This window comes from Vulpes lagopus, chromosome 24, assembly GCF_018345385.1.
Source record: "Vulpes lagopus strain Blue_001 chromosome 24, ASM1834538v1, whole genome shotgun sequence".
Taxonomy (NCBI): domain Eukaryota; kingdom Metazoa; phylum Chordata; class Mammalia; order Carnivora; family Canidae; genus Vulpes; species Vulpes lagopus.
Window position 1 is genome coordinate 55,563,697 of NC_054847.1, and position 144,179 is coordinate 55,707,875.

Sequence of the window (144,179 nt, forward strand, 5' to 3'; positions counted from 1 at the left end):
TAACAGTGGACTTAACCAAGTGCACCACTTTTCCTTTACACCTTTCACGTCTGGACATCTGAGAGAAGCCAAAGGCTGAGATTGTACAGGAGCGATTGTGGAAACAATCGATGGCCTGAAACGAGAGGCCTCTTCCACAGAAGTGCTCCTTGTGCTACAGAGGAGGGAATTGGACTTTCACAGGCCAAACACATTGGATTCAAAAACACTGGCTCTGATACTTCTGAAATAAGTGACTTTGGACAAGAGCTTCAGGTGACGCCAACAGTGACCTCACAGCATCTTTGGCAGCTTCTTTACGACCCCCGTCTTTCACTGGGGGAGTGAAAACAATCACCAAGATCAACTTTAGTTTAATTATTAAAACAACAAAAGAACTCAAGGTTCTATTACACTTACCTTCAACTGCTTTGCAGGGCTGTCAGATTTAGCAATGACTTATGAAAGAAGACATGCTATACAGGTCTTTGTGCCAATCATATTTTTCCCCACATATAATAAAATCTTGCTGTTGTGGGTCAACTTTCTGTCAAGGAGAGACTCAATCTGTTTGTTGGCCAGCCGTCTTAATCCTTCTGGCTCTATTCTGGGGCCTCCTACTTCTAAATGCTGGGTTCCCAACAAAGACTAAATAATTACAATATTACTCGAAGAAAATCAATTTTTTTTCAAAAATGTGTAAGTACAAAATATGTGTTCCCCTTCAAATGAAGTCTCCTTTCACTGGATACAAGTGTATGCATAGAAATAATTAATATTAGTGGGAGATGGTTTCTCTACACAGTTTTTGAGGAGAGCTTTCTTCAAGATAGTGATAACAGATGAGGGTATTACAACTCAAAAGACTGACAAATAACAAGCCCCCATTTCCAACTGAAAACCTGCATAAACAATTTTTCTATCTACATCTGAGTAGTCGGTCCTGCCATAAGCTACTAAATACGTGGATGTGTCACCGTGTTTCACTAAAACACGAAGGACCAAGCCAACTGAATCCTGTATATTGTTATGTGTGGGCACACACTTCCCAAATTTATATAAAAAATAAGAAACATAATCTACTCACTTCCTGAATCAAATAAGGGAAATGTGTAATCTCTCTATCACAGACACTTGTGCTAACATTTGGACTATGGCAATATACATTTTAGTCCTAAAATCGTGCAACCAAGAATTTAACTTAATGACTTCAATCTAAGAATATTCAAATCCACAATCCCCCCCTAGTTGAACAGATGTTTACTTCCCAGACTTTTAACAATTCTTTAAGCACACAAAATTTGGCATGATCAAGTTCCTTAAAAGAAAAGTCCTCATCCACCAGCTCTACTTCTATAGGAGCATCTTGAACTCTGACTTTGAACTCGCACTTTTGGCACCTTGTCTCTCAGTATATTCCCTGGATTTTGTAACCACTCCAATCTAAGCACTTTTTCTCAGTGTTCATTCTCCTCAACTTCTTTGGTGAATGAAAGACACACTCTTCTCATTTGAAAGTATTTACTCTCCCATCTGAATCCATTCCAGCCCAATCAGAGTACACTGGGACAAGCAGAGAAAGATGGAAGCCACACTGTGCTGATTCTGGACCAGCCTTTTTGAGCACCACGGCTCCTGTCTGGAGTCCTTAGCTGCGGTGGAAGAAATGAGATGAGCCCACTGGGAAGACCAGTGGAGAGACCACCAGAGAGAGTGGGGGCAAGCCCAGCCGCCCCCCCCCCCCCCGGCAGTCTTTGACAAGGTACCAGGAGCCACAGCGAGGCCACCTTGGACCTGCTAGACCCTCCCAGCCACCAGCTAAATGACACTGAGTGCCGTCATGATGAAATAAATAAAATAATTGTTTTTCTAAGCCACTATATTTGGGGTAATTTCTTAGGCAGCAAAAGATATCTGGAATAGCTCTGTGCAGCGTATGACCCTATTGGGCAAACACCAATTCAAATGTTCCTTGCCTTTCATCTGATGACTGTAGTCACGGGAACTGTTCCTTCCACGTTCCTTCCCACTCTGCTCTGGATGATTCAATGCCCAGGGCTGCGATGTAAGTTTTTTTTTTTTTTTTTTATGATAGTCACACAGAGAGAGAGAGAGAGAGAGAGAGGCAGAGACACAGGCAGAGGGAGAAGCAGGCTCCATGCACCGGGAGCCCGACGTGGGATTCAATCCCGGGTCTCCAGGATCGCGCCCTGGGCCAAAGGCAGGCGCCAAACCGCTGCGCCACCCAGGGATCCCGCGATGTAAGTTTAAACCTGTATTGCAAACTGTCCTAATCTCTGATGGACCTGTCAACCCCAACCCTCAGCACCAAGGAGTGTCCCACTGATTCCTCGCTTGGAGAAGGTGGGGGGGACCTTTTCCTCTGAGGCATCCCATTCCGTGCTTGCAGGACTTCAAGTCTATAAGAAAGTCCTTTCCTTTGTTTAGGGCATTCATATCGTCTCTAGATTACAAAGCTCTGCACAAATTCCACATCTGTCAATAGTTCTAGATAAAATTCTTCTAATAATGAAGACTATGGGGATGCCTGGGTAGCTCAGTGGTTGAGCGTCTGCCTTTGGTCCAGGTTGTAATCCCGGGATCCTGGGATTGAGTCCCACATCGGGCTCCCCGCAGAGAGCCTGCTTCTCCCTCTGGCCTGTGTCTCTGCCTCTCTCTGTGTGTCTCTCATGAATAAATAAATAAATAAAATCTTTAAAAAATAAAAATAATAATGAAGATTATGTGGTCTTTTCCTTATCCTGAGAGCTGCATTCCCTGGGGTCTGTACCCAGGATTTGTACTGTTGAAATGTCTGATGCCAGAGAGCATTTCTTCCTTCTTTGCTTGTGAGACACTATTAGTATCAACAAGCAGGACTTTAGTTTCTGCTAAAGTGAATAGATCTATAGATTTAATGAAGCTTATTGCTCCAAATTGGTTCAACTCTTTATGTGTCTCTTCTAATTCTATTATCCATCGTGGGTTTCTTTGATGATGGAACTTCTACATCATTTAAAAAAAAGTGTGAACAAGGCAAGACCTTGTGGTCTTATACCAGATAACTTTCAGAAAATTAATATCAAGATATTTTACATACAGATTCATTTAATATAGTTGTGGTTGTGCACATCGTTATGATTAACCTGTTTTCTGACAGTTCCCAAGGCTCATTATTTAGCCAGTGTATAAGCTAAGGTGTTTTAACAATGTGACCCCATGACTCAAACAAATAGAAGAGCTTTTCTTTCTTTAGATGAAGAGGTCAGAGGTGAGGCAAGCAGTGCCAGTGGCAGGGCCAGCTCTGCTCCATGAGGTCATCCAGAGACCTGCTTCCTCTGTCAGGTCATCTGCCCGACCACGAATGTGTTCTTACCGGTGTGAAAAGAGAAAGAAGTGGTGAAGGTAAACACTTTCCAAGGATGTGACACTGACTTTGCTCACATTACTTTCGTTTGCATCCCGCTGACCATAATTTTGTCACATGGCCTCAGCACACTGGAAGGAGGCTTGAACATGCTCCTCCCCCGGCAGGGCAAAAGGGTGATGGATTAACAGAAGAGGACAAGGGACTGTGGACACTCACCTGTCTCCACCACAGGCTCTGTTGCTCAGGGAGCACCTGATGGAGCTAATTTTTCTGGGAAACAGCTCCAGTCCCTCCCTCCCCTTGCCCCGGTGGACTCCAGAGATCATCGAGTCTTCATAAATAGTTTCCTGACATGAAGAGGCCGCGCTGTCCTGAATTCCCTTGGTCTTTCAGCTTCATGATCCCTTTAACAAAGGGATTGAATTTAACCTGACATCATTTGTTCTTCGTGAACTTCCTGTGGCTGCTTGCAATGAAATCTTCTCCTTTGTATTTACAGACCCTTTAAAAATGTATTATGGAATTTGCTCAGGATTGAAATCAAGTTCACCAATCCTTGTTGAATAAATTCTGTCTTCCTCATTGCTCTTTTTGAAAACCAGAACATTTGCCTATCCTCTTGCTTCCAACCCCCTTCCTTTTCTAGGTCTCCTCAAGGGCAGGACCAGACACAGTGCATTTTTTTTTTTTTTAAGTCCCCTGGATATCCAGCAATGTATAAACCAGAAGTCAAAACTCTTCAGAGTTGCCAGGTGCTTCGTATCAATCCTTTCACCAGGCATGGTCTCTGCTACCTTGAAGCAACATTTATTTTTACCCTTTTCAGTTTGAGAATTATTCTCCTTGACAGAGAAGACAGGGGCAAAATAGATACAGAGACATTCTGCTTTTTCTATGTCACTGGCTTCAAGCTACAGACCTATTTGTACCCAAATCTCTTTCCTCTGAATACATCTAAAATGTCTTGGATATTTCCTGGCATTATTCAGACAGTTCCATATCACAGTCTTATGTAGGTTTTTTTTTTTCCTAAGTACCATTATCTTACTTTACTGTACTTCTATTTGTTCTTATTACGGGTTCGTTTTCAACTGAAGAACAATCTTTTAAAAATGTAGGTATTATCCCACCAACGTCAAGTTTCAATCTGGCTAACTAACGCCTTTTCATTGCTTCTAGCATTAAGGCGATATTCCCCTAAAATCTCTGGAAGCTCCCTTTCCTTCATGTCAGAGCTGCCCCTCTACTTGCACACCCCCTGCAGCAGCCTTTTCCTTTTCCCACTCACCATGCTCTCACACAGCGCTATTCTTCCCAGACGGTGTGCTTTCCCGCTCTGTCCTCACCCACTCATCTCACTCCAGAGAAGCTCCCAGAGCTTCTGCACGGCTCCTCCTAGACCCCGTCACAACACCGATTCCAGTTTTGTTCATGTCATTGTGGGACCGATTTGTCTCTCCAGCCACGCATAAACCTCACGAGGTCAGTCACTACAGCAAATAGCACGGTACAGACATTGAATAAAATGTTTTCAAGTAAGAGAATCATCAAAAACATATTTCTGGGAGTTTTCTAATTATCTGGGTGTATAAAACTCCAAAGAACTTTTAATAAAGTAATGTGCATTGAGAAACTCTAAGAGGCCACAGAATAAAGGGACCACTGGGTTGCTTATTTTATGTGTGATTTTTTTCAGAGAAATAATATTTCAAGGGAAATATATTGCTAAATGCAACTTTCCATTTTATAAAGAAGAAATTTAGCACAGTTAATGCAATTATAAGAGGTGAACTGGGTTCTCCAGGATAACATAGATGAACAAACATAGTATTTCAAAAGAAGGACATCTTTCCTGCCCTTTCTGACCAGTACTCAGCATTTTTTTCTTATCTTATTATAATGGTTAGAAGTTTCTAGAAAGTATTAAATATTAAATAAAAATACATTTATTAATTTTCAAGAGCATTCTTCCAATGCTTGGCTTTTGAGTCAGGTTCAGTGTACATGGAGCTGTTTGGAACAGGTAGCCTTTGTCCCAGTACCTTAGGGTTACATAGAGAATTTTCATTTTAATTTGCAAAGTTAGTACAATTTACGAAATGTCTTTTGGACATTTTTTGAAGCAATTATGTGGCTTTCCTCCTTTAACATAATAACTGTAGCCAGTATTTATCACTAGCAGACTAAGCACTAAATGCTTTATGTATATCTCATTTAATTTCTAAACAATAATATGGGTTGGATACACTTTTTCATATTCCTTTTGCATAGGAGGAAATGTGTTTAATAGATTCAATCTCTGATGAATAGAAAAGCCAGAATATGAAGAAATTATGTCAGAGCCCAGAACAAAGGAGGCTTTCATAGGAATGTGATGTTATATTATTTATTTTTTTATATTTTTTTTAATTTTAAGATTTTACTTATTTATTCATAGAGATGCAGAGAGAGAGAGGCAGAGACACAGGCAGAGGAAGAGGCAGGCTCCATGCAGGGTGCCCGTCGTGGGACTCGATCCCGGGACTCCAGGATCACGCCCTGAGCTGCAGGCGGCGCTAAACCGCTGCGCCACTGGGGCTGCCCCTATTATTTATTTTCTAATGTTAAACCCTATCTCTGGTCTTTGTGTGTTTAACTCGCTATTGTTTCATTTTCGATTTCTATATTTGTATTATTAGAATTTTTACATTTTTTTCTTTCTTTTTTAGTCTTGTTATAATTAAAAGGTTTGGTATCAGGTTATAAATTTTTTTTTATAAAATACACCAGAGACATTCCTATCACTTGGATACTTTTTGACAATTTATAATTCATAAAATTTTTTCCTTCTTTGAGGTAAAAACAAAAACAATTTAGGTGAAGAGTCCTTCAGAGATTATGTCAAGGTCTTCCACAACCATTTACCTAATTTTAATGCTTTTCCCCTTTTTCTGAGCTAACGTTGGGAATTTCTATTTTCCTAGTAAACTATTCATTTTCCATGAGAATGTTTGTTCATCAGCAAACTTTTATGTTGCATTCCATTCTTCATCAACTTTTATAATAAAGTTTTTAAAAACAGAAAAGTTGGAAAAAATAGTAAAATATACACATATACCCTCACCCATGATTCACAAATGAACATTTTGCATTGTTCCTAACTAATATATGTTTTTCTAAATAATTTACAGGAATCATGTTGCTTCATCAATCAATACATTAGTATGTATTTCCTAAAACATCAGAATATATTCCATTGTAGGAAGAGTTCATACCTAATTTATTAACAATAATCCCTAATATCATGTAAATGCATGGTTTATGTTCAAATTCTCTCTTATTTCATGTCTTAAAACTTTCTTAAAAATTGAATTACCTTCCAACCAATGTTTGTATCACATATAAGTAGCTATGCCTCCTTATCTCTTTTAATTTAGACATCCCCTAACTCCTTCTTTATTTTCTTGCATAACATATTTTTTGAGGAAAAAGTCTTATGGAATATTCCACATTTATCTAAAGGTATTGTTTAACTTGTTTTTCCATCCCTTATATTTTCTGTACGCTGCAAATTAGATCTAAAAACTTGCTTAGATTTAGGTTCCCATTTTTGGCAAGAACACTTTGTAAGTGATAAGTGCATCTCATATTGTAACACACAAGAAGATACATGATGGCAGATTGTCCCCCATTAGTGACACAAAGTTTAATCATTGTCAAGATGCATTTTTCATTTTGTGGTTAACATATAATCTATGGGGTGAGATAGTCTGTGATGTGAACATCCAATTATGACCCTTGTCTGAATCAGTTATTGCAATATAGTGGTCTTTATATATTGATATAAAGATATAAATGTATGTATATATATAATCTTTTTATAACTTCTTCATTAGTTTCTGACTGATTCCTTGCTTTCTGACACAGAAGGTACTCAGGATCATTTTCTACTTTCCCTGCCCAAGACTGGAGTTAACAATTTCATTAAGGAAATCTGGTTCCTTTCTGTAGATAATGGTGATAATAACTATAATCTGAGTACAAGAGATTCCCACTGAAACTGGGGTGTCAGTACTCACGGATCTAAGAGATGGAAGTCATAGAGATGTACAGATGGATAGGTAGATAACATATATGTATCTCATAATATATAATATAGATAACATTTATATAATTCATAATATTAATGCATTGGCTTCATTATGCAATATATGTAAATAAGTTTAAAATTCACTGTCCCAACATTGCTACTTAACAATAAAATTATTGAGTCAAGGTTGAGAATACTTGCCAGTTACTTCATTTTTAAGAATATTTATGAGTAGGGCACCTGGGTGGCTCAGTGGTTGAACATTTGCCTTTGGCTCAGGTCATGGTCCCAGGGTCCTAGGATAGAGTCCTGTAACAGGCTCCCCACACAGAGTCTGCTTCTTGCTCTACCTATGTCTCTCTCTGCCTTTCATGAATAAATAAATAAAATCATTTCTTAAAAAAGAATATTGGTATGTAAATGATGAATCACTGAATTCTACTCCAGAAACCAATATTATACTGTATGTTAACTAACAAAATTTAAATTTAAAAAAAAGAGTATTTTTCAATAAGGTTGTTGTGCAGTGGAGTTATTTGTTTAAAAGCCACTTGAAATACTAATTGAATATGCAGCTAGGTTCGTTTGTTACAATTTCTTTTCTATTTAACTTTGTTTTATTTCCCTTTTTAATTTATATTCTAAGTATTTATAGAATTCATAACACAAAATTAGATTAAAAAGGCTCATCTCCATCCTCGTCTTGTTTTCACTACTGTCTTACACAAAATAGAGCAGAACATCCTCAGTACTCCCTGCCTTGCCTTTCCCACCGCACGCCTGTGTCTGGACAGAAGTAACAGACCTTCTCCATTCCTCCTCAAGCTGCCTAACCATAGGGCAAATATCATCATTTACTGAGTCAGCCTCTATTTCTGGACATTAGGTATTTTGTATTTACAAATATCTTGATATTTCTGATATTTTGCAAACTCTTGCATTTAAATCCATTCATATTTGTGGCAGTATTTTCAGGTTAGACTCTTAAGAGTGGTTTTGCTGGACCAAAGGGTAAAGCCATCTGTAATTTTGTGAGATGGTGATACATTATTTCTGTGAATTCCATACACATGAAACTGTTTTCCACAGAATCATCAGCAGTACATTCTCAAACTTGGGGTTATTTTGCCCAGCCCCCATGGTAGTTTTAATTTGCATTTCTCTTTCAATGGGTAAAGTCATACTCATTTTTCACATGAAGAAAAGAATAGAGGATTCTTGTGCTTTTTGGAATTTCTATTAATTATTATTAATATTTAATATTAATACAGCAAATGTAAAGGTAAACACATTTACCAGTATGTCTTTCATTTCCAATCCTTGGAAATTTATTGAATTTTTACTTGTGATTCCAAAACTTGACAATTTTGGTAAATATTCCATGGCCAGTGGGAAGAAAAGTGCATTCTATCTGAAGGTCACAGAAGTCAATATGTCACTTAACCCGATGCTGTGTTTTGATGGCTAGAATGTAGCAGAAGGGATGAGCCATTGTCAAGCCTAGCTCAAGAGCTCTACTGGCACAGAACAAGCTGGGTTAGCCTGCTGGGCGACAAAAGATCTGGCCAGTCATACCATCATCCCAGTTAAAATTCAGCCAAACACCAGACATGGGAGGGAAACACTCCAACACTTTCAGCCTCCACCTGGTTCACCTCAAGTGCACACTCCAGCCTGAATCAACTGAGCACAGCACAGACTCAGATTCACAGAACACTGTTTTTTTCATCAGCAACACTAGGTTCGGGGCGGTTTGTTATGCAGCGGGAGACATATGGCACACCGCTGTCAGCCCTCTGCTCATTACAGCTCTGTGAGAGCTCAGCCCTTCAAATTCCCAGGAATGTCATCAATTAGCAAAGAAAACAAAACTTTAAATGAAGTACTGTCTCTGTACAGCCTAACCTCTTCCATAGCTTTTCCTTCCTAGGTGGATTGCGGAGTTCCTAACTTCTATTACCTCCCTCTGAGGCTACTCCATTCCTTCAGGAAGTGTTTTCAAGGCCATACTGGATACTCTTTTTTCACTGTTTCTATCATCCTTGGATGTAGCAAAAGTCATCAAACATCGATATTTTCTTTGTTCTCACAGCCTCCCCAGCTAAGGACTACCTCTCCCAACAACTCCATACTTGTTCAATGACCAGGTCATTTCTTCAGAGATGATGAATGGAAACAACTTGATGTTCTTGAAGTTGCAGGAATTTAAAAACAAAAACTTCCCTCACCCAACCAGCATTGACTCTCCTCTGCCATCATAAGCCAGTCTGAACTCTAAATTTTCAGGTTAGGTCACTTCTCAGAGGCACATACCACATTGATTTATTTTCTACTGGAATCCATCTATTTAAAGAAAGGTTGCAGAATGTCTCATTGCTCTGGTGTTCAGGATTTTCAGAACAGATTTTGTTTTGTTCAAGACTACACAGCTCTGTGTTTAAAAGTTCAGATTTGGGTCTTTGAAGTTAGACTCCTGGATTCAAACTAGATCTGTGGCTTCCCAGAAGCCCAGACTTTGGCAAGTGGTTTGTGTGGTCTGTGCTTCAGTTTCCTTGTCTGTGAAGGGAGGACAATATTAGTACCCAGTCCATGCGGTCATATCCATGTATATCTCAAATAGGCCAAATCTTTTATGTCCTAGCTGCCTTGTGAATGCTATACCTTCCCTCAACAATAAAATTCAAGATGATCCTAACAGACATTGCAAGCTTGATGGAAACCAGTGGAAAAAGAGAGAGAGAGAGAGAGAGAGAGAGAGAGATGAGAAACTGAAGTTTACCTCCTGAAAATACCTGCATTTTCACCTTTCTGAAATCTTTTGCTCTAACAGAAAGCACACTTCCGTTGCTCATCTTCTAGTTCCTCCCAGCCATCCAATATCCTGTTTTACTAAGCTGTTGAAATGAATTCTATCCTACTCTAATACCCAGAGTCCTTGAGGTGCTAAAGAAAATACTGCATATAAAATGCATGGACAGGCAGAGTAGGTTTACATAATGTTAATGTAGACAAATGGCATGTACAAAATTATATCTAGCTGCAATTTAATTAGATTAATTAGACCAATATAATTAGTAGTGTTATATTACCCTAGTTAGACTTAAGTGCTCCTCCCCCATCCCCTCCATACACACGCACACATACCAGCTCAAAAATGTTTTACAACCCTAAAACATTATAATAGCACATGGAGTACCATTGCAGTAACACATCAATTTCACCATGAACACACCATTAAGAGTGGGAGTTTGTAGGACGCTCAAGAGACACATAAAATGCTACCCTACTAGGGAAAAATTTTGATAATATAGACTGAAAAATATCCTTACTGTCAAAAAAAATGTTTATTTCACATTAATCCCAAGTTAAAGTCTGGCCATGATCACACAAAAATGAATTTAACAAACAGGTTCTGGAGTTAACCTAATGAATAAAACAGACTTAGTGTGGCTTTAGTTAAACCCTGCAGAAGTTAAGTTTCAAACACCCATTAAATCATGATGTGACGGAACTGTGGGGCTGTCCTCTGAACACGTCTCAGATGGCACGGTCCATAAGCACCCCATAACCTCTAGGAACTAAGGAGGAATTAGATTCTTAATCAACAGGAGGAGGCATAACCAGGCTAATTGGTGTTCTGGGTCAGGAAAGAGACTGCTGCCCCAGCATCTATAATTTGTTAAATGATACTATGCAGCCTCCTTAATTATGACAAATAAAGACTTGTCTTCATGGTGACATCCAGTGACACTGACAGCAATGAGAAGGCACGTTGACTAGAGCAACAAAACCTACCCAATACCCATGACAGCTAATGTGTTCATCCCTGGTGCTTGCATCGGATTATTATGTCTACAGGAGCACCAGCTGCCTTTCAGCTTGGCCTTCTGGTGGAACCCGGATAGTTGCAAAAGTATAAAACTGCAACGCTGGAATTGACAGAGACTATGGGAAAATCACCAAATGTTATCAGTTCAAGGATTTTCCTGATTTTAGAATTACCACCGAACATTATAGAACTTAAAAAGAAAAAGAAAACAAGAAAGAGGCAGAGGCAGGGAGAGAATGACAGATAGAAAGTCTTACAACTGATTTGTATGAAGTAAACTTAAACTTACACCATGTCTACATGCGGCCCTCGGATGGAGACCCCCAGGGACAGGCTGGTCTCACCCCCGAGCTCACCCTGCCTCAGCTTCCTTAATTCCCACTGCCGTGGAGCAGCACGTCCTGATTTCTGTGGCCCAATTTGTGCGTTGACAAATATTGACATCTATTGCAAAGAGAATGTGAAGAAATCTGGTGTTCATCTGATTTTTGTTTTCATCTTTCCGTTCTCAAGCATAAATTAAAATATTCTGCTAAATGTTAGCTTCTGTAGCCTAATTACACTGAATACACTGTGGTTGATAGTGTTTACATACTGCAAACTACTTAACATCTTATATATAGTAGGAAAGATGTGTTTAAATATGTTTGCATGGCTTGTACTTGTATATCTCTAAAATAGACTTGAATAATTATCAAGCATTGCCATCACCAGGCTTTTTTGAGTTATAATTAAAATGTATCTTTTTATTATACTTTCAATTTTTGCTCTAGAAAGTGGTGAATTGTAACTGCACACTCAAGATTAAATTAATGTACTCCTTCAAAAAGCAATTCAAGCCATCTTTTACCTATAAATATCGTAATTTGGTGATGGTGTGTGTAGAAGAGAATTTGTATAAATATTTAAATCAGTGCGTGGGAAATGTTAAACACTTCTAGTAAATTGAAGATTTGAATGGTCCATATTCCTTCAGAAATGGTGGCAAAGATATCAATGTATTTTTATCCATAGTTGGCAATCTTAAACTTGAGCTGCCAGATTCTCTTCCCAATCTTTTTCTACACCCAGAAGAGAAATTGCATCCCCATGAAATTGCATCCCTATGATCATCTTGCCTCTTAGCCTGATCCACAAGATTTTGTCACTGTAGAACTCCATCTCAAAGGCATTCAGGCACAGATATGCATGAGCTAGACTATGGTTTCCAGCTACTGGTCGTAAAGAGCATAGTAAATATGGGACTTACTGATCATTTCATTCTTGGGAGCCAAATAATCTGAAGTAAGAACAAAGGATTTCCTGTTATATTAAGGTTAATGTTGGCAGAAGTAGGGCTTTTTGTGTTAAGGCACAGGAGCCACGTGCGCTACAGTACGCTGGGATGGGAATTCCCTGTAAGGGTTTGCAGCTGGGAGAGGGAGATGGGACCCAAGAGTTAAGTCTGGTTGAATATCAGGTACACTTTCAACCAGTGGCTCAAATGCCACCAAAATGCCTTGCAGCTCTGTTCATCTCTGTCATCTGTGTTACTCTCTTCTTCTACAAATGCTTTGAACTGTCTGCTTCCCATGACAGAAAACATAAATGTCGGTAGGAGCTAACTCTGTCAAGTTCTGCAAACTCTTTCATCTGCTGCCAGACAAGATTGGAAATGACTAATTTCCTAAGACCTGGTTTAAAAATCCTGGAGAAAGCAGGTGCCCATCCCTGAACCCACCAAATGTGGTTGGAGATGACAGGGAAGGTAATAAGGGTTCCCAGCAGACCCCAAGGGAACATATGAATGAAGAAGGGTAGGTGACCCCCAAGTGGAGGCTCTATTTCCTGGATAAAAACTAGTGCGACATGTTATATAAGTGGAGTCTCCATCTCTTGCTTTAAGAATAATCCCTACCAATGACTATCACAGACCATTTCCACTACTGCAGATTTATTCATTAGACTTGATGGTCTTCAGGGCTGCTACTGAGTCATCTTGGCCCTATCAGGCTGAAGCCTATAACAGCACTGAAGGTGATGTTGGAAGGAAGGGAGGGAGGGAAGGAGAAAGTAAGAAAGGAAGGGGGTGGGTACTAGGTACTCCAGAGAGGCTTAATAGGTTATATATATATATATATATATATATATATATATATATATATGATAATTAGATAGATGATAGATAGATAGATAGATAGATAGATAGATAGATAGATAGATAGATAGACAGAGATTTATTATAAGGAGTTGACTTGCACAATTATGGAGACTGTGAAGTCCCGTGATCTGTACTCTGCAAGCTGGAAACTCAGCAGAGTCAGTGCTATAAATTCAAGTCCGAGTCTGAAGCTCTGAGAATTGAAGAGTCGACATAAGACCCAATCAGAAGGCAGAACACCAAGGCTCCAACTCACAGCCAGGCCCTGGAAGACACCTACCCTCTGCCTATTGTTCTATTCAGGCCCTCAGCAGTTTGGAAGCGGCCCACCCACTGGAGGGCAATCCACTTCTTGAGTCCACCAGTTCACATGCTAATCTCTCCCGGAAACACGCAAACACAGGCACACCCAAAGTTAGCTTTAACAGAACCCCTGGGCAGCCTGTAACCCAGTCAGCCTAATGCATAAAATTAACCATCGCAAGAGGAAATGGACTTCTGACTGGGTGTGCAAAGAGGCCTGGAAACTCCTCAAGTCACAGATGCCCTCCATGAGCTTGTAAGCTGTCTACCAACTTGGCTTCTACTGTTACAGCTTCTATGTAAAGTGGCTAGAAGGCAAAACAATCTTGCAAACCTAAATGTCAGGACTTCTCAGAGCCAAGCATAATGGGTTCAAACCCCTCCTCTGCCACTGACTGAGACCTTGTGCTAATCGCTGAAGCTCCCTCAACCTGAAGTTTCCTATCCACAGGCCCACAAAAGAGGGTAAGAATAGGTCCTTTGTCTTAAGATGGTCATGCTCTAGTCACTTTTACTGAAACAGTGCTAAGCAACAGGAAAGCACTATATTTCTAGTCATCATTATTATTGTTCTAGTTCAGTATTTTCTATTAAATTTTAGTTTTAATTACACTGGGAGCACTTACTGAGAGATGTGGTTTCTATGTCTGATTTTTGGAGAGTAGAGCGGGTTTTGAGGTAACACCCAATAGAAGTCATGACCCACTGTTCCCTAAACCATGGAATAGAGGTCAGACAAAATGATGTCAGTAGAACACACCAAAATAGGTATTAAGACCCAACATAAACTACTTGGACAGGTAATGTACTGCATTGAGGGACCAAGAACAAAAGCTTCATGTGAATACAAGCTCTGGAGACTCCCTTATCTTGGCACCTACTGTTCCCTAACCTACACAGAGTTTCATGGTGGTCTCAGAAGAGCAGCAAGGAGATCAAATGGGTTGTTGAAGAAATTAAAACACCTTATGTGCATAACAGATTCACAGTGTGGGTCTGGTTCATAATAAATAGTCAATAAATATTAAGTATAATTATTACACTCAATTTGCTGGAGTCTTCAACAAGACCCTGGTCTAGTGGAATTAGAGGAGACCTCAGAGAAGAAAATCACAAGTCAATCATTAATGCTCTCAGACCAAGGTTGGCAAGAGGCTGAGTGCCATTGTTTGGGGAAAATAGCAGATAGTCTTCTGGCTCTCACTAGAATAAGGGCATCCAGATAAGAGCAGGAGTCTCCCTGCTCCAGGATTTCCAACCAGATAAACTGAGATTGACATCCATCCTCTAGTGTGGCTTGGTGTGAGTGCACTCATTCACCACTGAACAACTCTCTGGTTCTTGGGTGTCCCCCATGTGCCTGACCCTAGGGATCAGTAGTCAATAAACAGACCCAAACACCTGCTTTCATTAAACTTACATTCCGATTCGTTAACTTCTTTTTTTAAAAAAGGTTTTATTTATGTATTTATTTGAGAAATAAAGCATGCACATAAGCAGGGAGAGAGCGAAGGGAGAGAGAGAGAGGATCTTAAGACTTCACACTGAACATGGAACCCAACACAGGACTTGATCACACGACCCTGAGATCATGACCTGAGCTGAAATCAAGAGTCGGATGCTTAACTGGCTGAGCCACCCAGGTGCCCTCTAATTCATTATCTTCTGTCTCAAAAGGAACAATATTTCCCACCTCATCTGGTTATTGCAATAGTTAAACAAGGTACTGCTTGGAAAACACTTTCCTTCCTGCCTCTCATTTCTAAATCACTTAAAAAGTTATCAGTGGTTGCTGTTACCAGGATTGTTGTTATTATTTAGCAATAGGTCAGGAACCCACCGGAACTATTCACCCGTTGTCCCCTGTCCTTGCCTTGTGGCATTGAGCTTTGCATCATGTTCTTTCAGTAATGCAGTGGAGTAAGATTAAATAGGGCTCTATTAGGAACAATGAGGCACACAAACAGGCCAGTATTGACTGACGTGTCTGTCCTATTTATCAGCATACTGAGTTGTCTAATCTCACACTCTATAGATAAAGATAAATATGTATCTGGAAACTCTTCTAGACACAAATGTGTGCCATATACCAGAAATGACATCAACCACCAAATTAAAGTGTGTGAACTTGACATGAAATCATAATTAACAATGTTTATAGCCTTAATTTCAACATGGTGATGTGAAATTAGAACATTATGATCTGAAGTCAGAAACCAAGAAAATGTTAGTGTATGTTTTTTGACGATGCTATTTAGGGTTTCATATATTCTTTAAAGCACATACCACCAAACACCATTTCACAGAACTGTATTACATTTCGTGTTTGTCTCCATCATTTTAAAATTGACTTTTAAGATTTTGTTAAAAAGTGATGTTCAAGATGGTCTTTTTTTTTTTTTTTAAGGAAAGTTAAATGAATTTCAGATTTTCAAGGCACATATTGAGGTTTTGAATTGAGAATGAGCCTGGCATTGAAACAGCATTCTCCGTTTTAATTTATTCAAATAGTATTGCTAAACCTTTAATAAACCACAGAGAAATTAGTCTGACCATTTCAATGACTGCAACAAATATCATTAACAAATGCGAAACAGCCAGCCTTCCAAAACGTAAGTGCATGGAAATTCAATCACAGGACAAAGTAGGGCAGGGGGATAGTCGCATTTCCAACTTTATTTGTGTTCTCATGACCAGGTGACCAGAGGCAGTGAAGAAATGTTCTTTTTTGCTCAAGATATTAACGAGAAATAAAAGATTATCTGAAGGCCTAAGGTGTTGATCATATACAAGATTCCCGGGCTTCTGAAAAATCTCGCTAGGAATTGGTGGAGCAGAGAGTAGCGTTCACGGTGGGACACAATGGGATGAAGGATGATTTGGACAAAGAGCTTCCGTCCCACGGAGACGTGCCCTTGTTGCTGCTGGCCGAGCGGGGGAGTTTGACTTATGGGAACTAATGTTTCCAGCCATGAAAACCCGGGCAGTCGGATATTCTTCATCATAAGCCAGTTTACAATTACAGAATTTAAACTAAGCTTCTCAAAACTGTTTCCTTGGGGGAAATTCCCACTTAAAAATATCTCCAGCTACAAAAAAAGGTGAAGGCCCCCCTAAGACGCTGTATGGTAGACAGCTTCCTGCACCAGTGATGTGAACATCGGGTGGGGACAGAAGGCCCGCACATTCCCCTGCGCCTGCCCTGAGAAGCACCCCGTGAGGGGTCCCACACAGCTTTTGGGAAGCCTGCAAAATGCTGGGGAGTTTCAGAGGAAGTGGGGCTGAAGGCAGGGAGACAGGGAGGAGGCAGGGAGGAAACAGAAAGTCATTGCCCTTTGTGAACTGTGCCTGCAAAGCTCTTTCTCAGAGAAGAAAACAGAAAGGAGCCCAATGTGGGGAGGATCACATTTGACTTGGCAAGTCGTTACTGGACTTTTCAAGAAACCATCATGAGCTGGTGATTGGAGCCTGGGTGTAATCAGTGAATGTTTCTCAACTGGCAGGAAGATTCGGGAAGAAGGAGGAATAGTTAACTTCCAAGTTAACTTCCTGTAGAGTCACAGCTTCTGCTTGGCCCATTCCTGTGTGGGCCCCTTTGGGGCTGGGACAGGCCCCAGGAAGAGACTAGGATGAGGCAGGAGGGAGGCCAGGGAGTGAGAATGGTGCCTGGAGCATGGGGGCCCTGAGCACCGTGGCTCTGCCGCCCCCCTGCCCCGCCCCAGTCTGCTTCTGCTGAATTTTACAGCAGCACACCTCTCATTGCGCCACAGTCCGGCCCTCCTACAGCAAGTATCCCAGCCGAAAGTACGCCCCTTAGCCCATCCAGTGTTCTATCTAACCGTGTGGCTCTGCATCCAGGCCAGCTGGGAATCTTCATGTTGGTTCTGGGAACCTGATAGGTGCTCTAGGTGCTCAGGAGCCTCACCAAAAGGTCAGAGGGTGTTCATTGCTGGGGCCTATATTCCATATCCTGGGAAGTGCTCTTGGTTTGAAATGGGTGGGAAGGTCCTGGCTGACGGAGACACTGCAAACAGCATCTTGAGAAGAGAGACTCTAACATCTCAAATTTAACATAATCCTCATTGTGTTAAGATTTTTGCGGCTCTGTGGAGTTGAAAAACACTTGGTGACTAACCCTCACTTCATGGCGCTTCCTCAGCACCATTTTTTTTCAAATTATTAAATTATTAAATGCTCCCTTCTCTTATCTCAACACAAATTCTCCACATACATCCAATTTGCTTGATCCAAGGACATCTGCCTTGTTTATATTCCCCTTTATCTGTCTTTATGAAAATCCCCCACTGGCTCTGGGTCATCTTTCCCTCCAGACTTTCATGTTCTGATTCTTCTGCTAAAACTCTGCTGTGGAGAGCCCAGTCCTCAGACATTGGACATTATCCAGAGATCTCATAAAGATGCAAATCTCTGGGCTCTGGGTTCGAGTCTAGAAACTCCTCTTGTGTCCAGGTGACAACAAAGGTGATTCTGACGTGACCCAGAAGCTGTGGGAAGATGATTCCCCGCAACAGCCACAATTCCTCACCATGATTGCACTGCTATAAGCTAAATGTATAGTAGTTGACTCATTAAACCAATGGTCAATTCCACCTGAACCCCCAAGCGGGTGATTTCCAGTGACCCCTTTGAAATCTTCAGACATTCTTTTACCTGCATCCTTGGGTGATCAGGAAGGAGACTTACCTCAGTGAGGCATGTGATAAGACATGGCCTAGAAGTGCTCCTTAACAGCACCAAGTGGGTCAGTCCTCAGGATGGCTTACTGTCTCCACCCATAGATAACCAGTCACCTGAGCTCCAATTCTGTAGTCCATGTACGTTTAGTGGAGTCAGAGGCATGCAGTCAGACGATATTTTGTGCACAGATGTAAGGCCTCATTCTATGCATACTGGCAACTAGAAAATGTGCGCCTTTACATCTGGTCCTCAAAAATAAATAGATAGATAGGTAGGTAGGTAGATAAATAAATAAATAAATAAATAAATAAATAAATAAATAAACAAACCTGTTCCTCAATTTATTCATCAAGTTTTAGTATCACTTTTTTTTATAGATGTGTGAAGGATACTTGCATCTTGAGAAAAATAAGAATTTTTATTATTTTATCTTACTTGGCATTATATCCTACCCAAAGGAAATTTAACAGATGTGGCAAAAATGTCAGCAGAAAGATGGGATTCTTTTCTTTTTCTTTTTTTTACATATATAAATATACAAAGATTTCTTACAGAATATTCTCTCCTGGTTTTACAGGTGTTGAAGACTCGCTGTAATAATTAATAGTAAAAATAACTCACATTAACAATGCTCAATTGAAACCTAGGCGGTAGCACAGCATCCAAAATTGACAGGTTGAGCTCCACTCCACAGTAACATCCACCGCCTTGAGTTTGATGAAAAGCACCCTATGCCACACATTCTTGAGTTGTATTTTCAACAAAATGGAACTGTTGTGAAGTGGACCAGGGAGACCCCCAGGGTCCCGAGGCTTCCATCCCACTTGTGCCCAGGATGCCCGCTGGAGGCTCTCAGTCTCTTCAAAAGAAAGAATCAACGGTGGACCAGATGCCCGGTCAGTTGAGGGGTGCAAGAAGGAAAGTTTGTTAAAGCTCCAGTACACCCTCCAGACCTGACAGCAGGCAGCTCAAGGGACAGCTGTGTGCACCCCCCACCCTGGGGTGGATTTGGGTCTCTATCATTCATTGGCAGTTGTTAACAAGGGAGTGGAATATTTATTACTTGGAGAGGGGATTTCTGGGAGCTGGTTTTTTTTAGCCTTTTCTGCCTCACTTGTCAGGGTTTCCAGCCTTCTTTGTCTTAAGCCTGTCTGGGTTGATCTGGCTTCTTGTGGCTTTGTTTTGGAGTGTTGCCAGGACAGGTCTCTAACTTTCCCCCAGAGCTGGCCATGACTCCCCCTTTGCTGTCCTCCAGGCATCCTGTTAAAGCCTAACTAAACTGCCCACTCTAACAAAATCAAGAACCTGCAGGACCCCGGGTGCAAATCAGAGAGATATCCTCTTCTAGGGGAAATAGTTGTGACCCACTTCCTAACCTGGAGTTGTCCATTTGAGCTAAGGTAAAATAAATAAATAGAGCACAGTTCTGCCCCAGTGTTCACACAAACAGGAGAGGGAAATTGGAACAGAGATTTAAAATAGAGTTGGTTGAGAAGATTCCTTTTCACCTACAGAGAGTTTCAGAATACTCTCAAAAACTATTGAAAGAAGGGCCGGGAAGGTTGCTTTTCGTATTGCTGCAATTTCCAGAAAACATTAACTTCATAAAGCACAGATTCCAGCTTTTGGTATCTTTTGACAATCTCAATAGGGGTAAAGATCAAGGATTTCCCTACTGGCAATTTGCAAGTGCAGCTCTAAGCTTTTTCCTTCTGAAGAGTTGAGGGAAACAGCACAATAAAATCCCTTCCTAAAGAAAACAATAGATAACCACACTGAAGACTGAGTTAATTTGAGTTTGTGAGAATTACTGAACTATTTTTCTGGGTATTATTTCTGAAATAATCTTCCTTTCCTCTCCCCCATTTCATACATATATTTATACGTGTCTTTTTCTTTCTTTCTTTCTATCTTTTTGGTTCTGTTTGTACTGTGGCTTCAAATACAGAGCCAAGTCTTGTTTACTTCCTGCTTTGCAGCTATCCCAAGATCGTGAGACTGTTTTGGAAATTTTTTTTTTTTTAATTTGGAAAGCATCCTGTTCTGTAGTATTTCAAATTTAGAATTCCACTTAGCTGCAAAATGAAAACAAAGAGATAAAGCGCAGTCTTGTGTGTTTCAAGTTCGGATGCATCTCAGCCACATTCCATAGATTATTTTGATTTAGTTTTAACAAAATACCACATTAAATCACTCTAATGAGCTGTTTCTGTTCCCCTCTCAGCACAAGGTCATTAGGTACAAGACAGCATCTTTCGGCACTGTTTTCACTATTTCATGTCATGGATGTCAAAAAAGACTTTGATGGTTTTCCATGGTGGAGAAGAGGACGCGACTGCTCCTGGAGGAACGGGTTTGTACCACGGCAGGGAAGCGATTTGTCACCCTTCCCCAGGACTGGTTCCAGGCTCTTCAGGCACATGTCTGGTCCTGGGAGAAAGGTTCACCAACCCTTCTCTCTCGCTTGCCCAGAAATAAGCTCATCCCCCACATTGCATTGCAGCGGCAACCCAGCCGCCTGTATGCTTCCTGGGGATGAAACGAAAAAAACCTGAAATTAGCATATACACATTTAAAATATCTGTCATTAAGTGAATTGTGCTTTTTTTAGGGTAACAGCTGTCTTTTTAATTAAGGAGAGTTGCAGATACATCATGCTCACAAAACATTGCACCACACATTCCGTTCACCCGTGGCAGGCCAGGAGCTCCCTTCCACTTTGCGACGCGATACAGACAGCAAGGTGAAAGCAGCCAGGTATCTGAACGTGACTGGTTTAACGTTACAGTGTGATATGCTAATTATAGAGGAACAGCTCTTGTTCCAGCTTCCAATTAGGGGTCTGAACAACCTCGTCAGTACTTTTCGTGGTTGTTAGCATGTCTAATTATTTACGTCCTGGTGTAATTTCTGTGAAAGCCGGTGTTCAGGTGAGGGGTGCGGTGGGTGGACTCCCATTGAAGCACTTCCTGGACCCAAAAGGGCCTGTCGGCAGCGCTGGTGGGATACAGAGCCAGGGTTAACGTTCCGCAAAGCTTCCCGAAGTACGAGGGCGACCTTGGTGGAAGGAGGGCCAGTTCCTTGATGCCTCGGCACACTGCCAAACCTGTGCCTTACAGGGCACGGGATCACCCAAAAGCCCCTCCAAGGACCAGAAAGGACCATGTGTCTTCACTGCAAGGACAGTTATAAAAGAAATCTGGAGATCAGGCAAAGGCACCCTAACCAAATCTAAGCCAGGTGAAGAGGTGCTTTTCCAGTTATTTTTCAAAGTCAAACTACTTTCTTATCAATGTCTAAAGAACTAAGGCATGAGTTACTGAGAATGGAGCTGGCAGTGATTTACATCGTTAATAATTTTTTCCTACTGGCTGATAGGTCTTCACAGAGACATATATAAAATATATTTGGTGGTAACTCTCTCCTCATCAAACCACATTTATATGCACTGGGGTGTTAGTAAACAAGACATACACTTGCCACCCATCATCACATCTTAAAGGCATTTCCACCCAAAATCAAGATAAGACTCTGCCAAATACCATTGCACAGGGGAATTTCAGTGACACAAAGGTTGAAGTCCTCACACAAAAATGGATTTGGGGTGATGTTTTAGAGTGAGTAGCCATACCCACCTGAAGTTCAACAGAGACATGAAATGAAGTAGGTCAAGTCCAACAGCGATATCAGAAGATGTCGGAATCCCTCCTCTCAGATTTGACAACCCTTTGCTTGGCTTGCCATGTGATCCTTCTGACAAGCTTGGGGGATGTAGGAAAGCCAAACTCTCTGATGTCATAGGTGAGAAACTGATGGCACAGGAAATGTTTAAGATTGCACAAAGCCTGTGGTCATGACAGTAGTGAGCAGGTTAATCGCAGGTTAATCCTTTACGTGGGTAAAGGAAAAAGGAATGAACAGGAGCCAAGGTGGATCCACATGGGTGACAAGGTACCATGGAGCCTGCACAGGGTGCTTTTCAAGAACCTGGGAACCAAGTCTCCCTCAGAGAATTCAACTGTGCAACCAACATGGCACGATCAGAATCTAACACACACAACCCCATTGATGAGTAGATTGCCCTATGGCTTGTAAGAATTAATAGCTGCCCTTACTAAATAAATACACTGCCAGGGGAGAGGCAGAGGACCTTTGGCATGATAAGGAGTGGGTCCAACATGTAAGAACAGGAAACAACAGCTACAGAGACAAAGTTTTGCAGAATGCATCCAAGTAGTGATCTTGGGAGCAGGTCACCTGTCACCTGGACTAAGTGCCCACTCTGCTTAACAGGTGTATGGTATTATGTAGCTGGGCACTGGAATAATCAAACCTTGTTCTGACTGCCCATTCCCCAGGCTCTCTTCTGATTGTTTGACTTCCCAAGTACCTTGCCTGTAGGGACAGAATGTGTCGGTCAGGACCAAGTGAACATCTGGTCTACCTGACAGTTATATTACTCACTGTAAATTAATGAACTGGCACTCCGGTTTCCTATGTCAGTCTCCTGTGAGATGTGTTAACATGAGTCAGCGTTCCTGAACTCTGGGACCCTGAAAAATTGGCGCATGCATGTTGCACAGCCTGACCCAAGCCATGCTGGAAGACCACTCTGTAAAGTTTCTGTAGGTCTCAGTTGAATTAAAATGTCATCCCCGAAGATTAACAACTAAATAATCATTTCTTCAGTCAAAAATTGACCCTAAAATTTTGAGGCAGTGTGATGCAATCCAGAGACACCAAGTCAGCCGTTGGGCTAAGTTAGAGACCTGGCAGCAGTGAATGGATGAGGAGATGGGACAGGTGACCACTCAGACCTCGGGGGCCCACCATGTCAAGGCAGGATGTGGCCAGAGCATTTTTAATAATGAGAGATAAGCTAGTGAGTCCTCAGGGATTAAGAATCAATGTAGGGGAGACTTCATTTCAGACTTCTGAAATAGTACAAAGCTCGTCCCCAGTTGACATTTTCTCATACAGTAACAGTGACAATGTGACAATAATGTCCATAGAAGAACAACACAGATCTCCCTGGTGAAGCCTCTGTTTATATACGAAGACTAGAGAGGAAAGAAACGAGATAGCAGAGCAGTGTTCCGTGTAGACCTAGATACACCCTAGACAGAGTTCCCTGTAGGTCACTACAAACCACAGCCCAAAGCGCCGGTGCAGGTGGATATGCATGTACACATGACACCAAATCATGTGAAAAGTGCAGACTGGAAATCAAACTGAAGCAGGCTTTTCCGGGCCTCTAATGATTTTTTGATTCCAAGTGGATTTGTGGAGGGGCTGTTGGGACGCTGCAGTGCCGGGTGACCTCCCCAGGGGGTGCGATTCAAGTGCACCATGATGCAAAAGGCAGCCCTTGCAAAGCGGTGGCCCTGGACCTGGGCCAAAGAGTGGTCAGAGCTGCACCTTCCCCACCAACGTCTGCTTGAATTACAGCGTGAGACCCACAGGCCTGGAAGGAAAGGAAATCATGCAGCCTTGCGTTCCCACGGCTGCACTTCCCATTTGCACATCCATTACCTTCCCTGGATTGAGTCATTCCCATTTCTGACAAACCTCAGAAAAATTGCAGACGTGGTTCTCTCTGACTGCTGGGTGGAGAGTTCTGGGTGCTGGTTAGTTTACCGCAGTCGGGTTGCAGGACCCGAATTGCATACATTTTCCTCATCAGGAGGAACTCCGGTGAGTGATGAGTGCCCTGTGTTTCAGGGAAGCGGGGGCCGTTAGTGTGCTGGCCGTGTCCCCGCATCCTTCAGACACTTGTCTGTTTGGGAGAGCCGAAGTAAATCACATCGCAGACAGTGCCTGGGGGAGGAGGAGAGAGTAATACCTGAGCCACTTCATGTGCTATTTTCAGGAATAGAATATTTGGAAATTTCAAAGACATTTGATAATTCTAAACAGCTCGTTAAATTACCCTGCTCACTCCGAAAGAGAAAGAGCTTCCAAATCTGCATTCATATTGCTAAGGGGGAAAAAGCATTAGGAATAACTCCTGCACAGATTTTTGGCGAGCATCAGGGCACTTTTTTTCTAAAGACATTCCCTCTATCGCCTGCTGCTTGCTGCTTCATAACACTTGACAAATTCACAGTTCTTAAAAGCCCCCATAAATGTTTTGTAAATTGCTCCATTTTATCAGGTAGTTCTCAGAGGCTTGTCCCTGATATTCACCATGTTTTCATTCCCCATTCCCTGTTTATCTTTATTTTTATGCATTTTCCAACATAAAAAGGCTGTCATTATTAGTACCAGCGTTCTCATTATTATTATCATGACGTTAGCCACAGAAAAGATTTACCATCTGCAAGCTGGAAATTCTCACCTTCTTCAGATATTCTCGCTACTCCTGACAAACCAATAAAAATAAATAAATAAGGCCATCTCAAGAGAAAAAAAGAAGATATCTTTGATTGTGATGCGGCGTCAGGCAAGACACGCGTGCCTATCCCCGCTTCTTATGGAAATGGTTAAGCTAAACGCGAGCCAGAGGAGACTCCCCCGTAGGTACTGGGGGGCCTTCATAGGACTCGGCTCCGACAGCAGGAGGAATTGCAGGTGTGTGGCGGCCGAGCTGCGTGCGGGAAGGAGGCAGGAGGCACGGTGATGGAATGTGGCAGAGAAGGGAACCACGAGAAAGGGCAGAGCGAGGAAGTTAGTAAAATTGCACCAGAGACCTAAAATTATAGACCTGTTTGGAATATGAATCCCCACAGCTGCTTCTCGGGGGCAGGCGACTGAAGCTTGTTTGGAATCCTTGCCCGGACAAGTTCTATTAAAAATGAGATAGTGTACTGTAAATATCGGATCATGTGTTCAAGCATTTTGTCAGCACTCAGGCACCTGATTCATCCCCGATAGCACAATCTACCGGATATTATACCGGGACCGTAAGGAACAGCCGGCACATGTTTCCATCACTCAGAATTGCTACCTTTTTAAACACAAGCATGTAAATGAAATATCGTCCCGGCCCAGCCGAGGCCGGGCCCCAGCGCGCACTCCCGCGCCGGGGGAGGGGATGTTAACGGTGCGCATCAATCCCTGAAGCCAGGCGTTCAGATGAGAGCCTGCACCCACGAGAAACCGGGTCAGCCCAAGAGCCTCCACGTTAAAAAAAAAAAAGAAATCCAACTAGAAACCCATTTGCCTTGAGCAGCTGTTGGCAGCTGTTTAATTTCTGCCCTAAGGCCGGCTTGGTCGAGGCTCCATAATAAGGGGGTGGGGGAGCACCTGCCCGGGGACGGAGGGGAGGCAGGGACAGTGCCCCCCATTCTCCAACCATGTAGTGCGCAGGCACGCCGAGCAGTAAAATATTTCACAATACTTTTGAGAGCACCTAGACTTTTAGGGGGCTCGTGGAAAGTGTCGGAGGATATTCTTCCCCAAATGACACAGAGCAGGGTCCTCGGCTTCCAGCCCATCCACTCATCTCAGAGTCGTCCAGGGAAATCTTGGAGCTGTTCTCCGAATTCCTCATCCATTTCCAGGATGGCCCCATCTGACGTTAGTGGCATTAACATTAAATCACAGCCTGAGAGGGAGAGAAACCCACACGACTGGGGTGGAGCAGGCGCCTGGACTCCCGTGTTCCGTGCGCTCCCAGTGCCTTTGGCGGTGGGCCCCGGGGGGCCTAAGGAGGGAAGCGGGTGATACCAGCCTTGCTCAGGGGTGTCCCGGGCCAGCTTGGGGCTTGCCTGAGAGAAGTGGTACACTGGCATCCAAAGGCTCCTGAACTATGCTCATGACCAACATTGCTTTGTCCTGCACCCAACTCCATCTTTAAGTCACAGGAGGCCGTCTTGGGACCTGGAAGGACACACGAAGGCAGTTGTCTGACCCACCCACCATCTCCCCGCTTCTGGGAAAAGTGAAGGAGGTCTGGGAGAAGGGACTGGGGAAGAGGAGATTTTAAACAAGACAGATGAAGGGAGACACCAGCATTGGAAGGAGGAGGTGGCACTTGGTGGCCCTGACCTGGGGTGACAAGCACTCAGGATGGTTCCAGAGAATCAGATGCAGCAAGAGAAAATACAAGGATAATCTAGAAGGTGGGACGAATGGAAACTGGATCAGACTTAGGTGCCTCACAGATGGCCTTAGCGCTGACCCCGGTCTCAGGGCACACAGGAGAGGCCCCGTGTGGCTGTGATTTCCCTGCGGGGAGGACTTCATCTCACAGGCCTTCTCTCCTGGCACTGGCTGCACCTGCTCCACACACCGAGCCCCCTGCCCTCTGGCTGCCAGAGGGCTCTCACAGCACAGGTGTCCTCAGAGCAGACCCCCAGCAACAGTCACCAGGCATCTACTGCTGCTGGACCCGGTTCGTTTCCCGTGTAAGTCCCTTGGACTCCACAGACTTATTACCAGGTTGTAAATCCAGGAGTTTACATTTATCAAGCACAGGTAGCTGCTAAAACCCAAATGTGGTTTCAGAAAAAGACACTGATGAACCTGTTTGGAAATGGACTTCTTTCCTGATTGGTCCTCGGAGGGGGGGGGGCGCGTTTCTCACAGACAAGGGGGCAGCTTCCTCTCCCAGGGGGGCTGTTGGCGGCTACAGCCCAAGGAGGCCTCCGGTGGAAGGACAAACAGCTTTGAGATTTAACAGCCACTGGCAGTGGGCTGAATGGTGGCCCCCAATGAGACACGCCACATCGTAACATCCAGGACCTGTGAGTGTGGACAAGGCCACATATTTGGAAAAAGGAGCTACGCCCTGATCCCTGCTCCCCTGAGCCCCTGGAAACCACCCATCTACTAATCTACCCCTAATCTGTATGGATTCACCTGCTCTGGGTATTTCCTATAAAGGGGACCATACAATATGGAGCCTTTTGTGTCCAGCTTCCTTCACTTGGAACAATGTCTCCAGGTTGGTTGATGGTGCAGCAGGTGCCAGCTGTTCATTCCTTTCCAAGGCCCAGAGAGAGCACATTCTGTTCACTGTCACCTGTTGTGGAAGGATACTTGGGTCGCCGTTCCCACTTTCTGGCCATCTGGAACACCGCCCCATGAACAGGCATGCAGGTTGACCTGAGTCCCCAGTTTTCAGCTCTCTGGGGGTATGTGCCTGTGGGCAGAATTGCTGGGTCGCATGGTAACCCCGTGGTTACCTTGCTGAGGCAGGAGCCATCAGGTGGACCCCACCACGGCTGCTCCATTTTTCATTCCTGCCAGCAATGGATAAGCAAGGAATATTCTCCTTGGGAAAGCTGCCCTCCACCCCAGATAAAAAGCTCCCAGCCCCCATAGTGGGTCCAAGTGCACACTCTTACTGCCACTGTCCCAGCTAGGACTCTCCACCCCCTGTGGCCCAGGTAAATGAACCACCAGCTGTCTGGCAGCCCGTGGGGTTTTGGGACCTGCTTCAGGGAGCAGACGGATGAGCATTGGCCTTGGCAGATATGACAGGCACGTAGAGGAAAGGAAAAGTTGTCCAGGTCAGACAATCTAACATGTGTTAGGCATGTTTAAAAATAGGCGCATAGATTATCTGGCTGCAGTGAAGGGAGCGTGGGAGCAGAAATCAGCAAGGCCATACACCCCGTGCATCCCAGACTCCTGCTCCCTCCAGCATTTCTGTTTCCCTTTCTCATAAATAACAATAATTAAGGCACCGTACCCAGCACTGACGTCAGCCCAGCCTTTCCACGCTGGCTCTGCAGCCACAGGAGAACACACCAGCCAAGAGCCTTGTTTCTACATTCTGTGGATTGTGCTCCCTGGCCATGCCGTCCACCCCCCGGGACCTTCGGGACTCTTCTACGGGTCACCCCAGACTTCAGAAGAACTGGGGCAGCCTGTACAGAAACGACTCTGTCTACAACGGAAGCAAAAACACATGACTGTATCGAGCAGTGCAATTCCTCAATTTTTCAAACTCCTTTATTTAAAAAGAAGTGGCTTTCGGTAACCAGACTCACAAAGTTATTTTTACCCAAACAAAGATGTAGAAATAGGAACACTATTAACAGTACTAAATTGGCTGGCTCTTCTTACTATTAGACATCAGAGCTTAAAAACTGTCAGCACTCAGGGTTAACGCTGGTATATCAGGCTGATGTTATTACAAGTCATTATGTGACCCCTAAATTCTAAGCAAAAAGCTTTGAATATCATTTCACAAGTGAGAGAGAGCCTTTGAAAACTTTTACGAAAGGAATGAGATGATGAATGCATTAAGGGAAAATGAATTTGGACCCAGTCCCTAGAAGGCCCTGGAGGGAAATCTGTACCCATGGGCCTGGCTGTGGGTGGTGACTGTGGATTTAATGTTAGTGACATTGGTGAGAAAGAATTTGTATGGCAGGGAGAAGACAGTACTGAACTAAATCCATGGCTCTGAACTTGGGCAATGGGTAGGAAGGAGCACGCAGCACAGACGAGGAAGTGCCAGGACCCTCAGGGAGGAAGAGGGAAGTTAGGACTCGGCTTTTCTCAGGTTGAATTTTTCAGGGACTTCTGAAGATCCTTGTGAAAAACATCCAAGGAGTAGTTACAGGGAGGTTGTCAACACATCCACTTCAATATAATCAGGGATGCAGAGACATACTCCAAACCTTACTCATGATGGACACACAATACATGTGTAGGGGTGAAAGATTGACAGAATCAATGAATCACCTCCGGTGGGAAGACAGGAAGCTAAAGAAGCCCATGGAACATCACATGTGACAAGTCTCCATGTTCACTGCTCCTCAAACATCCTCATCTGGGCTCAGGCTGAGATGCAACCCAGCTAACTCCGGAGTGTGATAGTTAACATCAGTGGTCTACAAGCTGAGAATAAGAGATAACAAGCCTCCTTCTTTTAGGACTAGTTGGAAAGGTATAGTTAAAAGGCACAAATGAACTAAGAATATAAGGGGAAAAAACGTCCAAGTAAAAGTGCTTAAAATAGGAAAGCTCAATTTACACAAGTCCCCAAAAGACTGATGCTTACATGAAGCCTCCATGATCGTCTGAAGGCTTAAATATCCGTCTTCTCTGCTTCTCTTGTGATTCCACCTGCTGAGCAAGGGACATGTGGAAATACCACATGAGTGGAAACGTCCTTGAATGAGAATGAATTCAGACTTGAATGAACATGTAGGTGAAGATTCAAAATAGTGTTGGTTTGTAGGTAGAATTTCAAGATGTTAAAGCAAGTTAAATAGCCACTTAGGTGTTTGACATTGGCCTTTGGGCCACATGGTGAGCTCTACTTCCCATGCAGGCTTCTAGAGTCCCAGTCTGCCCCGAGTTTTGGATGCTGTAGGGGTCTTCATCCCATCCAATGAAGCCAGGCAGCGTTCATGTGGAGAGCCAGGCCTCAAACCTCACCCCTGTGCTCACCTCCATTAGGTATTTGTTTGGGGCCAGGAAAGGAGGCATAGAGCGGTCAAGTCTGATGTTGACTTCACAGGACAGAGATAATTCACCAGGGAATGCCCAAATGCAGTGCAAAGAGGAGAGAAAATGATAAAGTGTCGTTGGTAGCTACAAGAAAACAATGGAGAGGAGCTGGAACGAGAGAGGTTTGTCTGGTTAGAAACATAGGTCCCAGGCCATACTTTCTGTTCCCATGACTTGGGATCAGTCACTCAACCTCTCTGGTCCAAAGATGCTTGCATCTCCTACAACAAAATTATTAAACCTGCTTACAACGCTTCCTGTGGCCATTGTGAGAACATTAATTAACGTAGGTATTGTCAGGAGGGGGATTTGGGCCATGAGGAATTTAAAAAAAAAAAAAAAAAAAAAGCTCGAAGAAAATGGCATCACACAATAAAAAAAAAAAAAATTTGTTTTGTGAGAAAACAACTAGTCACCAGTTTCCGGACTAGGACATTCGGTGGCTCAACTTCCTAAGGCCAACCTCCTGCCATCCCACTGATGCCATTGGACCTATCACCTGGTCCCAGTCATGGGAGCAGTGTGGAGACTGGCCTCCAGGTCACATCAGTGCTCATGGACAAAACAAGGTACCATGTCTTCCTCTGTGTTTCTGTGATTTTTCTTTTTTTACTGAGGGATAAAGTACACACGATACAGACCCATTGTATCCAGTTTGATGACTTTCAACAAACATAATACACCTGTAATTCCCTCCACAGCAATCTATGAAATATTTACATGGCCCTAAAAATTCCCCACATCCCCCTTGTTGGGCAATCTCTTCCCCAGCAAGGGCCATGAGAGCCATTGGTATACATTTGTCAACATCCACCCATCCCTAGAAATGGAGCAACAGGTGCACTCTCCTGGCCTGGGGCTCTCACTCGGCATGGACACTGAGGTTTGGCCCCAGTGCTGGCTCACCTTCAGTCCCTTCCTTCTGAGCTCAGTAGTCTTCTGTTGCTTGGTTCCTCTGCAACATGTGCATCCATTCATCTGATGATGGACACTGGGGGATACTATGGGAAAATCTGCATTGAGTATTTGTGTGCAAGCACACAGGTCCTCGTGTGTGCCCATGTTTCAATTCCTCCTGCTTAAATTCCTACAAATGGGATGGCTGGATCATGGGTACACGTGTGTGGAACTTCTGAAATGGTCATACATGTCATCAGAGTGGCCACACCATGTCACAGCCCCAGCAGTGCCCAACAGCGGTTATCCCACCTCCTCACGAGCACTTGGCACTCTCCATCTTTTTTTCACGTGGCACGTGGTTTTCTTTGCAAATGCTAACATCTCTGTCCCAGAAGCCCTGCCTGAAGATGTCCCCCTTGGCTCACAGGGGAGGACCATGTCCTTCCCTCCACATGATGAAGGAGGGAGGAGTTAGCATGATTGCTTCAGATTAATTAAAACATATACCCCTGGGCTAGGAGGGGATTTTAGATTCTATGTGGATGAGTAAACCTAACTGCCTCTATTAGGAAGGATCAGGGCAATGGCTCTCGGAGGGAGAGCTGACTGTGTCCTCCAGGGTAAAAGAAAAGGCCCTTTCAAATGGAAAGTATTATGCATGTGAAATAACATCTATACTTACATGCTTGGATGTATAAAAAAATGCATATATTTAGAAAGGCTAAACCAAAGGCCATGAGAACTTATTTTTCCCATGTAAGCATTTATTCACCAGCCCTCCGTTCATTCGATCTGTCAGCAATGATCAAACAACCATGCTATGAAAGAAAGGTCTGGCCTGTGGCCCCTAGGGGACAAGAGCCAGAATCATCTGCATGGCTAAGCTTCACTCGCTGTCTTCATGGAAATAGAAGCAGATGACAAGTCTCCTAAAATTATTCCATCAAAACGCAGTTTCTGACATAGTTGGATTAAGTTATCAGGAAATACTCTATTGGAGTTTAGCTCCAATCTTCCCATGTCAGAAATTGATGCAAAGAACATTTATTTATCTATTATTATCCTCAGATCCCAAAAGTTGGAGAGTAAAACAAGAGAATCTCAGAAAAACATATACAGATAAGTCAACGATAGTCTTAGACGTAATATGCTCAGAGAGCCATATGCCTGTGTTTTTGAACGAGGAGGAAAGAAAAATAAATCCATTCCAGCAACGGTCCTAAGAGTTGAAGCATCTGCTAAGGCTGCCCCCAGGCCAGCAGGGCCCCAGCCTGCTCCCCACTCTGTGTGTGCTGTGCCATGTGGGGGGACGGGGTCGAAGACAAGGAGCCGTGACTTCCGGCACGAGGGCTGCTTGCTCTTGGGAGAGCAGATTCTGTCCCTGTCATCTGGTCACTCTGGGTGTCAGTGAGTCGCGATGATATATACATAACCAGGTGCTAGTCTTAACTACGTATCATTCTGCACCTATTGCTCAAATAAATCTCCGCGTCTTAAAGGCAGGGAGACACTGCTGCAGTAACATTGACCGAGGACCTGGCTATTAAGCTGTCGGAGGCTCTAGAATCAGTGAAATGTTTGACAGCACAGGGACGAATATGTATTAGCAGCACTGCTTAGTCCATGTTTCAAGGGCAGAATTTGAAACCATGCTTTTGCACCAGGCGGGCTCAGATCACTAAAAGGATACTATCATAAAGAAAGGCTTGAGCCCACGCCACAGCTCACACTCCCCTCCCTGCACTGGTTCACCAGGCTCTCTCCAGCAAAGCACATACAGAAGGCCCACAGCTCTGAAATGAAGAAATTTTTTTAAAAAATAAGACTTTTTTTTTTTTTTCAAAAAAGTGATCAGATTGACTGCCATGGGCCTGGGGAAGGCTTTACCAAGACTTATTTGAGGTTGGGCAAGATGACGGCTGCATTGGAGTCCTTATTTCTTGATACTTTTGGTCCAGGCATGTTGTAGCCCTTGTATGCGGATCGCAGACCTGCCAAGGGTGAGGACCCTCTTTTTTGACTGCTTGGACTTTCAGCAATAAGCATCAAATTCTATAGTTTGAGATCATTCCATTTTCTCAAATAATGGTGCTCTACCAGGAATGAAGGACAAGAGGTCCCTAGGCAGAGACACAGAGACACCGCAGTAATGCGTTTCCATGACTGACAGCATATAATATCGCAGGATATCTTCCTTTAAATTACTTTTTTCCCCCCTCCCGAGTCACCATTCAACAGAATCAGCTTTCTTCACCTTTCTGTTTGGCACAGAGTCACTATTGCGTGTATCGGCTGGGGTTGGCGGGGGTGTGCCGGTTAGTGACACAGACCACATTTTCCCATCTCCCAGATATATCCTTCTCCCAGATTTGGACAACCATGCTGAAGACAATGGTGCAATTGCATTTTAAATATCCTCATGCAGGGTGGGCGCCAGCAGGGACCTGGTGCGTGAAGACCCCGCTGCTGATGCGTCACTGCCTGCAAGCCCCAGGATGGCCACACAGTACAATGTCGCTGGGCATCACCGGCAGTGTTCCCTTTCTTATCCCCTAGCCTATGGGCAACCAGGCAACCTGACACGTTCATAATGAACTGTTTTTCAAAGTCAGAGTTCGAAAGCGTATTGAAAAGATTCTGTCTAAAACTAAATGGAAATGTGGACAAGCGCGTTACTACACTGATGCCAGGCTGGGTGACACAGGGCTTCATAAAGAGGTAGGGTTGGGGCAGCGGGAGGGGGGTGACACCTGGCCTCTGGCATGTCTGGATGTTTGTGCAGACTTTAAACATTCCACCCTAGCTGCAATTTCACGTTGCTTTGGTTCAAAATGTTCATGGAGCACCAGGCATGGAAGCACTGAGGGAAGGGGATGGAAAGAGGAGAAAGACACAGCCCCTGTCTGAGGCCAAAGGGTAGTAAGCAAAACAACCCCCCTGTTGAACCCCGTGTCTGGAAGTAGAGCCAACCTAAATGCAGTGGCTTTAGAAGAGTCATGCATTCTGAAGGCCCTCCAAGCACGTGCTCATGGATGAAGAAGCCTGCACCTATCACCTCTTGCCATCCCCTCTGCTGTGACAGTGATGCCTACTGGAATTATTTCTTGGAATTTGTCCCCAAAGCGTGCAATTCTGGGTCTTCAGACATACAAAATTTGCTTGGTCAAAATGACTTAGCAACAGAAGAAAAGTGAAAATCCTCCTCCCTCCTCCCTCTTCCCTTCCTTCCTCCCTCCCTCTCTTCTCCCTTCCCATCTCCCTTCTTCCCTCTGTCGCTCCTTCCTTCCCTCCTCCATCCCTTTCTTTCTGCTGTAACATGCACACATTGCTGAATGCCAGTAGTACCCCGTCCTGCCTTGGCTGAATTATGCCGGCAGGGACCCAACCACGTGAGCCACCAGACAAACAATGCAACAGAGAGACAGTTTCCTGACAGATCATTTGGTGTGACACCACATCCCTGACGAGTCCAGAAACATCCTGTCATGCCTTGTCATCACATCTCAGTCAGACCCTGTGGTCCAGGGTTGTCCTGACATATTCGACCACAGCATAATGTTGAAGAAGCACCATGCTTTGATGAGATGTATTGAATTCCATTTTCCCAAAACACGAAAACAATCCCATTCCTGTGACTTTAGATACTAACATGTTGTACTCTTTTCTGAGATGTCATATCCCATTAAACTAGAAATGGTTCCTATTGCAAATCCTAAAATACAAACCAAAAGGTGCTTCTTGGTGAGTTTTAAGGGGCAGAATTTTGACTCCTAGCTCTTTCAAGCAGGTTTCCAGAGTGACCTGCATAGCTCCCAAGGGTGCTCAGTGAGAACCTTCTATGGGACACTGTCCCCACTCCACTACCTAGACTGCTGATATAGGTCAGCTAAGGACTTCCCAGGGAGGTCAGAGGGAGCCTCTCCTGGGGTGAGTGCTCAGCCTCCTCCCCATATTTGGCAGCTATTCTTCAGAAAACTCTGGCTAGACAGCTGGATGTGTTTCAAGGGTTAGATTGAGCTTGTTCAGGAGCCAGGGGTGAAGAAAATAACCCCTACAGGCCCTTCAAGTCTGTGTTTCTAGAAGAAGTGAATGCAATTTCTCATTTCAGCCATCCTGCAGGGCCTAGCTGCCAAGCATGCCCATGCTCTCCAGCCCCGACCCTGGACACCCAGCAGCTCTGAGAGCCTGCAGCCCAACCCTGGGCTGCCCACAGCTGATCATGGTGAATAATGGTGGGAGCACAGCCAACACTGTGGCAGCACCCAGTATCGCAGGGCCACGCAGGAAACCCATGCTGCCAGGAGACTAACTACCTCTGATCCCACCGCTAAATCCAGGCAGCTGGATCCAGGAGTCAGGCAGACAGACCCAGGATAAGCCTAGCATGAGCCTCCCCACCTAGCCCCCTCCTTCACTGGGACTGAATGCAGTTGCAGAGGCAGAGAAAGTCCCAAGGAGGAGCCCCCCTCACTCTGGTATGCCGTTGGGAGAGACCTGAACAAAGCAAAAAATAGGGCACATTTCATAAAGCCTTTTTTCCCCTCTCCCAAGCTCACTCTCATCCTCAGGAAGAATCAATGAAGAAGAAGCTATTGATCTGTGAAACAATCTAAGTTCAAAAGAAAAACTCTGGATGTCATCTTCATTTGCAGGGGACAACAGCGAAGACTCGGTCAGCAGCTGCCCCACTCTTCCAGGACTCTAGGTGTCTTCAGGCCAGTGTCAAAGCCTGCACACAGCTGTCCTCCCTCTCAGAGGGGCAGAGAAAGGACATGAAGGGACGTAGGGTCCTCATGAACAGTCGCCCACAAGCTGTCATGGGTCTTTCCTTGGAGCCTCCCTTCTTCGGCTGGGTTTAGGGTTTTTTAAGGGGGAGCCACAGAGCAATGACCACAGCATCAGTCATGCACATCGTGCTGCTGGGGACCTACTTCCATCCCCATCTGTCCCAGCTGTTTCACTGGTCTCATTGCCCACAGCAATGAATTTACCTCTAGACGACACTGTACACCTCTCTGTGCAGGGGAAGTGAGGCACTACAGTAACAGCCATGCCAGAAAGCAAGGCCTTGCCAAAAATTAACAAGGAACACCAGTGCGTTGTTGGCACCTGGGGGTGAGCAGCGAGCAGGCCTGGCCCTGCTGGATGATGAGGCTTCAGGGCCTCCTCTGCCCCTTGCACAGCATAGAAAAGAAGGTGTTAGCACACTAGGGGTCACACCCTGGGTGTGGTGCTGTCATTTCTGGCCCATGCCAGGGAGGAAGGCTGCCCAGTGGCATACTCCTGGCCTCAGCCTCCTCCCCATATTTGGCAGCTATTCTTCAGAAAACTCTGGCTAGACAGCTGGATGTGTTTCAAGGGTTAGATTGAGCTTGTTCAGGAGCCAGGGGTGAAGAAAATAACCCCTACAGGCCCTTCAAGTCTGTGTTTCTAGAAGAAGTAAATGCAATTTCTCGTTTCAGTATTTATTAAAGATTGCAGACAAGTATCTCTTGAGATACAATTCAATTAATACAAACTGAGCTGACTGTACTTCATTTCCAAGGATCCTTGATTCCATGAAGAGTGTTTAAACCCTGGAAATTGAAAGGTTCTATCCTGTAGCCCCTCTCTTGATCTCACAAAGCTAAAACCTAAAGAGACCCTGCATCAATAATCAAAATAGAGCCATTTCCTAAAAGATGACTGGTGGCTCCTGTTACCAAGGATTAGCACTGAAATTGTTACTCACGGGCAGTACATTTTCACCAATCCACACAGAATCATCGCTGCCTTAGAGCCATTAAGCATGACTGAGGAGTATGTTATCTCCTATTCAGATCCAAAATGAAGACTTGTTCAAATAAAAAAAAAATCAAGGAGAAGGAAAGGATCAATGTGTTTGGTTAAAGATGATTCAAGGAAAAAGCCCCCTGAACCTTTGCAGGCTCATCTAAACACACTCAGAAGGACAGTCGTGAAAGAAATGCAGGTTGGCCTCTGCTGGCATAACATCTACAGTCTGTGGTCAGCCTGTTAATGGACAAGATTTATTTTTTCAGAAGAATGGACAAGATTTCCTCCAGCAAATTCCCCTTCACAGAAAAGTCATGTTCCATCCCATTTTTGTCATGTGGGTAATGCACATGTGCTATTTATAGAAATTAAAAAATCATTAAAACCATATTTGCATCATAACCCTGCTTACTCTATTATTGATGACCACGTTGCAAATGTTTTATAATCAACGCAGTGTAACTCTCATCAAGACTACGAGTATTCTTTCTGTCCGCTCCCAGCTGGTCTATAGCAAAGTGCTTGACAAATTGGTGGAATGAAGGATGTGTCCATCATGGGACATACTATCTCCCATCAGCATCCTGTTGAGCTTGGCTTGATAATAAGCCACCCAAGAAGCCGGAGGGAACAGAGGATGCTGGGCTGAAGGGGTAGAGAATAGGAAAGGAGACATGGTATTTTTTCTTGGATTGCATGAATTTAATCATATTAACAAACTCTAAACCTGGTAGATCCACAAAGGTGCTGTTTCCTTCATGGCAAGAGAGCCAATATTTCCATAGAAACTTAACACCACAATTTTCACCAATGTCCATGCATCCAACCATCAATATACTTTTTACCCGAGGCAGTGAGATCCCCTCCCACACTGGCCTCTCCAGTCTGCATGGTCCTCCTTGTTGCCAGACCAGACCACTGCCCTGTGGTCACCCTCTGCCCCAGACACAGCTGCTTGGTGGTCTCACTCCATCAGGTGGGCATGAAATATTAGACCTGAATTTTGTTTCCATCCCAGCTCTGATTCTTTTCTTCTCCAGGACCCAGCCCCCTTGGTCACACTGCATGATTGTCATTCTGTGAATAATGCCCATTACGTGTCTGTCTTCCTGCACTGGGTGAATCTGAAACCTTTCTTCTAAAAACCTTACAGGTTAGTGAAGGATGAAGCTGCATAAGTAAAAGTTCATCCAAGGTAGACTGTGGTAGTGATATTATGGAGGGAGAAATGGAATCCTACAAAATACATTCAAGAAAGAGAATAACTCGGACAGGAATTTATCATCGAATTTGCTGTCACCATGTAACTTTCATCTCTGGGTCAGCCTGCAAACGTAATCAACATGAATTCAAGTCTTCCTTCAGGTTGATGACAGATATAAGGGAACAGTGGCAGGGATGGTCATGTCAAAAATTCTTTAATCAACCCTCAGGTAAAATGCCTTAATCAAATAGTTTTTTAAAATATTGGAAAGTATTAATGATTGGTCAGCGTTGTATCAAAGAGTTTTAGGTGGATTATTTCATCACACTGACAACAACCCTACAAGTTAGGTGTGATCATACTTCTTTCCCACACAGGGGGCTAGACTCAACCAGGTTGAATAACATTGATGCTTGGATTTGAACTAAGAATTCTAACTCTGTGATCACATCTTCAACTACAGTGCTTTAAAAGCTTGCCTCATGATTTATCTTGGGAAGGATGCAAACTAACTGAGACCTAAGGTATGTAAAGTGAGAGTATAAAAAACACCCACTTACTTAATGAGACGCCTTCTTATCCTTTTTGACCTTTCCAGCACCCCACTTCCAAAGATGTGAAGCCTTAGGGCTCAGGAAATTTTAAGTGGCCCCCATAATTAAAAAGCCATACATACATAACTAGACAATACCCAAACTCTAAATTACCCATAGGTAGAAAAATAACCTCAGTGCACTATCCTGCACTCCACTGCAAGCCTTTGTGGAGAACAAGGCAAGTCCAAGAAAAACTTCATGAGAGAGAAAGGCAGGGAGCTAGCTTTGGGCCAAAGATTGGTCCAAAATCACCACAAGACAGAGCAAATCCATTATGTGTACAAGATAAAAGCAGTCCTGAAAGACCAGACACTACAGAAAGGGACCTATAAATGCAATCCAGTCGAGATGTCAGTCTTTGAAAGGCACTGCTTCTGTGGGAAGAAGGCGTACAAAAGCATGGCGAGGCACACTTTGGATAGTGGTATAAAAGGGAAAATAAAATGGGTAAATTTATGGCTCTGTGAGAATACCTCTGCTGATGAAAACTCTTCTACAGAAACAGCCACGGTGCAAAAGAAACCATAGCACAACACTCCAAACTGACTAATATCCTACGCCCGTATTTGCGGATAAGAAAGACCACCTTGACTCAGAACATCACCATTAGGCAACCATCATAGTAATGATCCAACCATTAATGATGTGCATCCAATGCATGCTGAAACCTGAGTAACAGGATAATTACACAGTCTCCAAGTATCTTCCCATAAGACACTTACAAATTACAAAAGGTAAAAACAGTACCTTTAAAGTAGCTTTAAAGGCTACTAAAAAGTAGCTTTTTTGCTAATTTAAAAAAAAAAACACACACAGTAACTTCACAGTGGAGAAAGTACATCAACCCACATGAACCAGGCAGTCAAAGTCAACACTACCAGAAGTGGGACGATTAGCATTGTGTACCTCCTGATCGAAGATGCTAGAAGAAACACATCATCTTTTGCTATTCCAAACAAACAAAAACATGTATTTGGAATCTGATCATGAGAAATGAATCCAAATCAGGGTCCATTCTATAAACAAATAACTTGTGCTCATTAAAAATATCAAGATCATGACAGGAGAGGGTAAACTAATGACCACTCCAGACCAAAAGAGGCAAAAAGCTATAATAACCCAATACAACTTTTGGTCCCTGATTATTTTTCTTACAAGGGGCATTATTGGAAAAATTGCTGGTGTGACTAAGATCTGCACATTAGCTAACAGTATAATACCAATGTTAAATTTCTTAATTTTTTATATTTGTACCATGGTTTTGTAAAATGTCTCTGCTTTTAGTACATGACCACTGAAGTATTTAAGGGTAAAAGGGAATAATTTCTGAAATTTCTTCTCAAATGGTTTAGAAAAAGAGAGAATGATAATGCAGATGTGACAAAATGTTAACATTTGAGGAATCTGGGTGGAGGGTATACAGGCATTCTTTGAATCATTTGTACAGCTTTTCTGCAAGTATAAAATTATGTCAAAATAAAAAGTTAAAAAAATTATAAATTAGAACTTGTCACTTCCATGATAAAACAGTCCAGTCCAGAGATTTCCCATTGACTTTCCTTTAAAATAAATTTCCTGTTAACATAAAATCTGTGAGATTATTTGAAAAGTATGCACAGAACATACTCTAAAGCATACTATTTTTATATAAAATCACACATATTAAAACCTCATTCCATTACCATGGTGTTTTAGACCAATACCAAATTCCCTGCTGTTCTATGTTGGTTCTTCTGTACTTCTACTTCTACTTCTAAAATTTCTTCAATTTCCCTAACAAACAACAGTTTGAGGGATTTTTTTGTTTGGAATTTTTTTTTTTTGTATTTTTATAATTGTTTCCAATGATTTTAAAGCCAGTTGAATGCTAACCAGTCTTTACTCAAGTTGGTAATATCTCTTAATTAAGTACCATCTGTAAACTTCATGAATTTGTTGCTTCATGAATTTGTTACTATTTGGTCATTAATTAAAAGATAAATTAAGGATAATCCAGCCAGAAAATGCAGAGGAAAGCCAGGAGTCCTCCTTCCGACTGAATGTAAGATCATTTATGATGCTGCCATGTTTATAGACTCTCGGGGCCTTTGTTCTAATTACTCATGCAAGACCACTTGAGTCAATATGGAATGTGTTTGTCTTCCATAGGAAAGTATCTCATGCTTCTCCAAAGTACTGCATGTAAAATCACACCAAATCCCTTAATATCCTTGTTTTATCATCTGACACAAAACAAAATGAAACAAAACATCCTATTTGTACTTCACAATTGGTTTTTAAACCAAACTACTCATCATTTCTCTTTTTCTGGAAATGTGATTAAAAGTTTGAGCTCCACAACATGTATTCCAACCTTTTAATCCTTCACACCTACTTATGAAGTATCTACCGTGGTCGAGGCATCTTGCTTGGTATGACTACTGAAAAAAGTATGTAAGATATTATTTCTATTCTCATGGAACATTTGTTGGCTCCATATGTTGTATGTATCTCATGTGTGACATTTATCACATTCCTTTTTATGAATTTATTTCTGTTCCTGACTTTCCCATTGAATAGAGATGTGTAGATTTATGTTTTTTTATCTCTAGATAAAGGCAGTACTTTATCTCTGGTCAATGCCTAGTATAGGCAGAAATGCTTAGAAAAATTATGTGAAAACTCAATTTATTAAATGTGTCAGGGTTCTACTTGGCTGGATTCATAAGAAAAGTAAGAGATGAAAATGGTTGGGAGGGTCAAAGAGTCTGTTGGGATAAGGAGAATGAAAGTTTCCTAGGGGACATGAATGTTTGTGAGGTGAGAGACACAGAGACACTTGCCATCCTATGATGCTATGCTGTCCATCTTATACTTCCCACAATGGGAATCACTCAGAGCTTGGGGCCTGCATGTGGCAGGGAGGGCAAACATTCCTTTATTAGGAAAACCAAGACTCACAACAGTGAAGGGGCTGGTCAAAGACAGGTCTTATTAGACCTCCTAATAAGGAGGTCTCAGACCCAGGACTTTCAGGACTAACACCAGGAGGGTCCTCAGTGATCATCTGGTGATGAGGAGCACCTACAACTAAGGGAAATCCAGGGAGTATTACCGTAACCTGGGGCACTTAGGAGAAAGTGTTCAGGTGAGGCAGGGTATGAGCTACACTGAACCGTAAGGAACTATTTATAACAAAATTATATTAGAGTACTTTTGAGTTGCTTTGCTTTGGTTTCATTTTGTGATTTCCACATTGAGCCTTTCTGCACAATGGGCCCTAGACATACAGTAAGGAATTTGAATCCCAAATTACATCCAAGCCTCAGGTCATGGATGCCCAGCTGTTGGTCCATGCACAGAAGGGTATCTTTCATTGTGGGAGGAATGCAGGTTAGGGGGGCCCTTTCACACAATTTCCAGCTCAGAGAGTGAGGGTAGGCTGATAGTCATCATATTTGTCTTCCCATCCTTGGTGGAAAAAAGGTGATATTGCCCAGAAATTATGTGGATTCATAAGCAAGAGTTACTAGAAAATATTTCTCAAGAGCTTACTTTACTCATAGTTTCTGGGAACAAAGACTGAATCCTAATCATCAGCAATAAACTCTCATTTGTCCACTCGAGTCTCCACTGTGGCAAGCTCAGAAATAAAGTCTCTACTTATATCTGGCTAAAAATATAATTAAGTTTCACAATCAACATACCTCTTTTCCCATTAAGACATTCTAATACAATGTTTGATTTTAAAAATAAGCAAATCACACATAATGATTATAGCTTGTGTTTCATGGGAACTCCTCAAGACTTATGGTTATATATGAACTAAATCTATAATACATTTTAAATATATTAATTGATTTATTTAATCAACAAGTACTAATTAAGTACTCCTTGTGTACAAGATACTCTGCAACTAGGAATACAGAAATGAATAAGAGCATATCATTGAATTTAAATGTCTTCTACATTCTTTTTTTTTTTTTTGTCTTCTACATTCTTATATTTCAGAGGAGAAAAGGACGGGTATGAATTAGTACTGAATTTTTATTAGGTTAAATACACTGACTAAACTAATGTATACTGTAGTGTGTGTGTATATATATATATATATAGTATGTGACAGCATTAAAATGGTATAGGAAAAAACTTGAAAGAAAAGATAGAAAAATCTAAATCAAAACAATAACAGCAAAGCCAGGACAGGGAAAAAAAAAAAAAAAAGCAGGGCAAGTAAAAATCTGAAGTAGTGGAATAGTGGAAATAGATACAAATGAATTATAACTCTAATGCCATACATGTACTAAACTCTTTAGGACATGACAGTGTGAGACTGGATTACATACTTCCCACCATAATCAGTTTAGGAAAGATGTACTTAGCATAGAATATGAAAAAATTGTAAGGAAAAGTATTTAAGATATATACCAGGAAAATAGCAAGGTTGTTGTAGTTATATTAACATTAGACAAGATAGACCATAAATCTAGAAAAAAAACACTTTCCTAGATATTTCAATTCACTGGGTAGATAAAAAAATATATTATTAAATTCATATGCCTCTAATAAAATTGCTTTAAAATTTATAAGGCAAAGTCTGATCGTGCCACCAGCAGAGATTTACAAATGTGCCATCACAGTGGCAGTTTTAATATATCTCTCTTAATATATCTCTTTATGGGGCAGCCTGGGTGGCTCAGTGGTTTAGCACCGCCTTCAGCCCAGGGCCTGATCCTGGAGACCCGGGATCGAGTCCCACGTCGGGCTCCCTGAATGGAGCCTGCTTCTCCCTCTGCCTGTGTTCTCTGCCTCTCTGTGTGTGTGTGTGTGTCTCTCATGAATAAATAAATAAAATCTTTAAATATATATATATTATAGGATATATATATATTTCTTAAACAATTTCAAGACTTAGAATATCTGAGCAGGAAAAATGGATAAGTTTAACCTAATGAGTATGGGTCAAATACTATAACCAATTAGAAGAATGGACGGGATCCCTGGGTGGCGCAGAGGTTTGGCGCCTGCCTTTGGCCCAGGGCGCGATCCTGGAGACCGGGGATCGAATCCCACATCAGGCTCCAGGTGCATGGAGCCTGCTTCTCCCTCTGTCTGTGTCTCTGCCTCTCTCTCTCTCTCTCTCTCTCTCTCTCTCTGTGACTATCATAAATAAATAAAAATTTTAAAAAAAAAGATTTAAAAAAAAAAAGAAGAATGGATATTATTTTCAACAATGAGCCAAATAATTAGAAAAATAAAATATGTATTAGTTTATAAACTGGGAATATGAAGGAATTTCCTCAACTTTGATGAAGGGTTTATGAAAAAAATAGGAAGTACCATTTAAAATAGTGAAAATGAGAAGAATTTAAGATTAGATTAGATTATTACCTCTAGGGATTCCTGGGTGGCTCAGTGGTTAAGCGCCTACCTTCGGCCCAGGGTGTGATTCTAGAGTCCCGGGATCGAGTCCCACGTCAGGCTCCCTGCATGGAGCCTGCTTCTCCCTCTGCCTGTGTTTCTGCCTCTCTCTCTCTCTCTCTCTCTCTCTCTCTCATGAATAAATAAATAAAATCTTTAAAAAAAAAAGATTATTACCTCTAATAATCTTTAAATCTAATACTTAAATCTAATATTCCTTAAATCCAAACTAAGACAGATGTGCCTGCTAACACATCTTTTGTTTTACATTATTTGGGAGACCCTTGCCTACACAGTAAGTTCAGAAGAAGAATTTAAAAGCACAAAGAAAGAGAACAGAAAAAGAAAACTGTTATTATTCCTAGATAATAATATTGACCATATAGAATACTATCAAAATCTATAGATTAATTTTCTGCATTGGTAAGTTGATTTTTAAAGCTGTTGGATTAAAAAAATATATACAAAAGTAAATTGCAAGTCCACATATGAGCAAAGCTCCAAATGTGCAGTATAGAAAGGGATGTCATTGCAATGTCAACAAAAATATAAGAATTCCAGAAAAAAAGAAAAATTATTCATGATTTGATGGAGAAAATTATAAAACCCTATGGAAAGGTTAAAATTATCTTAAAATAAACAGACATACCATTGTTGTAAGTAGGGAAACTGAACACAGGCCATCCTCACTTTCAATATTTCTCACATGCAAACATTTTAGGGACTAGGGTTTAGTTAAAAAACATCCTTCCCTAAAAAAAACAAAACCAAAAAAAAAAAAACAAACATCCTTCCCTCAATAACATAGTTCAAAGATGTCCATTTGCACAGTATATTTTCTGTAACTGAAGAGAGTACAAACTTGGCTGCCAGTTCTTCAGTCCACAAATCACAACATGCATAACAGATGCGCATCATGGTCAGTGACCAATCACATCACTTCTTTCGAAATCTGTTAATGATTAGTCACTGCCCATCTGCTATTCAGTTCATACACAGAGAGCAAAGTTTGCAGTTGTGATGTCTCCTTGGCTTCCAGTAATAAACCCACAAATCCTTCGACAAAAATGGGTAAATCAAAGAGGAAATTGTCCAACAGAGATGAAAGTACAGCATATTCCTTTTCTATTGATGCTGTAAAAATTACCACAAATTAAGTGGCTCAAAACAACACGAATTTATTCTCTTACAGTTCTGGAGGTCAGAATTCTGGAATTAATCTTTGGAGGCTAAAATCAAGAGATTAGCAGAGATGGTTCTTTTTGGGAGCTCCAGGGTCTATCTTGTGCCTCCTCCAACCTCTAGAGGCTGCCGTGGTAGGTCTTATGCTCACAGCCACGTCACTTCGATCTCTGCTTGTGTCTCTCTGATCTCCTGTCTCCTGTGACTCTGGACAATACAAAATAATCTGCCCATCTCAGGATCCTTAACTTCATTCTCTGCAGAGGCCCTTTTCCACATAAAGCAATGGTCAAATTCTGGGGATTAGGACCTGGACGTCTGGCCTACCATGAAGCGGGGAAACAAAAAGTGCTAATACTAGATGTGAAACTGGATGTGACAAAGAGACAGTCAACCACGGGAGGCTGACATTATCCCTTTTTGAAAGACTCTGGATAGGCAGCTGGGTTGTTTAGGAAGGTGACTTATCCACATACGTGAGGGAAGTGGTTTTGACAAAAACGATGAAGATGTCTCAGATTAAGTGAAAGCATCTCAGAGATATTTCACAACAAGACAGGTGCCTGACACCTACACAAACTTAGAAAGGAATGCCACAATTCCTCAGGGTCTGGAAACGATGCTCACTCCGTACCATAGGTCCCCTTGAAGGAAGTGAGCACACGGCGTCCAGATCATTCTTAAATCTTTCACAAAGAAATGAAACACATGAGTTCTCAATAGCTCTTGTATTTTAAACTACAGCATACTAAATACACATTTGCTTTATCATTTTTTAACTCCCCATAGATTTATGATTAACAATAAAAGAAGTTTTAACGCTTTGACAAACAGCTTTAAAGGTCGCAGAACCATCATCATTTCCAAGGTGGCTTCACGCCGTTTCAGCATCCAGTCATCCTGCAGCCCTCACAGCCTTGCAGAGTGGGCACTACCCCTAGGGTAAGAGCTGCATGCCTGGGGCCAGTCTTAGTAAAAGACACAGGAAGCAAGATCGTCTGATCAGGGTGCAGGGAGAACTGGGCCTCTGGAGCAGAATGGACCACACACGTGTGGGAGTCTGATCTTGCCTATCTACTGGGGAAGGAGGGATCAGTCCAGATGGAAAAAGTAAGCAGACTTGAAAGTCAAATCTTCAACTTTCAGGGGGAGAAAAGTATAAAAGAAATGCTCATAACAGGGACAGGAAATGATTTTTTCATGCTCTTGGGGAAAAGATTGTTATATTGGACTTAATTAAAATTAAGAATTTCTATTCATCACAAATCACAACAAGGAAACACAAGCTACAGGACGGAAGGAGCTTCATGCAGTATATGTAATTAAAGAAGTTTTGTTACACAGTGTGGATAAAGAACTTCTATAAAACAGAAAAAGAATAGCCACTCCAAAGAAAATTAAGCAAAAGGCATCACCAGACACAGTTCACAAAGAAAGGCGAAAAGGACAAGAAGCATATGAAATTTTCAACCTTATAAATAATCTAGAAAATGCGCAACAGTAGAGTATCCAGAGTGCCAGGATGATAAATTCTAGTAACAGTAGCAGTCGACACAAAGTTAAAACAACGAAATGCCCAAGTGTCACTGATGATAGCGCATGTATCTAAGAACTTTGGAGGAACTGGCATTAGAAAATTTTATTCATCTGTTTGTTTCATGACCCAGCAATTACACGTGTGGTCACATTCCCTAGAGAACGTCCCCGAGATGTGCACTGGGGGACAAACAGCATAGACAGAAAACACTGCTAGTGAGCTTAGGGAAGAGACAAGCCAACGCTCATGCTCAGACTGAATAAACACCGATGCGCTCACACAGGGCAAAGGGAAGACCAGGGAGTCAGGCACAGGTGCCAATTCCAATGACTCTCAGAGGCAAAGGTGAGCACAAAAGACAAGTCAGAAGAATGACTATGTGGTTCCATTTAAATAAAGGCCCCAAATAGGCAAAACTACACCATATCTTGCTTAGCAAATCATATGCACACAGAAGACAAAACTTTGTTTAAAAAATAGAAAAAGTAACATAAAATTCCATGCTGTGGTTCCCAGTATGGTGCGTAAGAGTGCTGGGATTCAAAGGGGCACGCAATGGGTCCAGAGGTATTGGCAGTGTTCTCTTTTCAAAGTTTGGCTGTGGGCACATGGAGATTTGTTTCTTCTATATCTGTATGTGTATATAGTAGTTTTTATACCTAGTATATATGTAGATGGATTCTATGTGTACTTTTATATATGAACTCTTTAAGCCAAAAAAGTTTTAAGACTTTAAATACTTAATCCTTCTATCTGGACATCTCGCTAAATATAATAATTACATATTATTACCATAATATATAATTACTACTATATTACATTACATATAATAATTACATATAATATCTTACATAACAATAATAATAATAATACAATCAGAGTTTTGGGGAGACTAGGAAACCACACCATCGTAAATTTTCCTCTTATTCTTCTCTTTGCCACACTGAGAAAGCACCAACAGACACCCTAGCAAATCTAGAATATTCTAAACTCCTTTCTAGATTTTTCTGTCATTAGCTGATTGCCAGTTACAGATCTCCTTCATAAAGAAAAGACAATTCTAGAGAGACACTGTCTGCAAAGAATTGTGGGCTGTTGTTTTTGTTTGCTTGCTTACTTGCTTTTGAAGCACAATTGCATGTAAAACTGTATTGCTCAATTAATCACATTGGTGGTAAATCTCATCCGTTCAAATTATAAGGTCCTACTCGAGCCAACTTGAAGAAGCTCCTAAACCAAATCTGAGACCATTTGCACAAGAGCACAAACCAAAATAAAATAAATGCCCATGAGTTCATACTGACATAAATCACTGAATAAATAAATACGTGGGGGAGAAGAACTAGCTGCCTTTAGAATAGACTTCCAATTAATAAATAGGAGAGGAACAAACCAAATAGAAAATCACCATTTAGCAGACCCCATGTTGCAGGCCCAATGGATGCTAAAATGAGTAGATGAAATCATAATGAGAAACAGGATAGTGGCGTAGTTCCAAAGTATCTCCTCATGAGATATTTATTAATAACTAAGAGATGTGATGACTTCACAGTGGAGACACCTGGAAGACACCACCTCAACCAGCTGATCAAAGTTCATAACATCAGTGATGAGTTAATCAGCATCACATCCTGAGCTGAGAGGACAGATCACCCCTCTGGAGTCCTCCCTAGAATTGCAGAAACTCAGGCTCATCTTGAGACACATCCTACAAACCCAAGTAGAGACATTCTACAAAATAACTAGCCAGTGTCCTTCAAGGGTCAGAGTCATAAGTCAAAGCCATGCTGAGGACCTCTCACAGACTGTAAGAGGACAGAATGTTAGCACTAAGTGCAAAGTCCAAGCCTGGACTAGATCCCAGACCAGAAAATGGAAATTAGTGGAAAAACTGACAGCATTACTGTAAGGTTTGAAGAGAGTACTTCATCAGTGTTAATATCCTGGCTTGAATAATTGTTCATTTTCCTTATGTAAGATGTTTACATTAAAGAGAAACTGAGTGAAGAGTATATGAAACTCCCTCTGGTATTCTTGAAAATTTTATGTAATTTTACATTTTTTTTGAACTTTTAATGTGACATAGAAATTCTGAAAGGCAGAACTATAGTGATGGAGAGGCCAGATCACACATGGCATTTTAAGCCTTGGAAAGTACTTTGGACTTTACCCTGAAGAGGAGGCACCAAAAACTGAAAAGTAGCCAGAGGACCAGTGACATGATCATGTAAAGTTCCTTCTAAACACAGCTTGGAAACTGGACTGGGGGATGGGACAGATAGGAGGTGAGAGGAGAAATCCCATGCAATCCATGCAGGAAAGGAGGGATGTGTCAGGGCAGGAAGGGGAACAGTGGAGGGAAGGGGTCTTCAGAACAGAGCAGTGCAAGATCTGGTGACTAAATGGATGAGAGTGGAAGGTGGGCTGGGAGGACAGCAAAGTCCAAGAAGATATCAAGTTTCTGACTGGAACTGCTGGGTAAATCCCAGGCAGGAAAATGCCAGGAGGAGCAACATTTGCAGAGAGAGATTAAGAGTGCACATGTTGAATGTGTGCATGTTGAGTGACACAGAGACGATCCATTTGCATGTCTTTCCTGTGCTAACATTTCCTGACTCGGGGATCAGAATCCTTGGGTTCACCTGTGTAAAAAGAAAAAGATAAAACAATTCCACATTTTGCATAAGTAACTCCAGTTCCTTGAGAATGGAACCATTGGGCAGAAAACTGAGTCCCATGGGTCTCAGGAAACAATCATCCTTGTTCCAGCTTAGGAAGCTGATCCTGCCTGTGCTCTTACCCTCCCAGGTCACAGCCAAGCTGGGGCAGGTCCACCTTTGGCTTCTTTCTCTTTTGGAAGAGAGAGCTATGCTCTACATAATTTAGAAACCTCTACTGTTGCATGTTTGACTGTTTTTGTCACCCAACAAATGCAGCTATCTCAAACAACTGCATTCCCTGAAGTGTGTTAATCCACTTAGGAAGTGTGTAATCCGTTTTTCAGTGAAACATGTAAGAGATTCACTAGTCTCAAGCCACGGAGTTCTCACTCATGACCACATGTTTGACCTTAACTATTGAGTCAGATGGCTCTTTCACTCTAACTTGTAGACCACTTACAGGTGAGTTGGAAATTCTATTTCGATTGGTCATGTGAGATTATCAAGTCTTTACCACTGGACTACCAGTTTGTACCAGGAGGTCTAGGTGGGATAGGGCTCTAACTAAAATCATGGCTGGTCCTCTGAGCAAAAACTCCTACACATTTCCTGAAGCTAATAAGTAGGTTTGTATGCATGGATTTGTTCAAGTCTTAGCCAAAAAAATTTATGTATTTTTGCTGAGCACAATGATTTGACTTACATGTGGATATTTTACTCAGAATACAGATGCTGAGTCTGAAATGCATTTGAGTAAACACTGTGTAAGGAGACCTGTTGACAATGACACTGGCCTCCCTTACAGCAAATCATTCCGCTGTCACCTTTCAAAACTTAGCAACTACAGTGGGCGCATCCTCCCTCCTCTCAACAATTCCTGCCTCTACTGTGGTAATACTGCATAACACTGTCTTATATTCTGTCTTTCATTGTTCCTTAGAGCCTCCATAAGCCCTGACTCCCCAGTAGGGCTGAAAATTATGGGATGTAGAGCTGGATCGAGCTAAAGGGTAGTTACTCACAGTAAAAGATCTTCAGCTTCAAATGCCACCTGCCTTTCCAAATGCTCTACGATGTGAGGCATGCAAAAGTCATAGAATTCACGAGCTCACACAGCCCTTACAAGCACAATTTCATGCACAGGGGTGGGATGGGCGGGGATGAGGAACTCTCAACCACAGCAGGGACAACAGTTAGGACCATGGTACTGTCAGGCTGGCTCTGACAACTGCCAGTCACGTGGCCTTTAACAAGTTGTGTTGTTTCCCTACAGCTAGGTTTCCTCATTTCAGTGGTATAGATCACAATGCCTCTCCCATCATGAAGGTTCTTATAAGCACTAAGAGAAATAAAGTATTTTGAGCGGTTAGCACAGTGACTGACAAGTAGGAAATATTCCCCAAACGTTGGCTCTTACTGTTCAGATTAGATCATCCAACCACATCAGTGTCCCTCCCACTCTGTCACAGACTCTCATCATTAACATGTGCATCTGTCCCAAGGCGTAGAACCTTGGAGGGATTCTCACTAGACAGCTGAGGCCATTGAGAAGATTAGCACTGTAACGTGTTGGTCAACAAACAAGAACCAGACTGTAGACACGAAAGACATGGGTGTGGACATGACAAAGAAATATCTATTTCTATTCTCATATAGAGAATTCTCAAGTTAAGGTCTCCTTAGAAAGTGGAGAGGAGGCCCCAAGACTGGAGCAGAAGACAGCTCCTTGTTTACTTTCCCTTGTGCTTCAGGGGGAAAGGAAAGAGCTTTTTCCAACAGCATTGCCCCTACAGCAAAAGAGAGTGTGGGTGGTGGGATGTACAGTTCCTGGAGGCACCAGGCCCTGAGAAAGAGAGGAGGGACCATCAGGTGGGCTGTGAGTGAAACCCACATCCCCAGTAATGTGGAACCCCACAGCAGCATTTCCCAACACTACGGGTACTCCGGAGATGCTGCACTGAACTAACTCCGTTAGTGAAGAGTTCCTTAGAGAGCCTGAGGTTGTATAAAATGGGCCATGAATCCTCAAGGAAGGGATGGAGCTTGTACTGCATTTCTAACTGCATTTACAAGGAGTCCTTTCTCATGGAATACCCGTTGCCCTCATGAAGAGTACTGAGGAAAACACTGAGTGTAATAGAGTCTTCTGGAAGCAAGATGTTTCAAACATCTAGGGGAGAAAAACAGATCAAACAAGAGTCCGTGTATGTGTGCACGTGTGTGTACATATGTGCACTTGTGTGCACATGTGTGAGTATGCTGGGGTGGGTGCTGTTGCTTTCTACCCGTACTTACTCTGCTCCTTTGAACTTCATACAGGTGCTAAAATACCTGAACTCTGTGAAAATCCACTTTTTGAAAAAAGCATCTAGATATGCGCTTTTATAATTATATTCTTGACTGCTCCCCCAGAGCCTTGCACAGCGTCTGATAACAAGAGTGCCTCAGCGAATGTCTGTGACAGAAAGGGAGTCTTTATATACAATGATAGGAAAACACAAAGAAAAATACAGACCAGTACCATGGGTTCCTTCAGTCTAGAGAGTTCATCAGTGGAAGATGTTATTCCAGAAACTAGCAAATAAATTGCCAGATATAGTTAAACCCTCCTTCGACCAACCTTGAGACACTGCTGCAAAGACCTTCACACCGTTGGCATATGTGGACTTCCATAGCATTTGCTTTTTCAAAACTCATGAGCACCACTCAGAAAAAGTCTTGTGTGCCTGCCTCGGAGCATCCATAGTTATTCTGCTAGTGTGAAAGAACATACCTTTTCACTTTCTAATCTGTCTAGGTATCAAATATTTATTTCGGTTGGCAAACACACAGACCACCCCCTTCCCTCGACCTTCCCCCACCCTTACAGTTTTACGCTGCTTTTTAATTAAAAGAAAAGTTTAAGATGTAATTCAACATGTCAGGGGGGAAAAAGGAGAAAGGATCTATGCAATGGAAAAAGAAAGTCACATATTTGCAGATTTTTAATGAAGACGTTTTTAAAATATTTTCTTACATGCACAAAGTTAATGCTTCGGTAGGTGAGTTGTAAACGCTTCTTTTCGTTCCATAATTATAAGTGAAATGTTCTTTAATGCGCAATAATAATGTTCAAGCTGTGCTATTTTGCAGCTAATAATTATACACAACAGCATGGGGCATGATAGCTAACAGAAAGTTTTCCTTCTTAATGTATTACCCACATCTCTCCTCTCCCTGCTACCTGCCTTATTTGCAGTGACTATGCTTTTTAATCCGTCCTTTATTCTAGGAATAGAAGCTCTAGTTAGTTACTTTCTTAAGGAAAGAGTGTGAGGCAAGACTGCTGACTGGCTAAAATTGCTCCCACACAAAGTGAAGTCTATAATAGGCTTGCTCTAAAAAAAAGAGAGAGAGAAATACACACTCGAACTACAGCTAAGCTTATAATGTGCTTGCTTGAATCTTCAGTATTAAAAGGTCAGAAGTTTGCTGTACGGCTCAACATAGTGTTACTGAAACAAGACTAGAAGTTTGGCAAAAGAAGCAGAGGTCATCAAGCCCTGGCACCAGATATCAATTTCTGCACAGATGGAGAAATAAATTTATCATTGAACAGCCACATTTGTTATTGTGGACATGCACCATTTCCAAGATATCTTGAGGTTAGCCAGCTGTGCATCCGAGTCAGCTTCTCCATTAGCTTCCCAACCACAATGTTTCCTTGAAATTGCTGAATATATTATGTGATTTTCTTTGAAAAAAGAAAGAAAGAAGATGCCACATGTATTAAGAAAAGCCATACCCAATAAACTAAGATTTGGTTGGAGACATTTGAGGAAACCAACTTACCTCAAACTGAGTGTTCTAAATAGTTGAGATGAATTAACTTCTGCATAAATTTGAAGAGCCATAAAGGAATGTAACTTGGATACAGCAATTGATTCAGCAGAAATAAGCATTCCTGACTTTCGTATACCTAATGCTCATTTGGACAGTTGCCTGGACTTCTTCAGCTAACATTTAGCTCATTTCCAGCTGTTCCAAACATACCTCCCTCTTAATAGTTCGCAATAAACTGACCGTATGGGTTAATACTAAGTCAATCCTTTATTTTCCCTTACTATTATGAACTATGAAAAAGTATTCTTTGGCACAAACTTGTGGTATATGTTCAGCCATACCCTGAGCAGATTACTTAAAGGAGAATAAATTTTACTTAGTACTCCAGGGCAGCTAAGAATGCAGGTCAGAAAACCAGCTGTTGTTGCACGGTACAGGACATGGGGTCATTACAAAATTAGGTGGTGTTCTGTCCTGTATGTAAGGACATTTACAGGCTGTAAATATGTACTGGGCCATACTACAGAATCCAGAAATTACTCTTGTTCCTTTTTGGTAGACATATCCAGGATTTTCCAGAAGCTTCCATAGGTTTTAGGACAATTGAAATATTTCACAATTTAAAATAATAGAATATTAAAAGAGCACTTGGTGGGACCTTGGATAGCAGGTACTCTCTCTGCTCATTTCATGATAGTTCTGAGACTATCTTGCCCAAGGCTGATACAAGGCCAATCTGATTGTGATCTCTGTCACCCCACCAATTACTGAAATAGACTCCAATAGCTAGACAAATATTCCATTATTAATTATTTTTCTATGTGCATGCTTAGTTTGGTGTGTGCTTTATTGAAGAGCAAGATCTGGATTCTACTTCGGGTACTGGAGGTCTAGATTATTTGGATCAACTCATACAATAGAATGCAAAAAGGTAGACCATGTGTGCAAGCATCAGAAAGCTAGGAAAACAAGGAAGGCAGACATCCCGAGATAATAAGAATATGTGTCTGCTTTTTTTCTGGGAGTAGATGCTAAACTGGAAGACACATGTGAAAATCTGAGCTGAATTTTTGGTGCCTACATAGTAATCATGGAACAAAACTTAAAGTCTGGTGCATGCTACCGGGAGGGACCCTGATACACTACCCTGACTGGTCTAGAACTCCAAAAATGCTGCTACAGGAGTCAGAATACACAAGTAAAGCATCCTGATCACAGGCTGCAAATCAGATTCAAATTGTCTAGATGACCCAAAGTACTTAAAATGAGATGATCCCAGGAAGTTAGTGGAAATTGATTTCTAAACAAAATATATACCCTAAAATTAAAGATAAGTAGGCACACAAGGAGATAAGCCATCTTGAGAGAGAGCCAACAGAAACAACATGTGACAGAAGCAGGCCTGTGAGGGCTGAAGATGTTAGAATTATCAAAGGTTCTAACGATGCTTACTCTGTTCAAGAACATAAGAGATAAGTTGAAAATTTGGGATACAAAACTGGAAACTACAAAAAGTAATATGAGATTTTAAGATGAATCAACTATAAATTTTAGACACATGGGATCCCTGGGTGGCGCAGCGGTTTGGCGCCTGCCTTTGGCCCAGGGCGCGATCCTGGAGACCCGGGATCGAATCCCACGTCGGGCTCCCGGTGCATGGAGCCTGCTTCTCCCTCTGCCTGTGTCTCTGCCTCTCTTTCTCTCTCTCTGTGTGACTATCATAAATAAATAAAAATTAAAAAAAATTTAAAAAAAAAAATTTTAGACACAGACAAATAATTGAGGAACTCAGCAAATGAATTTAACAGCAGATTACACAGAGCTGGAAGATGATTGGGGGGGGGATGGCCAAAATAACAGTGGGGGGAAAATAAGTTTCAATCAGAAAAACAGAAATCACTCATAAGTATTTTTTAAAAGATTTCAATGTAGGGAAGTGGTTACACAGGGAGAACAAGCTGAGGATCCACACAGAAGATGGTGAGGCAGCCCACAGTTTAACAATGTTGAGAAGCCACTAAGGTGCCCTACCAGATCAAAGGAGCCCAGGGGCCCTGGGAGAAAGAACAGCATGCCTTCCCAGAAGGAGCCAGAGTCAAGGAGAAAATGCTGTTGTTGCCAGAGACTGTCCCAAGAAAATAAGGAATAACCTAGTTTTGTTCATGCCCATGTTCTGAATCCACTTAGAACTTAACCATCCCAGGAATCTGGGATCTGCAGACTGCCATCATCAGAGGCTGCATGAAATAGAACAGAGAAAGGAAAGGCCAGCAAGTGACTCAGACAACCAACAGGCCAAGAACTGGCAGCCATAAAATTAGAGGCATTGAAACTTGGAATAAGGTGGGTGGTGTAATCTATTTCCCTGGCCCACAGAGGAAGAGAAAGAAACTGTCATGGAGGCAATGTTTAGGGATGGATGGTTGAGATTTGATACAAGACCAAATCTACAGAACCATCAAATCCAATAAGCCCGAAGAAGGGTAAATTTAAAAGAAATCCACGATTAGTAATACCATAAAGTCTGGCTCCCATTATAACCTGAGTAGATTTTAAAAAAACATTTTGTAGAATCATGAGAAGTTGAAAGGTAAGCCAAGAGATCCCATATACCCTTCACTGAGGTTCCTTCAAAGGCCACACCTAAAATACAATATCTGAAACAACAAACTGACATTGGTACAATGTGTTCTATATGATACTGTGTATAGTTCTATGTCATTTTATGTGTGTACATTCCTGCAACCAACATCATGATTGAGATACAGAACTATTCTATTAGCACAAAGCTCTCTGTCATGCTACCTCTTTAGAGTCAATCCCATCCTTAACTCCTGAAAGTCACTGATTTGTTACCTATTTCCATAATTTTGCTGTTTTTAGATGTTACATAAATGAAATTATTCCCTCTGCAAACCTTTGAGATGGCTTTTTTTGCTCAGCATAATACCCTTGCGTATAGTTGGGTCATTGATTTTTTTTATCTACTCTGCCAGGATGTCTTTTCATTGGTATGTGTAGACCCTTTACATTTAATGTAATTATTGATATGTTAGGGCTTACATCTACTATTTTTCTTTTTGTTTTCTGTTTATTTCCTCTGTTTCATGTTGTTTGTTTTACTTTCCCTGCCTTCCTGTGGGTTACTTAAATGTATTTTTTAGAATTCCATTTTTATTTATTCATACTGTTTTGAATGTATCTGTTTGTATAACCCTTTTAGTGATTGGTCTAGTATTGCATTATACAGCATGACTCATCACAGCCCACTGGCTTTATTTTACCCATTTGAGTGAGGCATGGAAATGTACCTCCCATTTTGTTCTTTTACACTCTCTCCTTTATAATATAATTATCTCAAATATTTCCTCTATATACCTTGAGAATCACATCAGACAGTGTTACAATTTTTGCCTTACTCAAACCATTGAAATCTAACACAAGAGGAAAGTCTGTTGTATTTACCCATATTTTTCTTTTTCCTATTGTTCTTTCTTCTTCCTGACAGCCTAATATTCCTTTTTTTATTTTCTTTCTATTCAAAGAATTTTATTTAGCAATTATTTTAGGGAAGGTATGATGGTAACAAATTCCTTTAGCTTTCCTTTATCTTAAAGTGTTTTGTTTTCTTCTTCATTCCTGAAGGATATTTTTGCTGGATATAGAATTCTGGGTTGAGTATTCTTTTTTTTTTTAATTTTTTTTTTTTTAATGATAGTCACGGGGAGAGAGAGAGAGAGAGAGAGAGAGAGAGGCAGAGACATAGGTAGAGGGAGAAGCAGGCTCCATGCACTGGTAGCCCGACATGGGATTCGATCCCGGGTCTCCAGGATTGCGCCCTGGGCCAAAGGCAGGCGCTAAACCGCTGCGCCACCCAGGGATCCCTGAGTATTCTTTTCTTTCAGGATTTAAAGTGCTGTGCTGTTACCTTCTGGCCTCCATGTTTCCTTTCCTTTTTTTCTGTTTCTTTTTTTTTACAACTTTATTGAACTACAATTGATATTTTTGAAAGTTGTACATTTTTAATGCATACAGTTTGATAAGTTTGGACATTTGCATATACCTGTGATACTGTCCTCATAAGCACATAATAAACATATCTATCACCTCCAAAAATTTCGTGTCCCTTTGTTTTAATATCATTCTTAACGTGATCTACTCTCTTAACAAATGTTTAAGCATATAATGCAGTATTGTTAACTGAGGGCACTATGTTGTTCAGCATATCCCTGAAACTTATTCATCTTATATAACTGAAACTTCATACTCCTTGAACAATGACTCCCCAACTTTCCCTCCCTCGGCCCCTGGCAGCCAGCACTCTATTTTCTACTTCTATACATTTTACTGTTTTGCAGGATTGAGAGAAGGTGTACTATCCTGGTCATATTGGTTTCTTTCTTTTTTTTTTTATGATAGTCATGGAGAGAGAGAGAGAGAGAGAGGCAGAGACACAGGCAGAGGGAGAAGCAGGCTCCATGCACCCGGAGCCCGATGTGGGATTCGATCCCGGATCTCCAGGATTGCGCCCTGGGCCAAAGGTGGGCACCAAACCGCTGTGCCACCCAGGGATCCCCGTCATATTGGTTTCTGATGAGAAATATATTGTCACGCAAATTGTTTTCCCCACCAGGTAAGATGTCACTTCATTCTTACTTCTTTGAGATTTCTTTGTCCAGTTTTCAGAAGTTGATCTATACTTTGTGTTGGTCTTTTAGTTTATTCTGTTTAGGGTTCACTCTTTGCTTGTTTGTTCTATATATAGTGTCCAGAGTCTTCAGCTGTACTTAGTGAGAGGAATAGGAAAAAGTGTATCTACTCCATTTTTCTGGATCTGGAAATCTTTTAGTAAATGCTAAGAGGTTTTAATGAATTGACTAGTTGTGGCTTACACTAAGGGATCCTCATCTGCAGCAGAGATTGACAACCACCAATATATCTCAGAACTTCAATTAACTGAGGTTAGTAAAATCAACAATTCTAATGAAATGAATGCACCATTTGACTTCAGTTTTATGCTGAAGAAAATTTTTTAACGTACATTGCTGAAAAATCTTTCTAAAATGTAAATGTACCTTCATACCTTTTGAAATAAGTGAACATAACTGAATCCTGTGATTACTAAGAATTCTGCACAGTAACATCATTTACATTTAAACAATTTTTCAAGAAAAAGTTGAGATATAGGAAGCACCTAAATACAGTTTTAAAACATCCCTGGTAGTTTGCTATTTTTCTATATAAACTCATCAGCCTGGTTTCTTTTCTTTTGATACATTTTATGCTATATTTTAGATACAAAATCCAGTTATTTCAGGACTTTTATTTGCTTGATTCAAATTAATTGAAGTGTCAATCTTATAACAATAATAAGGGGATTTTTAAAAATAAAATATTAGGTAGTATAATTTATTTACCAAAGTTGGCAGAGCTAGAGAATATCATATTTTTCATTCTTAAATGAGATGGTTAAAGGCTTTCTAAATGATGAGCACTAGTGTTTTTTAGCTGACATATTCTTTCTGTGTCAAGAAGAAAAAACACAGCAGGTGGAGAAGAGAATCAGAGGTTTTAAATGTGGGTGGTTACCTGTAAATGGGGTGATCAATGAAAGCTTCACAGCAATGAATAAAAAGCATTTTGAAAGTCATGTAAACCAGGCAAACCTGTTATGAAGAAATAGTTCCCTACTCCTACGATTCTATGATCAAAACTTTATAGGAAAATTTGTCTGCAGGACATAAAACTTCTGCAATCAAATTACTCAGGGGCTGAAAAGTAGACAAGGTCAAGGAAAATTAACCTCGCTGCTGCAAGGCACACATAAAAGAACTCAGAATTTTGATGGCCCAGGAAGTAATGGTAAGTAAAATACTTAGCCATCTGTTGGTATGTCCTGGCAGTTGACATGACAGGCATTTCTTATACAGATCACTGTTTATTCTTGGTTAACAAAACAGACCGTATTTTATTTGGTATTTATTCAAACCTAAATATTAGATTCCAGAATGTTCCCTAGAATGTGGCCTATACCGTTATAGATGCTCTGGTACTATGCTTATGTTGAAGATTCTCTAGAATAATAAATGACATTCTGTGTGTTCCTGAGCAGATATCTGAAACTTACCTTCCACCTGCATAAACAAGGAACTTTGGTATCACTGTCGTAGCTTTCAGGATGTTGTAAAGGACAAATCAGAGCATATCAGTTAAAGCACTTTTTAAGTTTATCTCTTGAGGCTTAACAAACCACTCCATAGCCTAAAACACTAATTTGTTGTTATTTCTTACCTGTTGACTGGGCTTTGCTGGGAGGTTATCATTTGGGGTCCCTCACATGGGTGTGGTGAGAGTGGGTTGCCATAAGTCATTTGAAGTCTCAGCTGAGCAAGATGTCCAGATAGTGTCTTCATCCATATGTCTGGCATGTCAGCTGGGATGGCTAGAACAGCAGGACCTAGTTGGAGACACAGTTAGTCATCACAGAAACTAGCCATAGGTGACATGATGGAAAACAGAATTTGGAAGGCAATCCTCAAGATAGATCTGAGTTGACAAGGAGCACTGGGGTCTAAGTCCTAGATGGTGAGGTGTCAGAGAGTGGCAAAGGATGTTCTATAGGAAAGGTGGGTTTGGAGGCACATTGAAGTCTGGACCGGGATGATAGGTAGCATTGCTCATAGTCCTTCCCTCTCCCATTGATTTTGGGTTTGGGGGTGATCAAACCACAGGTGTGATCAAATATGTCTTCTGAGAATGTGCAGAAACTTTAAGTCTGATTGCATTTTATGATTCATTCTCTTGTTTCTAAACTTTGCCATGACAAAGTAAGATTTGAGAGATGCAGGCTACTCCTTCAGTGTGCTTTCTATAGTAAAAGCATACCCATAATCTACCAGTAGCCTGGACCACAGCAGCAGAAGCAGATTGACAGCTTTAGAGTCAGCTGTGAGCAGCTGTGTAACAGGAGCAGCAAACACATCTTGTTACAAGTCACTAAGATGGGGGTGGGGATTCTTATGCAGCATCATTGCAGCAAAAACTGACTGATACATCTGTTTCACCATTTGTCTGAGGGCACTCAATCCACAGCTTTACTCTTCAAAACTCTTCAAACTAAAACCCATCTTGAAAGTTACATGAGTTTTTACATATGTAATAGTAATGTTTTTATTATCTTATAACCTTCACAACTAGGATAGTCTTAAGTTTGAGGAAACAAGAAAGCCCTTCATTTAAGAACAGCTGTGCTAACATATTGGCCAAATTCTTCTCAAGGAATAATGATAAATGTAGCATTAATATTTCAAATTGGTCCTGCTGAAAGGTTAGTCTTCTAACACCCTTCCAGCTTCCCAATATCCTGCAGGGAAATTAAAGGAAGCTTAGATTTAGCAGGACTTGGACAGAGTGAAATATCTGCAAAATATTTTTTTTAAGATGTGACAGACAATATGCAGCTGAGCAGTTAAAACAATAATGCCATCATAATACAATAAAGGGCTGGAAAACGAAACTCTTACAGAAAGGTTTTGTGGCAAGAATTTTATGATTAAAAAAGTCATTTGATCCTATCCTCATGGCTTTGAGTAACCCCAGTTTGATTTTTGAAAATAAAAGCTCAAATTCAACCCTATTTGTACTGTCAGGATGAGTAAATGAAAGAACAGATGTGTCTGGATGCAAAGTAAATGTAAGTGTTCATTGCTGACTTAGGTGGGAAAGACAGTGCTCAAGCAGAACATAATTTTTTAATGTTAAAATAACTATAAAGGTGTAAAATAATTACATTGGTTTTTATTATTTTGATATAACTTGAAAGTTACAAAATATTTCAGAAGTAATGCAGGGGACTCCCACATACCATTTAGCCTGAATCATCGATTATTTACAATTGGTTATTTACCATTATTTCCATAGGTAGATAGATGATATATAAATCAATCGATCGATCAATAGGTAGATGATAGATAATTTTACTTTTCTTCTGTACCAACTGAGAGTAAATTAGAGACACTTTGCTGATTTAATTAAGTGTAGAGTTTCTAACAAAGATATGTCTTACATAAACACAGCAAAATTATTAGAATTATGACACTTGATATGGGCATACACTATAACCTATCTACAGCTCACATCAGATTTTGCTAATCACCCTGCTATTCCCTTCCCAGTGCAGACTCCATCCCAGAGTGATGCACTTTGTTAGCATGTCTGTTCAGTGTCCCTTAAACTGGAAGAGTTTCTTTGTATTTCTTGACCTTCACATTTTTGAAGATTACAGGCTGGTTATTTTGTATGAAGTCTCTCAATTTGTGCTTATCTGGTATTTCCTCAAGATGAAGTTCAGGTTATGCATTATTAGCAGGAAGATACAGAAGGAACATTGTGTCCCTCTAAGGACAGATGGCCCCCAATCTACCATGGTTTGACTTGGAGATTTTCACTTCACAATGGTGCAAAAAGCCTCAGTAGAAATCATACTTGGAATTTTGAATTTGGATCCTTTTCTGCCAGCAACACACAGTTGAACCTTTATCACGATGCTGGGTGGCCACAGCTTCCAATCAGCCAGTGATCTTGAGGGTCAACAGCCCACTGACAGCCATCTGCACCCACACAACCATCTGTTTTTCACTTTCAGTACAGTATTCAAAGCATTACATGAGATATTCAGCACTTTATTATCAGAGAGGCTTTGTGTTAGATGATTCTGTTCAACTGTATGGCTAACACGAGTGTTCTGAGCACTTTTAAGGTAGGTCAGGCTAAACTGTGTGTTTTGTAGGTTAGGTGTAGTAAGTGCATTTTCAACTTACAATATTTTCAACCTATGATGGGTTTATCAGGACATAATTCCATCACAAATCGAGGAAGTTCTGTATATCACATCAGACACCATGACCTTGCTTTGTCTCAACATAAATGATGTCAGTTTGATCACTTGCTGTCTGCCAGGCTTCGGCACTATAATGGTATTATTTTTCCTTTGTAATTTATAAGTAATTTGTAGGGAGCTATTTTGTTATGTGCACAGCATGTTTCTCATCAAACTTTAACCCACTAGTTTAGCAACCACTGATAATTTTCTAACTCCCTTATTCTTTCCACATCTATTGGATGGCAATTCCTATAACGTAGAGTTCCCTTCTAACTTACATATGTGTGGATGTATGTATCAAAGTATGTATATTTGTGTACATATATGTGTATCAGTGTCATCTTACATAATATTAACAAAAAATTAAAATAAGGGCTGTGAGGTGTCACAGGCACCCAGCCCTGGGTGCAAAGATAGATCCAAAATAACACTGGGTTGCAGCCATTAAAAATAAATAGTAAAGAGATAGGTTAAGATGGCAGAAGAGTAGCAGGACCCTAAGCTTGCCTAGTCCCTTCAACTCCTCTAGGTAAATATCAAATCATTGTGAATACCAAAGAAATTGATCTGAGGACTGAGAGAGGACTGTATAACTACAGTTGGAAAAGTGGCCACATCGTGGAAGGTAGGAGCTGTGGAGCATAGATTTGGGAGAGAAAAGAACAGGGTGCTGCAAAGGGGAGGAAGCCCTGATCACAGAGAAAACAGTGAGAGAGAAAGAGAGAGAGAAAATCAAAGCAAAGGGGACTGCACAAGAAAAACACTTCCCCCAAAGCACTGACTTGGAAAAGAATAGGAACTAAATACCACAAGTTTTTTTACAAGCAGCAGAATGCAAAGTCTGAAGTTTTGGAGGTCAGTGTCATCGCCAAAATCATATGCCTGGTGGGCTTATCAGTGCTCTGGTGGGCTTATCAGTGCTCTGGTGGGAAAGGAGGGCAGAGACCAGGGAGTGGATAGTATGATTTGAGGATCCCCTGGGTTGCATAGGGAGAAATGTCCACCTTGTTGGAGTGCATTTGGAAATGGCAGCACAGCCTTTGTAGGAACAAAGGACTTAGTGAATGGCATTGAGCTGCCCTTTTCCCTAGCATAGGAAGAAAGACACTGGCTGAGGGCAGCAAACCTTTGTGGCAGCTTTTTGCTGAACTTTACCATAAAGTCCAAACCACTGTACGGTCACAGAACCTGATTCTGGGACAAACTGGCAAATGGCAAAAGCACACCAAGACCTTCGATCAGTGCAGGTCCTGTATGGCAGATCTCTAAAATTTGGAGCTCTGAAACCCAGCCACGTGCCTGAGATAAAGCGAAGGAGCACTGTGCCACCTGGAAGGCACACAGCTTGGACAAAGGCAGGGTAAAGGCAGGGATCTGGTGGAAGCTAGAAACACAAGAGGAGTGGATATCTATTCCTCTGTGATAGCTTCTTGAAGAGAAGTGGGTGTGAACTCATTCTGGGGAAGAGAGCGTGGGGTGACACCATTTCCCACCCACCGCCATCAGCACTGACCTTCAGTCAGCAAAACAGCGCTGCCTAGTGCAAGTGGAGCTGCTTACACCAAACGCCACCTCCATACTGCCCTGCAGGTGCAAGTCCACCTGAAAATCAGGGCACCAGGACCCTCCCCAAAAAGACCAGCACAAATCCCTCCCACTCACGAAGTCTACTAATCATAGAGTGCTACAAAGCTTCAGCTCTTGAAGAAATGGGATCTAGCTTTTTTTCTTTTTTTGACTTTTTAAAAATTTATTACTTATTTATTTAAATCTAGCTTCTTTTAACAGGCAGACCAAAACACACCTAAAATCTAGTTTCCTTTTTTTTCTTTTAGACCCTTTTTAGCATAGTCATTACCCATAGGAGCAGGAATAGGATAGGCTTTCCTAACAATCACACACACACAAAAACAATGACCCAGTGACAAGATGGAAGAATTCACCCCAAAAGAAAGAACAGAAAGAAGTCATGGCCAGGGATTTAATCAATACAGATATAAGTAAGATTTCTGAACATAATTTTAAAAATAATCGTAAGGATACTAGCTTGGTTTGCGAAAAGCATAGAAGACACTAGAGAATCCCTTAAATTACAAGGGAAAACAGATCAGGTTCAAAGTAGATCTGTCCACAGAAATTTAGCAGGTCAGAAAGAGTGGCATGATATATTCAACATGTTAAGTGGGAAAAATATGCACCCAAGTATACTTTATCCAGCAAAGTTGTCATTCACAATAGAAGGAGAGATAAGGAGTTTCCCAGACAAACAGAAACTAAAGGAGTTTGTGAACTAAGCCAGGCCTGCAAGAAATATTAAATCTTTGGGGAATCTTTGAGTGAGAAAAAAGACCAAAGGCAACAAAGTCTAGAAAAGAACAGAGAACATTACCAGAAACATCAACTTTACAGGTACTATAGATGCTGAATTCATATCTTTCAATAATCACCCTGAATGTAAATGGACTAAATATCCCATTCAAAAGACATAAAGTAACAGAATGGATTTAAAAAATCAAGATCCATCTATATGCTGCCTACCAGAGACTCATTTTAGACCTAAAGATATCTACACATTGAAAGTGAGGGGATGCAGAACCATCTATCATGCTAATGGAATGCAAAAGAAAGCTGGAAAAAAAAAAAAAAAAGAAAGAAAGCTGGAGTAGCCATGCTTATATCAGACAAACTAGACTTTAAACCAGAAACTATAACAAGAGATGAAGAAGGGCATTTAAGGGGTCTACTCACCAAGAAGACCTAACAATTGTAAACATTTACGCCCCCAACTTGGGAGCACCCAAATATATAAATCAATTAATAACAAACATAAATAAACTCAGTGATAATAATACAGTAATAGTAGGTGACTTTAATAACCCACTTACAGCAGTGGACAGATTATCTAAGCAGAAAATAAACAAAGAAACAAGTGCTTTGAATGACACACTTGACCAGAATAACTTCACAAAGGTATTCAGAACATTTCATCCTAAAGCAGAGGACTACACATTCTTTTCAAGTGCACATGGAACATTCTCCAGAATAGATCACATACTGGGTCACAAATCAGCCCTCAACAAGTATAAAAAGATTGAGATCATACTATGCATATTTTCAGACCACAATGCTATGAAGCTTGAAATCAACCATAAGAAAAAATTTGGAAAGACCACAAATACATGGAGATTAAAGAACATCCTACTAAAGAATGAATGAGTTAACCAGGAAATTAAATAAGAAATTTAAAAATTCATGGAGACAAACAAAAATGAAAATATGACCATTCAAAACCTTCGGGAAATAGCAAAAACCATCCTAAGAGGGAAGTACATTCCAATACGGGCCTACCTCAAGAAGCAAGAAAAGTCCTAACCTTGCACCTTAAGGAGCTAGGAAAGGAATAACAAATAAAGTCTAAAGCCAGCATAAGGAAAATAAAAAGGTTTAGAGCAGAAATCAATGATGTAGAAACAAACAAACAAACAAGTAGAACAGATCAATAAAACTAAGAACTGGTTCTTTGAAAGAATTAATAAAAATTGATAAACTCCCTTGCCAGACTTATCAAAAAGAAAAGAGAAAGTACTCAAATTAATAAAATCAAAAATGAAAGAGGAGAGATCACAACCAACACCACAAAAATACAAATAATTATAAGAGAATACTATGAAAAATTTTATGTCACCAAACTGGGCAATCTGGAAGAAATGGACAAATTCCTAGAAATATACAAATTACCAAAACTGAAACAGGAAGAATTAGAAAATTTGAACAGACTCAACACCAGCAAATACATTGAATCGGTAATCAAAAATCTCTCAACAAACAAAAGTTGAGTTAATACCTATTCTTCTCAAACTGTTCCAAAAAAAAATAGAATTGGAAAGAAAATTTCCAAACTCATCCTATGAGGCCAGTATTACCTTGATTCCAAAACCAGATAATGACCCTGCTGAAAAGGAGAATTTTAGGCCACTACCCTTGATGAACATGGATGTAAAAAATTTCAACAGAATACTAGCTACTTAAATCTAATGGTACATTAAAAGGGTTATTCACCATGATCAAATGGGATTTATTCCTGGGCTACAGGAGTGGTTCAACATCCACAAATCAATCCATGTGATACACCATGTTAATAAAAGATAGGATGAGAACCATTTGGTCCTCTCAATAGATGCAGAAAAAGCATTTGACAAAATACAGCATCATTTCTAGGAAAGGATAAAAATCCTCAACAAAGTAGGGATACCATACCTATGGCATCATACCATCCTCACTGGGGAAAAACTGAGAGCCTTTCCCCTATGTCAGAAATAAAATAAGGATGTCCATCTCAGTATTGGAAGTCAGCCTCAGCAATGAGACAACAGATAGAGATAAAACGCATCTAAATCATCAAGTAAGAAGTCAAGCTTTCACTGTTATCAGGTGACATGATACTCTATGTAGAAAACCTGCAAGATTCCACCAAAAAAATGCTAGAATGAATACATGAATACCACAGAGTTGCAGGATGTAAAATCAATGTCCAGGGATCCCTGGGTGGCGCAGCGGTTTGGCGCCTGCCTTTGGCCCAGGGCGCGATCCTGGAGACCCGGGATCGAATCCCACGTCGGGCTCCCGGTGCATGGAGCCTGCTTCTCCCTCTGCCTGTGTGTCTCTCTCTCTCTCTCTCTCTCTCTCTCTCTCTGACTGTCATAAATAAATAAAAATTAAAAAAAAATCAATGTCCAGAGATCTGTTGCATTTCTATATACCAACAATGAAGCAGCAGAAAAAGAAATCAAGGAATTGACCCCATTTACAACTACAACTGTACCAAAACCAGTAAGTTGCTTAGAAATAATCCTAACCAAAGAGGTAAAGATCCATACTCTGAAAATGATAGAACACTTAGAACTTATGGATGGGAAGAACGAAAAGAACAAATATTGTTAAAATATCTATACTTGCCTAAGCATTCTACACATTTAATGCGATCCCTACCAAAATACCACCAGCAATTTTCACAGAACTAGAGCAAACAATCCTAAAATTTGTATGGAACCACAAAAGACCCCAAATAGCCAAAGTCATCTTGAAAAAGAAAAGCAAAGCTGGAAGCATCACAATTCCAGACTTCAAGCTCTATTACAGAGCTGTGGTGATCGAGACAGTGTGGTCCTGGCACAGAAACAGTCACATAGATCAATGGAACAGAATAGGAAACCCAGAAATGGACCCACAATTACATGGTCAACTAATCTTTGACAAAACAGAAGAGAATATCCAATGAAAAAAAGACAGTGTCATCAAGAAATACTGTTGGGAAAACTGAAAAACAACATGCAGAAAAATGAAACTGGACCACTTTCTTATACCATACACCAAAATATAAAATTACCAAAAATAAATTCAAAATGGACGAAAGACCTAAATGTGACAGGAAACCATCAAAATCTTAAAGGAGAACATAGGCCGCACCCTCTTTGACTTCAGATGTAGCAACTTCTTAGTAGACGCTTTGCAGAAGGCATGGGAAACCAAAGCAAAAAAAAAAAAAATGAACTATTGGGCTTCATCAAGATAAAAAGCTTCTGCACAGCAAAGGAAACAATCAACAAAATTAAAAGCCAGCCTATAGAATGGGAGAAGATACTTGCCAATGACATCTGATGAAGGGTATTTTCCAAAATCTACAAAGAATTTATAAAACTCAACACCCAAAAACCAAATAATCCAGTTGGTCAACAAGCAGAAGATATGAATAGACATTTTTCCAAAGAAGACATCCAGATGGTGAACAGACACATGAAAAAAAATTCTTGATATCACTCATCACCGGGGAAATACAAATCAAAACCACAATGAGATACCACCTCACACCTGTCAGAATGGCTAAAATTAACAATACAAGAAACAACAGGTGTTGGTGAGGCTATGGAGAAAGGGGATCCCTTCTCACATTGTTGGTGAGACTGCAAACTGGTGCAGCCACTCTCAAAAACAATATGGAATTTCCTCAAAAAATTAGAAATAGATCTACCCTACAATCCAACAATTGCACTACTAGGTATTTACCCAAAGGATAAACAATACAGTTTCAAATACATGCACCAAGCAATATTATTAACAATAGCCAAACTATGGAAAGAACCCAAGTGTCCATTGACTGATGATGAGTGGATAAAGAAAATGTCATACACACACACACACACACACACACACACACACACACACAGGAATGTTACTAAGCCATCAAAAAGAATGAAATCTTGCAACAATGTGGATAGAGCTAGAGTGTATTATGCTAAGCTAAATAAATCAGTCAGAGAAAGATAAATACCATATGATTTCACTCATAGGTATAATTTAAGAAACAAAACAGATGAACATATGCTAAGGAAAAAAGAGAGGGGGGAGGGAAGCAAATCATAAGAGACTCTTAACAATAGAGAACAAACTGAGGGTTGATGGAGGGATGTGGGTGGGAGATGGGCTAGACGGGTGATGGGTATTAAGGAGGGTACTTGTTATGTTGAGCTCTAGGTGTTACATGTAAGTGATTAATCACTAAATTTTACTCCTGAAACCAATATTACACTATATGTTAACTAACTAGATTTAAATAACATTTAAAGAAAAATAAATGAATTTTAAAAATAATAAGATATATCACAGTTTTCCCTCTCAGGCTGAGACTGCCCCATAACTCCCCAAGCCACAAAGAATTACAAACATCCTAACAGAAAACTATCCCCGAACACCAGAAAGCCATATCATGTTTTCCTAACCATTTTAGTGCACCCAAGTATACTTTATCCAGCAAAGTTGTCATCACAATAGAAGGAGAGATAAGGAGTTTCCCAGACAAACAGAAACTAAAGGAGTTTGTGAACTAAGCCAGGCCTGCAAGAAATATTAAATCTTTGGGGAATCTTTGAGTGAGAAAAAAGACCAAAGGCAACAAAGTCTAGAAAAGAACAGAGAACATTACCAGAAACATCAACTTTACAGGTACTATAGATGCTGAATTCATATCTTTCAATAATCACCCTGAATGTAAATGGACTAAATATCCCATTCAAAAGACATAAAGTAACAGAATGGATTTAAAAAATCAAGATCCATCTATATGCTGCCTACCAGAGACTCATTTTAGACCTAAAGATATCTACACATTGAAAGTGAGGGGATGCAGAACCATCTATCATGCTAATGGAATGCAAAAAAAGCTGAAAAAAAAAAAAAAAAGAAAGAAAGCTGGAGTAGCCATGCTTATATCAGACAAACTAGACTTTCCCATAATTCAGTTGGTTTTTACTCTTCAGCATCATAGGTGGGCGCTTGGGGGCCACACATCTTAGTCAATTAAACTCACTGTCGGATTGTTGCTCCTCATAGTTCAAGGATCAAAATTACATGTCTTTAGAGAAGGATATTTGCTGGCTTTAAATGTCAATGACTGTTGAATATGTTCTTTAAGTATTTGAAGAGGGCTGTGTTCTGTGACATCTGTAATTTGTGTTTCTGTGTGACGAATAATGTCTTCCATTACCTTCTTTCTTAACACATCAACTTAGAAGGCATAGGAAAAGAATTAGGCTTCTGCATGATCGACTCCTACTAAAGAATGAATGAGTTAACCAGGAAATTAAATAAGAAATTTAAAAATTCATGGAGACAAACAAAAATGAAAATATGACCATTCAAAACCTTCGGGAAATAGCAAAAACCATCCTAAGAGGGAAGTTCATTCAATTCGGGCATACCTCAAGAAGCAAGAAAAGTCCTAACCTTGCACCTTAAGGAGCTAGGAAAGGAATAACAAAAAAAGTCTAAAGCAGCAAAAAGAAAAATAAAAAAAAAAAAAAAAAAAAAAATAAAATAAAATAAAATAAAATAAAATAAAATAAAATAAAATAAAATAAAATAAAATAAAATAAAATAAAATAAAATAAAATAAAATAAAATAAAATAAAATAAAATAAAATAAAATAAAATAAAATAAAATAAAATAAAATAAAATAAAATAAAATAAAATAAAATAAAATAAAATAAAATAAAATAAAATAAAATAAAATAAAATAAAATAAAATAAAATAAAATAAAATAAAATAAAAAATAAAATAAAATAAAATGTGCCAATATTTACCACCACTCTAAAATATGCGTTAATAGTAAATAGAGAATGGGACATGATATGGTCAAGGATGAGATGGGAATTTATGGCTCCTGGGGAAAGAAAATGACAGGATGCCTCACAAAGAGCAAAGTTGGCTCTAGATAAAACTGAGGGCTTTTCTCCTTTCATAAGCATCAAATAAAAGAGCATTGATCTTGTTGTTGTTGTCGTTGTTGTTGTTACAAAATGATTTTGTGTGACCAAGAAGCAGAAACAAATTTCCAGGATATACTCTTTGGCTCCCATATTTTCCAGCTTCATTTTTTTTGTATATCTGGGGGTGCTTTAAAAAATTATGCGGAGGATAGAGCCAAGTCTGATACATGCTAAATACTGACATTTTCATGGCTGCTTCTCAATGTCTGAGGACAAGGTCATAGGCTCTCACTTCCCTTCCTATTTTCCATGGCCAGTTAGTCTCCTGTGAAAAATCTCGTAGATGACCTAACCACAGCTGCCTTGTAAGTAAGCACTGAAATCTGATAACAAAGGTTCTTTTATAGTCTCTGTTGCAACTTGATATACAAACGTTAGTGTCACAGCTTTCTTTCTTCTTAACAATATTAAGCTTAATTTTAAACTTTTGGAATACCGTGATCTTACGCTTTTTTTAGAAATCACATGTGCAGCACAATAATTTCACATGTTATATTCCGTTGGTTCTCCCAGTGTAGGTGACACAAGGTTACACCTATGCCCACTGTGCTTTAATTTGCCAAGTTTTTAGTTGGTTTTTCTTGCACATGTAATTTTGGAATCCATCATCTATTGTTTCCCGATCTTCATATGGTTCAAAATGCTAGACAGGCATAAATCATTTGTCCAGTTGGCGTCTTTATACTTTGGTAGTTTTGACAACCAAATTTACAATCATTGATAAAGAGACAGAATTTCTCCAACACCACAACTGGCCATAGTAGATCTTCCTTATGCGAATGTGTTCATCACCTCAACTTTACTCCCTCCAGAACTAAAATGATGTCTTTTACAATGGAAAATAATAGCAAAGAAGAATAATTGCTTATTTTTATCAAGGCCTGGGTGCGTGTCAGGGGCTCTGCTAACCACTATACACATTTTCCTTGATAATCCTCACAGTACACCTAGGGGACAGACACTCAGTAAGTTCTTGCTCAGTTAGATGGTGCCAGTGATAATCTGTCCATCTCAAAGATGTTGTATGCTCATCGGGGTTTGTACTTCAAGCTTTCCCAAAAAATGATGCTCTTCCATTGTCAAAAAGACAAAACTTCAAATATTGAGGGAGAAAGGTACCCCCAAAGAGTTTAAATACAGTCTTCTAGAAAGAGAGGAGTAAGAAAACCACCTTGGAATAACCCTCCCAGAAGAGTAAGCATGAAAGCCCTTGAATCACAGGGATGGGTCCCCTTGGATGTTAACTGATCTTCATGTCCTGGAGCTCCCCACTCAGAAGGATGCAACAGGGTCCCTGGAAGGAATGAAGGGATCCCCCACCTTAGAATGTGCCTCGATTCTATAGAAAAGGTGTGGATTCGGACATTGTGTTTGGGCAGTTTGGCAACAAAATAAATATCTGACCTCTGCCTGGGGGTTTTCAAGGAAGGATGGCAGGTGGATACTTGGCTCCACAGTGTGGCACACAACCTTTCCTCTCCTAGCTGGCTTGGGTATCCTAGTGTCCTGGAGTATGTGTAGGACAGCGAAGATGCCAACCGCAGGGACATCAGGAGCGTCCTATCAGGATCCCACACACAGAGCTGAACCCAGCCCCAAGAATGAGGAACTATCCTCCTTCAGGGAACCGGTCCCCACAGGTGTAGGTCAGCGGCATTGTGCCACCAGGCCCAGCCTCACTTGGAGTGGAGGGCACACAGCATCCAGGTACTATGTGGCAGGAGGAAGAACTCCAAAACCAAGTTCTCTCTCTGCTCAAGTGCTGAAGACAAAGTCACCTCCTTTGGATCAATTCTCTGGGGATTCTGGATATGCTGTGGCTGCCTGACAATGTGGTATGTGGGTCCCAGGGCACCATTTGGCATAAGAGCAGGTGACCTTGAGTGCCAGGGTACTGAAAAGCTGCACTTCGTACCACAAAATTCTGCAGAAACACACCTCAGAAATGAGAAAGTTGAAGGGAATTGGTGGAAGCAATCAAACAGGTCTTCTCAAGGGGACCTAAAAGGGAAGATTATGACACAGCAGCAGACCGGAAAGGAGTAGAAATCAGGGCATCCCCCTCTTCTACAGGGAATACCTTGCAAGAGAGGTGACAAGACTTGGCCACAGAGAAACCAATAAATCGGGACAATAAGTCAGGTATTTTGACTCTTCCAGTCTATCAGCAAGGTGACCTACTGTAAACATAACGAATAAAACAACTAATATCAACGTTATACGTCAATCATATCTCAATAAAAAAATTTTAAAGGGGGAAAAAGATTAAAACATAACCTATTGATGATATCTAACCCCACGGTAATGACTCCAGCTCCAATATTTTCAATATTGAAACATTCTAATAGTCCAATTGTATTTAAAGTTTAAGAAAGACATGCGTGTCATTCAACAGACTCCGAGGCTTTCGGGAAGGATCCCGAGGGAAATTCTTGGGTGAGACGGCTTCGTTGGGGGAGCTCATGGAGGCTACTTGCTGCTCGTTTGACCTCAAAAGAACTGGATGTCACTTCTGTCGCTACAGAAAACCGGCATGTTGCAAAGGGAACCTAACTCTCAGCCCCGCTAACTTCAACCTCAAATTCCATTCAAATTTGCCCACTACTACTTATGTATGGCTCTGCAGCCCTCATCAGTTTTTCAGAGGGATATATAACCAGGAAAAAAAAAAAAAAAAAAGCTCACAGATATCACCCAAAGATTTTTACATAGAATCCTCTATATATTTTCGCCTCTAGTTATTTACAACAGGGATATAGGTTTTCGTTTCTAAATTCCCACTGTTTATTTTATTCTATTATTTTTCTGAAAGATCAACAACAACTAAAGGTATGGAAAAGACTATTTTTAATATAAAAATTAAGGCAATTCCCAGGGCTATTTAGAAAGGTGCCAGTTTAAAAAAAAAAGATTAGGAAATAATCACTAAACCAGTATGCGTTATCACTTCAGGTAAAAATATCTTATGAGTAATATAATCATTGTCTCTGGTTATTGGGTATGAGAAGATAAGTGTACCCAGCATAGTGTGATAGAGGGACATTAACACTTTCACACTGGCTGGGTACAGACTCGAAAATGAGTTAAGACTCACTGGGTCATCTAAGTGGAGGATTATTCCATACAGAGGCCCCTAGGTCAATTTAAATTATTAAATTTATCTCAGTGACCACAGGGACCAAGATATTTTTGTATTTGCTCTTTATCTTTCAGTCCTGTTAAAATGGGCTTAGCAAAAGGGGATCAGAAATGACAGCAGGGGTGGGGGGAAATTAAGGAAGATCCAAATTTCTGCTCAGGCTGCAGAGATGGTTCATGATTGAGTTATAAGGAAACAACCTGGGTGGTGTCAAGAATATTTCCTTGCCAGACAGCTTTATGAGGTGCTTTTATTTTTGTGTGACGTGGACACACATGGAATGTTGTTGATGCCCACGAGGAGTCTGCACGTGAGGGATGAGCAAGATGCTGGTCAATCTGAGGGGCCTCCTTGGTGGTCCCAACCTCGTCTGTGGAGGTGGGCACGGCCCTGCGTAGCGGCCTTCACTGTCCCAGTGGCCCGGGTCCCTTGCCCGGGCACTTTGTAACATAAACTGCCGTGCACACCCATTGCATGCTTCTGTGTGTCCTTGAGGCAACACCAGCAACTGGTCCTCAGAAGCCCCAGAGGTCGGTACTCCTGCAGGAAGCCAAGACGAGCCAGTGGGGGCTACTCCGGGCCAAGGGAATCTGGAATAACATGGGCCCACATTGCAATGGATTCAGAGAGCTTACAAGATGTGACCTGGAAGCCTCTTGCAGAGAAGGAACAGTCTCCGGCCCACGCCTCCCTCCACCGTTGATCCCTCTCAGGATGTGGCCTGGAAGCAAGGGAGATACCCTTACTAGGTGCACACCAGCCACCACCCCAACCACTGCTTTACACCCACAGAGGCCACCTTGAGTTCCAAAAATACGGAGCTTTGCCGCTTGTATCCTAACAGAGAAGTGTTGATTTGCTCAAATGCAACACTGGTCCTCGTGTTTTTCCAAAAGGCTCATGGAGACTCTGGTGATGGTCCTGGCCCTGGAGGTGGCCCTCATGCACACTGGCCCATCATCCTCACATCTACCTGTGAGTTTGGCTCTAGAAGTGCCTTCGCAGCTGAGGAGACCAAGGCGCCGAAGGTCAGTGAATTGCACAGATCAGAAAAGCTGAGATGACTCTTGTCCGGGTGCCACAATTTCAGGGTGCCACCCGGGGCTGCCCCCCCCCCCCCCGGTGCGTGTCCAGGTAACCACCTGCTCCCTGGACAAACAGCCCACCACCCTCCCAACCCGAGCCCGAGCCCCAGGGTGCGGCTGTAGAGGCCCAGCCCTGGGAATGGGCCACCATGGGGACCCCCCACAGCACTTTCATTCCTGATACACAGAGCAGCTCGGACGAGCATCAGGACTAGTGCGGCTCTCAGAACCCCAGGGAAGCTTAGAAAGAAAAACATATTAACTTGGAAAATTACATTGACTTCATGACATTTGGGAAACTATGAGAAAATGCTCAGCCCTGTTTTAATTCTCTTCAAAGAAACAAACATTCTTAAAGATTTTGGAAATTCTGTACTGTCTTTTCTCCCCCTGAGTAAACTCATGCACTTCTGTGGCCTGAGCACAACGCCAGCTACCATTTCTGCCCAAGTCTCATCACAACAGAAGCCTTGCAGATCCAGGGGGACACCAGGCACCCAGATTCCACGCTCCACAGGGTCCACCCTGGCCCACCTGATGCACTCCCTTCAAGGCCCGGCCACCCTGCTCCCATGGATGAGATCCATGATGCATGGCACCACTGTCCCCTGGAGCCCCAGAGCTCAGCCTTGAAATGCCACTCAGCTCCAGGCAGGGGGTGGGGTTGGATAACATCCTCCAAAACCCTGTGTCCTCCTAGAATTTTAAGATGTGATATTTGGAGATTAGATCTTTGCAGATGTGCTTGGTTAAAACCAAGATGAGGGCACTGGGGATAAGGGTGGGCCCTGAATGCAATGATGGGTGGCCCTCTAACAAGAGGGAAGGACACATAGACATGAGGTAAGAGGCCATGTGTCAACGAGGCAGAGACTGCAGTGGCTGCCACAAGCCCCAGGGCACCTGTGCCACCACAAGCCGGGAGAGAAGCCCCAAGAGCTCTTAGCAGCAGTCACCCTGCCCAAAGTTTGACTCCAGCCTTCTGGCTTTCCGAATTATAAGGGATTAAATTTCTATTGTTTTCAGGCACCCAATTTGTGGTACTTGCCTACAGCCATCAGACACCCTCAGGCTCACATCTGAGCTTATGTACGTCCCACCCTCTCCATTTTAGACACATCCCCCCCTCCACTGCCACACCCCTGTGTCCTGCAAGAAGCCACAAACTAGATGACATCACTCCCCTGGAGACAGGGGTGGTTTGCACACTCTGACAATAAACCTCAGACCCTTAGCTCAGCCCGCAGCTCCTGCCTCACCTCCGCCCTGCAAGAAGGCCCAACCTCGCCGGCCTCTCCCATTTCTGACCCCGCCTGGACAGCTTTGTGTCCACCCTCCTCTCTGATGGAAACACCTGCCCCTCCCACGTCTGGTTAATCTCCACCTCCCTCAGGTCTCCGGAAATTATTACCCCTTCACAGAAGCCCTCCCTCTCCATGGGTGCAAGAATGGCAACCCCTGTGGCCCTGTCCTAGTCCTCAGCAGCCTTATAGTGTTTTAGCATTCTGATCATATACTTATCTCTACAGAGATTTGGCTGTGTCTCTACCCAGCAATCTGCAAGCTCCACGATGGCAGGTTCCTAGCATGGTCTCTGGGAAGCACGTTGTCACAGATGTTTGCTCAAGAGAAGGAGCTACCCATGAGGCCATAGATGGACATGATTCCAACAGAGGGGAGCACAAGGCCCTGGGGCAGAAGCAGTTTGCACCCAGGAAGACCAGGAGGCCAGGGTGCCTGGGAAACAGGAAGGAAGGGGGAGAGTCACCAGGGCAGGAATAGAGATGAATCTGGGGACGTGTGGGACTGTGATCAGAACCCCGGGTTTCTAGCACACGTGGGACAGCGACCAGTAAGAAGGAAGGCCAGGCCATGCCTTGCATGTTGGAAGGAACCCCGGTGGGAGAAGCTGCAGAAAGGGAGCTGGTGGGAAGCCATCTGCAACAGTCCAGGGCAAATGAAGCACAGGGGCAGCCACACAGATGATGAGAAGCAACTGGATTTTAGCTCTTGCTCTGCATTTAAGGTTACATGACTTAAAGCCCTGGTCTGACAAGTCCAACATCTGGGTCCCCTCAGAGATACTCTCTGCTGGTTGCTTCTTCTCCTTCATCGGAACCATGCTTTCCTGTTTTTCTCTGTCTTATAACATTTTGTTGAAAACAAGACATTTCAGATAACAGAATGCAGCAAGCCCAGAAACCTGGGTCCTCCCCAGAGTTTGTGGTTACAGATGTCTGTTTGTAGGATTCTGTGAAATCTGACCTCCCTGTCACCAGGAACTGCTGAAGTCACTGCCCCGTTAGCTTTCGGGGAATGTCTGGCCCAGCAAGTCCTCTGGACCCCTTTTCACCATCCATGTGTGCAGGGGACACATTGGCACTCAGGCCATTTGCTAGTCTTCCTTAGACTCCTCTGTGCCCTGGTGCAGGATATAAAGGCCAATCTGAGGACCCTTCCAAGCCTTTCTTAGGCATGAAGACAGCCCTGTATGGGTAAACGGGCTTCCAACCCCCCAGAAATAAGTCAGCCTTCAAAAACTGCTATGGGTATCTTAATTCCCAGATATTCCAGACACTTCTTTTAAATTTTTTAGCTGGGCTCTTCTTTGCCCCAACTGGTACTGCAACTTTAAGCAGGTGTGATGCTAAAAAAAAAAACCACCCTGCAGCTAATTATTTTTGACAAATGTCCAGAAGATAAGATCTTTACCTAGAGCTGAGAGTCGGGTCAAATAACCACCATGCCCTGTGGGAAGGGGCTTTTCCAGGGAGCTCTTGGGTACTCAAGAATAGTGATAGTGCTTTGGGGAAGGCCATTCTCAGGAGCTCCAAGACCACCGGCTCCCCACAGCTGCCACCTTCCACAGATGCTGAGAATGCAAAATGCTGGTCTTTGAGGCTCCTGAAGGATGAAGAGAGGGCAGCGGGGGGCACTGGGACACCACAGCCCTACTGTTCTTACCCAGCGTCAGCACTTTCTCTCCAGGAAAAACTTTCCAGACTATTCTAAGGCTTGGAGCCTGGAAAAGGGTGCTGGTGATAATTTTGCCAGAATTTTCATTCGTTTCATGGGCGTGTGGATTAAGGAAGTCTTCACACCAGCATTTTGAAAGCCTCACCCAAGAAGTGATTCCATTTTAAGGATATATTTGAAGCAGAGTCAAAGGGATTGCCCATAGGTCTGGATGAGGGGAAATGAGACAAAGAAAGGAGTTAGGAAGGCGCCTGGGTGGCTCAGTCCGTGAAGCCTCTGCCTTCGGTGCAGGTCGTGATCCCAGGATCCTGTGATGGAGCCTCGCATCGGGGCTTCTCCCTCACCTGCTCCCCCTGCACGTTCTCTCTCTCTCTCTCTCTCTCTCTGTCAAATAAATAAATAAATAAAATCTTAAAAAAAAAGAAAAGCAGATAATTTCAAGGCTCAGGTCCTAAAAAACTATAATATTGAAGTTGCCATTTCCTGAAGTGGATATAAATGGGAAGAAAGCAGATTTTAGAGGGTGATTGAGAATGGATTTGGGGGCATATTGTACATCAAGTGCAAATCCGGTGGAGCGGCAAGTGGCCACTGCAAACTCAGGTCAGGGCAGAGGCCGTAAACAGGGAGGCGTCACCTGTAAATGACGTTCACAGTCGTGGACTGGAGTAGCGGCCTGGGTGGGATGGACGTGCTACACGGGGGACCCAGAACTAAGCCCTGGGGCAGTGCGGCAGCCAGGGCCTGGGAAGACGAGGGGTACGTGGACAGCAGAGGCAGAAGGAGAACCAAGAAGGAGCGATGCAGAATCAGTACAAAGAGGACACAGTCAGCCAGCCAGCTGCTGCTCGCTTGAGGGGGAAGAAGTCCAAGAACCGGCCATCAGATGGAGCAACACGGAGATTTCCAGTCATCTTGCAAAGAGCGGTTTCAATGGAGGAGGGGGGTGGGGGGCCTCCACGTGGATCCCCAGGATTCAGCTTCGCAAGAGCCCACCCAGAGAAGTCGCTCTCTGCAGTCCGTTCCTGAGTGAAAAGGACCTGAAATACCAGTCAGGCCACTGGCCCCTCACTCTTCAGTGTTGCACGCGTGTGTAAGTTCGGAAGTGACGGGCAATACCCCCACACGAAAGGGGCGAGCTAAAATGCTCTAAAGCCACACTGCCCAGCTGGGGGCGGCGAACATGAATGCTGGCACAGGTTGACCCCATGATCCCAGTCAAATTCTGGCTCCCGCCTTCTGCGGATCAGGGGAGGGGGCTGCCTCCAGCCCAGACTCCTCCTCCTCCTCCTGGTGTGCCACAGGATAAGGTGCCCCTGAGATCCAGCCCCCGGAAAGTGAATTGCCACGTGCTTGCAAACTGGCCTTCTCAAGATGCACTTGATGTAATGATCTTTTTTTAGGGAGGCCTAGCCTAGGTGGCTCAGCAGTTGAGCATCTGCCTTTGGCTCAGGGATTGAGTCTCACATTGGGCTCCCCGCAGGGACCCTGCTTCTCCCTCTGCCTGTCCTGCCTCTCTCTGTGTTTCTCATGAATAAATAAATAAAATCTTTTTTAAAAAAAGGATATCTTTTTTTATGCCCCATATTCTGAAGGGTTTTGTTTTTTGTTTCTTTAAATTTCTCTCATCTCAGAAATCGCTGCAAAACTTCCTCTGCCTTTCCTCCTCTGACACCGACAGACAGCAGTGAGGCTCGTAAATGCATGAGAACTGGGAGGGGGCTGGGGCCCCGGGTTTGTAACCACCACCCGCCCCCCCCAGCACACCTGCTGCCCGGCCGGCCTCACCGAGTGGCGGCGGATCCCCAGGCAGGGCTCACCCCGGTGCTTTCCATCCCCCTCCTACAATATATATAGTTAGTCTTAATAAATAAATGGCTTGGACCATGCATTATATATCACTCAAATCCACGAGGACACAAATTATGTATAATACATCGGCTGTGTAATTTATTTATTAAGCAAAACGTGGATTTTGCATGCCTGTGTTTGGAGGCACGGTCTGTCACACGCGGCTAAACGATGTGTTCCTATTAGTCCCACTCCATTACCGAGGCATCCCTCTGCGCGCCGCGGGTTTGTTAATGACGGCGCCACCGCGCTGCGCCCACAATACCTGTGATTTTAGTGATTCATAACCGCTCACTAAAACTGAAAATGATAAATTGAGTGCTGTTGATTAAACGCCGCCAACAGTATGTTTCACGTGTGTTCATCGCGGCTACGAGTTAAAGAAACAGCATTGCTCAAAATCATTTGAATATCTAATTAAGCCCAGGCCTCGCTAGATATAAAGAACTCATCAGAAGACAAGAAGGAAACATAAAAGAACGCTCGGTGGGAGAAGAGGCAGGAAACATAACGCATCACAGCCCTCGCCATGGGAAGAGAATTGTCATCGGGAGGTTGGAAAGCGGACAATGTCCACGTGTAAGGGCCTGGGAGTCGCCGGCCCCTCTGCTCACCAGCCCAGCCGACGGCTGTCCTCGTCTTGTCTTTGGGGTTAGTTGTGGACATCGGTGGCGTTTCAATCACCTATAAGAAGGTGGATGATGGCCTTTGAAACGGGAGCAAATGCACCCAGGCTTGGGAGGAGGTGGGTGAGGAGGAAGTAAAGGGGAGGGAGTATTTTCAAGCAGCTTCAAATGGCATCCCCTTGGCTTCCTCTGCAGTGAAAGGGTTTTTTAATGCTTCCGCATTAAATGCTTCTGTATGACAAATGGCAGCAGAAAGGAAAATATCATTTCAAACAAAGATTAATTATCTTTATGGCTTCAGCTAACTTCTTCTCCCCTTAGATGAATTCATACAGGGCTCTTCTAGCTAATATTCAAAGCAGGGTAGAAGAAGCCTGAGCACAGAGGATGTTCTTGTGCCAACACTCCGGCTGCTAATTTAGGCTGCTAAAGTGAGTACACAGGATAATAAAAATAGATACCCAGTGAAGCTTGGTAATCTTATTAAGAGCAACCAGGAGGTGTTTATTTTCCTTTTTTTGCAATTTTGAAATCAATTGAGAAATGTAAGCTGAAAATGATTTCTTTTGGAAATCAATCTTCCTAAATTAGACCATGTCTCTGAATGTTTGAAGCAGAGAGTAAAATGAAAAGGAAAACAAAAAAAAAAAATAGACTATTTTAAATTTCAGAATTTATGTGTCTTTTATCTGGGCTGAAAACCCTTTAAAAAAAAAAAATTCCCTATCCTAAAGATAAAACTTTGCACAATGTCCCCTCAGTGGCTTTACCCTCAAGTATTGTTCTAAAATTAAGGTGGAACATTGATTATTAGCGGCACAGATCTATAACTGAGCATGAAGAAAGCACCATGTTTTATATTGCCTTTGCAAAAGCCAATTTCACTCTTAAAAGTTAAAACTCTATGGAGGGCGTTACGCTAAAATCTTAGCCTTTTGGACGGCTCACGATAAGGGTCCTGGTGTGAACTTCTATAGGCATAACAGAGGCTAGGTTCAAATTCCAGGACAGAACCCAACCCCTAACACATATGTATCAATTTAAACATATTTAGTCTTGAAAGATGGGATGCTTTTCTTTATGCCAAAAGCTCTGGTGCACTTTCAATGACATTTAAAATTTTCATTCCCACATCTGAAAGCAATTCCATGGTGTCCTGACAACAACGATCTCAAGAATTTTTGTTTGAACCCTTACTAGTTACTTGATCCTTGAATAAAATGCTTCACATAAGAGTCACAGACAGCTGTTCACCTGTTTAGAGGGGCTTGGCTTGGTTTGGTTTTTTGGTTCCTTTTCCTTGCACAGCAACCTCAAAGTAAACGTGTGAATTGGTCTTGGGAGAAGAAGACCATGGATATGCAAGCTCACGGGACGATAGGAGGATGCCCAGTTGTGGAAGGGCTTCTGCATTTGTTTCTTTTGCCTTCGTGGATGTATCTTGCAAGAAGTTACCGTGGCTGAGTTCAAAAAGGGTGTTGCCTGTGTTCTCCTCTAGGATTTTGATGGATTCTTGTCTCATATTTAGATCTTTCATCCATTTTGAGTTTATCTTTGTGTATGGTGAAAGAGAGTGGTCCAGTTTCATTCTTCTGCATGTGGATGTCCAATTTTCCCAGCACCATCTATTGAAGAGACTGTCTTTCTTCCAATGGATAGTCTTTCCTCCTTTATTGAATATTAGTTGACCATAAAGTTCAGGGTCCACTTCTGGGTTCTCTATTCTGTTCCATTGATCTATGTGTCTGTTTTTGTGCCAGTACCACACTGTCTTGATGACCACAGCTTTGTAGTACAACCTGAAATCTGGCATTGTGGTGCCCCCAGCTATGGTTTTCTTTTTTAAAATTCCCCTGGCTATTCGGGGTCTTTTCTGAGCACTGGGTGTTATTCTGTATGTTGGTAAATTGAACACCAATAAAAAATAAATTTATTATAAAAAAAATCCAAAAAAAAAAAGGAAGGGCTTCTGCAAAGGGGCGCTCCCTCTCAGTGTCGATGCAGTGAGGGATAGAAGGACCCAATGTCCTCACATTTCTTCCTAATTAATGTAGGACTTTGGGCAAGGAATTCATTCTCTGCAGCTTAGATTCGACATTCCCAAGATGATAACACTGAGCCTGAAGAGTCTGAGTTTCCATCCTTGCCTAGCTCTCTAGACTCTTGCCACCTGCCATAGCAGCCCCAGGACCCTCTGCATGTCCCCGTCCTTGGAGCTGTTCCTGGTGCTGCACTTGCACCTGGCAGTTTGTCAGCGGGTACTGGGGCACACTTAGGTGGCATCCCAAATAAGAATCGCTTCTGAGGTCCCTAATGCAATGTGATTAATTCTTCATCCACCAGAGCACATGTATAATTTATAACACTCCAGGGCCTCGCCTCCCTTTTCCCTTTGCGCACTCCTTCTGCACATTTTGCAGGGTAAGAAGCCTGCTCACTTTGCACATCTCTCTAGCAGGTGTTCTCTTTGTGAATGTGATTTCTTTAGCCAACATCCCTAAAATTTACAGGGATGCTATCATGACCAAAAGAAAACAGACATGACAGGTTGAAGTTGTTACAGTAAAGAATCTGTAGAAACACAAAGGCTCATGATATTTACTCTCAGCCCTTGTTAGATGAAGACTTAGACAGTCACATTCTAGAAACTTCTTCTCCTTCATCAGCAGTGTCACGAACCAATCCTTCTCAGGTATCCTGCTTTCTTTACCAAACTTAGAGGAAAACTTTAAAAAATAAAGTAGATTAAGGGGGAGGAACTCTGAATTCTATTAACAAACATCCCCAAAAGACAAAGTAATGACATACAAGAGTGCTGTCGTTTTCCACAAATAAAGTTGTGAAGTCGGCCTCCTGTGAGACAATTTATACAGTGGAATGGAAATGGAAAATTTCTTAAAAGATTTTTCAGCTGTAAAGACTAAACCTGTGAAAAAAATCCTTTTTTAACACTAGTGATAGCTTTACAATTAGAAAGTGTCTGTTTTACCTACCAGCTGTGCAGATAAGCAAATGAAAAGATAGCAAGCTCCCAGAATTACAAGCTGACTTTATAATAATGATATATTTTTAAAAGTCCTTGGGAACAATCATTTTGTTAGTCCTGCGGTGAAGTCTCAAGGCAAAATTTTTGAGATAAGTTTTCTCTGGAGACCTCGGGTTTCAAATTTAAGGGCAGGGAGCTGGAATGTTTCATTATTTCATAATAACCTAGAGCTGCAAGAGACCAGTGGGATTTCCCTCCTGGGGGTCCAGGGTGCACGGAGCAAGGACCTGGCGCAGTCTGTGGCCCCCCCACCCCGTGCAGGTGTGGCCGAAGCACATCCAGGGCACTGAGCGAGGTCACCTGCGCCCCCCGCGCGCTGTGCTCGGTCCCTCCATCCGCAGGGTGGGGGCACCCCCAGGAAACCTGCCGCTTTTATGATTTCCTTATTGTGGGGCAAAACGGTATAGGATTATGCGCCAAAAATGTGAAGCAAGGCTCCAAGCATGAGAACCCTCTGGAGGAGGCACCAGCCAATGTAGTGAAAAAATGTCCCTTCCCCAAGTTCTCGTTAGAAGCTGCGGTGCGTCCCCTGGGGGTCAGCCGCGGTGATGGCCATAATCTTCCCCAGATGAAGCAGCAGGGCCCGGTGTGCGGGATGGGTCCGGCCGAGCCACGACGGACGAGCGAGACCCGCGCTGCGCTGTCCCCCAGGGATAAGGCGCTCCCGGGGGTCCCCTCAAGAGAAGCCAGAGGAATGTTGGAAGGGCGGGAAGGAGGAGGGGTGGCGAGGACAGAGCCAGGGGCGCAGGGGGTCGCCGCGGGGACCCTCGGGGGCCGCCAGCGAGGCGCCGCGGGTGTGGACGTGCCAGCGGGTGTGGACGTGCCGGCCGCCGCGGAGAAACCAACGGCCAAGCCCTGCAAGTCTGAGGCAGACGCGACTCTCACCGCAAGAGCAGGCCCCAGCTTTGCTTCCGGGGCCCACACACCTGCTCAGGTGGGAACAAGCCTGGGGCCGCAAAGAAGCTCGAAGCACAAAATCCGGGGGGTAGGATCATTTGGCGGGGCCTGTAGAACTGGACGCCCTCCAAAGGGAGAGCCCAAGGCACCTGCGGGCACCTGCGGGCACCTGCAGGCACCTGCGGGCGGAGGGGGCTCTCCGGGTGTGCGCCAGCCTCCTGCAGTGGGTCCTGGGAGCTAAGTCCTCCTGACCGCCCCAGGGGGACTGAGCACCCAACACCTGGAGGGTCCTGAGTCCAGACCCCCGGGGCAGATGGGAGCACAGGGGGGGCAGGAAGGGAGAGGGCAGAGAATGGCAGGGGAGGTGTTTTGTGGGGGCAGCGCAGGAAAACAGAGCTCAGACAGAGGGGGACGGCAAAGAGGGGGGCCCAGGCCATGGGGAAGGCCAGAATTCAGATGCCCTCAGCATCCACCTCTGAGCAACATCTTCCCAGGACCCTGAAGGTCACAGCTACAAGGTAGGGGGTTTGTGGCTGCGTGGGTAGATCAAAGGGGGACTAGGGATAAGAAGGGAGGTAAGAGGAGGCAATGCAGCCCCCTCTGCTAAGTCCGAGGTGCCCATGGACCTCCTGGGCCACACAGATGGAGCTGGGCTGTGGCCAGTGGATTCTCATTTGTCCCCGAAGGCCATAGGAGATGGGTCCTGACTCAGAGCGTGCCTCAATCCCCCAGAGCCTGGGCCAACAGGGGAGAGGGTCCCCCGAGTCCCAGGGCCCTGCTCCCTGAGCAGTCTTTTGTAGTGCCCCATCTGTGGATGGTGAAGGAAGGCAAGGTGCCATGGTTACAGGAAAAGAGAGACGCAAAATGGTGACTATGTAGGTGGTGACTGCACAGGTGGTGACTGCAGGTGCCTCTTGGCGGGGGCAGGGGGAGGGGGGACTCTGGAAAATGTTTAACCGCCAGGAAAAATGTGCTGGCCTCCCAAGGCAGCAGTGAAGGACAAGGTTGTGCAAGGACTGTTGGGAAGGTGGCCGGCACTAGGTTCTCCGTCCCACCTGGACTGGAGCAGTGCTCCCCATTTCCAGTAAAGATCCTTGGTGCCAACATCCTCGCACGGCATTGCAGGGCCTTTACTATTAGGGAAGGGAAATTAAGTCATGCCTGACGCTCCTCTTAGGTGACAGTGGGGCCTATGCAGGAGGGACGAGGCCCCTGTTGGTGCCTGCCAGGGACCCCAGTGAGCGGGAGCAGCAGGCAGAGGCCACTGGGCTCTGAAGCACATGAGGCCACAGAGAGTTGAAAAGCCCCATGGAAGAGTCAGCTACTTCCAAAACCATTTAGGCTTCCTCTGAACTTCCAAGGGATCATCAACCAGAAGGCAACAGTAGCTGCCTGTCTCCTAACGTCAGTGTAGGGGTCAGGGGCTCAACACCTGCTGACACAAAGGAATCGCACAACCAGGTACCGAGAGACAGAGGCCCCCAACCCCCACAAGAGGAATCAGGAGAGACCTCTGCTACCCGGCACAGCAGTGCGACACGTGTACTCAGAATGTCCAGCTCTGCACCCTCTCTCCTCCCAGGGGCCACCCTCCAGAAACATGTGTCAAGGATGTGCTGGTGACGTCTGCATTTGTCAGACGGAGCTACTATTACAAAACAAATCAACATAAACAGTCTGCTGGGCTGAGAAACATGGTAAACAGGCCAGAAGGAAATCTCAGAGAGGTGATGGGCCCGTTGTTCGCGTCGGCACAAGTGCCAGGTGCATGTCAGGTACGGATGGCCAAGGACAGGAGGTAGACTGAATGGGATCCTGGAAGGGTCACTTTTGAGGCTTTGGAGGATGAGCTGAGTGTCTAAGTCTGTCAAGTCGCCCTGGGAATCTGACTTGGTGTAACCCCTGCCACGCCAGGCCGTACTTGGCCGCAGGAGCTCGGCGCACTATGCATCCCTACACAGAACAGTCCAAAGATGGGAAAAGCATTCATGTTCCAGGGAGCACCAGAGCCCACAGCGGAACGGGAGAAACAGCTGCGGAAGGCTTGAGACCTACAGCGTTTCGAAGGGACATCACCGAGGGATTTTGTATTTTGCCACCCTCATCAGGGAAGAGGAACCGCAGTCTGATCACGTCCACTGAACATTGACCGTATTTGACCAGGGTCCCAAATCCCATGCGTGGGTGCTTAATGCTCAGGGTGAGCCTGCAACGAGGTACCATAGTTAGGACGGGTAGAGAAACTGAGGCTCACTAGAGTTTGCAAAAATGTGTCATTCCGTCCCAGCAGCTGGTAGGGGACAGAGGTGTGGTATTTTCAAGATCTGAATAACCCCAGCACCCAAGCTCTTAGTCACTATTTTACACCTCTGGGTATTTAAATAATTTTTGGGTCAAAACAAAGTCTACACCAAGTCATCTGTGCAAGCCCGGTGGTCCAGGATGATACACCCACCTGTGTCTTCTCCTACCCTCCCTCCTTCAGCCGCTGTGGGTGGCAAGGCCTACAGAAGCAGAATCAGGGTGAGGTGGAGACAAGGCAGGAGTCAGGGGTGGAGTCAGTCCCCCGGGATCAGACTGCAGGCTGAGGCCAACTGCTGGGGGGGGGGGGGGTTCCTCCTAGGACACTAGGGAAGGGTCACCAGGCATTTTCCCAGCTCAAAATCAAGCAGCCGGGATGAAGTAGGGCCCTGGGCATTGAGGGAGGCCTGGGTGGGAAGGCCCAGAGGGCTCAACAGTCGGGATGCCGTTCTGCCCGCGGGGCACACGCAGTGCGATCCTGCATTATGGTTCGTTAGCTCATTCAAACATTTTGTAATGTTCCTTTCTTCCTCCCATTTGATAACTGGCCTCTTTGATAGATGACCTTGGGTCTTTGAGCAATAACAGAAACAGAGCAGCTGTGGCGATAAATTGCTCATGAGCCTTGTCGGAAGCATGTTCTGACCAAGGGCGAGCCTCATCACTCCCGGACTTGTACCTGTCACTGCAGCTGGGGGTCACCACCTTTCTCGCCTGCTCCCGGGGTGCCGTCCGCGGATCCCACCGACCTGTGGGGCTCACTGGGCCGCCTACCCTCTACATAAGCAAGGGCACGGCGCCACCGCGGGGCAGGGCTCTGGGAGGGGCAGCCCCAACTGTGGCCCGTGGGGGATGCGCGGGGACAGGGGCAGCCTTCCGAGCCCTCCCTGCGCCCTCGGACCCCAGGCCCCCTGCTCCCACACCAGGGAGGGGGGCCGGGCTGGGGAGCTAGCTGGGTGTCTCGCCTTCCTTATTTTCCCCCCACACACGGTTTTCTGCCTTCCAAGAGGCGCCTAAAAGGGAAGAAAAAGAGAACAGCGGAGGCAGCAGCGGCGAGGAGCACTCCCTGTGAGCGCCCTGGGCGTCCGCGTGGCCTGTCCTCGCAGTGTCCTTCTCCAGGCCTCGAGTCACACATCACTCATGTTGTCACATTGAACTCCAGATGCTCCTACCCTAGAGAATGCTCTGACTCTGGCCATTTTTCTTCATTCTCACTAACAATTTGGTAATGAAATATTGATTTTTAGTTAGATTCATATTGATGCTATTAGGTTTGCATTGATAAATCATGCTGGCCTCCTGTCTGGGCGGCTGGAGAGTGCTACACTGAGCCCAGGAGATTACAATCAACTCATTGATGTGTTAATTTGATGGATTTTTCCCTTCTCTTAGAAGGAGTGGGAGGGTAAAGGAAGATTTTTCAGTGCCGCTGTGGTAAAGTTTTCACAGTGAAATCAGGGGCGGTAATTGGAGGCTTCACGGTGCACACTCCCCTGCAGAGCATCCCGGCTTATCTGGCCTGAGCCGCCTCCAGTGGGAGGGGTGGGGTCACTGCGGGGAGGGCAGCGCCGGGACGCTGCTCACCTTATAAACTCGGTCCCAAGTACCCACACGGGTGGGAAATTGAGGGGGTGGGGTGCTAGATTCTAATTAAGCCATTCAGAGGCCATCAGGAGAACCCACCCACTGCACCCTCCAATCCAGAGGCTTCTGCACATAAACACTACCCCCAGGAAAGTGGAGGTGTACCCTGGGGGTGCCGATTGGCCACCTCCCTCCTGGCCACCTGGTGAGGGTGCATTGTCCTTCCTCTGTTTCCCTTGCAAAGTGTCACTTAGCAGGCCAGTGTCCTCAGCATCTGCAGCCTATTTAAAACAGCCTCTAGATTTGATTTATGGTCCTGTGCAAACGTAATGCCTGTCATTAAGGGACAAGACTTGCTTGCATGGAAGAATGAGACTGTGATTTCCTTCAGAATGAGCCTGTGATTTCCTTCAAAGACCCGGGGTTTCAAGGGGGTGCTGCCGGCCACTGCAGAAGGAACAGGCTTGGAGAATGCGTCGATAGGAATTTATTTTGCTTTATTTTGTCTTATTTTGTTTTTAAAGCCGAACCATGTCACATTCAAGACTGATGTGCTTTACCCCTGAGAGCTCTCCAGCGCCTTGCCCAGGCCAGCACAAAAGGGCAACTCCTCATCAACCACGACCTTCCTGTTAAATCCAGTGTGTGCACACATGTGTGTGCATGTGCGTGTGTGAAACAAACGTGAGGGCTGCTTCTGAAGCAGATGTGACTGCGCACGCATGCTCACACACAGCTGGGAAGAGCACTGGGGCCTGGCCCAGGGGGATGGGAAGAACAGAGAGAATCTTGTGTCAGCTCTTCTCATCTTAGCATCTCAGGGACATTCTAATGAGTGGCCAGATCCACCCACAGGACACAATGGAGCACACAGGCTGCTTGAGAAAGAGCCCAGCCCAGGGCCTGTTGGAGCCATCCCGGGTCTGCGGAGTGGCCAGGGTTAGAGCAGGTGCACAGGGCTCTAGCTGTACACACAGGTGTCTGTCTACCTTGCAGAGCGAGAGGCCAGAGCAGCATGGCTGGACCTAGAGCCTCCTTGTCACTTCAAGGATGCTCTTGGTGACAGCCGGGAAGACTTGGGAGAAAAGAGCTGTACAATCCCCCAATCCATTCAGGATCCCCAGTAAATAGTCACTCTGTCTTCTCGTTGTTGCCATCCTCTCCTGAGCTCCCAAGGGCCCATTTCCGACCCTTTCCTTCGCTTTGAAGAGCCACCTCTAGCCCTGGGGACAAACCCCTGGGCCCCACCCCCCAAACCCAAGGTCCCAGGCTCTCACTCCAGCCCCAGGGCTGGAGGGCAAGGGCAGAAAGGAAATCTGATCCGTGCAGTCGGTCATTTGGGCCAAGGCTGTAAGCTGATACCACTGTCACCCTAGGTGTGCCTCTTGACTTTGCGATTCACTCTGCGTGTGGCCTCCTGTAAATCCACTGAGGAAACAGAGATTGGAAGAAAACATTTGCCAACCGCGCATGCCTTGCTGTGTTGCAGGAAGTGCTGACACAAGATCCTGCGGCCCCTTCTCGGGGCACAGTACTCTTTCTCCCTGGGTTAGACAAGCCTCTCCCATCCTGTCCCTCCACAAAACCTTCCCTTGCCATCACCCTCAAGCTTACACAGGCCGCCGGCTTCTCCATGTTCCTGTCTTACTGAGCAGAGACAGAGTAGTCGGGAGCACTGTGAGCGCGGGGCCAGCCTCTGCATGTACGTGTGGTGCTAGGGACTGGCGGCTGCAACAATGCTCTTAGGGACCGACGCTAATACTTTAGGCCCAAGCGGCCAGCCCAGGGCTTAGGGATTCAACCCGGCCCACCGTGCTTTGTTTCCCCTGTTAATCTGAATTACTGAACAATTTTCAAAATCGGTTAGATTTCCCATAAATATGCAAACATATTCTGTTAGAAAGCAAATTATCTTAACTTCTTTTAGAAAGCTTAGGGGAGGGACATCTGGGCAGCATAGTCAGTCGAGCGTCTGACTTGGTTTTGGCTCAGGTTGTGGTCTCGGGATTGTGAGATGGAGCCCCGCTCAGCATGGAGTCTGCTTGAGTTTTCTCTCTCTCTCTCTCTCTCTCTCCCTCTGCTCCTTCCCATCAAGTGTGCATGCCTGCTTACTCACGCACTCTCTCTCTCTCTTAAATAAATAACTAAATCTTAAAAAAGAAAGCAAGCAAGCAAGCTTGGGGGAGTGTCAGGCTTCGAAGCACACACTCTAGAGCCAGAATGCCTGCATTCAAACTCCACTGCTGCCCTGCACTTGCTGTGTGATTTCAGGTGAGTTCCTTAGCCTCTCTGTGCTTTCTTTATGGATAGCATTGAAGATCATAAAAATATGTACCTTATAGTGTTACCATGAGCATGAAATGAGTGAATATACAGGAAGTACATAGGATTGTGCCTAGAACACTTCTATGTCTTTGTGTTATCTTTGCATTAACTTTTTTTTTTTCCTGGCAAGTCGGACCTCATTCTTACTTGGGGGAAGAGTTTTAGAACCACAGACTCTGCCTCCTTTAGACTCATTGTGCCCACTCCCCTTCTATCCGGCTAAGATCACTTACCTGTGTTACTTGTCTGGCCGTTGTGGGCCACAGGCCTCCTACATGAGGCTCCAGGTGCTGCTGTATGACGTAACTCTGGCTGGAGCCATCGCACAGGTTAGGGAGGCGGTGGGGGGCTTGGTGCTGTCACAGGCAGGGAGAAGCAGAGGCCGGGCGGTAGAAATGGAGGCAGACAAGGCAATTTGAGACCCAGAACCAGGATGGAAGATGAGGCACCAAGGGAGAGAAGGCCCAGACCGTGGCCAATCCAGTTGTAGAGGAACCAAGTGATGAGACCCACGACTCAGCTCCAAAGATGCGTGGGAGGAAATTCAGGGAGAAGGTCAGCCTAGTGTCTGACCACCAATCGCAGACAGGGGCCACCTGCCATTTCCCTGGCGTTAGGGTCCCCACTCCCAGGCCATCACTGGGATATGGGCTACACGCCATGACCCCGGCATCAGGATTCAGGCTTACAAAGACATGTAAAAGCTTGCGTCCGTGGTGGACGTCACACAGATTAATCCAGGCATCTAAGTAACTGCTTAATCAGCCACAAACAATCCCCCATTTCTGGAGTAAGACTCTGTGTGACAGAGAAATGACTCCCGTCAATGGGTCTTTAAGAATCTAATGATGACCATCAGAGAAAATACAAATTGCTATTCAAGTCTTAAGGCTACAGAATAGTCACCAAAGTAACTGAACGAGAACTCTGAGTCCCAGAAAGTTAATAAACTGCAGGTTATTTTGTTTGCAGTGGGGAGGCAGTTTTTCATATTCCCACTTAGTTTTGGTTTTACCCATTCCACATGAAGTTTTTAACTAGGTGAAGAAGGACAAAGTACATCCAATAAAACTTTTTTAATTGAAAATCATTACCAACAGCTTTCTTCTAAGACAAGCAGGCTTCGGCTCTCGGATCTCCTGCCCTTCTCAATTGTGTCTCTTTGTAACGTTTACTGGCAGGGGCAGGTCAAGGCAACCGACAATGGGGTTTGACTTCAAGGGCCAGCTTACAATTCCCTATCCGACAAAAATAACTTCTTTCATGGGGAATCGGAGAATCTAAAAATTGGCGGGCGAGCCTTCTCTGTGGGAGACAAGCACAAAGCAGGGCCAGAATCTGTGGGTACCTTCTTAGGAGGCCATAAAACTTAAGAAACCCCTTTGGATGTTTCCGTCCCCACCTTGGTGCCATTCTTTGGCAATCACAACAAAAGGGCTTTGTCACGGAGAACAAGGTATCTCCCCGGTAGCCCCTTCCTGCATTTCACCCAGGCGTGCACCTGTCAGCGTGTTGACACCATTTCTAGTGAGGCTTTTTCCTAATGCATTCCCTCCCCTGGAGAGGACCCTTTCCTTGACATCTGTGACAGCCCCTTGGGAGAATCGTTTTGTGAAACCAGCCCTTCAGAGTGTAGTTTTCTCTCTGATCCTGACCTCCCTTAATTGTCTCTGTCTTCAAACATCTGGGTTACTTTGGGGCCACAGTGGCACGTGAAGGCCCCCCGTGGGCACCCGAGGGCAACAGGCTATTCCTCAAGCTGGTTACTTTCCACACGTTTCTCTTTGCCTCTAAGGACTGAAATTCAAGATGGCGGCAAGCAATTCCAAACCCCCCTGCATTCCAGATCCCACTGGGCTCGGCAGAGAGCTATTCACATCATTAATTAAATAGCAAATGATGTGTTCAATCTTCTAGAAAAGTTCCAAGAGTTCAAATTTGGGAATCAATGTCGGAACTCTGAATGTAACAGATCCAAGAGGAGAATTGAAAGGGAAGCACGAAGTCCAAAGTCCTCTGTGAAGAGGGCAACACTTGCCCACATTACATGCTTGGCTACCACTTCATGCCAGCCTCCAGCACATGCACCAGACACATGCTTCTGTTTGCAGGTGCATGCACACGCTGTCACCAGGCCACATGTTCACAGACATGGTTTGTCCTACCCAGTGTTCTCCTTTCTTCTTATCTACCCAGTATTCTGCTTCCTGTTCTTAAGGACCTGCACCAAAGGCCACCTGTTCTCTCAGTCACCAGGGAAGTGGCTTGTTTGTGCTCTGGACTCCCACCCCATATGGTCCATATTTGCCACTACCCTTCCTTTTCTCCCAGTCCCTCTTTATGTCCTTCCAACCAGGCTTTCACTTTATTGTGCCCCAAAACTGCTTGTGCAGGTCACCAGTGCCTGACCATTGGTGAAGCCAACAATACACATCCCCCTCAACCTGTGGGCAGCAGTGGGTACACTGGCCCCTCACTAACTGGCCTTCTGTCAGCCTCTCCCAGACTTAGTCACCTCCTTCATGGCCCCTTCCCTGCAGGTGTCCTTGGCAGATCCCACATCTCCTGGAATTCCTAGTGTTGAAATTCGCCGGAGCTCTGCTCCTCTTCCTCCCACATGGACACCACACCCTTGGCCATCTGTCCCCTCGATGCTTTAAATGCCCTCCAAGTGCCAGTGGTTCCCACATCTACATCTCCAGCCCTGACATCTCTCCTTAATACTAGAGTATTGGCCCTGTGGCCCACTCACCATCTGAATGTCAATCAATTTTGCAAAGTGAACAAGTCCAAACTGAACCTGCTCTTCACACAGGCTTTCCTACCTGAGCTGAAGGAAATGTAATTACTCGGGTTGCTCAGGAGAAAAGAATTACCTGTGCATCATTTTTGGCTTCTTTCTCGCCCCTCCTTCCATCCATAAGCAGTCATGTGGTTGCTGCCTTCAACAGACACCCAACCTATTCTTACAAAGTCCACTATCAATGCCCTGGACATCCCACCACTTCTCACCTGTACCACCTCAATTGCTTCCCTGGCTTCTCTGCTTGCACTTTTGCCACCTGCTTAATCTACACCCAGCAGAGCTGGTAAAAGACTTTTTAATACCTAAGTCACACCCTATCTCCACTCTTCTCAAAACCTTCCAGTGCCTCTGATAAAAAAAAATTTTTTAAATCCTTCCAATGGCCAACAAAACCCTACTTGATATGAATTCATGTTATCTTCCAACCCATCTTCCATTTCTCCCAGCCTCACTCACTGAGCTCCACCCACTTCAGGCTCTGTGGGATCTTTGAACAAGAGCAAGTCCCCCATCTCACAATCTTGAACTCCTTACCCTGTTCTATTTCTCTTCTCCATAGGCTTAACGCTTCCAACACACTATCACATACTTATTTCTTGCATTTGTTATCCACAGACTCTATCCCTCCACTAGAATTGAAGTGGCCCCATGAGACAAGGGTCTTTGTTCTTTGATTTATGGATACACCCCAAACAACCTTAAGAGGCTTGACACATAGTAGGTACTCAACAGCTACTTGTCGAATTTCATTCTGTATGTGCTAACCTCTTCTTCTACCTCAGTCCATCATGTTGTGTTCCCTGCCTTTGGTACGGTGCCTGGTTCAGAACAGGCAGTCCATAAATGTTTGAGAAACAAAGAGATAAATAAACAAAGAAACCAACATGCATACAGTCCACCTGGAATTGACACTCACTCCTCTTTTCTTTCAGACAGAGAAACTGCTCTGCTTCCCATTCTCTTATTGCAAATGAACACCAGAAGTCACATGTTTCTATTGACTGGAACATATTATTTCTTAAATTTTATTTTTAATTGAAGGATAGATGACATACAATATTATTTTAGTTTCAGGTGTACAACATAGTGATTTGGCAATTATGTACACTACTCAGTTTTACCACAACAAGTGTAATTATCATCTGTCTCCATGCAAAGTTATTACAATATTGTTGACTATATTTCCTATGCTTTACTTTTTGGAATACAATATTTTCAGTAGGTTCTGAACATCCAGTTCCTTTTTAACACCATGGAGGTGATAGAAGGAAATAACATACTGCACTACAGCGGAGTTCTATAGGTCTTACTTTTTGATGGTTGGAATGTTAGGGGATTATACATCCCCCAAAAACTCATATGTTGAAGTTCTAATCCCTAGTATCTAAGAATTAGACTGTATTTGGAAAAAGGATCTTCAAGGAGGTGGTTAAGTTAAAATGAGGTTATTAGGATGGGCTCTCCTCCAATGACTGATGTCCTTATCAAAGGAGGGTTAGGACACAGACACACAGAGAAGAAAGACCTTGCAAGGACTCAGGGAGAGATGGCCATCTGCAAGCCAAGGAGAGAGGCCAGAGAAACTAGCCCTGCCGGCACTCTAGTCTCAGACTTCTAAACTCCAGAATTGTGAGAAAACAAATCTCTAGTATTTGAGTCACCCAGCCGGTGGTACTCTGTGATGGCAGCCCCAGCAAACTAATCCACAGGGATAACCACATTAAGCACCAGAGCATGAGGTTTTAAAATTAAACCACCAATACCTACCTGATGGTCCAGAAATCAAAGGGGTTCTCCTTCACCTTTTTGGTGAAATTGTCATGAAGGAGACAAATCCATGCTGATATAAGACATCTGTTCATTCAAAACCTAAATCAAAATAGCAACCACAGCTGCTATTTTCATCCTATAGCAGATCATTTGCTTCAATAATCTGTTCTCCCATAAAATGAATTTATCATAAATGGCAATTTCTCATCATAATTAATTAATCATTAGACAACATTTTGCACTGTACTGACTTCTGAAATTTAATTTTCATTTATTTACTTATTCTTTCCTTCATTGCTTATTTATTTCCATAGAAAAGCCTGCGACATATTTTGAGTTAAATCTCTGACCTTTATATGACCCTTGCCAACTATTCAAACACAAAAAGCCATAAAAAAATTATTATGGGTCAATTTAACAGAAATCCAAAATTCTCTCTCTCTTTTTTTTTCCTAGCTACTGAAGAAATATCAGAAATGACATATATAAATTGGAAATCATTTCCCGCTTGCCAGCATATCTTAAATTGATGTGGCCAAGAATATTCCTTGTAATTGTTAAATTAATTTAGATATTCTTGATGTATTGTTCTTCACATGAAAATCACTCATCATTCTTCCTTGGCTATTTGCCTTTTTTCTAAGAATAGAGAAAATTCTATGGGACATACCAAAAAATGTCTCCTGCACACAGAGCATCCAGCTGAGGGCCACTTGTAGCACAACCTCAGAACCCATATGTGCTTTTATTGCAAAGATAGCATCACACCCAATGTGCAACGTTAAGATTGGCTGTTGGAGTCCTAAAGTATGGGAGAGAGATGGAATTTTCCTTAAAGGAAAATAAAGATAAATAATTATGACTTTTGGGGGTAGGCTTCCTACAAAACCTCCTTAAAGGCCCAATATCTTCAGTCTCCCTGGCTAGCAAGCACATGATGTAGGAAGCAATATTAACTAAATGTCAAGGCAATCTACAAATATGTTTAAAACCTAATAAATCATCTCCTGATTAGTTTTAGCTGAAAGTGTAGAATCATATTGAGCTTGGCTTAAATGTTATAAGAAAACTAGAATAATTCCAAAGAAATCCAACACTGCAGACTTTTCCCCGTTTAAGAACTATGCTGTCGAAGACCCGCCCAAATGATAGCACTTCTCTCTTTGCTCCACTGCTCAAGGGCACCAATTGATTTCAAGTGATCTGTTGCCCTACTCTGTGTCATAAGAATTCAAATAGGGAAGGTAAATTTTTACAATTCCATATTCTGTTAAGCTTATCTAAAATATATCTGCCATTTGTTAAAATAGCATATGGGTTTACATTTTTAAGCAATTTGATTCTGACAGTTTTTTTAATTTTTTGAACAAAATGGAGTTTCTATTAAATGTTTCTTACAAATTACAAAGAAACTTTGTTTCCTGTTTTGTATGCCAACACACCTGTGCATGAGCTGTTAGTACATCAGTGTTGGGTCTTCAGGGCAGTGCTTAGTCATCAAGCCAGGATGACCACACCAGGAGTTGACAGGTTGCCTGGGATGCCCACCAGGCTGTCTACTGCATTGACCATCAGGAGTTTAGAATTCCATCCCTATATATGTATTTGCAATACATAGAGCACAAATGCTGTCCCTTACAAGAGACGTATTTCATTATGGGGTAACATCCTCGTCTCCTTCCACCCACTTATCTGTGTCCACTGGGCTTGTTTCTTCACGGTGCCAGACTTCCAATGGTGCTGCAGCCATAGTGGTTTTCTGGCTACCACCCTGGGGTGCTGGACATGCCCCACCTCCAGATGGGGTGTCTCGGGCTTGATTAGGGCAGAGGCCCCATTTGTCCACATTCGTGATCCTAGTGAGACAGAGCTATGCTCACTGGCCCTTTGATGTGAGTGTGGCGAAGGTTCTCTCATGAGGGGAGAACCTCCTATGAGACAGCAGGAATACCAAATAAAATACAGTAAAGAGCAGTATTTTTACTTCCACCTGGTACATTGCCACAGAGGCCTTGATGACAAATGGACAAATTTTCATGGTGGGAAAAATTCAGCCATTTTTTTTATAGGAATTGCCAAATCCTGGAAGAGCCTCTTGAAGTTAGGGAATTGGGTGAGGAATGGGCACCTAATCTCCACATCTTATCCTCATGGCATCAGGACTCACTGTTGCACCCATACTATATGTCTCTATGGAAATATCTTGCAGATTTAGTGTACATAATGAGTTATGGCTTCCTGCAGAAAAATTCAAATGGGCCAAACTAATTGCTCATGCTTACTTTAAAAACGAAATAATGCTGCCCCTTATTCTACCACCTTCACTCTTCACAATGGGGTATAAATATAAATAATTATTATAAAATATATATGTATTTATGAAACAATTTATATGTAGGATAAAGGTATATTGTATAAATAATTTACATGATACATATTTACTAATGGTCCAAGGATAATTAGAAAGATCTTTTTTATTAAACACATGTTTGATGATATTCACCTTAAAATATGCAAATCTCTGAGTGGACTCTTATTTTTTTTTTGACTGGACTCTTAATTTTTATTTTAAATTGGATCCCATTGGCCATGTATCTCATCTTTAATTCAAGTCCTATCTGCTCTATATCCAACCACATGGGCTCCAGTATTATCAACAAGTATTAAACCCTATGCATGGTTTTAAAGGGCCACCCTGGGTTGTCACCAGATTGTGTAGTTCTGGTGGCCATTGTTCACTCCAAAAGGGAATAAACCAACCTTTGTTTTTGGTCCTGCATGCAGGGAGCATTGCAGTTGTCACTTCATCCTAACAACAAGAGCTAAGCAGACAGAAGTATCAACAAGTCTCTTTGAATGCGTAAATAAGGGGAGGATACAGAGCAGGCCACTGCCCACATGACTGGAGACACCAAAAAGAAGTGACAGCTTATCAAGAAAGGAGACTCACAGTGAAACTACTATAGGAACAGGTGCCAGGTCAGGGACACCTGCACTGTGACCCTAAGTCACTGTGACCTGGTTCTCACATTAAATATCAGAGAAAAGTATCTTTGTGCTTCCTACAGCGGGGTTTGAGGGAGAAGGGAACCAATGCTGAAGTACCAATAGAATCGTTCAATAACCAAAATGCAAGAACAAAACTCTCCTCTTCTTAACCAGGCCTTATCACAGAGAAAACTAGTAACTCAGAGCCTAACTGACATGGAGAAGCAAAATACCCAATTTCATCTCTCTCTAGCCTACAGAGAAAGAAAAACTGAAGCATGTGTGAAGTCCATGGTCCAGAGGCGCCAGTTCACTGAAGACGGGTCTAGATTCTAGAACTAAGGAGAAGCTCCCCCTACTCACTGACTACCACACTATAGAAGGCTTAGTTACAGCAGTTCCTTGACCAGCACATCATTGTCAGCTATCAAGAAGAGGTTACAAGGCACACCAAAAGGCAAAAATCAATCCTGATGAGACAGAATAAGCATCAGAACTGACATGGACAGGATGCTGGAATTACGGGATAGGAAATTTAAAGCAGCTCTATAACTATCATGTTGAGGGCCCTAGTGGGTGGAGCAGACAGCATGCAAGGGCAGATGGGCAGTGTGATCAAGGAGATGGAAATCTTCAGGAAGGACCTGAGAGAGGTGCTAGAGATCACAAATTCTTTGACAGAAGTGAGGAACCCCTTCAAGGGGCCTATTATCTGGACCCGGCCAAGGAAGGAATCTCTCAGCTAGAGATGTACCAATAGAATCCTTCAAAAACAAAAAGCAAAGAGAACAAAACTGAAAGAGTGGAACGTCATGTGCAAGGATTGGAGGATAACCATCACAGCTGTAACAGGCATGTCTGGGAACACCAAAGAAGAAAGCAAGCAAGAAAGTGGAGGAACATTTGGAATGATGATTGAGAAGCACTAATGACTGGTGAACAAACAGACAAGGCATATCGATGGAACAGGGCAGGGAGCCCAGAAGTAGACCCCAGGAGTATACTCACCTGACCTGTGACCAAGGAACAAAGGCAGCACACTGGAGAGAGGACGCATCATCAGTGACTGGTGCCAGGACGACTGGATGCCTGCATGCAGAGTGCGTGAACTAGACATGAGCCTTTCATGCCTCCCAAAACCTGGCTCAGGATGCAGCATAGACCTAAATGTACAATGCAAAACTATGAAACTCCTAGAGATCTCATAGGAGAAAATCTAGCCTGGGTTCCATCTACCTAACATTCCAAGAAAGGTAGAACTATGGAGACAGTAAAAAGATCAGGTTTCCAGAGTACAATCCAGGAGTAGGGAAAGGAATAGACAGATTACTAAGACTTTTTTAGGGAGGGAAAATACTTTGTATGAAATTATAATGATGAATAGATGTCATTGTACATTTGTCTAAACCCACTGAATGTACAAGAATGAATAAGGTGAACTATGGATTTTTGGTGATCACAATGTTTCAGTTTAGGTTCATCCTTGGAAAACCTGTCCCACTTTGCTAGGGACTGTTGATACTGGGGGAGGCTGTGCATGTGCGGAGGCTGGAGGTCTATAAGAAGCCTCTGTGCCTTCCCTCTCATTTTTGTTGTGAACCTAAAACTACCCTAAAAATTGTCTTTAAAGAAGAAAAAAAGGGGTGCTCAAATGGCTTTGTCAGTTGAGCATCTGACTTTTGATTTTGACTCCGGTCATGATATCAGGGTTATGGGATGCAGCCCCATGTCAGGCTCTGTGCTGAGCGGAGAGTCAGCTTGGGATTCTCTCTCTCTCCCTTCTCTGGCTGCCCCTCCTCCCACTCACTCTCTCCCTCTAAGAGAGAAAAAAAAAAAGGAAATGGAAAAAGTCTTTAAAGTTTATCAAATCAGGGTGGGAGTTACTGCTTCATAAAAGCAGAACAGAGCTCTCATTGTCAACGAAGTATTTTATTCAGGTTTAATTATAAAGCAATATTAAAAATATGTTTATTTGAAGAAAAAGAGATGAGTAATAGAAACTTTACGGTCCACTAACTGTTGAAACCTGATTGGCATTTGACTGTCTTGTATTATGGTATAATATTGTGATGGTATTTTTATGGATGCCGCTAAAACACAGTTCAAAATAAAATGTAGAACTACATTAAGTTTATCCAAGTGCTCTTTTATTGGAAGTTATGAGCAGAACAAAGTGACTGTTTGTTTCAATGCTCTTGAAAGAAGAGGAAGAAGAGCTACCAACTCCCAATGCTTCTGCACTTCTTACACTGTGAAAGCATAGGTCCAAAATGAAGTCTTTAGAAGAATCACACAAGGTAAGTGCCCTTCTTGTTCCCATTATACAGATGCTGGGAAAGGGAACAAAACAGATGTGACTTGCTTAAGCTTGCACAGCAAGGAAGTTATGGGGAAGGGATTTGAACTTGGGCCATCTGATCCCATATCCCACCTCTGACCACTTCATGACGTTCAGCCAGAAATCATCTCAGCTGGGTTGTCATTGTCTGCACACCTGTGCTAAACTCTATACACCAGCAGCCTTCATTTCAATTATTTCTGACTCCAGATCAGGTACTTTAGAATAAATTCTCCCATCTGGTAGTGGAAGGCAGACAAAGACTTCCCCCCTTGACAAATCAATTAATAATATACTCGGCCTCACAAAACTATTTGGTAAATTAAATCAGTAAGTAGATTCAAAAATAAGTCAGAATTCACATATGTAGCATCTCAATCAGGACTCTATACCTCTTTGTTCCTTTTTATTACATAAGTTTTGTTTTTATAAGAACTTTTTAAGTGAACTTTAAATGTAATATACTCAGAAGCTGCCTTTTTGGAGTAGCAATGATATGTTTCATCAGTTTCTGATGTTACACAGGAATGAATGGCAGGATTACTTGTAGGCAGGCCAATGGAATATAAATACACATTCAGAAATGGGGGAGCGTGGCATTTTAACAAAACATTTATAAGATTTCCTTCTTTGGCACTGAACTTTTATACTGAATTAAAATTAATACGATCTCATATAATAAGCCAGAGATGCTTGAAGCTTCCCTGAAGAGATCACAAGCATCCTTGGGCTTCCTGAATTGGGCATTGGGTTAGAGGGCCAGTATAATAGGCAGAGAATGCTCCGGTCATAGATCACATTTAACAAAGTCAAATCTGCAAGTTCTGTCCTAAATCAGTACCATGGACCTCCAGATAACAAACACAGTATTATGGATCCTTGCTTACACAAACATGGAGTATCTGTTGGCCATACAGCTGCATGTCAAGGTCTGTACAGGTATTTTCTGATTTGGTCTTCACATCAGCCCTGCAGGGACAATACTACCTCCATCTTACAGATTCATATGTTCCTCTGTTCAATATTTTTCTTCCTTCTCAAGCCTTGGGGAGGCTATGCAACTTGCCCAGGACAACACGCTCCGGTAAGCAGCAGTGTTCTTTAAATACAATCCCAACTCTCAAAATCGTACCATTTATGGTCCATACATACTTTCTAGATTTTGTATAGTCATTGAGACAGAGACACTGGAACTCCTCCAGGAAGAAGTCTGGATGGTGGCCTGCAGAACATATCAGGGTTATGTAACAAAACTGTTTGTAGAGGTTTCTCCATCTGTGTGTGCCCTTCCAGGGACTTTCCTTGGTTGCCCTGTACCCCAGCCCAGGGCTTAAAGAGGTGTCCTCCATTCTGACACAACATACACTTCCTGAGGGTCAAACAGACCCACTGTTAAGAGCAATAGGGCTAAGTGTACACTTACTGCTCTATTAACAGATAACACTCAAAGTGCTATATTGGCCAGGATGGACTACATTCTGCAATGATAAGCAAGCCCGTCCTAACCCTCAGCAGTGTAAAAAAAAAAAAAGAGCTTTGATTTTGCTTGTGTCACAATCCAGCATGAATCACACAGCTCTCCCTGGCAGCTCACCTCCCATCCCCTTTATCTGCAATGCTGGCATCTGACATACCTGGCCTCTGTGATCACTACAGAATGGTGAATGGAGGAGGACAAAGGAGCAGATGTCTTTGTGCCCAGTCTGGAAGCGGCTTCTGTAACTTTTGCCCATACTCCATTGAATAAAAACAGAGACTTAGTCCCAACCTTACTCCAAACACAGCTAGAAAATATGACCTTGCCATGTGCTCAGGAGGAGTATATATAATTGGTAAGCATATAGTTCATCCTTGCAATGAGTGTCTGCTGTTCGACTATAGTGTGACTGGGAATGTTATGGTCCCCACATCCAGTGTTTCTAATTTACGGGGAAGTCAAACAGCAGCAGGAAGCATAATAAAAGTTCTTATGAGAAAGGTGGTTGGTGTTTGGGGCAGTTATACCAGAGTCTGAGAGTTCAGGAAGGCTTCCTGCAAGAAGAGATATCTACTTGAAGTCCCAAGACATAAAGAGAGTTTAGCAAGGCTAGGAGAGAAGGAAAGCTGTTCTAAGGAGAAGAAAGGTCTTGAACAGCAGGTCAGAAGTGAGAACAAGCTGGGTTGTACAAAGGACTGAGAAAACCTCGGTGTGCTTGAGCAGAAAGCAGCACCAGAGAGGCTGACAAATTACTGCTAGAGCCATTATTAGTGTTTGATGCACTAGTGACAGCAGCTAGTCATCATTTAAACAGACTTGTGAAGCTTCCGGACCAGAAGATTTGCTGAAGGCACTGCATATGTACAATTGGATCAAAGCTCCCTCCTTTAATTAGATCTGAAGTTCTTCATTTGTTTTCCTTAGAGTAAAAGTCCATTTTCAGCTTCAAGTGCAACAGCACCCTTCTTTTATGAAACGTTGAAGCTTCTCATGGAATACTTTGGGAAAACCTGTGAACAATTTCCTCCTCTGACAAGATGCCTGCCTGGGGCTCTGATTCCACTCTAAAGGGGCTTATGCGTGGGTTCCCTGTGGGGACTAGGAGAGGAGCTGAGCTCACATCAAAACAGTGTCCACAGCTTCTCCTTTCTGTGCTTTGTGCTCCGAAAGAACATTGCCATCCCCCCTTGCCCTCAAACAAAGCTTTAGCCCAACTCTGCAAAGCCACAAGCAAAGCCTTCAGCAGTGTAGTTCTCTAACCTGAAAAGGTTAAATATCAGCACACTTGCTTTACTAGAGCAAATGGGCCTTCAGGAGTCCCAGCTCACCCATTGGTCAGGCCAAAATGCAGGACTCCACAGTCAGGCAATAGCCCAGCGTGTTTCTGCCAATGTGTCAACACATGACAAGAACTGCTTATCGTATATATATTCAGAAAATTGGTTAACTAACAACACCCCCAAACAGCCAATTTAAAGATAACATTGACTTAACTTTCAAGTAAAGCTGCATCCATGTATGTGTCACAAAGTTCTGAGAGTAAGTTTCACTGACTGCTGTTTTCCTGTCAAAGGACTCATCCTTACAAGGGAGAGTGACTGGCAGATGAGCACACCTCCAGCTGACCTTTAGTCATTAGTGCATCCAGATACATGAAGGTCAGTGGAGCAAACCACCAACAGGAAAGCTAGAAAGAGGCCAGAAGGCAGTTATGTGCTTTCCAGAAGTCTCACCTCTAGGGATGGAACACAATCTTGGGGTGTTCCTCAGACAATCATGTTGTATTGTTTCATGGGCCATGTAATTGTAGGGTCAAATATAGGCATTCTGTAAGAATAAGAGGACAGACCCTGTAAGATTTCATCCAATTTTTCTCTGAGAGTGTCCCAGGCTGGGGTGTTTTCAACAAGTGTTTTCAACACTCAATCCCAAGAGTTCTATAGCTGTACAGGGTGTTGAGGTATCTTGCTGTGACATCCAACGCTGCTGTGAACATGTTTCCCGTGGGGCACTGGAATGTGCATGGAGACACAGCTTTGCCCTCCTGCAGCTCTGATCTCTCTGAGCCCACTTGGGCCCCTCACCACAGGAATCCTGAGGGATCTAAGCTGCCAAGAAGACACTGGGTCTCCCAGGGCTCTCAATGGGTAATGCCAGGCCATTGTGCCTGTAGGAGTTAGAAGAATGTCTCTCCCTATATGTAATAAGGGTATCAAAGAATTCTTTCCTTAGGGTTATTTTTCATATACCTAAAAAGTGTTCTAATATGTCACTTTATTAGAGGATTTTATTAGAGGAACTGAGCTCCCACTTCAAGCTCAGAAACAAGTGTGTGGAAGATCACAGATTAGTGCAAGTTGCAAACACTCTTCTATGCTCAGTCTCTTCCATCCAATGACATAGACCAAATTTGTGTGCCTGAGTCTCTCTTTCCTGACTTAGAGTTGGGGTGAGCCATACACCCAATCTTCCTGACTTGTACTCATACTGGACTCCAGTGTCAAAAAGTTTGGTTTCTCCTAAATGGGAAAGGTTTCAATATCCTGTCTCTTGAGTTTACACTCTATATACCTAGGTCTAGTATAATCTTAAGTCTGCAACTGGATTTTTCAGGCGTAGTGTGAAGTAGGTAAAACATATCATCTACAAAGAGTAAGTAGCACAAACAACAGTTATACCACGAGAACAAAGAAAAGGCATAAAGCTGCCTGATGGTATCCAACCTCATTGAGTCCAACATGAAAAAGCCTCCCATATTTAACTAATAATAATACAGGAACATAAGTATTATGAGGTATTTAGGACAATTAGCAGGAAAACATGACCTGGAGTAAAGTTTCTACAGAGCATAGGCCATCAAAAAAGTCTAAGTTCTATCATCCATTTCCTGTGCCCTTTTCACCTTTGAAATTCCAAGTTCCTCCTTCACTACAGAGGCACCCACTACCAGTGGAAAGCAACAAATTTGCCAGATTAGTCATTTATCTCTAGGAGTCTCGATACTTCTTGCTGAAATAAATTTTACTTTTATTCACTATTTTAATTTAATCAGTATTTGTATCTGTAGCCTTTATTTCTGTGAGATGAAAGACCTTGTCATTAATAAGAAAGCCCAGGGGCACCTGGGTGGCTCAGTCAGTTGGGCATCTGACTCTTAGTTTTGGCTCAGGTCATGATCTCAGGGTCATGAGATGGAGCCCTGCATCAGGCTCCACACTCAGTGCAGAGTCTGCTTGTCCCTCTCCCTCTGCTCCTCTCCAACCCTCTGTCTCTCTTTCTCTTTCCAGTAAATAAATAAAATCTTTTTACAAATTCAGATATCTGTAAACCAACAAATACATAGTTGTTGGAGATGGAATTGTTGAAATAACATTAGGTTTTACACACAGAACAGTGGAGACAATGCACGTTTTAGAGCCAAGGAGAAATGAATGCTGTTCCCTGCCCTGTATCTAATTAGGGGTGTGTCCTTAGGCAAGTCTCTAAATCTCTGATGTCTGTTACTCTTCATACAAAATTGTGGATAAAACCCAACTTACATGATTATTGAGAAAGTTAAATGAGATAACATGCCTGTGCTCAGAACAGATAACAGAAAGTGCCTATGTGTTATTTGCCCTCCTGACCAAGCTCAGAGGACATCAGTCCAGGAATAAATATTTTGCAGTGACTGTGAGGGAAGCCATGACAAGGGCCAGCCCTGCGCAATGCCCCCTCGGGTCAGATGAATGGGGAGAAGTGCCTACAGAAAGGCTGTATCTAGGCATGCTGGGTGATGAAAGAGTCAATGAGTCAATGAGCTCCACGTTCAAAGTCTACCCAAATCCGAACCCAGCATCTAAGAGCAAAATACTGTTTGAAAAAGGTAATATCAGGATATGAGATCAATCACAGTAAATCTTGAGTCTTACAAAATAAACATATGTTCATTCACTTGATAAACATTCATTAGTTGTCATTTCTAGGTATTGAGGATAAGAGGACCTCTTTCCCTGAAAACAAAACAAAACAACTGAAGAGCAGAGACAACAAACAGCTCCTGCCTCCGGCCCGGAAAGCTAGAGCCATTGAGACAGCCAGGGCGCTGCTGGACAGCATTGGGCTTGGGGTGGGGGCAGCACACCCTTCCCTCAGTTGCTGCAGCAAAGGTGGGAGAGTCAGCAGGAGCCTGCCAATGAGTCAGGATTCGAGGCAGGTGTGAGCCGCCTACGTGTAGGTGCAGTTTGTGCTGGTCCTGACATCAGCTGGGAAGGCCAAGACAGTCGGCCCCCACATGGATGGACGGGGCCCCTGTGGAGTGGTGGTCTGCAGGGGTGGTGGCCCCTCCCCCCAGGCCAAAGAGGTGCCCGGCTGAGCAGTTGGAGAAGCTGCAGCAGGAGCCCCTTGGGGCTGGGGACCTGGAAGCCTGGTTGCTCCCTCAGGACCACAGCGAGCCAGCAGGTCACAGCAATTGCAACGAGCTGCAGTAGCATCAGAGATGCCACAACCTCCCCTGCACCCTCAAATAGCATGCAGATGCCTATTGTGGTCCCTGCTCACCCAGAACCACACACTGAAGGGACTCACAGGCAAAGCCATTCTAGCTGAGCAGGGGAGACCTGGCTGGTGCAACCAGCCCTCTAACATGAGGGCTGCGTGTGCCCAACACTCATAGGCCAGGCACATAGCAGGGCCTGGCAGCAGGCTACATGGACCCCAATGAAAGGATGCCCAGGGCGCTTGGGTGGCTCAGCAGTGGAGCATCTGCCTTTAGCTCAGGTTGTGATCCCAGGGTCCTGGGGTCAAGTCCCGCATCAGACTCCAGGGAGCCTGCTTCTCCCTCTGCCTGTCTCTGCTTCTCTCTGTGTCTCTCATGAATAAATAAAAAGAAAGAAGAAAAAAAAGAAAGAAAGAAAGAAAGAAAGAAAGAAAGAAAGAAAGAAAGAAAGAAAGAAAGAAAGAAAGCCCTGTTCCAGTTCCCACACAGGCTTACAAGCCAGGGGCACACTACACACTATTGTCTCAAAGCAGGGATGGAACATGCCAGCAGACCACCTCTCCGGTAGCTCAGGTGAAGAAGAAGGTTGTTTAGATATGGCCCAGGAAGTTTTTTTAATTTGTGCACATATGCATTATACAAAAGTGACTTTAAAGTTCTTAGGTATTTTGATTTCACTTATTTCTGCAAAATTTTTAAATTTCTACGTGGGCCTAGATCAATTGCATTAACTACAGCAGACATCCATCAGGCTCTTTATATAAACAGAAATAATTTTCATTAAAAAGTAACCATTTCTGTTTAAAAAAATGAAGGATACTTTCAAATAAAAGACATTAAAATTAAGAGCTCCTTGAAGCCAAGACCCTGTTTTACGCCAGTGATTCTCAAGTTCTACTGCGTGTTAGAATCAAATGAGGATGCTAATTAAAGCAGAATATCTGGGGGGAGTGCAGGTGTCTGCATTTTTTCAAGCCGTTTAAAGCCTCACCTTGCAGCAACGTTGAAAACTAGTGTGCTCCTGTCCCACTTCTTGACTGCTTGAAATAGGGGCATCAGGATGTCTTGGATAAAGTGAAAATGTCAACTCAAGACTCGTCTTCCTCTAGTTTTGTGTTTTGTTCCAGCTGTGAGAGTACAGATACTGGCTTATGGATCTGCCAATCGAAAGTGCAAACCACAGAGACCTCACTGACAAAGAACAGTAAAAGTAAGGCAAATTGGACTAAGCCACATTTTAAATCACATGCATTCCGTGGAGCAAAGTAATCGGAAGGAGGGATGCAGTAACTCCCTTTCCTCTGTGCCGTTCAGCCTTGCCTATCTTTCTAAAATCTGGCCTCCCAAAAATATTCCCGAGGACTGTGACAGATTTGTAGGAAAACTCACAGGCGATGAACAGAATCCATTTCCTTCCTCCATCACCGTGAGCCTCCAGCATCTAACACCAGCAAAGAATCCCATTTCAAAGTACACCAACTTCATTATGATTCAAGAACAAAAGCTCTGAATTTCAATCCTTCGCTTCTTCAATCACTTAACTCAGCCAATAAGCATCACATAAAATCGATTCCTAATAAGGAAATGAATAAATACTACTTAATAGCTTTGGTAACTATACAGATGCAGAGAAATTACGGTCTAATAAAATGACTGCCTTATTGTTTTAAATGATGCATCATTTTTCTCCAAGAGACTCAAAACACTATCTCTCCAAATGCTCCAACAGGTGCCCCAGTATGTTTGAAAGTAAAATAATTATTAATGACACGGTACAGAAAGGATTAACTCACATCACCTCTACGGCTTAAGAATCGGTTAGAACATTTTGGTTTCATGACTAGTGGCAGGAATAAAAACTGCAGCCTCACAGAGGTTGCTCCCTAAAGAGAGTCTTGCTGATGCAAGTGTTGGCTTCTCATCATTGAGACGTAGAACAAAATAGATGAATCCCGGAAATCAAGATGTTAAGACCAAGTAAATCAGGAAGAGTAAAGAGAAAGGAGGCTGCAACCACTTACAGATACAAACAATGCCTAAAAAATAAATTAAAGCTTGTTGTCAACATTCCTTCTCCCCAGGGATGGATGTGTGTATAATAAAGATCTCCAGAAGCGTCAACCCATATGGCTTGGTAAGCATGTTCTGAACAGGCTACTTTAAATTCTACTAGGAATAGACTAAAGTGATTTAAACTTTACATTCCCTTTGTAAATGGACATTTCATTTTCTGTGTTAGGTCATATGATTTTCCTAGATTTATAGCTGCATCAAAAGACAACAGTCAAAATTTATTAGTAAGATTTCTAGGGTGACATTTAAAATGTTAAGAATGTTAAGAATGTGCAAGTGTCAGGTTTATGCCTCCGAATATAGCCATTCTTCTTGCAACCCGGGCTTTCATCACACAAATTGGGTATAATTGATCTAATAATGAGAGGATACCATTTGAATTACTGCAGACCTTCATTGATTAGGAAGGACCCGATCTAGAGCCCAGAGAGAATGAGACAGAGTCCTAGCAGGATGAATTCAACCGGATTGAGTTGGAAGTGTTGTCAGTGGTAGCTCAGCAGATCCTTTGCATCCAGAAAGCCATTCAGCAGAAACTAGAAGTGTTTGTTTTCGAAGGAACAGAACTGAAGCTCAATCCAAACTGTTTTGTAGCTATTACCATGAATCCTGGCTATGCAGGACGCTCTGAACTGCCAGACAATCTGAAGGTTGTTTTTAGAACAGTGGCTATGATGGTTCCAAACTATGCACTCATAGCAGAAATCTCCCTCTATTCCTATGGATTTTTGAATGCAAAACCTCTGTCTGTGAAGATAGTGATGACCTACAGGCTTTGCTCAGAGCAGCAGTCATCACAGTTTCATTATGACTATGGCATGCGAGCAGTAAAAGCAGTTTTAGTGGCCGCTGGAAACCTAAAACTGAAATTTCCCCATGAAAATGAAGATATACTGCTTCTTCGATCAATTAAAGATGTAAATGAACCAAAGTTTCTATCACATGATATACCCTTATTTAATGGAATAACTAGTGACCTGTTTCCTGGTATTAAACTTCCTGAAGCTGACTATCATGTAAGTAAGCCTGTGAAAATGACTTATTCTGCAAATAAATTTATCTGATAACTCAAAAAAAAAATGCTTTGTTTGAAGCATGAAGAGGAACTGGATTTGTCAGAGTTAGAAATACCATGGGTGTTGAGTGCAGAGCTCGAACAAGGGAAAGGGCTGAAAAAAAAAAAAAGCAATTGTCACTAAGAATTAGGAAAAATAAGTGCCTTAATTTTGCACAAGGATTTTACTTAGAATCTACTTATTTGGTGATATTTGTTTTGTGGTTTTATACTTGTAACTATGAAAAAAAATATTTTTGTTGAAATTCCTGCAAAATAAACAATTTGTTGTCTTGGGTTTGAAACAGCAACCCTTCTTCCAAAAGAAATAAATTTCATCATATGGAGATTTTTATAGGGTTTCCTAAGGAAGGCAACTAACCAGATACCAAAGTAAAAAATTAAAATGCAGCAGATTTTGCTACTTCTCATAGAAGCAGACATCCTCATCTGGTTCAATGGAGCAAACACTTGCCACAGAAATCTATGTTTGTGCTCTCTCAGAGTACTTGGCCATAGTATCTTTACTTGGCCTTGTGCCAGTCAAAATTTTTAATCTGAAAAGCTGCATGCTCCCCCAAAAATAACTAACCATTTTGGCTAATAATGAGCAATCCACAAGCATGCCCTGTATAAGTTTAAATATCAAGATAAATGAGACCAAAGAACATCGCTTCAGGTTCATGGTATGTATGGACTTCCATTACCAGGTCTAAGAAAAACTGATGCCAAGTACCCAATCTGCATGTCAGAGAAGAATGAATAATTATGGGAAGCATTTGACAGAAGAGAGGATACAGTTCCCCAAGGTAGTAAATGGCCACTTTCCTTCACGCTTTCACCACCTGGAGATATCATGAAATGTTCTCTGATTTGTCATTTTGGAAATATACTCACCTTTTCCTACCACCAATGTTTCATTTGCACTTGGTGTCGCAGTGTCACCTTGCTTCCACCAACTGTGGCTCCAGGACCCCCTTCCAGGACTCAGGACACTTCCAATTCTACCTGCAGTACTTATCACAGCAAAGTCCTCACAATGTGAGCAGCTAGAAAGTTCATGCTCCTTTACTATTTCTAGGTAAGGAATGAATTCTAGAGAAATTTCAACAAAGAGGAAAGGATTGCATCTCCTTACTTGGCCAATGACCATAAGTTAATACCAAATGCCTTACTTGAATACTTTCAACAGACATGACACAAGCACAGTATTTTAGCAAGTAGGGAAACTAAATGCAATCCAAATGAATTACAGAATCTCAATGACTTTTGTCCCTGTTGCCTGAATTTGGTGACTTTCTGTAGTTGCAAGAGGTAGTTGTAAACTATTTGAAATATGACAATTATGCTGGATTTCACTGTGTGTTTACCTGGATTTCATTTAAGGAAGTGTGCTGGCTCCCATTTCTTCTCGGCACCTGTCATACATAACAAACTACAATGAATGATGAAGAGTTCAGACTCAACATCACACAGACGCAGGCCTATTCTTTTTTTTCTTCAAACACAAGCATTGAATTCTGATGGGACATGCCATCTATCCCAGTTCTACTGTTTTTTCCCTCTTTGATTTGGGGAAAGTCATTTAACTTTTTAGAAACCTTGCTTTTCTCAATTGCTAAATGTAAGAGATAATGTAATCTCCCCAGATTGTGGTAAGAACGCAGTGAGATAATGAATATAAGCGTTTGGCATAGAGCAGCACTCAATAAATGGTAACTATCGTTTTAGCTGTGACTAGTGAGCATTCTACAAAGAAAATATATTCTATCCCATATTGGCCTAAGTGTGACTTCCTGGTAAATGTTATAAGTACTTTGTGACAACTCTCCTCCCTAAACCCTGTCTTCTAGCAGGTTTAAATAAATCACTCATACGCCTAGATAAGTTGACAGGGTAGCCTTTAAAATCAAGCCAAAGAATTGAGTGCCTCATTTCACAAAACTGTTCCTCTGTGGTCCTGGGTTTGGTATTAAAAAGACTTGCAAATGTTTATGCTGGGAGAACAAATGGGCAAATGCAGGGTGTCCGTGGTGGCTTAAATCATGAGTCCTCCATGAGTGCTCCAGTGTAAATAGGCAGGGAGTCAATGCAAAACCCAGACAGGAGAATGTGATTTTATCCCACAAGCCAATTTAGTGGGTTACACGGAGGTGGGGGACACAGAAAAAAAAGTAGGGTGAAATATTTTAATATTTTCCCTCTTACCTTGTAATGCATATAGAAAGATGCCATACAAGCTAAATCTGTTGGCACAAGTGTCTCTGAAACTGCTGACATCAGACTAGAAGTTTGCAAAGGCGGGGACTGCCTTTCCTTCCAGTCCCTGTTAACGCAGAGGTTGCTCTCGCAATAACCCAAGCGCTGATGAGTAGGGTATGTGCATGTAATGAACCGTTTCAAAGACTCACACATGGAGAGCAAAGGAGGACCTCACGCCCACCAGCCCAGTGCACTTCCATTCATCCCCAGCTTGCCCATTCTGTTGGACCTCCTTTACAATAGAATAACGGTTACTAAACACTACTGGGTACCCGGAATTGCTCCACGTAGTTTTCATGGATGAATTCATTCAGTCTTCCTCAAATTATTTTTTTTCTTCCTCAAATTCTTATAAGACAGTTACTCTTATCTTAATTTTACTGATGAGCAAATTGGGCCCCTTGGTGCAGAGCTGTGCACGAGCACACACACACACACACACACACACGTGTGCACACACTCCATACATAAAATCAGCACCTGAGAGGTGGAAGCCTGATGAGTGATCCAAGTGGACCAGCCAAGAGCCAAGCAAACCCCTACAGTGGGCTCATCTCTAACTGGTGGGAAGAGATGTCTAGAAAGCATGCTTATGCTAGAGAAATCCCAGCAGGCAGTCAGCACAAGTCCCCAAAGACAAGGGCTGGACTGAGCAGATGGTTTCTCAGTTGGAACATTCCAGAGGTAACTGGAATCCCCAAGGTTGATGAGGAGAGCAGACTCACACAGAAGGAAGACACAGGGCAGGTGTCTGCACAGGGCTTTCAGCTGGAGCAGGTACTGGAAGATGTATTGCAAATCCATGCATGCATGTATGTGGCCCCCAGAACCAAGCAAGCATTCATATGCTAAAATAAACATTCAAGATAAGAGTGGAATCACCTTGAGCCTAGACAAGTCACCAAGGCCCTAACCAAGGGCCTACTGTCCCATGACATCCTTCTGGAAAAGTCACCAGAGCCCAGAAGGGCAGGGAGTAAGTAGCTGGTGAGGACCCGGCACAAGAACATGCCAAAGGAGGCCAAGAAGCTCGTCTTGTGGGGACAGAAAGTGCTTTAACTCACACCTAAAGGTTTCTAAAGGCATTTTCTAGGCTTAAAAATTCTGTGGAAATTTTGCTTGTCCACATTCCCCGAAGCATTAATGAGGACTGTTAATAACCTGATGTGATCTCATGCTTTGTTATAAGCAAATGAGCCTGTGTCAGAGCTGACAGCGACATCCAGCAGGCCACCATGTGCTTCCTGTGTGCCACTTGTTCTGAAACACTTCCCATTCACGACACCTGCTCACGCTCCAGAACTGCAGTAAGCCAAGCAGTTGTTCTAATTCACTTTACCTCAGCAGCTTCACTGGCCACACCCGACTGCCAAGGAAGTAGGAAGTCAGAACCAGGGATCCCTGGGTGGCGCAGCGGTTTGGCGCCTGCCTTTGGCCCAGGGCGCGATCCTGGAGACCCGGGATCGAATCCCACATCGGGCTCCCAGTGCATGGAGCCTGCTTCTCCCTCTGCCTGTCTCTGCCTCTCTCTCTCTCTCTCTCTCTCTGTGTGACTATCATGAATAAATAAAATCTTTAAAAAAAAAAAAAAGGAAGTCAGAGCCATGATGTGTGTTCCTAAGTCCTCCGCCTACAGCCCACAATGCTTTTGTTATGGGTGAAAGAGCAGTAAAGGAACATTAGACGTTATAACATTACAACGTATCTAATCAGGGGGCCATTAACTTGCTCTCTCAGATTGCAGGATGATATACTAAGTCCTCCACTTGCAGGCCTCCTATGTGTTTCCTCTCTCTGGTATGTGCATGTGTGCCTATGCATGCAGATAATTGTACATAAGTGTGTGTGCGTATGAGGGTATGTATGTGTATATGTGTGTGTGCACCTACATGTATATGTGCTTATGTATATATGTATATTTATGTGTATATGGATGTGTGTACATGTGTATATGAGTGTGTGAGCACATGTGCATCTCTGTGTAGATGCCTGTGTTTATGTATGTAGTGTATGTACATATGTGTAAGCTTATGCATATGTCTATGTGTGTGTGGTGTGTATGCGTGTGCATGCACATGTGTATACATACATGTATCCTGACATCATTCCTGTAAAGTTGGCATTTTCCCTTTACACAGTTGTGACTTTGAGGGCTCTGGTGAATATACTGCTCTTAGAAAGTGGTGAGGCCATTCAAGCCCATGCCTGTTTGATGTCAAAGCCTATGTTCTAATTCCAAAGGCTGTTGAGACTGAGGTGGATCTGTGTGGGGTCAGGTGGAAAATATAGATCAGGGACCCCCAGGAAGGACACCAAAAGCTTTGGGAAAAGATAACAGCATCCCTGGGTGAGGAATCCTGACATCCCAGAGAGACAGGAAAGGAGGTTCACCCAGACCCAAAATTCGGTGATCCTTGTTGTGGCTGATGAATCGTATGTAATGTACACCCATTTACAGATTTATCTATTTCAAACTAATGCTTCCATTCTTTACTGAGTCTAAAAGCAAAATAACTTCTCTGGGAAAAAGAAGAATCTATGCATGTGTATGTGCACACCTATGCGTCGTGTATGGCAAACCAAGAGAATAGTCCTAATATCTAAAGTTGTAACAGAACAACAAAAACATGAATATAAAATGCAATAGAAAACTGTGTGCTAACAGACAATTTTCACACATCTATGCAAGATAAACATCTAGTAAACTTATGAAAAAATAATCCTCAGTAATTATCAGAAAAGGGGAAAATAATGAAATACTATTTTTCATTCATCGAGCTGGGGCATGAGTGTCTTTCTTTTCTCTACTGTATACTTCCATATATTTAAGAGTTCCTACAATGACCATATTGTTATGTCTATCATCAGAAAAAAAGTGCTGGCTCCTCTGGCAGGTTCAGAAGAGGTGGCACCTCAGGTGCTACAAGATAGACCCACATGACATTCTAAAATCCCCATGTCCAAGTGAGAAAAGACTGGCAAGCCACGCTCCTCTAAGTGGCCTCTGAACACAAAGTGTTTTGTGGTGGGCCCAACCTGACCATCTCCGTACAACAGCCAGAACTGAAGACACGGTAGCTTCTGTGTCTACACGCACATAGTGTTACCTGTGCCTTCAGTGTAGACAACACAACAGTCACTCACCATGTTGCCTTGAGGGGTTTAACTTACAGTTTCCTAAAGCAACAACCAAGATCAGAACCACCCTTACAAAATCCAAGAAGTGCTCTGGCCTACATGCCGTATGTACCATTTCTTCCTGCTCTACCAGTAGAGGCCAAAGCTCACGTGAGCATGATATCCTGCCTTCCCCCAGAATTTCTGAGCTTTTTTGGAGTTGAATTCAAATGTTGCAGCTCTTTACTTAAAAATAATTTCTCACAACTTAATGGATTGAGAAGCCTACTTTCAGAAAAAGAACAAAAAACAAACACAAAAAATGAGAGACTGAAAGAGCCTTCCCTCCTTAAACCATGGACTCAGCCCAAATTTTTACCCACCTGCCTACCACCAAATAGCATAAACATGATGCTACCCTGTTCAGGCAACAATTTTCATGTGCTGACATCAAAGCCCTCAGTGTCTCTGCAGAAGAACTCAACCTTCGAGACCCTTATCATGTGCTCAAGCACATCGCTGGCCAGTCTGTGGGACACTTCTGATCTAGCAAAAATGTGAACAGCTAGTACATTTCCTTGGGTGTGTGACTCACGAGACCTAGCATGTACTTACTCCCTGAGTCATTCAGCATGGTGAGCTTAAGAGACTTTTCACGTGAAGGCAGCGGCTTACCCAGCTTTAAGTGCTCCTTAATTCAAATCCCTGGAAGTGCAGAAATGTGCACGTTACTGTATTTAGAGCCCTTAAAGTAGGACCTAATTAATTTATGACCACTAGTTCACCTCTGTATTCTTCTCAAAATCAAGAAGTATTATTAAATTTTTACTGTGCCTAGGCTTAAAACCATTTAGGAAGAAGGAATTAAAAGACAAAAGAAATGAGTGGAGGAAGAGAATGGAGGGAAAAGAAAAGGAAGGAGAGATAGCTGGAGGTGCCCTGAAACTGAGGGTGGCAAGCTGCCCAGCACGACCCTATGTTGAGCACTTGCTCTTTGCACCATGTACATTGAAGACTCCTCCACTGTTCTCACATACTCAACAAAATTGTGAGGGACACTCAAGTAAATATAAATGTAAGGAATAGGTCCTTTCTATTGAATTTGCAATTTCCACAAAAACTATGGACAGAATTTCCAATTTTAACAAATAACATGCCAGTAATTTTCTTCTAAAATAATCTCTAAATCTTTTCTTAGAATAACCTCTTAAGGTATTATAACAGCATATGAACACTTTTAAGTCTGTTATTTTATATAGGCATATTTCCTTCCAGAAATGTACCTAGTTACTGTCCCATCATTGTGTTTCACCTTTGCCAATACTGATATTAACAGTATTTAGATTTTGAGGCCTTAGGTCATTATATTTAAAGGCAATTTTTTTTATAAAGTCATTGTTCTTCCTCAAGATCTGAATTTTATGCAATTAGTCCAAAGGAACTTCTAGGAGAATTAATGTTATGATTCCCAGTCTCATGATGGATATCTTAGTGAACACAGGATTTGATAAAATTAAATATGGTCTAGAATGGATTGACTTTAAGCTCAATCCAAGGCAATCATACCATTAAAAGAGTTGAACAGCTTTATGTACTTCATATTCATGGTTTAAATGTAGAGTTCTTTTCATGAAGCTCATAGAAAAGACAATACATAATCCCGGAATTGCTGAGAACAGAATCAACCAAATATTTAATTACATGAAAACTATATTTAATCTTGAATAGATCTAAATGCCTTAAATTTTCCTCTATTCCAATATTTTCACTCAGATAACTTAGTAAGCCAATCACATTGAATTGACTTCATTTGTTATTGATGATACAATGCTGTTTATAGTTAGTGTGTCTCTCCGGCTATGGCTTCCCCAGAACTTGGCTGGCTTGGGATTCACAATCTCGAATCCTCAACTTCTTCTTCTCCGTGGTGCTATCTCTACATTCACCCATTGCCAATATGGCCTTGTCCACACAAACCTGAGGTAGCTACTTAGAATTCTTAACTTCAAGAAATTCAAGAAAAATATTCTAAAGATCTTTAAACTTAATTTGTCTAATACAAGACTGACCATTTTATACCTGGCTGTCCCACCCTCTGCTATTTCTTCAGGGTAGATCATCTTAGTTAATGAACAGTCATGGTCCACCTAACTTCCTCTTTCTTTGTCTCTGGGTTCTTGTTCATCTATCTGGTTACTGACCTACCTTCTCCATCATAACTACATTGCCTTTATTTATTTCCTTCTTTCATTATTTTATGCTAGGCACTCTCATTCACCTCATTCCCCCTCACTGTGACATCAGGCAGCATGAGTAAGGGGCATCCTACCATGACAAGTGGCCAGACTTAGGAAACCTCTTTATCCCTGCAGGTCAGACTCTCCCTCTCTACTCAAAATTCCCAGGTGGCCCAGTCTGGGGAATTGTCTTCTGCCCTCTCAGGCAGCACTGATAGGAACCAACCTGAACCCCACCAACACAAAATAAACCTAGAATACCAAAATGACACGACAGAGATGAAAATTAGATTATCATTGGAATGACAGCCTACAAAGACAAGTCAGGACCTACATGCAAAGCCTAAATAGGATGACTCTCTTCTAATGTAAAATACTTAAAAAGACTCAGAGACTCCTAACATAATAGTGAAAATACCCAAGATAAAAAAAAATTGCCCATCATACCAAAAATCAGAAAATCACAAGTTGAATGAGAAGCCAATCAATTGATACTAACACTCAGATGAATCAGATGTTAGAACTATCTGAGAATTTTAAAATACCCCTCATAAAAATGCTCCAGGAAGAAACTACAATATAACTTGAACCAAATGAGAAAGCAGAGGAATGTCAGCAGAGAAACAGAAGTCATATGAAAGAACCAAATGGAAATAATAGAACTGAAAGATACAATAAGAGAAATTTTTAAAATAGTAATGTATTCAATAGTAGAATGGAGAAGACCGAGGCTAGAATCAGTGAGCAGAAGGACAGATCAATGAAACATACCCAGCCTGAACAACAGAGAAAAGACACAAGATGAATAAGTGAACTGATGCCACAGGTGGGGCTGATAAAAGACCATCATATCCTTTCAGAAGATGGGGAGAAAAACTGCAAGGCTTAAAAAATATTTGAGGAAATAATGTATGAAAACTCAAATTTGGTGAATGTCCTAACCCTACAGATTGAAAAAGCTGTATAAAACCCAAAGAGGGGATCCCTGGGTGGCGCAGCGGTTTGGCGCCTGCCTTTGGCCCAGGGCACGATCCTGGAGACCCGGGATCGAATCCCACGTCAGGCTCCCAGTGCATGGAGCCTGCTTCTCCCTCTGCCTGTGTCTCTGCTTCTCTCTCTCTCTCTCTCTGTGTGTGTGACTATCATAAATAAATTTAAAAAAAATTTTAAAAAGAGGAAGGATTCTTTAAAAAAAAAAAAAAAACCCAAAGAAATTTACACTGAATTACAGCATCATTAAACCACTGAAAACTAAGAAGAAATGATATATTACCTAGTGGGGAACAGGAGTTCAAGTGACAACATATTTTCTCAGTGGAAATCATGGAGGCCAGAAGGAAGTAGCACAGTGTTTTTCAAGTGCTAAAAGAATTATGAACCAGTAAAACTATTCTTCAGGACGAAGGAGATATAAAAACATTCTTAGATGAAAGGGGTAAAAAAGGAATTCCTCACTAGCAGATCTACTCAGAAAGCATGACTAAGGTTAATCCTTCAAGAAGAAATTTTGGAGCATCAGAAGGGATAAGAGAACAATGGAAAGAGCAAAAGTATGAGAACAAGTAATAGACTATCCTTTTCCTTGTGAATTTTCTAAATAACATGTGATGATTGAAACAAAGATGATAAGATAATCAGACACTCAAGAATATTTCACTTAAGTGTTTAGAATGTAGAAGGGACCTACATGGAAGTAAGATGTCCACACTTCACTCAAAGTGGTAAAATGTTGAGGTATCAATCTCATCTATCATAGACTGTGATAAGTCACATATGTATATTGTAACGCTCAGAGCAAACACCAAGAAAACTATACAAAGAGACACATTTAAAAACATTGTAAATAAATCAAGATGGGATCCTAAGTAACTCACAGGCAGGCAAGAAAAAAAGAATAGAGGAACAAAAAACAAAAGACAGAACAGAAAGCAAATAATAAAATGGCAGACTTAACCCTTACTACATCAATAATTACTTTAAGAGTAAATGGTCTAAATACACAAAGTAAAGGGCAGCGATTGACACAGTGGATTTAAAAGAAAGGATCCAACCATATGCTGCTTAAAAGAAATTCATTCCAAATGCAAACACATAGACTGAAAGTAAAAGGATGTGAGAAGATATCATACAAACATTTTCCCCCAAAGAGCAAGAGTAGCAATATTAATATCAGAAGAAGTAGACTTGGGAGCAAAGAAAATTATCAGAGAAGAAAGAAGGATATTACATAATGATAAAAAGGATCCATCTGTCAGGAAGATATATAATCTTATATGTGAATGCACCAAACAACAGAGCTTCAAAATATATGAAGCCAAGCCTGAGAGAGCTAAAAGGAGAAACAGACAAATCCACAATTACAGTTAAGGACTTCAGCACCACACTCTATACAAATGATAGGACTCCTAGACAGAAAGTCAGCATGTTTTTAGCTCTGAGCAAAAAAAAAAAAAAAAAAAAAAAAAAATCAACCAACAGAACCTACCAATAACACACCACCCAACAGCAGAATATTCATCTTTAGGACTTTTTTCCAAACATCCATGAGACCAAGAAAAAGGAGCATATGTTGATATGCTGGGTCATAAAACAACCTTTAAAAATTGAAATAATACATAGTATGCTCTCTGACCACATGGAATCCATTCATGATTTAAAAAACAAAATGAAACAAACAAAAGAAACCTCTCAGAAAAATAGGAAAACTAGAAATACTAGAAAACCTCCTCAACTTGATAAAGTGTATCTCCAAAAACTCTGTCTAACATTATACTTAATAATGAAAGACTTGGTGATATTCCCTTAAAATTGGAGATAAGGCAAGGATGACCACACCCTACTGGAAATTCTAGCAACTTCAGTAAGGCCAGAAAACAATAAATACAAAGCACATAGAATATAAATGGAAAAATAAAACTATCCCTACTTGAAGATGACATTATTTCCTTCATTATTTCTCCAGCATCCCAAAGAATTCATGAGAAATGTTCCAAAAGTGGAGTTCAGCAAGTTTGGAGGGAGACCAACACACAGAAGTTGACCACATTTGAGCCACTTGCAATCACCTCCTCCCCACACACAAAAAAATAAATACTTAGGTATAAACTTTAAGAAAACATATACAGGAGCCATAAACTGAACAAATTTAAAGCACAGATGAAAGAAATCAGTAAAGACCCAAGCAAGGGAGCCCTCATGTATTGGCAGGCTCAGCACAGTCCCCATTACAAATGGCTCTTCCATCACATGCAGTCATCACCACCACCATGGCCTCACAATACTATATATTATGATTTTTTGACTTCTTGTCAGAATCCAGCTGCAGAATCCAGGGAGACCTGGATGGCTCAGCAGTTTAGCGCCTGCCTTCAGCCCCGGGCATGATCCTGGAATCCTGGGATCGAGTCTCACATGAGGTTCCCGGCATGGAACCTGCTTCTCCCTCTGCCCGTGTCTCTGTCTCTCTCTCTCTCTCTCTCTCTCTCTCTGTCTCTGGGTTTCTCATGAATAATTAAATAAAATCTTAAAAAAAAAAAGAATCCAACTGCTAAACAATAAACCACTTGAGGATGGGACTGTGAATTTCTCGCTCCTAGCCCAGCGCCTGGCACATAGCACACATTGGGTAAACACTGGCTGGATCCCCAGGAAGCCTGCCCAAGGTGGTCAACAGTAGCAGGCTCTTCAGAGTAGTCTTGTCAGTAGAGCATCATTGGAAAGTCATGTCCCTGGTGGTTTGGGTTGGGGTGGCGGTGGCAAGGGTGTGAGGAATGGGAGTGAGGTGAGGAATGGGAGGAGAGAACAGGGCAAAGGTGTGACCAACACAGGGTCTGATAGGATGAAAGAATTTGAGGAAATGATGAGAGGAAGAAACCCCTGGAAGGACAGAAACAAAACAGAAGCACAGTGTGAGGGGACTGCTCATGGAAGGACCCCCAGGAATGAGGGGAGCTGGTGTAGGGCACATGTAGAGGGGAGGCCTCCACTGCAAGGTTGTCAGAGGTAAGATGGATGTGGCTCAAATATTCAAAGCACACTTCAGGGTATCTGACTCTGTGTGTGCAGCTGTTTGTTAAAAGAGCCAGTCTAGGGGAAGTACAGGCTTCCAGCAGATTGACAGGGTTTAAAGGTACAAGGAAAGTCATGAGGAAGGTTGTTATCCAGGAGGGACAAAATAGTCCTCTGGTGTCCCTGAGAGCTGAGCTGATGGCAGTCTGTAGTCTCTGCAGGGTCCGGCATCCCCTCAGGCAGAGGTCAAGGATCTTGCACAGGGGACAAGGGGGCTGAGTGAGTGGCAGAGTCTGCAGGATGGACCCCACAAGAGCTGCCTGCCTCCTCCAACTGCCTCCTGTGTCTGCACATGCTTCTGGGCTCTTGGACACTGGCCCAAATCTTGCCGGCCCCCTCTTTGCTATATTCTGATTCTTCACAACCACTGTTTCCTACAATGTTTCTATAGTCTACTAACAAAGCTTATTCATTGTCCTAGCAGCAGAAAAGATTCCAAAATTCATCTTCTCCATAATTCAGACCCAAGTCAGCACCACGGCAGGCTCGGGTAATTTGGCCAACTCGCTGGCCACGATTCCTCACGTTGTAATCCATCATCATTATGAGCTGCATTCACAACATTTCTTCCTTTGGCATCAGGTCTGAAATGCAGAGGATTGTTAAGACAGAGAGAGATGAACCAATGAGATACTGAGACCCAGATATGTGCTTTGTTAGAAATGAAAATGGAAATATGATTCCAGGGGAAAAAGGACTTTGTCGCAACATGGTCACACACTCCTTTCAAAACATGAAAAATAAATTCACCCTCAAGAAAAAGAAGAAAAATGGATCTGACAGATTCATTCTCTCATATCTCGAGGTTTCTCCTCTGAGCCTATGCATCAAGGATCAGAGGGAAGAAGCAAGGCCACGCCATCAGGAAGACAGCCTGTGCGCTCATTGTTGCTGAGTGGGTCCTCTCCTCACTGGTCCACGCTTTTTAACCCAAACGTGATTAAGTGACTTGTCCCAGGAATAAAAAAGTCAGCTTCCAGCCCAAACATAAATACATTACCTACTCTGTGAGTTGCACTGTCGTGCCCAACATTCACTCCAAATTTGAATGTCCATACTTTTTATTGTATTTCTAATCCAGAAAGGACAAAATATCCTTGAGCAACTCATTAATTATGAATTCTTTCTTGTGGTCTTTTAATGTAGGGCAGAATGATGCATGCTGAGCAGACGTGGGCAGAGATTCCTACAACGTTTCTATAGTCTACTAACAAAGCTTGTTCATTGTCCTAGCAGCAGAAAAGATTCATATCCACATCTGGATCCACATCCATACCAGAAAAGATTCGTCGACACATCTTCATCCACTCCCTGATATTACGGATAGAGTGCGGGCAGATCACGACAAAGGGAGCCTACACAGTCGGGTTTTCCAGACTGGGGCCCCATGTCCCACCGCTTGGTAGCTGTTACACACAGAAATGCGAGCCCCTCAATCTAGCCAGCACTTACTCGTCTTTGCTCAGGTCAGGTAGACTTCCCACGTAGCTAATCGTAGATGTGGATGAACCGTGCCTGAGGTACAAGAGATAGCAAAAAATTTGTGTTAAATTCTTCCTGAAAGTGAGGCAAACGAGAACCCCCTTTGATCCCATTGGAAGTCCCAATCATAAATGATTCTTAGATACCAATAGGACCTTGACAACTTCCCTACTGGGGATAATACAGTTTGGCAATTTGTTATAGAATTAGCATGACCATTTCTGAGCCAAATCTTGGAATGCTAAGTCTAACAACAGACTTTTTTTCTGATTTATGAACTAATTTATAAATATTCATCATTTCATTATACCATTAGTGAATCACTTTACTGGAAAAATTTTAAATTATTTGAATTCAGAACTGCCTCAGAAAATCCAAAATAACTGTATGGCAAGGTCTAAAGATTCAATCACAAACAGAGCCAAACAACTTGGACTTCACGATGCTCATTTTGAGTAATTCTCATCTTCAGAGGAATATGATTTGGTAAATTGCACTGTCTCCAAATTTACCATGTAATGTATAACTCCCCAGATGGATCAGTTTAGAAGAATATCAATGATCTAATTGATTATGGTAAAGCCACCATAACCTGCCACTGACATCATCTTTCTCTTACAAGTGGGGGGAAACCAGCTCATTCAGAATGTAGTAACATTGCTTCATCCGTTCTTGTTAATTGTTCCTAGCCTGTGGATCCATTCTGAGTGTTTATCTTGCAATCTGCAAGTGTGCACAAAGACTGTGTGGTTTTTCCAGTAGACATCTCTGCCACCTTCACACCTACTAAAATCAAGTGTCGTGTTCTGTTATTAATACTGAGATGGAACACATAAAGGCCAGATAACACCTTCACAATGTTAGATACCCAAATCAAGATTATATCAAGATGACATAAAAAGTCTCTGGATGTTTAATGAAATAATGAAATTATGACATTTTCCTTACTTCTGAAGTACACAAATCAGCCAATTATTACAGTGTTAAACTAGCTGTCCAGAAAGGGTCTATATCAAAAAATAAAAATAAAAACCAGTTACTATTGTCTGGAAATTAGAGAAAGAGCATCTAACTGGGGACAGAAGAGATGGGGCGGCCAAGAACATTTCAAGCCCACCTTCCAGAGAAAATCAAGAGGAAGCATTTAGAAGGATTTGGTCTCACCCGGCTTTGCCACTCACTCATTATTAACTAGCCGTGTAGGTCAGACAACCTCAGAGGGTGTAGGACGTTAGTCTTACACATGAAATGAAATTATTGGGACTTTCCAGCTACAATATTTTATGATTTGCTATGTTTTGAATTTAATGTGCAGTGTGAAAATACTTTTTAAAACAGATTTTGGTGAAGACAGAATAATGACTGGCAAATGATAGGTTCTCAGTACATAAACTGTTGAGCGAAGAAGAGTGTGGACCTGATAGGGACCCTGCTGACGCAGGCGCACAGCTGCTCAAGAGCTCCCGTGTCACCTTCCCTTTATGTATTCAGAGAAGACATCGAGTGTCTCTTCATATGGGCTAAACTGACATGACATAAGTGAGCATTAACATATGTTTTCAATCTTTATTAGGAATGTATTAGCCTAAAACACCATAGGGACTTGCTGCAGGATTCGTGTGTTTGCTGTTGAGTGATACACATTCTCTCCATTTCAGATTTTCTCTTCCTCCCTTCCTCTGCCCCCACTCCCCCCTTTTTTTAAATTTAACTAGAGAAAATGGCATGTTAATTTGAGATCCACCTCTGCTGGGTCATTCTCAGGTCAGCAGATTAGAGACACCAGCAGAAGAAAGAAGAAAGAAGACAGTACGCTCCAACTGCAGGGCAGGATGACCCAGCCATCAATCACACCGGCGCGTGCTTGAACAATGACAGTCATCTGTCAGAAAGCAGGAGGTGGCGCCTCATTAACACACTGCTCACCTGCCCTGAGCTACACCTCGCTTATAATAATATCGATCATTCACCTCCGAGGTGTTGCTTTTTTCTACTGGATGAAATAACAGGCACTCCATTTCCTCTCTTCTCCCCCTGGAGTTCACACGGCTGGCTCCCTTGGAGAGGGAAGAAGAAGTGGTTGGTGCTGGGCAGGATGGGGCAGGGTAGGATGCCGCCCAGAGTGCAAAGAACGCATCTTGATCTGCTCATGCTCAGGGATAAGCCCATGGGTAACCTGAGAGCCAAGCTGCACACACGCAAACCAGGACTGGGAAGTGTACATGGGCAGCTGGATGGCTAGCCCCACTGTCCCCACTCGGGGACAGGGTCTGAGATCTCACATTGGTTTTCCACCTCGTTTCCTGTAAATGCAGACAACTTGAAAATGAAGTAATCCAGCAATGGTTGGGTTATATGAAGCTTTGGAATCTCCCACAAGGAATCTCCACCAATGACCCACGTTTTTCCTTATGCTGTGTCTGCCTCTGGTGAACATTTCATTAACTCAGCCCAAGGAAACCCTGAAACCCTGACCACAAAGAGAGTTATTCTGGAGAAACTTTTGTTGTGAAGCCATATTTAGTTATGCTCCCAGAAGGAGACTGTCAAGCGTTTGTTGTGATAGAATCTTCGTGGCCTGTGCAATCCCAGGGTCTAGGATGTGTGTTTCTTTGATGGGCCATAAATAGACTCCTTTAAAAGTTTTAATGGAAAGCCCAGAGTTTAAACTTAGGCCACCATCCGGAACTGTTCATAAATAACAAAAATATGTTTCTCTTCCACTGTAGGGAGATCACACACACACACACACACACACACACACACACACAGTCGGCCTTTTTCAATTCTTGAAAAAGAAAGATATAACATACCTTTTTTTCCAGGGTGGAAGGTAGCCAAAGAGCCACTACAGCTCAGAGGGGGCTCACGGCCAGAAAGAGCTAAGGCCCAGAGTGGCCATGCCACCTAAGGCCTTGCAACCCAGACAGTGGCAAAGCCAGCCTAGGGGGCGAGCTGCTCAGGATGGAGCAAAAGATCCACGGAGGGAAACCTCCATGGGGCATGGGGAGAGAAAAAGCAAGTCGATGGTAAACGTGGGATATGGACCTGGTGTTGTGAGGGGTTCAGGCTGTGTCTCTTACAAGCACGGGGAGGACAGGCCTTGGGCGCCAGGAGGAAAGGAGTGTCCATGCTCTGGAGCCCTGAACACCCAGGCCAGAGGACCAGTGTAGGTTTCCTTCCTGGGGAAGGACAGGCCAAGGACATATCAAATCAGCAATAGAAACAAGCTTACCATATTCAGAGACCACGGAAAACATTATTTTAGGGTCCCGTCACCATGCCACATGCCCACATTGTGCGTAACTGTGATGCAGTTCATGACTGCACATGTGCTGGTGGTGGAGATGTTGCATATAGAACAACTTTGCTCTGCTGAGGTGCATTGTCCCCTCGGTGGGGGGCCTGCCACATTCCTCAGGGGTTAGTGGGTCCGTGAGAGGGCCACATCACTTCCACAATGTCAGAGAGGTGTTTTCTATTAAAAGAGTGCAGGTGTATGAGCCCTTTTGTGCAATTACAAAATCCAAAGATGTTTGAGAGCTGGAAATACTTTTATAGCCCCTTTGGTGACAAAACCTGACCTAACCTTCACTGGCATGAGCCTATTTATAGCATCTATTTATCCCATTTAAACTGAAGATTCCTACATGTGACTCATGCATTTGATTCCGGAGCACTGCCCCTGACTCCTCGAGAAGTTATGGAGTATAAAATACACATGCACTGTGGCATCTTTCTCAAATCACAAAGATTCTGCACTCTAAAACACACCTGGCTGGACGGTCTTGGACCAGACCTTACGGAGCTTACCCTTCTTTCCTCCTCAGATATGAAGGGTGCTGCGAATTTCTGTTCAGACATCAGCTGGCATCCCATTATTCCTGGGGAAGACAAAAAAACTGCAAAAGGAACACGGAGTTCATTACGATTTTTTTTGGGACCCCCCCCCCCCCCCGTGTTGAAATTGCTCATCCATTCCTGTTCTCCTTTCTTTCCTGGAGATTCTGTAACAGTCTTGGTTAACAATAGTTGTGCCAGGAGCACTGAGTGAGCTCCCAATGACACAGCCCTGGGGCCCTTCCAGGGGGCGATGCAGAAACCTGCAGATGCAATGGGCAGGGTATCCCCAGGGGAACTGCTGGAAATCAAATGCACCCCCCTCCACCACGTCTTCATGCCTCCCTCTCTGATTTGCAAAAGCCATTACCACGGTTCCTCTAAGGGGGGGGGGGGATAAAATATAGGCCTACCCAGGTCTAATTTCCCAGAACTTAATCTATATCACACAGGATTAAAATATTGATTTTCCAGTAGGCTACTGGAAGACAGCAGGTGGATTTCAAGGTGGGATCTCACATGTGCGGGAAGTCACATTTCGCTCTTGGTGACTTCTGTCGTGTTTACCATTGTGGCTCTTCTCCCTGACACTGGCCCCCATCTCCTTTCGTCCCACATAAATCATTTTCAAACTTTGTATTTTAAATCAACCACCTGGGTGTCTGAATAAGATTTCTCCCGGCTGTGGGGAGATGACCCTTTCTACAACACACTCCAGACCCATCGTGCAGCTCGTCGTGTGTTTTTTATTTATTCAGCACATGGAAAATGCACACATAGGACACATTTCATTTTTAAAATAAATTCCTCTCCCTCTTTTCTGTCCCCCACCTCTTTCTCTCTCTCCCTCTCCGTCTCTCTCCCCCACTCTCCCTCTCCCTTCCTCACTCCCTTCCTCCCCCTCCTCTCTCCTTCTCTCCCTCTCTCTCCTTAATTGCCCGGCCTTTACAAACCCATGCCTGCGAAAGAAACAGCCGTCTATTGCTCTGTCAGATGTGCCTGGCTGGGAAAGCTATTGGGTTTATAGAAGAGACAAACATTTCAGGCATGCCATTCTGGGGTAATGAAGCATGGCAACAAAATATACCTGTGCAACATTTGATAAAGATGAGCTGACACGCCAGTCCAAATAGGTTCTTTTGTGTGTCTGCACGTGTCTACCATCATTGCTTCCATCTTAAAACAGGAAGGTAGGAGTAACAGCAGCAGCTGGCAGGGACCAGAAGGGAGAGCCGCTCACACAATTAAACGTCGTTTACCTCTGGCCCGATTTCACTCCCACTACCCTTAATTTATTACATATTTTCTCCCTTTCTATGCAAAAATAAAGAAAGAAAGAAAGAGTGTGGCTCAATTTTTCTTTCTTTTCTGTTGCTATCTACTTGCTTTTACAGGGGCCCTGGAGAAGACAATAGGTAAAGTCCCTGGGTGGGTAGCACTGAGTCTTAAGTTAAAATGCCTCATCCTGGGGTTTTTATGGCTTTTATTGTTGTTTGATTAATGTAAAGCAAAATTAAACCCTACAGTTACACATGGGTACATCAGCCAGAGAGCAGGCCAACTGTACTTCCTCCTTCGGTTTACAGAAAACATCTTTTGTTGCTTAAGAATGAGAGTGGGAGAGAGAGAGAGAAGGAAAAAAGAGAGAGAGAAACAGAGAGAGAGAAAGAAAGGACTGCAGGCCAGCAAAAAGCGAGACTGGAAGATGCAGAAACCCCCATGACCCAAATACAAGCCAGAGAACCGTTTCTGATCGCTCATCATATGCAAGTGGGTTTCCTCGTGTTCCTCTGCCAGATTTCTGGGTCTGGTCACCTGCATCTATTTTCTTTCTTCGGGACGGCCAAGGCAGCCATCCCCAGGTGTCCCCCTGGCTGGTGCCTCTGCTGGGACGACGCTGCAACAGAGGGAGGGGGTTCGCCTTGCATCCCGCGCTGCCCTCACTAAACCTGGCTTCACAAAGGCCTATGCAGTATATTGCCTTTATACTCTTTATAGGGAAGCACATCCTATTTATAAAAGCAGTGTGGAGAAGCTGAAAGGGGTATAATAGCCACTCTGTATTATAAAGCTCTTCTGTTGAAAGAGCTGGACAAAGTGCCTTGGGTTATTTGATTTCTTTCTTCTTCCCCTGATGGCAGTAACAGTTTTGGTGGTGTGCGTGATGACAATGAGCACTTTGTGGTCTGATGACCTCCCCAAGAACCAGACACACACAGGTTTTGCTTTTGTTCACTCATCTAATTACCAATCGTTCATTATATCTCTTCTCGGACATATAAACTCCAGTTAACCTTTACATTCAAATAGGATGGGTCTTCCATTTGCTTACATCCGAGTAAGACTACTCTAAATTGTAATTTCCATGTGAAATAATCTAGGGTAAAGGTCATTTCTCATTCCCCTCATACCTCGTGCTGTAAGAATCTGTACTTAGTGAAAAAAACCCTGATGACAGAGAATAAGGGACACACGCATGGGATTTGGTCTGAAGAGGCCTGGGTTCAAGCACTTGCCCTGCTGCTCATTAACTGGGAAAAGTCTTAATATCTTTGAGCTCCTGCTTCCTCTTCTATAAAATTAGTATAGGAAGATTCTAGACTTAGCTTATGAGGGGCTGGAGAAAATCAAGCGGGTATGAAAACACTCTGTAAACTGCAAACACTACATCCAGTTTCCCTTCTTCTTAAAAACGTGTTAAAAGTCATTCATACAGATAAAAGCAAATTTTAAAAATAATAACAGAATGAAGTCATGTTAAGCCTCAAAAACTTAGTGATGAAAAAAGTGGGGGAAAGCCAATAAACCCACAAATTATACTGCTTCTGGCCTTACCGAGTCTACATTCTATAAAATTCCCAGTTATTTAAGGCTGTGTCTTGTCAAAACCATTACATTGACTTCCTTCTTTTAATTTGCAAAGTAATGGTGAAAATATCCCTTGAGACTTACAGCAGCGAGCACTGTCTAATGGAAGTCATTCAATAAGTTGGCTATTGTTTTATTGGTAATAGGAAACACACTCCTGACTAGAAGAAATGTATTTTGGAAGAAACTGTATAAATTTATCACAAAATCAGCCATTCCTAACCACACAAAAATAGTGGAGCTAACAAAATTCTTAAGGTAAATTAAAAGGTTCCTTTGTTCCCTTTTGTTTCAGGTTTTAAGTCAGATGGATTGAGGTATCATTTGGCAATTGTCAACTTCAATGAGCGCATGCGCCAGAATCAAGACATGAAACATTTCCATCGCCCTTACTCCCCTTTGTAGCGAATCTCTCCACACCCTTTTCTAGCGACTACGGACCTGCTCTTGTCTCTATAGGTCTGTCTTTTCCAAGGCTTCAGATAAACAGAATCACAGAGTGTGTTGCCTCTTGAACTTGGTTTCTTTCACTTTCATAATCCATTTGAGAGTCGTCTACGGATTGTACACACGCGAAGTGCGTTCTCATCTTTGGGGCTATTCCTTGGTTGTTTATTTACCAGTTGATGAATATTTGGTTTGTTTCTAGATTTGGGCAGTTATGAACAAAGCCACATGCACATTCATAAAATCCCTGACCGTCCACTGCTCAAAAGTGGGTATTCCGTCCTCTCAAACTCAATAGAAGACAGATTTTTATGTGGACGTATTATATTTTCATTTATCCTAGATAAATATGTGGGAGTGGGATGGGCTGGTGGGTAAGGTGATAAATACATGTCTGATTTTGTAAAGATCTATTCAGTTGTTTTCCAGAGGAGTACCACTTTGCATCCCTAGAAGCAATGCAGGAGAATTCTAGTTGCTCCACATCCTCACCAGCACCCCATGCTATTGTTTTGTTAACCATCTTAAGGTGTGCACTAGCATCTCACTATGATTTTAAGGTGTATTTCCTTGATGATGGATGATGTCACATGCTGATTTGCTATCTGTCTATCTTGTTTGAGGAAGGCTCATTCAAATCTTCTGCTCATGTTTTTTACTGGGATGTTTCTCTTATTTTCAAGCCATGAGAGATTTTTAATCTAGTCTAGATACCAATATTCTATCAGATATGTGTATTAAAGATACCCTCTCCCAGGATGATGGCTCATCATCTTCTCTCAATGGTGTCTTCGAAAGAGCAGAAGCTTTTAATTCTGAAGCTCAGTCTATAGATTTTTTGTTGTTGTTCTGACTCAAGAGTACTAACATTTTTCTAGAGTATAAATTACTTAGAAAGATTTGTTGGCCAGTTGCAGGGGCCTGCTCCAAAAGACAAAATTGGTCATAAGGATTCTTAAATACAACATTCTCCTTTCTTCTCATGAATATATGAAATTACAAAGTCCTTACAAGGAACACGGCCTATTCTAGCCCCAGTCAGGTAACTGGTGGCTCAGGGCCTGAGATTAATAAGGCTGATGAGGGTAATCCTTCCCTACTTATTAAGTCTAGTGTTTGGAATTTGGTGAATTTAATGGTAAGATTACTGTAGACAATTTAGTTGCTCTGCTTTCTCAGTTCCTTTTTTTTTAGAGGGGAGGGAAGGAGCAGAGGGAGAGAGAGAATCTTAAGCAGGTTCCACACCCAGCATGGAGCCTGTCACAGGGCTTGATCCCACGACCCTGAGATCATGACCTGAGCTGAAATCAAGAGTTGGACACTTAACTGACTGAGCTAACCAAGTATCCCTCTACTTTCTCAGTTATTGACTCATTTCTGTTTATAGGCTTCAAAAAAATGAATCAACTGATTATGAAGAATTAAAAGGAAAGCCCTACAAATGGCCAACAGACAGTTTAATGAACCATTAGCTCACATACACATCAACTCCTTGATATGTATATAAAAAGCATTTTTCTTATTTGTCCAACCATTCTTTTGGGGGAGAGGGAGGTGTGGGTTGGAAGGTTCTCCTTGGTAAGATGTTGGCATCTTTTCTGAAACACAGACAAGCAGATCCCCAGTTTCCTTGTGAGACTTCCCCCATGGATGTTCTCTTGAGCACCTTCCATTTCTTCAGTTCCCCTTCTGATGCTGGAATTCTCTGGAACCGTGCTGGGCCTTGTGACTTTGCAATCTCCATCTCCACTCCTGCTGCTATCCTCATGCTGTAGCTCTTGGCATTTCCTGTCTGTTTCTTTCTGCTTTTGTGACACTTTTGAGTAGACACTTTTCTCTGACTACTCAGAAAACAAATGAAGTTTTATTTTAATCCATTAGCGATTCTGCATCTTCAGCGCCCGCACAAATCCTTGCTCAGCTCAGATTCCTCTTGCCACAGAGACTACTGTACTGTGTGCCCTTGTATTTTTCTTCTGGTAGCTGGGTCCCTAGATTTCTGTGGGCCAGCCTTCCAGTGGCCTGTTCTTGGCAGGGATAGGCCCTCTTCTTGTCCTATGGGCTGACTGGGCCACGTGTATCCGTGGCTGCACTCCCAGGTCCTGGGCCTCACCACATCTCCAGTTTCTCGTGTCTCACAACTCAGGCACTCCTCTGTTCCCTGCAGCCCAAGACAATGCCACAGCATGTCAAAAGCCCAGAAACCCCTGGTGCCTCTGTCTGCTGTGTAAGCCTGCCATCTCCCTTCATCCCATCACTGAAAGCCACAACTCCAATCTGCATGCCATGCTCCACTGAGCACCTGTGGTTCCAGAGAAAAGCCACCCTGGATTTCTGTTTCCCTGGGAAGTCAAAACTGCGGTGAAGGAATGGGGATTAAGGATGCACAGCTGCTAGACGGGGCTGGTCAGAGAGCAATTCGGGCAACCCGACATGGCGGTGAGGGTTCAGCAGATGCACCTAGTCACCTCATGCTTGGCAAACTCATCCCAGCTACTCCATTGGGAGGGGTCTGGGGACAACTGGAAATGTTCAGAATGATTGACCAAAATGGTTTAGCAATCTCTAGACTAAGGGCCATTAATCTGAAAATGGCTCTGAGTCTATTTGATTTCGATAGAAAGAAAAGACTCCTTTTGAAATGGATAGTGACAGCCAAGTTCAGAGATAACAGACTGGCAGTGACAAGGCTGTACTTCTTTAAAAAAAGGCAACAGAAAACCTTTCTAGCTGTTTGGATAGTTTCGGTCAGTTGGTTTTTAAGGCCATCATGAGGGCTGCTCATACTCCCCTTCTCCACTTGCCCTCCCACCATCAGAACTGGAACTGGCCTTGAGCAGACTCCCACAGACTCCCTGCTGGGGAAGCAAGAGCAGAGGGATGGAGAAGGATGGAGGGAACAAGAGGGAGCACTAGGGAGCCCCCACCAAGCTCTTCTTCCTCTACTCCCTTCACGGAGAGAATGGTACACAGTAAGGAAAGTACAGGTAGAAGGAACGGTGTGCTGGCCGTGGGGGAGGCGACTCGTGTGTGTCCACAGGTGCACATGGGTGGTCTTCGCCCCAAGCCTGGTGCCATCACTGAAGGACAACAGGACAAGGTCATGGGAAAACACTTCTCTGAATCACTCTTAAGCAGGCAGAGGAATTAGGACTGATTTATGAATGTATTTCCACAATTTACTTGAAAATTTGTAATGTCTGTGCAGCCTGGCAAGAATAAAAAGGTGCGGGTTGTGTGAAGGAGCGCTTCTGTCCCACTTTATTGTAAAATTATCCCATGCTACCTGCTCTAATCCCGTGAAAACAAATTAAATCCTCACTAAGCTGACTTTAAATCAATAGTTTCATTTAAGAATAGTGTGACTTAATAAAAATAAAAAACTAACTGGTCCAGCCAATTTAAGAGGGGAATAAATCATTGCCCAAGGAAAAATAGCAGATTTGACTTGTATATGGGCCCCAGGTCTGTTCGGGGCGGAGGGGGGGGTGCAGTCTGTGTCTAAATTAACTCTGGCCAGGAATGGAGCTCATCAACCCCATTCAGGGATCTGCTTTACTCTGCACACCCTGAGATCAAGGATGCTGGCCACCCCCAAAAAGGAGGAGAAACATTTCCATCAGTATTTTGAAAAACTAATAATAATAATTACTAAAAAATACAGGATGACACTCCATGGACTCCCTCTTCAGCAGCCCTGTGCTAACAGCCCAGGGATTACCTGTGTGAACTAAGAAACACATCGTTGATTACAGAAGAAACAGAGAGGGTCCTTTGTGACGAGGTGTTGGGTAAGGTAATATGTTCCTCAACCAGCCGGGACAAAGGCAGAATTAGGTGTGGATGACAAACGTCAGTAATCACAATAGATGTATCATCTATTCACAAGACTTCTTTCAAAATATCTAAGGGTTAGGTACATGTTTTTTCCCAGTAGGCCAGAGGTATATTACCATTGTCTGGAAAACGAAAGTCCTCTAGAAGCAAAGATTAAAATTTTACTAAAGGGGTCTTTGCAAGGGGTTACAGAAAAAAATTCTGCAACATCATAATTCTAAACCAGTACTTTATCCCATTTGATGAAGTACTTGTTTATTAATCATATAAATTAGAAAAATGCTTAGAACCCCATGCTTGCCCACTTACTTTATTATTATGTATTAGGGATACATAAACATTAAAGTGAGTGCCTTTGGAACATGACACATCAATATTATCAGTGTCACTCTTACACCAGAACATTTTTAAATTTCGTAATTATAAAATGTCAATTCCAGTTACTTGCTGATGTTCATGGCCAATAGGGTACATTTATTTATCATGTTGACATTAACAAATAAGAAAGCATTTCCTTTCTAAGGTAAGATTTAACCCAAAAAAGCTAGACAAGACAACTTGATTGTTTCCCATAGCCTCTCTCTTAGGGACTAAATTTAATTTATTTTGTTGGCCACAAGAACACTTGGCCAAATACCTAAATAATCAGTTACTCAAGGCAGCAGAATCTGATGGGGAACACTTCAGCTCAGATTTAGCCACTAGTCATGCTTCTATATTGATAATCCTGTGTCACTTACATGATTATTTGATATTCTGGCCTCAGTTTTATCATCCATAAAATGAGGGTGACAATACCCCCATAGTTTATTGAGTTTATAAGAGGTCTTGACCAGGCAATAGTCCTCACAGGGAAGGAATGAATGGGTCTCCTTTCTATCTGAAGATGAGCATACTAATTAATTCCAACACACACAAAAAAACATCGGCTTTTCTATGGTATTCATATACATCTACCCAACACAGTGGAATAACCACAATATCCAATAGTGAGAACTCTAGGAAAGCCTATGGCCAACTATGGCCACTAAAGAACTTGTATCCCTGGGGTTAACCAAGGGGTGTTCAAAGCTGTGCCTGTTTTAAACCACGTCCACAGTTCAGAACGTAGGGTGACGGCCTCAAGAGATTCCAATGGAGTGTTTCTAAACTTGCTCCAACTTAAACAGTTGGCGAGATGAATCTGTGGTTATTTCATGATGCCAATCTCCGGCTGCTGCAAGCCAGTGACCTGACAGCTACAAACTAGCAATGTATTTGTTTCTATTTGTAGTAGATTAGGAGTGTTTTCCTTTTTCTGGAAGGTCAATCCTTTGTTTTCAATACCCACTCAAGTGAAAACTTTCACTATTATGAAGCAATTCCCCAGCAGTCTCTCCTTGAAAAGTACTCTAACATCATTCTCTGAATGGCTCCTCTCAACTACCCTGGAGGTAGGTGGGCGTTTTACAAATGGAGAAACCAAGGAGCAAGAAGCCTGGCCAGATCATGGGCAAATGGTCACATGACTGAGAGAAGGGTTCATAATCCCTTGTTGTGTTCCCCACCATCCAACCTTTGCCCAAAAGTCTAGGCAGTGTAGACACTGCTCCCATCAGCCCAGGGCCTGAAACATCAGCACAAGAGCTGTCGTCAGAAAAAGTGTCACCTGTTCTATAGGTGACATCAAGTATTCACCCATTCACCCCGTGCGCTGAACTGCCCTTCAGTAGCCCTCACCCTGTCTCGAGCCTGTTAGGACAGCTGAACAACTAGACTCCCAAGGAGACAGGGAGGCACTCTCTTTGCTGGTCAGGCTAAGCCAACATCAGTAGGTGCTCCAGGTCTACAATACCTTAGCCTCACATCACAAAGGACAGCTCAGTGAGTTCTGGGTCTCCCAGCAAGAGCACATGAAGCCCAGCTCACCTATTTCCAAGGCAGAAGCCATTAGAAAAGTGTCCCTGGCTGTCCCTCCTCAGCCCCGGAATTGAGGCACATGGGTCTAGGAAACCTTCTTGGGTCCCACACAAGCTTGCCTCAGGCTTCCCAAACTTCCCTGATGACGGGAACTGCTGGGCTGCTTATCAAGCCCCAGAGCATCAGGTGCTCTCCCTGGAGACTACTGTCCTTGGCGAGGGAGCAGGGCTCTGTAGGGCTCTGTAAGTCTGCCTGTAGCAGGCACCCAGGCAATTCTTCTCACCAGAAAAGTTTTGGAAATAATAGCCAATCAACCTGACTCAAGGTCAGTGTTCTAACCTTGGCAGGAAGCATGTGAGTCACCCACACCTCTTGCACAACGCAGCCCAATTTCTGCACAGTTTGGTGCAAATGCAGAGTGTAGCCCACGTATGGCTTTGGCGTTTCAGGACCTCTGTGCAAATCACTCACCACAACAAACACCACAGCATCCTGAGAGGCCAGGATTTCCAGAGCCGATTGTCTCATTCCCAGAGTGGTGTGCGGCAGACGCCTGGCTCTTTTGTGGGCAAGAGCTTCTAGCAGGCTGAGCATTGGAAAAGGAGCAGATAGAAAAAAACCCAAATGTTCCCTTCCACATGCCCAAGCTGGGTACAGCTCAACAGTTTCACAACTTAAGAAAACGTATGGCCACTCACCCGGATCCCGACCTTCCAAGAAAGGAGACAGAATCAGGTAGCAGAATCAAGCCAGGCTCTGAAGTGGTTTTTTTACGAGATGTTTTCAACCCAGTCAGTGGGAACACAGGTCCACTTTCCCCGGTGAGCAGCCCCCAGCATGTCTAGTGGGAATTCATTCCTAGTGGGAGCTGCCACAGACTTTTTGTTTCTTTTAACTCCATCTGCTAAGAAAATTGCTATGCAACCAATAAAAAAATCCAGAACCAAGTGGCCAGAAGCCTCAGGAACCAGGGAACAGGGGCACTACTGTGTCCAGGTGCTTCCCGCCAGCTGCAGGAGAGGCCCTCCGCCCGGTGCTGGGCCCGCCGCAGAGGGGAGCAGGGGGGCTGCACCCCTGGCCCTGGCCTGCACTCAGGGGGTCAGCCCGCTTGGGTACATCTGTGTTGTGTCCGCAGCTACAGGCATTCTTGCAAAATAATTTTAAAAGCCTCAGGACACGTGGCCTAAAAAGCCAAATGATTGCAATATTTTCACCAAACACAAACAACAGCAGAACTCATGCAAGCAGCAGGTGGGGGTTCATATCTCCTTCAGGGCTTCTGAAATGGCCTGACACGCCGGTCCTCGAGCTGCTTGAGCCATGGCCCAGCCCAGCAGCCCTCCCGACAGGTACGTCCCCGGAAGGGGGTGGCGGGGTACAGGCTGCAACACCATGGATGCTGTCCCCACCCCACCAAGTAGGGCAACCCTGTCTTCAAATCAGAGGAGGAAAGCACGCAGAAACATTCAGGCTCTGATGACGACTGGTCCCCCAGGGGCCCAGGGCACCGAGAGTGCCCCAGGGGAAGGTGGGGAGGCCATGGCTGCAGACACGAGGGGTTGGCTGCAAACAAGTTCCTGCCACTTCTTCAGCGTAACCAGTCTGGGCGTCGGCGTGGCCCCATCCAAACCCAGCCCGGCATGGCACTGAAGCAAGGTTGGCTTTGCAGGTTCTCTGAATGAATGATTTCCTCTCTTCAAACAGATTTATCTTCTGTTCATGTGGGAATGCTGCTACAGTCCCGACCTGGGAAGATTTCCTAGAATCCCAGCCCATAGGAGGAGCTGTGTTCCAACCTGGGGTCCCTAGAGCGGTGGTGGCAGCCAACTTTCCCTCATGTTTGTCTGGAAACCTCATCACAAAGGACATCTTCAGAAAACAGCTAATATCGGGACTAGGAAATGGAAGAAAACGTGCCAAAAGGGGCAATATCCCAATCAACAAATAGGTGACAGCAAGGATGCCTGTCCCTGGGTTACCCAGCAGGGCACTGTGCATGCCCCATATATGACAGGACTCTTCGCATTTCCTCATTTTCCTCTGAGCTCCCTGAAGGTCAAAGGGTGTTTTAGAGAGACTCTGTTTTTCTCAGGGTTCATCGCGGCACCTGGCACCTAAACAGTGTTCCCTAAACATTGTTCACATAAATAAATGATTGCATTATATTACAACAGCTGTTTCCTCCAGCAAACAAAGTTTTTGAGGACAAGGATCTTGCTGTACCGATGAGCATTTTTGTCTTAATTCTTGACACATAATACACACCCAAGAAAGTGTGGACTTCAGTTACATGTGCCGTTGGCTCATGTATCTCCTGCTTTATGAAACGACTGCTCTTGTTTTTTTATACCCGGTGCTGACTGCTAGGCTTGTCCCCGCACTGGAGCACATACACACACATTCTCGGGTAACCTGATTTTTCAGAGTGCTCTGTGAGGCTCTTCAAAGACTTTTAGGAAAAATATTTTATGATACCAAAATAATAGAAGCACATAAGGTAAAAGAAGCCTTGGCCTATGGAGAAATACAGACCAAGAGCTTAGTATGGCCTCTGGTGGCTCTATCATGGCCGTGTAGCATAAATATGAGTGCCCCCCTATGGTGGGACAAAGGGTAGGAGAGGTTGATGGGGAACTGCATTTGCGTCTTCAACAAAGACTGTGTCATATCCTAGAATCCAATGCTTCTTGAGCTTCCAAATGATACTGCCCACAAAAACTATGCAAACACTTCTTTTTAATGAGTGACAACAAGCTTATACATGAAGACCTCAAAGATGATAAAATTCTGAGACTGCATGGATAATTCTGAAATAATACTAATGCAGTATTATTACACATATATGGCCTACTTCCCTAAATATTTTCAGGGAGCTTAGAATTGCAAAATATATATACAATGAACATTTTTGGAAAAAGCATTTAAGAAAGAAGTCAGGTAACTGAAAAATGTGAAAATAAATTCAAAATTCAAAATGAAAAATGTGAAAGTAAATTAATTATAAAAGCAGCCAGGGGTTGGATACTTAACTGAATTTGAGCTTCCTGGCAGTTGAGTCAAAAAATGAAAACTATTGTTTTCTAAGGATATTACAGTTGTCAAAAAAGCAAACATTTTCCCCACTATGAAGTTCTACACTTAATATAAAAGACACTGAATAATGCTGTTAATAGTCTTTAACAACATTCTTTAGAACATGAGAACATGTTGATTATTTGAGCATCTCCTTTAAGATAAAATCAAAAGCCTAATTTCATTGTTTTTGTAAATTCCAAAACTAATACATTATTGTAAAATACTCTTACCGTGCAAAAGTAAATAGAATGTAGTTCTTTTCTAGGACAGAATTTTGTTTTAGTTCATTAAAGATATTGTCTTTGAGACTTTGCTTCTCAATGAGCCTAGAAAACTAGAAGGGGTGTTTTCAAACACTCCATCCTGTCTCTCTCTCAAATATCAACCACCTGCTCCGGGTTTCCCTCAGCAGCGCAGTGCTGTGCAACAGAGCCCCCTATCTGCAGCACCAGGTGCAGCTGCCACTCACTACATGGGGCTCTTGAGCACTTGAAATGTGTCTAGCACAACTGAGGAACTAAATGCCACTGAATTATTCACTTTAAAATGGTTAAAATGGTACATTTTAGGTTGGGTATATTTTACCCACAGTAATGGAATACAGCAACTTCTTGAAAAGGAAGATAAATTTGTGTTAGGATTTTGCCAAATCTGGGTCTGTTTTGATAGGTTTATGCATAAGATTTTCAAAAAACAGCTTGTGGCTCCTCTGGAGTCAATTATTATAGTGATGCTAGGCCAGAGTTCAGTTTCCTTTTCTGTGAAAATGACCACGTTTCTTAAAAAGAGTGCATAAATCTTTTTAAGGGAAGCCTAACCAAATAGAGATTTCCTGTCCCATCAGAAGGACTTCTGTACTTTGTCTCTGACTTTGGCATGTATTTGATTATTCTTCTTAAAATAAAAGAAACAACAAATGTAAAATATATCTAAAATATATAAATATATATGATTATGTATGTATACATATAAATTAAATCTAATTTATAATCCTGATCAAAGATTCAGCTCACCTTCCACATAGAAACACATGCAAATCACTATAGACCCAGAGTTTCATGGATACATAAACCTAAAAGATTTCAGATAACCAAACATTTTAGTAAAAATACAAAATAAAATCTGGCCCTCCCTGTTGGTATTGCTTTGAAAAAAGTGTTCTAGGTACAGGAAAAATTTGCATTTGGTACACTTTCTGAAGCTATTTCTTTTGGAAGCAAGCTAGTCCATGCATTACATCAATTTCCTATGGACCAGAAGTCCAAAGAGCTTGATTTCACATTGCTGCAAAACCTTCATGCGTCCTTCACTTCTTTATACATCATAGGCCCAAATATCATATTTAGCAATGACAAGATAGTATTTTTTTTAAATGTTGCCCTATTTCTTTTTTCTGGTAATCCCTTTTCTTCCTTTGTTCTTACTCCATTCAAGCACCTATGCTGTTCTGTGTTTATTGCCTTCCCAGTGAAAGAATTTGCAAAGGAGAAAAGAAAGAATCTGTGAATGTCTTCTTGTTCATGTTTTCCAGAACTCTAGTCCCTTGCAGGAACAAATCAGTAAGCCAAGACATGTAGAAGGTTTTTAAACTAAGTGGACTACTGTCCCCAGCCATCTGCCCCAACACATTCTCAGACGAGGTAAAAAATCTCATGGTTTGCAGGAAAAGAGAAGAAAGAAAGGTGGAGAAGAAAAGTGGAGAGAGCCCAGTTTCGGGTAGGTTCCTGGGAGCCTGCACAACCAGGAAGGCATTTGTGAGACACAGAGTTCTCCAATGTCTGAGATAGAGTGTCAGGGAGAAGACGAGGAGGGAACATTCAAAAGCAATCTTAAAATTTTTTTTTAATTTAAAAAAAAAGGAGGGGACACCCTCAGAGGTAGGTCTGCAGTCTGGGTAAGCAAGCCCATGATGATCCTCCAGAGATTTCCATCCTCTCATATATGGCAACAGTAAACCATAAAGTGCATGGAAGTATCAGCAGAGCCAGCAGGGAGCATATGCTGAGAAGAAGACAACTCCAAGCACCACACTGGAGATCAGTGTGACAATTAGATGGGACAATGGCCAGAGCAGATTCTCTGGACTTAGCAGGTGGCCCTAGACAAAGGGTGAAGACCACAGGCTTTCCTCAGCATCCTGGCAATCCTGGGGGGTGGGGGGATGGGGTATTCGTAGGACTGATTGACTCTTAATAAGTTTTTGCCACTCTCAGAGAAAGGGTAACTTGAATCGAAAATTAAATCAGGTTACCAAAAAACTTAAGATTTTTCTACTTCTTGCACAAGAGTTTGGGAACCAAGAGTTGTACCTCCTGTAAATAACATTCAACAGTATTAAAGCTGGTATCAACTCACTGTCACAAATGAGCTTCACCTTTTCATCTCTGGACACAACAATCCCCAAATTAAAGTATGCCTTGGCTGACAGCGCCAATGCTCACAGACCAGAATGTTCTGTTCCACACTCTTTAACCTCCAGACTGACAGCCACTTATTTGTTACTTGTGTATATTGTGGGGAGAGTCACCAGATCAGGAAGTGCAGACGTGGAGGGCAGGGGTCACACCTGTGTCAGAACACTGGCTTCCCTCAGAGGCCTGCTTTAATCCTCTTTAGTGTTCATTTTCCCCTCACAAATGGTTTTATTAATAGTTACCTCTGGGACTTAACTGGAGAATTAAACAATGTCACTGAGAGATCTCTGGGGAAGGACAGCTTCCCAAAGATCTCCTTTCCAAGCCAAGAATTCTTGGAGCCAGAAAGGGCAGCTCTTTCTCTCCTCCAAATGCACCACTCTGTTCCAGCTGGGAAGCCTTCCTAAGGATGTGCTTCCCGGGTGATGGATGATGAGGCCACCCCCAGTTAGGGATTGGGAGCTCCAAGCCAGTGTGATCTCTTAATCTGTACGCGGAGAACCTCTTGCCCTCCCTTCCTAAAGTGGCACATTACGTGTCCCCTGAGCACTGGGGGGAAGGACGAGGTCATGGAAACCTCCAGGAGAATCACTGCCAAAAACCAACTTAGAGCCGCTGGTCCTCACCAGTACATTCTTTAGGAAATTACTCAGACAAATCATGAAGCCAGAGCATTTGGATTAATTTGGTTGTTGCTGTATTTTGTTTGCTCACCTTCAAGTTCATTTGCTGTTCATTTCCTCTTGTAATGATAATTATCTGCATTGAATTGATCAAAAGTGAAGACTTGTTTCCTTCTGATTGGTGCATCAGGGACCGGTGAGTGGTCTTCCCGCAGCTCTATCCACCCCCATCCCAGTGCTGCCCGAGGAACTGAGGTGGCCACTGTCTCAGGCCTGTGTTCCAGCCCTACCTCAGTACCACCTGCTCTTACGGTCAACTTGGGAACCAAGTCGCTGCTGTATCCTGCCACTCGTGATTGCCCAACCACGGGTAGATCAAGCTCTCTGTGCAGAAACCTCTCCTGTTCTTTCATAAACTCTCTGCTCCAACCTGACCAGTCAATATGCTCTCCTCTCACACAGAGGGAGGGCCAGGGGCTGACAAAAGCCTCCTCCGTGGCTCTCTGGGGATGCCTCGTGGCTTCAGGCAATTGTGTATCCCTGATGTGCCTTGGTACCATCTAGACCAGATGTTCTCTAGGACCTCTTTCCTTTCCAAAGCTACAGGTCCTGACACCATGCCCCTGCTTCTCTGTGGTCCCCACCTAAACATCCCCCTGCCAATTGCTCTGCCTTCATTTCCTCACCTATGAAAAGGGTATCATAATAGCACTCACCTTGAAAAATAACAAGGTTCAAACAAAAACTCTTCACATTGAGCATTTAATGGACTGTAGTAAATTCTCAGTAAATGATAGCTTTAATGTTCATACGATTATCTTACTTTTACTTCCTTGAAACACCAGACCATATCCACCACCACCAGGAAGCCTTCCACACAAATTTGATCTATGATAATCTCCCTCGCTTGAAAATGTACAGCCTTAATTGAATGTTACTTTTGTTTGAGACACAGACACATATACTCTTCAAATACCATTTATGCATTCTTATGTTAAGATGTGATGCAGTCCCTCTAACTGGATTGCTAAGGGCACCTTATGCTGTATTTCTTTGTAAGTGCCATGGTACCGTCCATGACGCTTTGTCTACCACCAAGCAGCTGGAGTTACAAACACTGGAAACTCTCAGGGGAAGGCCGAGTGTCCCAGTGTGCCCAGAAGAGGGCATGTCAGGTAAGCTGTGAGGCAGCCAGCTCTGGAGACCAAGAAGTCCACTTCACAAAAGGTCAAATTGGCCTTGATACATCCTTTTCCCGGGGACCACTCAACGGCAGAGCAGAACTGAGTAAGGAGATCCCCTTGGCTGCTTAATCCACTTGCAATGCTAAAAAAGTTAGGGAATCTTAGGGTTTAAATTCTGCCATGATATCCCTGTTTGCCACCAGTCATCAGTGAATACTGCATTGTTTGCTCATAATGACTCACCTCAACAGACAACGTGCCTGAAAGTAAAACAGAGGGAGAGAGACCAGAGAGCAAGGGTGGTGGTAGTTCACCGAGTTCAATACACCTCAAACATGCAGCGCTCCTGTGTCATAATGGAAACATCAATCTTGAAAGAATTACGTCAGTCTCAGAAGACACCCGTTGCCAGGAAGAACGCCGCACCACAGAGCCAGTCAGCAGGGCTGGTTCTACTTATCTCCGAAGATCAAACACACAGGAACACTGGAATCGTCCACAGAGGGCCTCTAATGAGCCGCGCCTCGTGTGGAGATTGACAAGACAAGGCCCAAAGTTTTTCATCGATAAAAGTTGAACAAGAACAGGCAGCTCGGGCTTCCCTCGACCTTAGTTCTGCTTTAGCAGAAAAACACCTGATGCTGATATTTTCCATAAGCAGCCAGAAGTCATGTGTAAAGCTGCAGCACAAAATGGATGGGGCCTTCGGGGGCCTGGGGTGCCCACAGAGCATCACTGCAAAGGCAGAGGGTGCAGAGTATGCAGGTGAGCTCCAGGATGACAGCAGGAGAAGGGCCACTTTATGCGGAACTTCATTTTGGGAGGATTTTTGGCGGGTCTTCCCAGATTATGATGTCGTTATTTTATAATGATCTCAGGAAGTTGGAAGCATTAATATTTTAAAATAGAAAGAGATTTTCATCCCAGCAATGATGCAGCATCACAATAGGTGGTCAATTGTAGTAACAGCCCATTGTACTTGGGATAAAATGATGCTTCTCAACTATGGTGTTGGATTTTCTGAAGCCCTTTTAGGGAAAATAGTATAAATTTGTGATGTAGCTTTCTAGGGGATAAGCTTTGGCCAAGAAGCAAAAGTAATTTTATGCTAAAACAACTCAATGTGAGTTCTCCTTAACCACCAGGGCTAACCAGGACCTTCCAAAAGAGCCAACATAGATATTCTGAAGACAGAATGTTCTCAGTGGTCCTGGAAGATTAAGTCCTTGACAGTAAGATCAATGACCTGCAAAAGAGCCCCTAAATCAGGATTTCTCAACCTTGGCACTATTGACGTTTTGAGGGGGATAATTCCTGGTTGTTGTGGCTGTCCTGTGCATTGTAGGAAGCTTATCGGCATCCCAGGCTTCTACCCACCAGACACGAGTAGCACCCTCTAGTTATGACAATCCAAAATGTCCATCGCGATTGCCAAGTGTCCTTTGGGTGGGAGTGACAAAATCTGCCTTCTGTTGGGAACCCCTGCCCTAAGTTAACAAGAAGGTCATTTGTGACATCAGATACCAGTCTATGCCTGTCTCCCAACTAAATGAACCAACGCATTTACACTAGGACACTTCAGCTTTGGGGATGGGGAGGGTAATCCCTTACATTCTTCCAAGAGATTTTCCAATAGGAGAACTTCCAAACGAACCAGGTGATCCCAATGGTCCCAGGGTTTCTCATGTTTCATGCATGGGACGTGGCCCAATGGTGCTCACCTCCTGCCTTATGACTAACTGTTTCATCCTCCCCAGGGAACAAATCCTCTGGCTTTCGAAGGACACCCAGACAGGTTGCTTAATGATCATTGGGACATTGTGGCACCGATTTTTAAAATGAAACACACATAAATATCCTGAGCCTGGGGGTTATTTCTCTCTAATCTTGATGGCCTCTCTCATCTTAAAATAATTTACAGGAATCCTGCGATGAT